Here is a 144,179-nt window from a genome sequence, read left to right on the forward strand (position 1 = left end):
TGGGCTATAACCCATCGTTTTTGTCATTTCGTCATTTTTTTCAAATCTTCAAAAATGATGAAAGACTGCGCGCTATAGTATGCCGTACGATATGGGCTATAGCCCATGGTCCAAAATGATGAGAAACAAGGCTAACTTTTTTTTTTCAAAATTTCAAAAAACATGGGCTATAACCCATCGTTTTTGTCATTTCGTCATTTTTTTCAAATCTTCAAAAATGATGAAAAACTGCACGCTATAGTATGCCGTACGATATGGGCTATAGCCCACCGTCCAAAATGATGAGAAACAAGGCTAACTTTTTTTTTCAAAATTTCTAAAAACATGGGCTATAACCCATCGTTTTTGTCATTTCGTCATTTTTTTCAAATCTTCAAAAATGATGAAAAACTGCGCGCTATAGTATGCCGTACGATATGGGCTATAGCCCATGGTCCAAAATGATGAGAAACAAGGCTAACTTTTTTTTCCAAAATTTCAAAAAACATGGGCTATAACCCATCGTTTTTGTCATTTCGTCATTTTTTTTAAATCTTCAAAAATGATGAAAAACTGCGCGCTATAGTATGCCGTACGATATGGGCTATAGCCCATGGTCCAAAATGATGAGAAACAAGGCTAACTTTTTTTTTCAAAATTTCAAAAAACATGGGCTATAACCCATCGTTTTTGTCATTTCGTCATTTTTTTCAAATCTTCAAAAATGATGAAAGACTGCGCGCTATAGTATGCCGTACGATATGGGCTATAGCCCATGGTCCAAAATGATGAGAAACAAGGCTAACTTTTTTTTTTCAAATTTTCAAAAAACATGGGCTATAACCCATCGTTTTTGTCATTTCGTCATTTTTTTCAAATCTTCAAAAATGATGAAAAACTGCGCGCTATAGTATGCCGTACGATATGGGCTATAGCCCACCGTCCAAAATGATGAGAAACAAGGCTAACTTTTTTTTTCAAAATTTCTAAAAACATGGGCTATAACCCATCGTTTTTGTCATTTCGTCATTTTTTTCAAATCTTCAAAAATGATGAAAAACTGCGCGCTATAGTATGCCGTACGATATGGGCTATAGCCCATGGTCCAAAATGATGAGAAACAAGGCTAACTTTTTTTTCCAAAATTTCAAAAAACATGGGCTATAACCCATCGTTTTTGTCATTTCGTCATTTTTTTCAAATCTTCAAAAATGATGAAAAACTGCACGCTATAGTATGCCGTACGATATGGGCTATAGCCCATGGTCCAAAATGATGAGAAACAAGGCTAACTTTTTTTTTCAAAATTTCAAAAAACATGGGCTATAACCCATCGTTTTTTCCGCAATTTTCCGCAATTCCTCCGCAATCTTTCCGCAATACTCTGCAATTTAAAAAAAAAACTAAAAAAACGGCGGTATTCCTCAGGTACACGTTCATATATCTTCAGTACTGCAGCCTTAACTTTTCCATAGTCAGTGCTGTCTTCTGCAGACATTGAGGCAAATGCCTCCTGCGCACGTCCAGTTAAGACACATTGTAGAAGGACAGTGCAATCTGAATTGTTCCAGCCTCTCGCATCAGCAACACGCTCAAACAAGGTGAAAAACACCTCAACCTCCTGCTCATCAAACTTGGGAACCAGACGTAGGCTATTTACAATGTCAGTAGGCCCAGTTTGACCCACAGCAGACTCTTGCTTCAGTCTCTCATTCTCTATGTCCAGTTTAGCCATTTCAACTTTGTGTCTCAACCTCTCCATCTCCAAATCCTTTTCCTTTAATTTTATCTGTAAGTCAGCATCACTCTCCTTCAACTTCAACTGCCAGGTTAACTGTAAGGTTAACAACTCCTTCTGCTCTTCGAAGTTTAGCCCAGTGGCCCCCGCGGGCATCGAGACTGCGGCTACAGTGGACTGAGGTGCAGTCAAAACATCCATATCATATAGACATGCTTTAACAATAGCTTTTATATCCGTTTTTAGTCTTTGATCACTCACATCAATGTTATAATGTTCAGCTATTTTTATCAGCTGATCTCTATTGAAGGTATTTAACCCTTCCTCTGACGGAGCATCCACAAATGCCTTAACCTCTGCCATGACAAAAAAAACAACAAAACAAAAAACCCAGGAACCAGGACAGAGTATTGGCCATCCAAATGGATTCTCAAGACAGTAAATTGAGCCTCCCCTCTTACCTGCCTATCCAAAACTTCCCTTACACTGCACACTAGTCTTCAAGGGATACTTGGGCGGGTATTTATGCACTGTAAACGCTAGCGTGGAAAAGGCGACCAGCAAGCTGGCAACCCCCCCAAGACTAGAGATGTGCCCCCGAGCATATAGCTCTAACCACTTTCTCCCCACACTACTTTTTAGAATGCTCACGAGTCCCAAGGGGAAACGCGCTTTACCTATAGGGTTAGCTCAAAATACTGCTAGAGATTAACAAAGGCCAATACTTACCCCAGTGCAAGCTTTGTCCATCCTGTGACTGACTAGTAACAAAACAAAAAAACTCTCAAAATCCCATTGCCGTTTCCCAATTTAGCGCCAACGAACTACTGCGCTCTTTAACCAAAATTTATTTTTTTTAACCACCAACTACAGGTAACTGTTTGAACGAGCCCCCATTTGTTAAGGCCCGGCTCGCAGACCATAACAAAGAAGGGAAACAAGCATGGGATAAATGTAAAAATGTAATTTATTAAATAGAATAATTAAGTTTAAAGTAGAACGAACAAATGTTTCCAACAAAAACTTGGCAGGGAAACTGAACTGCCACCACAAACTGAGAACTGAACAGTCAAACAAACAATATGCTCTGTGTGGCCATGCTCGGGTGTGGCCCAGGTGGAAGAGAAAGAACCACTGGCAAGGTGGCTCTTTTATAGTGATTGGAGGTACTGGCCAGCTGCCTCCAATCCTTGATTGCCACAACTCCCCAACCAGGTCCCATCACACAGGCCGCAGTCACTACCAGACAAGAGAAAAGCATCAGACAAGACAGCTCCCAATGCATTTCTAATGGGAGTCACTTGGTTTCATCAGACAAACGTGTAACAATCGCCCCCTTGTATCTTAAGGCAAATTATTACTAAGGAAAATAAACAACGGATTCGTAGGGATATAGTTCACTTATTTATATAGAGATGCTGCAAACTTATGTTGTCAAACAAACAGTGTAACCGAAAACCAAACACAGTGCATCTGTCCCTGTCGCTATCCCTATGACATCAAAGAATATACAGGCAGACAAACCGAAATCATACAAACAATTCTTTCAACCCACCCCGCCCCAAACAAGTCCCGACGCTCGCTGTCGCGTCCTGCGCCACACTGTTTACACAAACAAAACAATCCAATCCCCGTTCAAAGTCAAGTGCGCGCGACCGCACTAAGAGATAAATGAATAAATAAATAAAGTCCGCGCTCGTCCTCTTCTTTAATTGACCGCGGCCCGCCCGCGATAGTCCTTAGCAATCCTTACTCCTTATCCAAAGAAAAGAGCTCCTCGCTCCGAATGAATAAACAAAACAAATGGGGTACCCCTTATAGTAAATAAATAGATCCAACAGAAAGCCCTCGGCTCGATCTCACCGGCATGCAGGTACAGGTTGTTCAACTCCAGTGGCAGAAAACCTTCGACCGGCTTCCAGTCCAAACGCCGACTCTCCGACGGCGGCAGCAATTAAGCGATGACTTAATTCCCCGACGGTCCTGTTGCTAGTAAGGGCTGCAGATAGCGTGATCAAACTTGATACTTGGATTTGACTGCTACCTGGCGCTCCTCATCCCCCGTGTAGGCCTACACTGTCTTTGTGATTCCCCCTGTTCCCCGTGTGTCACTTCCTCCTGAAGTAACCTTGGGTGACGACACCAGTGGCGTGTCAATCACCCATGTGTCAGACCTGTTACCTTTTCCTCATGAATAGGAAATATTATCATCACATTCATTTCACATGTAATATTTCTCCTTAAATAAATAACACGTACAGAACAACAAAGTAGAACGACATAAATAATGTGCTTTTGTCACAGAATTACAGTACATTTCAAGCACAAACTCAATACAAAGACTGTTAACTGTGAGTGGACGACCCAATTAAGCATTACACTTGTTTACAACAGGGTCCACATTGTTCAATTCATCAAAATATTTAGAGACGTACAAATAGACACATCTATGTAGTTAAAAACAGAACAGGAATTCATGATATAGGAAGCAAAAAGGGAAAAGATACTATACTACTATATAAACGTCGAAATACAAAGGGACATTATGCTCTTTGTGCAAACATAGGCTTGTACATTAACAAACATAGGCCTAACTAGTAGGCTCTTCACCCTGGTAGCGCTCCCGTAGACTTCTCTCCTCTCGGCTGATCTCATTGTCTCTCTCTGCAAGGATTTTCTCCTGTGTTTCCCTGATCTTCCTCTCTTTCCGTGGGTACAGGCCAGGGCCGTGTGGTACTGGTAATGGCCGCCTCCATTTAGAGCCACCATGGGTCTGGACTTTTGACAGTAGGACTTCCACCTGCCTTTGGGTCTTCTGCATTCTTGTTGTTGAAGACGTGAAACCCACCGCTGCACTTGCGTATGAAGTTGCGGAGGGCATTGAAGTGTTTATTAACAGCTTGCAGAACTATTTCAAGCACAACTCAATACAAACTGTGAGTGGACGACCAATAAAGCACTAGACTTGTTTACCTTGTTCACTTCATAACATTTAGAGACAAATATACACTTCTAGAGAGAGAGAGAGAGAGAGCAGGTGAAACTACATGTTTAAAGTAGTTTGTCATGGACAGACTGGGAAACCGACGTTTTGCTGCCATCTAGTGTTCACCAGCAGACACTGCATGTGTCTGAAGATTATTATGGATCTGCAGCAGTTCGTGACAAACCTTTTCATCCTGCTACCCTAATAGACAGGGGGTACATGAGCACATGGCCGTTCATTCGTGCTCTATCTCCGACCAAACCACACTTCCACCACACATCTCTCTATGCAAAATAAAACCTGCACACTCCCACAAAACATATAGACTACATTGCATTCGCCAAAAATGTCTTATTTACTGTTTAAATATTACTTTTCTGACCTAATAGACAGGGGGTACATGAGCACATGGGCGTTCATTCGTGCTCTATCTCCGACCAAACCACACTTCCACCACACATCTCTCTATGCAAAATAAAACCTGCACACTCCCACAAAACATATACCGGTAGACTACATTGCATTCGCCAAAAATGTCTTATTTACTGTTTAAATATTACTTTTCTGACCTAATAGACAGGGGGTACATGAGCACATGGCTATAGCCTATATGGTATGGCATACTATAGCGCGCCGTTTTTCATCATTTTTGAGGATTTGAAAAAAATGAAAAAAAAATCAAAAAACATGGGCTATAACCCATCGTTTTTTTTTAAACACTCCGCAATTTGCTAATGCCAAAGTTTGTGCTATTGCCATAGAGAATGCATTGGGCGTTTAAGTTAAATAACTCAGAAACTACAAAACATTTCAAAGTGGGGGGAAAGGGGGGAAAAATAGCCTACAATTGTACTTCAGTACAGTAAATGTAAGCCTACTCAGTGCTTGAATAGTCTAGTAAAGCAAAAATACCTAATAATTGTACTTAAACTTACTTTGCACCATTGATTATGGCTGCTTGGCTGGGAACAACAACCAACAGAGGGCAGTATAGCATATTTTATTCAAACAAATGAGAAGCTTTGAGTGTTTTGGTTTTCTAAGTACAGGAGAGGAAGATTTACAGTCCAAATAGAGGATTGCAGGTGGATTTGTGGAAGGTCTGCTTGGGTCACAATGTCTGATTAATTTCGAAAGATAATTCAAACTTAATGCTTAATAATTTGAAAAACACGTCAATGAAATGTATTGATACAAAGGTTAAATAAAACCAATTAAAACAAAAGGACTGATGGTAAATATTTCCTTTTTATTTATCTGGCAAAATAATGAAAAGGGAAGCATTTGGAAACATCCTCAAAGTTAACAGTCAGGAAATACAAAAATATAGATAAAGCAATTCTAACTGCTGATTGGATTTCTCTCCTCTCCAAATTAAAAAAAAAAGAAAAGAAAAAAGCTATGTTTCTTTGGATCAACATAATATATGGACTGTATACGTATCAGACATATTTTACACAGGATGTACACATTCATGTCCAAATCATGCAACCACTGACACTCCAACATGAATCACCTGATGATCCAGCATTGTCCTTCCATCAGTTGGCAACTCAAACCTCTCCTACTATTCATTTGTCACATGACATAATTCTCTCATAATGCACACATAAACACCCCCCCCCCCCCCCCCACCCATTCCCTCCCTTATCCTCTGACCCTCCAGTCTATCTCTGGTGAAAATGATCACAGCAATTCCTCCTCGCGGTGCGTTAGGAAGCCTGGAGACCGACAGCATTTTAACTCAGAATGCTCATGGCTCATGTACGCATTTTCCAGCCTAGCACGGCGCTTAGGTGCAGTTGATAGAGAAGCCCTGAATTGATATGCATTAGGCCATGGACCCCATTTGAAAATATTTTGTGGCAGGGACACTCATAACATAAGATTTTCACTGTTATATTAGATTTAGTACAGAATTCTACAACCGTCTATGCTGTAGGTGGGAGATACAATAACAGTGGAGAGACCAAAATCTATTGATCTGAATAGTCATTTATATAGATTCTCTGAGTCATTAGGCTAACTACTAGCTGGTGAAATAATTGTGAAATTAAACTTTTCCTCGTACTGGGGAGACCCTGGAACCCCCTGAATGACCCCAGGGGGTCTCCAGACCCCAGTTTCAGAACCACTGCCCTAAGTACAGCGCAAGGCTGTGACACGGTTGGTCTCCAGGCTGCTCGTCTCTGCCCTGGATCACTCATCCTCCAACAACGCTGCACGCTTGGATGGCGGCACAAGGTGTTCAGGCAGCTTGGCAGGAAGCTCATGACCTTCCAGCTTAACTTTGATCAGATGGTTAGCCAGGGCAAACTCCTCATCATCGAGGAAGCCGTCTTTATCCACGTCAGCCAGCTTCCAGATCTTCCCTAGGACTGTGTTGGGGAGCTTGGACTTCACCATCTCCTTCTTGGCCGCAGCACCTGACACTTTACCATTAATGGGAGAGAGAGTGTAGAAGATCTCATCGTATGTGGGCTTGTCACGGCCCACCACCCACTCCATCTCGTCAATACCCTCGCTGGCCCCCTCGCCATATCCGTGACCGAAGGGCCCGCTCATGGTCCCCGCGAAGGCTCCACCCTGGACTGACTGGCTGGGCATAGCTGCCTCCTCCTGGCGAACCAAGGACATAAGGCGGGCAATGTCATTGGCCAGCATGTCCTCCACGGCTTCCAGCAGCTTGGGCTTCAGCGGTGGGAACTTGGAGAAGTCCTGGCCGTTCAGCAGCTCCTAAAATGAGGGAAAGGGAAGGGAGCGTTTGAGGTAAAAACAGGAATTGGTGATGGAAATAGATCTGTCTTGCCTGGCTACCAAGGGGGAGTAAGTGCACAAGGAGCAGGATTTCCTGACACCAGGAAAAATAAATCTCATGTCCATCCTGCCCTGGAGGGGGGCAAGGGGAGGAAGAAGAGGGCAGAAAGGGGAGCAAGTGTAAAGGTTGAAGTTCATTTTGACTGCAAAACGATCTATTTCACAACACCACTCCCTTTAGTTTACTTAAAACCCCTGCAACTTGTTTCAATTTCCTCTCACCTGCATCTTGTTGATGTTGGGGAAGTCTCCAGGTGAGATCTGGTGTTCCTTTTCAATCTTCAGGTAGATTTCACCCAGGTTGGAGATGAGCTCCTTCTTCTTGGTATCCTTCCCAAACACACTGGGCATCTCTTTCTTCAGGGAGGTGATGATATAGGCTTGCACCTGGACAGCACAAACAATATAGTCTGACACTTTCTCATTGATACATTCACACAGAAATAAACAAGACGGGGTCTAATAACAGCATGGCTGTTCTCAAAATGTGTAACTCAAGACTTCTTCTAGACTACTTCTTCCAGTTTATGACTTCAGAAATCTCAGAAGGTATTTAATTTATGACGTATAGATCCATATTTGTGGATCAGAGTTACACCCGGGACAGACGGACTCAAACAGAGATTCTGCAACTTTTACATAATATATAGAGAAGAAGAGAACCACATTGTAAGATTCCCATGTTACTAAAACAAACGTAAAATTCACTTCGCTAATTTAGAAACATAATCTAGGGATTTTTCTGGGGATGTCTTAACCCATTGACGCCTGGTGCAACGTATACGTTGTTCTACCCTTGATGCCGGCCGTGCTCTCTGTGTCTCATCAGCTATTGCTATACATGTAGCAACATAACTATTTAAAAAAAAAATCATCAGAATTTGAAGGTTTTCAGAAACCTTAGGTCAGGCCCTAGAAGGCGTTCCCAGATTCGGCCTCAGGCATCAATGGGTTAAGGAATTGGCCAAGAAAGGAGTGAATGTCATTCAATCATCAATTAGTTTGAGGCATTTAATTAGCCGTGTATCTTCTGTCTCGTCTGTCTGGACATAATCTCACAAACTCCTGGACAGATCAGCACTAAATTGAGTTAGCACACTGTCACTAGATTAACATAGAATCCTACTTTTTGGTCCACTGCTATACTTTGTGAAATATTTAACCATTTTTAGATCAAAGTAAATGGGTGTCAATCTGGACATGGATAGACTCTTTCAGAGCCTAGCTATCTATAAGGAAGTGAAACCTTTCCCAAAAAGTAAGTTATGCATCACAGACTTAGATCCACATCTACGTCATAGTCATAGTTCAAGATCCACATGAAGCCACGTCGTTGTGGTCCAGTTTAATTTTTAACCCATTCTGACCTGAGATCAGATTCATACGAGGTTTCCACTGGACACACACTGGTCTGATGAACCCATTCTGACCTGAGATCAGATTCTAAAAATGTCAGTCGTTCTTCGATTTTTCAAAAATAGCAGACCTACAAGCTCGTAGCGCGCCACTCGGTGGCGCGCTATGAGCTTGTAGATCTGCTATTTTTCAATAGCTAAAGCATAACATGATGCCGACACCAAAACGGGTTCCCGGTCAGAATGGGTTAAGTTGTATTTTTGGGGGGGATTTTATGCTTTATTACAGACCGCTACAGTGAGAGAGATAGAAAAGGCAAGGGAGAGAGGGCTGAGGACATGCAGTGAAGTGACTCAGGGCGGATTCAACACAGGGGTTAGCTGCGAGGAGGACTAACCTTGGCGAGGCGCGCCCGTTTAATGAGGTCATTAAGCTTGCGAAGTGCTGCATTGCGTGGTAGGGATTGGATGTCCAGAAACAGGTCTTGCTCCTCTGCTTCAAACAACTTCCTGTTGTCAGGGACCAATAGCGGCTGGGCCCAGAATGAGCCAATATACACACGTACCACCTGGAATTAAGAGTGACGGTTAGTTAGATTACTCCCATACTGTCTATCAAGTGGTCGTTCACAGTCAACACCCCCCCAGGGGAAGGAAATTCTTTACATGGGTCTCAGGCATGTTGACGCCACAGTCCAGGCGAGGCATTATGTATTGTAAATGGCCACGAGATTACTTACGTCAGTTACGTGCACCAAAAAAAGACGCTCAGGATGTCAAGAGATGTACACAGGATGGTCAGGTTGACAATAAATCAACGCAGAATGATAACAAGCACTTTTATGCACACTGTGCTTGTGTAGAGTGGGTGTGTGCAGTACATTGCTATTCCAATGTCAGTGAATAATTATCCAGAACGTCCAAAGGTTACAGTCTGGGTTTGGTTTATGATTATCACCATAGTCCAAACATTAACCAAACAAATCATAAGACATGGCAGGCCACATGATTTCACATGATCTATATAAATTAATGTGGTATTAAAAGCTGTAACACTGCCACTTTCATTGTCCACAATCTCCACATACAGTATGGGCGATTTACAAATGTCCTATACTTGAACACATGTCACATCGAAAATCTGGTCCAGGACGACCCCTCTTATTACCGTAGATTGCATACCGTCTTCTTTTATCACTGTGCCCTTGAGCAGGTCATATGCACTAAAAAGCTCCTTCTTAGAATGAACAGACTGCTGACAATGCCCTGTCACACCTCCGGTGACCTCACCAACCATGTGCAAATTGTTAAGTGAATATATAACAAACTATTCCGACAACTGATTTCTAAAAGGCACAAGCTTGTATTCATGGTAGAGAATTGACACCAGTTCAATACCGGTCAATGTGGAGGTTACATTACATACTGTGTATCCTTTCCAAGCTAACTTTATCACTGTTGTGCAATCATCGTTGTTTTGTGAAAATGAATACAGTAGGAGAAATTTTACTGTCATTGTGTTTAGTCAACAATACTACCCAAACCTTGCTGTAAGAGAAAATGAAGGATGAAAAATATAAAACTACTGATGTTTTCCGTTCTTGAAGATTGAAAACGTGCAGTTCTCCATTTGTGTGTGTGAAAAAAGATAAAATGTCATGGTTTCCCTTTAACACAATCTGGAACCCCTTTTGGTGTTTTACCCCCTCAGGCCAGGAACCCATTTTGGGGTTCTGTACAGTATGTACAGACAGTATTCAAAAATCTAAAAATGTTGATGCTGCTATATAAATATTTGACATTTCTCAGAAAACTTTTTAACCCAAGAGCTGTGCCTACCTCAGGCGTGTTGATGATTTTTCCCAGGGACCACATCAGTGCGCCATAGACCCTCATCAGCTGCTGTGTGCTGATCTGGTCGGCCTTATTGAGTACCACGCGCATCTTGTCTTCATGGTTCTTCAAGGCTCGAATGACCTCAGAGAACTCGTCAGAGATGTCCAGCTTGTGAGCATCAAACAGGAGGATGATGCGGTCTACGCGCTCAGCGAACCACTCCAACACAGCAGCAAAGTCATAACCTAGAGGGGGGAAGGGGGCACAATTAGTGTTTTCTACCCCAATAGCCGAACATGGAACGTAGAGCATGGCGCTGATTCACTGTCATCACTGCAACTGGCATTGGTTAGGAATGTATTCATTGTGAAACGGTTGGTTGTACAATTTCTACATAAATCAAGCTCTGCTGCGGCTTACTTTAGACCAGGGGTTTTCAACAGGTGGTCCGTGGACCACTGGTGGTCCGTGGAGGTATTGCATGTGGTCCCCGACCACGCATTTAGTAATGTAGCAAAGTGAAGATTTTGTATTTTCTTCCACGGAACAGTGCACTAAACATCTGTGCACTCACTGTTCCGTGGAAGTGCGTCAATGTTATCAGAATTACTGGGAAGTCTGAGGTTAAGAAATATTCCACAGAAAAGGCAGTTAGAATCTCAAGATATATATATATATATATATATATATATATATATATATATATATATATATATATACAGTGCATATATATATATATATATATATATATGCACTGTTCCGTGGAAGAAAATACAAAATCTTCACTTTGCTACATTACTAAATGCATGGTCAGGGACCACATGCAATACCTCCACGGACCACCTGTTGAAAACCCCTGCATTACAACACAACAGTGGACCCCAGGTTGATCCTTAGTCAAGGTGGTGGTCCCTGGTTCACAATCAGTTGAAAACCCCTGCTTTAGACCCATTTAACTTCTGTATTTGGAGTTTAAAAATGTAATTGTTGAAGTCAGTTCACTTAAAGGACAACTTTAGTTTTTTTCAACCAAGGTTCATGTTTTAGGTTGTTATTAGAGAAAGTAAAAGATGAGTGTTCATTTCTTTTCATTTGCAGCTTTCTTTCGTTTTAGGGATTTTAGCTGTTTTTGACAGGGGCATTCGAGCACAGGGCTAAATATGTATTTCTTTACAACATTTTATAGCGATTTTTTTTTTTATTATTTACTATAGTCCTACTAGACCCCAAGAAATCTGGCCACAGAAGATCACAGGATCTACTGAATGTGAAGGTAGCCTACTGGTGGGAAGCCACACTGTGTCATAGGCTCAACATGCCAGTTTGACACATTCAGTAGATCCCGTGATCTTTTGTGGCCACATGTAATTTCTTGGGGTCTAGTAGGACTATAGTAAAGAATAAAAAAATAAATCGCTATACATTTTTGTAAAGAAATACATATTTAGCCCTGTGCTCGAATGCCCCCGCCCCCCTGTCAAAAACAGCTAGAATCCCAAAAACGAAAGAAAGCAGCAAATGAAAAAACAATTACCACCTTTTACTTTCTCGAATAACAACCTAAAACATGAACTTTAATTGAAAAAAACTAAAGTTGTCCTTTAAGGTTAACTGGCTTAGATTAAGATTCATGATTAAGATTATATTAAGATTAATTGGTTTAAGTGAAAAGAAATGAAGGGTAGAAATGGAGGACATAGGAATTTGAATGAGAGATGGAAGAGATTTCACTACAAAATGCTTGTTTAGAGAGGACTGAAAAGCTATCAGTGATAGCTATCAGATCCTTTGTAATGCACCTGTCACCACAAGTGCATTACAACAGGAGATGACACACCCATGCTGCATGAGGTGTTCTACAAACATCGCTAACCTATTCAAATTCTGAAGGAAGAATTGAAACAGTGAGAAAATGACAACATATTTTAACATGCCTCTCTCCCCAACCCGGGAGTTGGGGAGAGAGGGATAGAATTATGGTTTTGATTAGTGTCTGTATCATCTGATCTGAGAAGAATGCTATTGGTCTAAATATCTAAGCTGCCATACAATCAGTGCCAAATCTGCTGCACACGCATTCCAACAGATTGAGCCTTTGTCTGTGCCTGTGAGAAAGAGGAGGTAGAAAAAGAGGAAGGTGGGAGAGGGTCCAAAGTGAAAATGAAACCAAGTGAGTAGTAGCAAGATGAAGAATCAAGTCTTAATGAAAGAGAAACCTGTGCAGGAGTAATACAGTAACAATCCCGAGAGAGAGAGAGAGAGAGAGAGAGAGAGAGAGAGAGAGAGAGAGAGAGAGAGAGAGAGAGAGAGAGATGTTATGGGGATAAAAGTGGGATTTTAAAGTCCAACATTCCTGTGGGACACAGCTGAGGACATTCCCTGCTTGTCCAATGGCTGCTTTCAACACACATCCCTGTGCGGGCAGACAATGACAGCTGCTCCTCTCTCCCTACAGTGTGGTATCTCCCCACCCTGGCCCCTGCTTTACTAAAGACTACATTGACAACTGCTAGCACACGAGCGTGTGAGCCAGGAATGTGCCCGTAGAACTTTTTCATCTGACCGATCCAAATACATGACCATTAGAAATTGGCTGCCACTTAGTGCTGATCCTCTCAATTATATATTTGTGAACAGCCTACACCGAACAATACAACCCATTGTCACTGTGGTAATAGAAATAAGTCTCAACGTCCTTTTATCAGTGGAAAAAGGTGTGGCAACAGCCAGGCATCATATTCTCCAAGTGGTGTAATTCTCTTACTCATGCCATTACCATGTTCTAGTCTGATATCAGCCTCATGCCAGCACATTCCTTGTACATGCACACACGAGCCCGTCATACATCAGCTGAACAATCCAGACAGCCCTGTTTATAGTAGACATAAGGTACAGTATATCTGTGGAGTCCAGTACTGTATCTGTGTTTACACAGAAACACAGACCAATAGCGATGAAGATAGTGTGTGCGTGTTACGTGCATGAAACAGGAAGAGTGAGAGAACCTGTGTGTACTGCATAGATGAGTGACTCCAAAAGTATACATGTACAGTATCCATCTACTGTATATATTGTGTGCGTGTGTGTGTGTGTGTGTGTGTGTGTGTGTGTGTGTGTGTGTGTGTCTGTCGGTAGATGACAGAGTGGAGACTGTGTAAGTGTGTTAATATTGGAGAGAGTATGTATCAATAGAACCATAATTGTCTAAGGTATGTGGTATTCTCTGGCATCAAATTACTTCTCTTCCTACTGAGCCTCAAAGTCTGGAAAGGGTCACCTCAGCGTACACAAGACACTGCAGACTCACACACTTCCTTTTGTGGCTTATCAGAAGCCACTTATACATGCTGTCGCTTGTCTGTTTACAGTCGCTTCTTTGGCATTTCAGGGTCTAAGCCAGATATCCCTCATGCACTTTCTCTTGTCCACATCCCTGCCTGCTATGTCCTTTGCATTCTCCTTCACCTTATAATTCAGTCTCTCTGACGCTTATGAGAAATTGGAGTCCATAAAGAGCGTATCGACTGACTATGTCAGACCACTGTTCTTGGCTACATTTCTCTGTATTACTCAGCTTAACCTCCCCAAAGTAGAAAGAACACAGTCGCCCCCGGGGGTACAGCGGGAGGAATTACTCAGGCTGGTATTCCTAAACGTAACCCAAGTAAACTATGCTTAAACGGTTAACTAACCTTATTCCTAACCTTAACCTCAGTAAAACAGTGCCAAAGGCTAACCCAATTCCTAAACCCAACCCCAGTATAACTATGCCTAACACTAAACTTATTTCTAACCTTATTCTCAGTCAAAACAGAACCGCTGCACTGAGCGGTCAGCGCAAGGTCGGCGGAAAAAAACGAGGGCGAGTGTGTTTTGAGGCGAGCATTCAGGAAAGAGCAGGTACAAAAAGCATGAGTCTGTTACTTCCTCTGATACCTTCTCTTGCCATTCGGAAAACTCTGCAACATAAAGGGGGGATGGGAAATGTATTCCTGGTTGAAAGAAGGGGTCTGGCAGAGAAAGATGACAAGCTATCACATGTCCTGAAAAAACCCAGGATGTGGCAGTTATGCAGTCAGCAGCACACTGAATGGCAGAGGCCCTGAAGTGACACTTAAGTGACCCTGGAAGTGAAGGAATCGTTTCAGTGAATAAATGATTCTCTCTGGAATCATTTATTTCCTGACAATACCAGAAAGACAAAAATAGAGGGAAAGGTACTGAGGGGGGGGGGGGGGAAATATATGAGGGAAAGAGGTGTGTGTGTGACCCAAGAGGACGGATTATGCTGACAACATAGCAGAGAAGTGAAAATTGCAAAACAAAAGAGAAGACAAGGAGGAAGGGGGGAGAGGGCGTAAAAACAAGAATATGTAGATTGTATTTACATAGTGGAACATGTTTACTCTGGGCCTCCCTGTACGTTTGACTGAAAGGCATGGGATCAGGTGTGTGCAGATTCTTGAGAAGTAGGTACCGGTATATACAAATACTAAGGAAAGGTTGCGTGTGTGGCATGTGTACCAGTGTGTGAGAGAAAGAGTGAGAGTTGGCGTGCGTGTGTTATAAATACCTCTGCTGATCCTCTGTTTCTCCCCTGAAAGAATTCCAGGAGTATCGATGATACTGATGCTCTCCAGGACTGCATTAGGCATCTGGGCACACATGAACCTGGTGGGGAGGGGAAAGGGAGACAGAACCGGTCAGGTGAGAATGTTGATACACAAGCTTGTCATTAAACAGACCTGCCCGCATCTCACTGATGGTTGGCTTGCAGTGGAACGAATGACGGCACTGGAAAAGACAACTGGAACACAAAGGGCGCTGCCTGGCTTCCTGTGAGATTCAGTCCCGCGTGAGTTGTGGAAATGGGGTTTCCCGTTGAAACTCCACGGGGGGTGGGGGGCTGTGCATGAACTGAATTAACACTCAACCTTGTACGCCTGTTGTACGTTACCCATGTGTAAAAAAAAAAAGACTATAGGAATGTGATCACTGTGTCATAATTGGCATCCCCTGGCTGATGCAGACAATAAGCCTCTCTAACTCACTTGACTTACTTAATTGGCATAGACAACTGTAGCCACGGCCAATCCAGTGGAGGGCCTAATTGAAGTATTCAGTCAAACACTTCGAGTGGCTATTTCTAGCCTTTCCTTAGGTTGGTGCTTAAACGGGATGGACGAGAGTAGTCGATGGGACATCATGCTGTGACGTCACACTGCTGTCCGTTGTTACAAAGTGAATAATGGGGAAACATGAAAGTCACCCAAATTACAATGGTTTCCATTCAGCTGGAACACTGGGGTTTTAAACTTTAGAAGGCTAAGCGGAGGTGTGGCATTGTCCAGCTGAGACACGCACACACAGATAAATCGCATGTCATGAATGATGAGAGAATGAGCGGGCTGCAAAGAACCCTTCGGAGTACCGCACGGAGGACAAAGAGGGCGATTGTTAGCCCACGCTTCAGAGTCCTCCTCGCTCTAGCGCTCAGTCAGTCACTCTGAACCAATATTCAAAACATAAACTTAGAGACACAAGGTCAGACATGGAGAACCCGGTCTTTACATTCCTGCAGAAACCGCAGTCAGGGAAGCCAGGCAGGCGGGCAAGTACACGCACGCGCACACACGCAGTCACGCACACACCACAACCTCTAACACAGAGGTCTCATACCACATGCAGGGAAAGGGGGAAAAAATCCAAGGACTAACAAAAAGTCAAAGACATTTGAGAGCATGCGTGTATATAGTGATCCTATACATAGTATTTTACTGCAATGTCTTGCCAAATAAAACAAAAACATGTTGATTTCCCCCCTCTGTCTCTCTCAGAGTACAATATCCAGTCGGAATCTTGGCTAAGGTTTTCCACTCAGCCATCAAGCCCAACATTTTCCACACACAGCCTCTAGCAAAGGAAGAAAAAAAAGAAACCCCTGTGATGAACTCTCCAGCAGAATACTCGGAAACAAGAGACTCCTGCAACGCACTGGGGCAGGAGAATCTCCTCCTGGCTGAATTCCCATTCTGTTGAAATAATGTGAGGCGAAAGTGTGAAACCCGCCCCCGTTTGTGGGGCCGGGGTGCTTGCATCCTGGAGAGGGTGAACATTCTGTGTCATACAGTCATGTGATTGGAAGTCAGGCTCCACTTTGACATATGTTTTTTTTTTTTTTTACCCTACCCTCTGTCCTATGACCCCTCCCTCGCACCGCAGACACAACCTCTCCTAGGATGAGGGGAAATAGGCTGGCTGGCGTTAGCACTGAGGACGTGGACAGAGAGATTGCAACTGCGACGCTTTTCCACATGTTTGCTTCCTGTAACATCTTGATGTGTGTATTTACGTGTGTGGACTCGCTGCTGCATACTGCTTTTTCTGTGAGTGTGTGTGTGTGTGTGTGTGTGTGTGTGTGTGTGTGTGTGTGTGTGTGTGTGTGTGTGTAAGCCCCTATCCAACAAAATTTGCAGTGTCAGAGTCCTGGAATAACAGCCTGCGAATGGGACAGCACGGATCAGGACAGTGCAGGCCTGGTGTGGGCCAGAGCGGAACTTGCACTCTGCTGACTCGGGCCTTGCTGGCTACTGGCTCACAGAGAGCAGTCGGCGCACACAACAAACACACTGGGGGCCCACAGCCTGCTCTGCCACACAGAGTGGAGGGCAGGACGGGCCACAAAGACTCGCAAAAGCGTAACATGTGTGTGTGCGGTGGGGGGGGGTTCACTCCAAAGTAGAACTATGATGATACACTTGAAACTAGTGGAAAAACATGGACATTCATCATAAAGTCAACAATCAGCCTCCAGGCTTCTCAATCACACGACACGAGTACTATATTGTATATGTGGAGATCACCTGACCTAGCACTGTTTACTCTCCTCATAAATTACTGGTTCTGGTATGTGGCAGACCTATCAAGGTCCGGTAGTTAAAGGATAATTCTGCAGGCTGAATAACTATGGTTAGAGAGCTGCATTATAGACCCATCATCATCATATAACTAGGCCCAGGACCGATACAATTCAGAAAATGTAGCATGTTCCCCCCCCTCCCCCAAACCAGAAAATGATCGAATCGACCCTATTCACTATCTAGTTTTATGTGCAAGGAGATGCTAAGCCAAACCATACTTGGAGGCCAATCTAACTACCGTTGGCCTTGTGTAAGGAAAATGGAAAATTACAGAGTCGCAGTCAAAAACAGCCTAATGTAAAATGTGGTCACAATTTGCATGCAGTATAGCATGGGTTTTCAACTGGTGGTCCGTAGACCACTGGTGGTCCACAGACCGCTGGTGGTCCGCGAAGGTATTGCATGTGGTCCCTGACCACGCATTTAATATGTAGGAAAGTATTGTGTAGGAAAGATTTGTATTTTATTTTATCGACCACTAGTGGAGAAATAGTAAATGAGAAATAGTCAATTGCAGTAAATGACCTGGTGACCGCGACGTATGATGATGGCTTGTCAATGTTGTCAGTTACTGGAAAGTCAGACATCAAGACTTACCACAGAAAAGAGATAGAAACTCAAGGGAAACTGTACGGGACTTCGTGGTTGAGTCACCATTATAAGGAAATGTCAAACTGTCATGTGACTCATGTCTGCTCGTTCATACATAAGTTGCAATGAACAGCATCGTGAGTTTCATATGGAAGGTCAATTAGCCCCCACTCCATGCCCATATCCCCCCTCCCAACACAACAGTGGTCCCAGGTTGATTCTCAGTCAGGGTTCACAATCAGTTGAAAACCCCTGCAGTATAGTACTATGTAGGCCACTTACAGTAGAGTACTATGTAGGCCTAGTAGCCTACAGCTATTCATGTGATGTCATTCATGTCTACCGTGGTTATGTATTGGGACTCCACATACGCTGTACAGAGACCAAACACCTGCAACCACAGTATTACTCACAAGTTAACCTTACCCAGCATGACGACCTGATTTACAATAGGCTCTTGTAAGTCCAGTGTGTGACCATTGGACCCTCTATGTGCCTCTGACACAAAAGAGGCTGAATTCAAAGAAAACCACAAGTCCTGTGGTACCATATGATTCAGTCCAACAATTTGACTAGGGGGGCTACAATGGACAATAGCCTATATTTACACAAGTTGTTAGCCGCTTCCTTCTGGGGTCTATAGACTACTTAGGGATGAGTTCTGAATTGTGTGGCTGTAGTCCATAGTTGAGTTCAGTCAAGCAAAACAAAGTATGTTTAAAATCTATCATGATTGAGTCCTGCTTTTGGGATTGAATTATCTGCTAGAGCATAATAGTTGCCAATACATTGTTCAAAAAGTGCAAATACCACCCACTTAGCGTTAGCGCTCCAGGCAGGCTAAAACTAATTCTAAATATCTGAAGGAATCTGAGGGCATATTGTGTGAATTAATCTTGATGCTAATACACATTACAGAGTCGTATTTGGCAATGAATAAAGATTAATTCACACAATATGCCCTCAGATTCAATCATCAAGGACCTCATGAGTCATGACACAATACATGGGTCACAATTTGATTCACATTCCAATACTTGTTAATACGCAACACAGAACAAAAATGTATAAACAGAGCTACAATACATAGGCTGGCACTCAGCCTGAATTTTCATTTCGTTTCACTATTCACTATATTTCACTTAATTATTCAGTTTTTCAGTCTGGAAGCCCTTCCCACGACAGACGTTTCTGGGATGGGCATTGTCAAAGCGGCAGTCTTTGGCGATTGGTTCACACCAACCAATCAAAATAGTAGCAAAGCAGATGTGGCTAACCCAGTTGCTAACCAAACAAACGTGGTCAAAGAGAGCTACTAGCATGTAATCAAACACGGTAAAATATGTTGGATGATGATGTTTCTAAAACCTTATTTATCATAGGGCGATTTACTAGCCAGATCGATATGGTAAGTTATCGCAGTGGCCAGTGGGGGCAGCCATGTTTGTTGATTCTCAGCGCTTAAGTAAGTAGCTGTTGTTTAACATCATCGAGTTGATTGACCAGATTTTCATAGACAGTCACCAGACCCTGAATCGCAAATAAAAATAATTGAGGGGGGCAAGCTCATCCTATGCCCAGCTTTGTGTGTTTGTGTGTACCGCATTTGAGATGATTTCATTGATCTATGCCCAGCTTTGTGCGTATCAAATTTGAGATGATTTGATAGGCGGAGCACAGAATGTGATGATGTATGACTGATGACGATAAGAGCAGCCCTCACTTCACAAGAGTGTGATGTTTTTAATGGCCGTGACTAGAGATTCAGGGGCTGGAGCCAGGCTAACAAATACAACTTAACTTACTCATTGCATACCACATGGGCACTAGACCAGCATAAGACTGTAGGCAGTGGGCACAACACATTATAGGATAATGTGCACACATGCACGATTAAAGTAGAATGTAGACTGTGTCCACAGTCACACTTGAGCTAACACAAACGTATCCTAAAATCATCCTAGTCAATCAGCTAGTCAAATAGCTAGCCATTGCCAATTCCAGTGTCATCCGTTGCTCAGCTGGCAAGATCCTCTCTCCTAAGATAACGTGTCCATAACAGCCATCTGACAGTTTCCTGAATAGGATGATATTGTTGTTTGGCGCATTTTCTTTCTATTTTAAGTGTGTTAAAGTGTGTTTTTGTGTGGATTAAGTGTGTTGTGTCTGCCTTTTGGGACCTTAGCGCTCTTACAGTCTCTGTGGCGTATGAGAAGAGAATGGATAATCAAAACAGTATAGTGACAATTTGACAAATTAATGATATGATTAATAAGCCCCCCTATACAGCGTCGCAGTCCCGCCCCCTTTCATGACGACGCCAGGCCCAGGAAATGAATCCCAATGCATTTTTCCCATAGACATTTCAAAAAGTATTTATTTAAAGACCTTTTAAGCGTTGTACGAAGCCAACTCGAGTCGTGACAAATCATGACAACAAACAATATTTTAGACCAAACAAATAATTACAAAGCAAAAAACAACAAAAAAAGTGTTGTAACCTGCCGTTTTTTTCTACTTTCTAATTCTTTGTTTGGCCAAAAACATTGTGTTTATTGTCATGATTTGTCACAACAAGAGTTGGTGTCTTTAAATAAATACTTTCTGAAAAGTCTATGAGGAAAATGAACAGGGATTTATTTTCCGGGTCTCTCGAGGGGGCGGGACTGCGACGCTCTATTGCTATGTGTCATCCAGAGTTAATTGGTGTTGTTCCGTTTGTCTCAGCTTCAGATTATCAGAAGGGTGATGCAGCCATATGCCACATCACCCTTCTGATAATCTGAAGCTGCTGGGGCAGATTAAGATCATGACAGTCTACAGAATTAGATAGTAATTGGGTGTATGTGTTAGTTTGCATGCATTATCTAGCCATCTGTTTGGCTGACTCCTCCTGAAAAGGGTGACACGAGTCACGACATAGGCCACAAGGGAGAGAGAGGCACTATACCACTACATCCCCCAGCATCACCACAGGAAATGAATACATAAACAACCAGTTGCTGTTGGTCATCATCATAATCCCATTGAAGAAACTGGACCATGAACCTTCATGGCGTCAAGCATGAACGTATATAGATAAAAACTCCTTGCTCCTCTGATAATGCACTGTCTGTGTCATAATTATATAATAGCCTACTAGCCTAGTACTACAGTATAGGACTGTCCCTGGCCCTGCACATACCGGTACTTACTTACATACATATACTTACTTGGTTGTTGCGTGTCGCTGTCTCGCACCACTGAAATAGCTGATCTCTACAACCTCACAACACATGCTGCCAACACATTGTGAGCTTGTAGATCTGCTATTTTCTGTGTGAGACACAATGCGCAAGTTCACAACCAAGTATAAATCAAGCTTAAGCTATGATGCTTTAAAGCTTTGGGCATGCCCTGGAACGAGGAGAAGAAAGTCCAGTCACCATTGGCCTTTCGCCAAGACTCTTAACTTAAGTAATATCCTGTGTATTTCCCAATGCTGCGTCATGGGAGACTGACTCAAAGAGTGACTGAGTGACACAGTGTGACCCCGTCATAATTCTAAGATTCTCTAGAGCTCTACGGAGCCAGTGGGCTCCGGAAGGACTCAAGGTCACGAGGTGCACAGACTCACTCTGACTGACAAGCTGGCTGAACATCTACACAAGTAAGAGCTGATGACTGAACGCCGCCTACAACCGCTCTCATCAAAGAAGCAATGTCACATACAACAAAAGGCAATCACCAAAACCTTTAAACCTTATGGATAAGATTTAATAAGGACTCCTCAAAGGCAAGCGGACAAGGGAGGTGGCCTGCTGGCTTCCACAGATGTGGCAACATTTGTATCACCCGGGGGTGCGAAACAAACATCTGAGGACAGGAAAAGGTCACGATGTTGCCTAGCAGCATTAATCACAACCATTTCCTATGTCCAAGGTGCCCTACTGTGATTGTGTGATATAAGGCCAATAAATCTGCCAGCGGGTGAAATAATTCTGCCAGGTGCTTAGGATGAGGTGATTGTACACAGCTCATGCTACAAGATTGTTTACTTCAATGTTCTTTCCAAATTGGCAGGGGCAAAAAGCTTGCCTCAACACGGCAGGCCATTCTTCCAGCAAGGATAGCAGTCATAAAGGTGTTTGTGGAAAGTAACAACCTGCTTTTAACCGTCTGTGCCAGACACTCACAGGCACCTCCACCTACCTATTGACAGTGAACACATACATTCTCTTCAGATGACACACTTGGCTCAGTGACACCTGGGGAAATTGTGAGACATTTTTTGTCTTCTTTTCTTCAAAGAGTAAACTACACCTCCTAGACCTAGACCCTAGGTGTAGTTTACTGTCTGGAAGCCAAGGGACTTGAAAGTTTTTGTGATGTGTAAATATAATTACCGGTACTAAGGAGGACTGTCTGTACTGATTACTGAACACAAAATGGCAAATAATTATATCAACAATTCAACATTGCATGTTATTCTATCAATATACATGTCTCATTACTCTATTGCTCTGGGTTTTGTCCTATTAATGCCTCCTAATCCTACTGTATTAAATATTTCTTCTGCAGCGTGGGAACTTTATTTTTTTGCTTTACCTGTTGAGAAACGCGTTGCCAAAAGCGTTCAGCTTGCGGAATGGCTTTTTGGGGTCGACCACCAGAGCGTTGCCTGGGATCACCCCCTCCTGATCCCCGTGCATCACCGCGATGAAAGAGTCCGTCGTTGGCTCGGGGCCGATCCGCATGCCGGGGAAGTCCTGCTCCATTAGGTGCCGAATGAAGGTGGTCTTGCCGGTGGAGTACTGGCCCACCAGCAGCACCATGGGCTTGTTGTCGAAGTCGGCATCTTCGAGGGCCGGGGAGTGGAAGTCGTGGAATCGATAAGCGTCCTCCAGAGGGAAGAGTTTGTTCCGGTAGAGCCTCTTCAGCCCCTCCGACACATTCTGAAACAACTCGGGGTCCTTCTTTCCGTTCTTTCTGAACATGGTGGTTTTGTCCTTTTTTTCCTCCTGTGAACCGGGTTCAGTTCAGTTGCGGTGTGCCTTCTTCTGTCACACACCGTTAGGAGAGAAGAGCAGCTGCCTGGTGGAATGAAGTGACGTTAAGGGCGAGGTCTTGGAAGTTTGTGTCCCACCCTCCTCTCTACCATCTCTGCTCAGCCGCACACAGCCAGTCAATCATCCGGAGAAGGACACCCTCTCGACTTGCGTTAGCTAGCTACAAACACAATGTACACGGCGGCTACGCGTAAACCGTAAACTCGGATTAACCTCGCCCACAAACAACTATAAATAATGTAGTATTGCCTGCAAAATGGGATTATTTAACCCGGTTCTGTGAGGTTAGCTTGCTGCTATGCTATGCTACTACTAGAGTAGACTCATGTAACTAGTACTACCCGGTTGTGTGTGTATCAGCTGTACGACGAAACATAAGAATGATGACGATGGCACGCAGTAGATACCGGAAACGTCATTATTTCACAATAAAGGTTCAACGAGGCCTTCCTTGCTTTCTTGGCCACATGAGTCATGAGGGTCATGAGGCCGATTGGTCCGTCGTACGGTGCAACGTGGTCACGTGAATTACAGTAAATGTTTTAGCGTTATACGAACTGGAGGACCCTATATGTAAACAATTTATTGTTTTTTAATTGTTTTGTCCTCTTGGCAGATTTTGTATTGACCTGTAACTTCGTTGAACTGTAGCCTACCTATAGCCTACGGAACCTCAAACTACCCATTCTACAAACTGAGTGAATACAATTTTCAATCAATCAATTTGACTTTATATGACTTATTCTTATGTATGATGCTCCACGGGCTAATTATGTTAGTTCAGGTAGGCTACATGTATTCACAGTCAGTTTATCTGAATTTAGACACTGTCATCTTTCGCTTTCATTATTATTATCAGGGTTTTGATTGATTGATTGTTTGATTGAATATATAGTTTATTGAAAATTAATCCAAAAGGATACTAAACACAATTAAGAAAGCCGGCAGGCTTGTTTCCATTGTGGGGTGTTTCCATTGTTCATTGATTTATATAGCGCTTTTCTAGATACTCAAAGCGCTTTATAAAACACTAGCCAGTTGCAACCGACTTTATTCAAGAAAACAAATAAAAACAAGTACAAGATCAGTGCAAGGTTAAACACATAAATGTTTAAACAAGGGATGGGGGGACATCTTAACCAGACCTCAGTTGGGGAAAGCTATCTTGAAGAGGTGGTTATAGATTTCAGTCTTTCACACACACACACACACACACACACACACACACACCACTCATTATCTGATCTAACACATACACACAACTCATTATCTGATCTAACACACACACACACCCCACGCACGCACGCACACACGCGCACACACACACACACACACACACACACTGTGTGGGGCATGCAGCATCCTTCAACATTTTGAGAAGAAATAGCATTATAAATAAACTGAGACTATCTGAGTTTATAACCTTTACTTTATTGTGAATAGGAAATTCAACAGAAAAAACATGTACGGTAATCACAAAAAACAGATGTCCAGTATTATTTGTCTCTCTTTCTCTAACACACACACACACACACACACACACACACACACACACACACACAAGACAGTGTCTTTTAGTCACAGTGTTTTTTTGTGGCGTTTAGATGACATGGGGTGCCCCTCCACAAATAACAGCAGCTCCACTGGAAGCCTCAACATTTCCATATGGAGATGCTGTTACAGCTGGTGGGACCCACTCAAGCAGCATTTTGTAGGCCTCATCTGATCGTGGTGCCATTCACTTCACATCACACAGGAGGGGCCGGTGCTTGTCCTGTTGCTTGCAACAGACCTGTATTAAATAAGATAGAGGTTGAGAGCAAGACAGACAGTCAAATTGTGAAGGACAGATCGAGAGATGGGCATACAGACAGGCAGGCAGTCATGACATCATATTCACTTTCACTTCTCTGTCCCACACAATGTGAGACCAATTGGTATTCATGATGGAACTATTGCGATATGCGCTATGGGTATATTTAAATATATTATTTTCATTTGAATATAAAATATTCTTCAACCACCATATCCTTGTAAGATAACAAAGACATAAATTAGTCTTCATCATTCATAATGGTTTAGCTTCACATGGTTTCTTTACATGCAACAATACTGCCCTCTTTCGGTAAAGAAATAACTGCTGGCTGCCTAAAATCTTTTTACAGTGGACATATCTAAGCCATCATGTGATATGACAATACCACTGAGACTTAATAACTAGTCAATAAAGAATTATACATTGTCCTTTGATCTTGATTTTTATTGCCTCCGAGATTACACTGTCCTCACTATAATGGTAGCAATAAAAACCAGGTTTATTGAATGAAACAAATGAGGAGTAAAGGAATATGATGAGTCAAGAAGGTGTGCCACACTAGAGGAAAGGAAAATTAACCATGCAATTCATTTCTATTAATATTTTACTTATAAGCATTGCTTGATTGATAGGCACTCAAAGGGCAGTGGACATTATAACTGCCCTGTGCACTTGCATTAATGCAATGGCCTTCACTCCTAGGTTCCCCAGAATCTCTGTACTTATCCTGACTGAGCTTTGACCCTTAACCCTTCCATGATGTGAAAAACAGGGCCATAAAACAATATAAGGGTGGGCTAAGTGACCTTAGTTCCGATTACCTCCTCCAACTGTCTTCGCCCTCCAGCCTTCTGTTGTTCTGTGATGTTGTTCTACTATTGCATTCAAAGACTCAGTATCTTCTATCTCAGTATCTGACGAATGGAGCTGCAATTACAGAATACTTTTGAAGAGTTAATTCTATTTAAATCGTATTAAAGGGCCTCTGCACTTCATGTTCATGGAACTAGTTTATGTTGCTAAGCAATACTTGCCAAAAATCTGCTTACTGACTGGCATTATATTTGTTTCCTAGCAACTATAAGTTTCTATCTGGAAGCAGTGGTGGGAGCTATTCTCTGTTGTCACTCATTTTAACATTTTTTCTGGCAGCCATTATGTGTCCCGCCAAGTAAGTATTCAAGTCAAATTAAGTGGTAGAGGCAAAACTAAACAATAATGAAACACAATGTAATCCATCATATTATAGGATGGTACAAATGCTAAATACTAGCCTTAGGGCTCAACTATAAATATATAATAAAGTATTACTCAATTGAATTCTATTAGTAAATTTGCCACAAATAATACCTGTACACAAGGAAGTTAATACTCACAGGGGTGAACAAAGCCGGATTCAGTCATTCAAGTTCAGAAAAAATAAAACAAAGGAAAGACAATGACAAAAACATGAATTGGGAAGAAAAAAGCGAGATTGGGAGTAAAGAAGTGCAAGGACAAAGGGAGGAGGTTAGAGGGAGAGAGCAAGAAATGTGTAGCCTACTGGGGCAATGGTAAATGGGAGCTGCTTAAGACTGTGTGGGGAAGAGAGAAATTAATCATTACACTTACTGTAAATATGTAACTGGCCCAACCTGCTCATAAAACTCAGCAAACTCTGCATTATATGTTTGAACGTACACATAGACACAAGGGGATAGGCTACTTTCATACTAGATTGAGTTCAGCCAATAAGAGAAGCAATCCAGATATGAAACACTTCAGATCAGCCAAGTCATTTCCTCTCATTCACTGTTACTGATATCCACCAGTCGTATTTCGAAAAGAATACAGAGACAAGGATAAGATATACGTATTTTGTGGTGAATGGGGGTAAATTCAACAGCAGAATTCTAAACTGTCATCACATGTCATATAATAAAAACCACTTATGTAGACTATATTAAATCTTTTCAATGCCGTAGTTTTCTAGGAGTTCATGAACTGTCCACTCTGTGGGGACCTCATTCAACCTCTGCTTAGACTCTTGAACATCCATCCAGAAGACTACATTTGAAAATGTATTAACAAAAGCAAACCCAAAGTGGCATGTGTCTGGCTCTGTATCTGCTGTAGTAGCCTACCATTTTCATTATGGATACCTTAATTTAAACAACAGTTTCTATTCGTTGAACAATAGCCTATTGTTCAACTGCAATGTGATCACACTGACTGCAGTGCAACCTGAAAGTAGCCTAATTAGTGCTCAGTGCTGTCATACCTACCTTAGGTTTATAACAGAAATTATTATGGAAGATCGACGAAGAAAGCCATAATACATTTAAATAGGCTATGATAATATGTTCTAAATGTAGATTTGTTGTGATTGTCAGAATAATGGCAACACTGCAACTTCTTTCCACATTATCCACATATCCATTTAGGATATGTGGGTAATGTGGAAAGAAAAAATACATAAACCAAAGTAGGCTATACCACTGAATGTTTGGTAAGAGACAATGTGCTAATTATAGTAAGTATAAGGGCTTAATGTGTAAGTGAAATGTTTTTTAAATGAACGAATGAAGTCACTCAGTATAGGATACGGTATGCGAATATTGTGGTAGCACTAGCTGGCCTATAATGCATCAACTCCGGGATAGTCGCATTGAATCATGGTTGTATTGAGTGACAAACCTTTGGACCTGCAGTGGTTGTATGACGGTTGACCTAACTGGGCTTCCGTAGAGTGGAAGGCGGTGTGTTGTTGACTGATGTGAGTAGCTAACATTGTCTCAGACCAGCATGATGAAACATAAAACATTGAATAATCGATTTTCGTGTGTTTTACATAGCAGTCCATTGCGAATACAACAGAGAAGAAATCATTTGTGTTCACTGCTCTTGAACAGGGTTAGCCAGAGAGGTTTGTTAGCTTGTCTGACAATGAACGTTAGCCACAGAGAAGCTAATTTTAGTTATCTGCCTTGGTAGTTACTTATTCAAATCAAGTTATTATAAATAACTATAGCAGGTGAGACAGCCAATATTAGTAAACATTCTGTCAGTTGGGCTGTTTAAGAATGGTTCTAGTTGAACAGTGGTTACATTGCTTTGTTGTAACAATAGTTATTCTGCTGTGGTGGGCTATGCTAAAGAAAAGGCAATGTGCTGATGTTCTCCAAATCACGTCCATGTCCAAAATAGACCATGATATCTGGCTTGGTTTATTATGATCTTAATGCCTAAATAAAAATGCATGTCTCTGTCTCTACAGTTAGTCTACACAATTAGTAATATTTGCTACATATGGGTCTCTGGAAAACTAAGGTAATTACATTTTTCCTGTATCTGTTTTTCAGCTGAAGATGGAAGAACAAACGACACTAGAGACCTTGTTGGAGATGGGCTTTGAGAGAAACAGAGCGTGAGTGACAGACATTGATATTTGGTTGTATGTATGATGTTATAATCAGAGCTAAACGACCGTACTAATACCTACAGGCCATGTATGGAGGGAGAATTTTAAGTGTTTCTGTTGATGCTTACAGGGAGAAGGCAGTGGCAAACACAGGGAACCAGGGTATCGAACGAGCCATGGACTGGTGAGTCTGCAACAAAAGACAAACACGAGTCATAACAATAACATTGTGTGCCGCCTGTCCAGCCTTTTCGGAGGGCTGACATTCTGAAAGATCCGAACAACGCCACAGTTCTCAGGAACACACATTACTGTCCATTGAATTGCCAAGATTGACCTCATAGCTCCTTTATAAGCTTGGAGAATGACTCCTGCATTCCCCCTGTCCTCTCTCTCCCTTGCAACATGTACCCGATTGTCCCATAGACATTAGAAAGGTAGAGGCCTCTTCCGGCTCTGGGGCGAATGCTCTCAAGTGAGAGCAAGCTTCCGTGTTGGTGCCACGTAATGAAAGGGAGGTTTGTGAGTTAGGTGACTGGACGCCACCATGACACTCATGTCCATATAACTATGGGCGCACTTCCGCCCTCAGTTCCATACAGGTCGCTGCAATGAATTGCAGCAGAGAATGAGATGTCTACCTTTCTATGTCTATGATCTGACCTCCTCAAATTGATAGAGGCTTGTGGTAATAAATCAACCACGATGGTCTTTAAACCCATTCGAATCGCTTCTCTGTAATACACATTCCTCCTCAGGTTAATGGAGCATGAGAATGACCCAGACGTCGATGAGCCTTACGTTCCTACGGTTCCTCTTGTCCTTGGGGGTGCAGCAGACAGTCAGCCCAGCACAGCACAGCCCACAGTAGCAGACACGGCTGAAGGTAAGTCTGGTTTTCCTGTAAAACGTTAGCTTGGTGTAGGGATGTCCCGATTTTTCGTTCCCGATCCGATCCCACAATTTCTGTATTAGCCGATACCGATTCCATTGTTGTGATCTCATGTTGTGTTTATAGCTATCTAGCTACAGTATATATATATCTCATGTTGTGTTTATAGCAGACACCTCACTCAAATGTACACTTGCAGTTTGCAGTTTATTTACTTGCTATAGTGTCAAGCCCTTATCCCTGTGTCGGATCGGTGGTTAGACTGGCATATTTACCGATATGACAAATATGGGCCGATACAGTATCGGGACATCTCTGGCTTGGTGGTTGCTCTCTCCCTCTCTCTCTCTCTCTCTCTCTCTCTCTCTCTCAGACTTTGATGATTTTTATGAGTGGGTGGCATGTGAGAGTATATCGTTTTGCTTAAAGGACCACTTCACCACTTTTCAACCTATCTTCACATAATTGGTCCTCACTAATGTTCATGATGATAAAATACTTTTTATTTTACTCGAGACTGTCTCATAGGAGGGCTGTGGGCAGTTCAGAAACCCGTCCAGCAGTGACATCGCTAGGAAGATTGTTTTAGATTTAAAAAAGTTATCGTGAGAACAATGGCTTCCATTTTCGCATAGATTTCTGAACTGCCCTCCTATGAGACACAGACTTAGTCGGGGAAAATCACACTTGTGTGAAGTGAGGGGCACTCTTATCGTCATACATCATCATACACCATTCTGTGCTCAGCCAATGAATTAAAAAGTGGTGAAGTGGTCCTTTAAGGTATGCTCACCTTTTTTTTCCCTTTGGAGACATTTAAGTTAGATGTATTAAAACAGTTATTTCCCTTCTTTTTGAACCTCCCTCACTCACTCACACTCTTCTTTTGTTTACAGGGACAGAGGATATAGACATGACTGACATGGTGCAGGAGGAGGGGGGTACCAGGCGGCCAATGACAGAGGAAGAGAAACGTGAACAGGTCAAAAGGTCAGAGTGCACTCACTGTTCTTCAGTATATTCGCCACAGTTCCATAGTGAAACCAACTGCATGATGATTTCATCGCAAAAGTATTGGCTTGAGATGCTCCAATGCCATTTTTTTGTGAACATGTGATTGTGAAGACTGAGGCTTTATTTTATTTTGTTATTATCTGGATGCCAATTTTAATGCGTTGGCCAGTACTACCTGGGTTAATAGCCTTACCTGAACAATTCAGAGTTGTAACATTAGTCGCTGTTATTGGGGGGAAATGATTCCCATTGCCTGGCTGTAAGTCATATAAGCAGTACTAGGCACCTTTTTAAAGCCTGTGTCATATAAGCATTATGTCTTGCATTTGTGTCTGATCACACGCACTGCCACACACACGCATGTACTTCAGGCTAGAGGAGCTCATGCGAGTGAAACAAGCGGAGCGGAGAGAGAGGGAGCGGGCGGAGGAGGTGGACAGGGAGAAGCAGCGGAGGAAGCACGGCCAGGAGCTGCTGCAGATTAAACAGAAGCTGCAGGACGATGAGATGAAGAAGCTGGCTGACCTGCGGCGGAGAGAGAAGATGGAGGACAAGCTTGCCAAGTAAGACTGAGATCAATGCCATCTCTGCCACAGTACTTTCTACTCCTACTCTGTCATGATCTGTATGAACTGCACCGATGATGATGGTCCTCCTAATTGTCATCAAATGACTTATTCCCATCAGACAACGGGTGAAAGAGAAGATAGCGCGTGACCGAGAGGAGAGGGCGCAGAAGGTACCACTCTCTAAGCCGCCGAAACCATGAACATCCAGGCATAATGTTATTTGATGTTAGTAATTATGTAGGACATCGAATTTACAATGGTTGTTAGCTTCATTCCTTTTCAGTACTCTGTCCACTCCCTCCCCTGTCCTTCCAGTTTGGTGGTGGATCTTCCAGTGCTGCTATATCTCCCCCTCCCGCAGAACCCCAGCCATTATCACCCACCAGTCAGGGCCCTCCGCCTCCCAAGAAAGAATACGATGAGTGCAGGATACAGGTACAGGCACTCTCAGACACAACCATGCTTTCATTATTGCTGGAAGACTTTAGAGTGAAGTCTGTCGTCTCGGTTTCAACATATTAACACCCTGAACGCCTGTGGTTATTTAATCCATTAAATCATAGCTCCCAGCGGAGCACTTTTACCGACGGACCGGATGTTATCCCGGATGTGGCTGAAGCAGCTAGATGTAGCCAAAAGTAACAAAAAACTCCTGCCTGTAGAGCGATGTGATCGATTATACCAATAATATCCGTCCTTTTGATCAATCTGATCAATCTGTTAACATATTGTAAGGCAAAGGGACAGGACAACGAACATATCACAACATCCATGCTTTGAGAATATTGGAGTTTGAGGCAGGAATCGGACCGTATTCATACAGCAGCCATTTTGTTCATACTTAATGGTGTGTGTTGACTCTCGACCAGTTGTTCCCTGCATGGATGATGATCAGCACTGTCCGGCACCATTACTACGACCGCTAGGCTCCGTACAATAAGCACTGTTTTGATCAGAAATGCCGCCTGGGAGGGGAATTTGGAGACTAAAGCAACTGAAAGCGTGCGCGCGCATGCACGTGCACTAATGAAGATGGCGTAGCCTTTCCACTAGATCGAATCAAACGCATTTATATACAACTGAATAAACGTAGCTACGTATTTTGGCAGCGTCGCTTCCCGACAAATAACGCAGACGGTAGACTACACTTTTTTTTAGTGGGGAAAAGGTTAACACTCAGATATGACGTAATGTGAAAATGGCTCCTCTGCTTGTAATGCACCACCACAACCTTACCCAGCTGCTACTGTACACCCATTACCTTGCTCACAGGTACGTCTGCTTGATGGCTCGGCCATCACAGCGGTCTTCAAGGCCCAGGAGCCACTGGCGGCGGTACGTGTTTACATCCAGATGAACAGCAATGTGCCTGAGGGCCAGGATTTCACCCTGATTTCGGCCTACCCCCGCCATGTATACACCGAGCTGGACATGGAGAAGCCCCTCAAAGAGCTGGGTGAGTGCAGGGCTTGGTAGAGGAGGCACATAAGGTCTTAATTCTTCCGTTTATAGATTTAGGAAAGACCTGTCTCAAATACTGGTTTAACTGTGTCTGTAAAAGAAAAGAAAAATGGCATGGGTCATTTACATTGCCAAACCAACCACACACTGGTTGATTAAAAGTCGCTCCTGATGCTCACCAGTTAATTTTCAACATGTCTAATTTCTTCTCTTTTGCTTCAGGTTTGGTGCCTTCAGCTGTGCTGGTTGTAACCAAAAAGTGAGAGGAGTAGCTGCTCTGTGAGCCTACATCACCACTACTTCAAAATAAGAGACCCCAGAGATGAACAGGAGAGAAGGACTGTCCCTGGAGGGGGGCCCACTTTGCAGGATCATTCCATTAGCCAGTTAGCTGTACCTACGGTAGTTTAAAGAGCTAGGCTGTGTTCAGATTGCATGAAACTGTCTTTCCCTCATACTGTTAAATATCTGCAAAGAAAAACAGTCCTGAATAAAACAAAACATAACTGGGATTTTTGAGACAACTGAACACAGCCTGCACACTTAAGTTTAGTTTTACTTATTCAAATGACCAAATCGCTTGACAAACATTACCTATTTTCAATTGAATCTTTATTTCTTCAGTTTAAAATAAGTCCCTTTTGTCAATCGCCACAGTCATGTGATGTACTTTAAGACCTTAGGCTGTGTCTGGATGAATAGGATGCAAGTTGCAAGGTTTTAAATTGTGTGGTGAACTACATGAAGTGATTTAGTTCAGTTAATATTTTTCTGAAGGTTGCTGGCTATTGACTGATCGTGCTTTGATGATCACCCCCATGACACCAACAGAACAAATAAATATAAGCAATGACTATGATCTTAAAGGACTGTACCAGTTTTACTACGTCATTGTCAAAATGAACCTCAACATGAGCCACATTCAGGGGTGTCAAACTAATTTCAGGTTGTAGTCTCGATTGGTCAAAATGTGAATATTGTGTGGGCCAGATTATTTTGTCTGTGCATGCGTGCTTCCAACAAAGTCGTATTATTTGGCCACAACACACAATTGGGTAACATTCTTAGCACTGAACAGGAATGTGCATACTATTTTATTTGCATTTTATACAGGCGCTTTCTGACTGCAGTGTCATCCGACGGCCTGTGGAGGGAGTGTCTGCATGGTGCTATATGGCTATAATCAAAAGCCTGATGGTCTGTAAACATACTGAAAGGTTTTGTTCACTTGAGGTTTGGAACTCTGTACCAGTATAGGCTAGCCCCATATGTTCACATGGTAGGCTAGTACCAGTACTGATTTTGCACAGATTGTGTCAGCATAATAACAGCCTACATATCAACATTTCACACAGTAAATGATTTGGCCTAATATGTAGCAGTTCATGTATTCTATTTGAAACTCAGGTTTGGTCTAAATTAATCCATTTTGTGGGATTTCCTCTTCGCAATCTTGAAAGCGAAGGAAATTACATGAACATCTGGACACAGCTTCCCACCTATAGATTAACCAGTAAGTTATATGTAAATTAGAAGTAGGCCTCAGGTGTGATCTGTACCACTGCACTGTCTTAACATTAATTTATAGTCCAATTTCCAGAAGTAGCCTAATTGAAAGCACATTTAAGCACAGCCCTACAGTTAGATTTCAGTCAGTAGGCTGTGTACAAAAAAAAGCATGAAATTGCCAATGGTCATTGGTCAAGTCACTTGATCAAGGCTGCAATAAAAGCAATCAATTGACAATTCTTGATAATTACATTCCCAGTTGAGCTTCGTGAGTCAACCATCTTAGTTCTGTGGTTCCCAAACGTTTTAGCTTGAGACATTTTGCCTGCGTCCCAAACTAGTGAAAATAGCCAATCTACAAGCTCACAGTTGTAAGCCTGTATATCTGGCATTTTCAAAAAAATCTTTTTATGAATGATTTCTTTTTTTTTTTTTACTTTTTTTGTATCATTTTTTAAAAATCTTTTGGAAAAACAAGTTGTAAACAGGGAAAAGGGGATATTTACTCACCCATTTAAAAATGTAAGGTCCTGAAGGTCCTGGATTCACTCCCTTGTTTGTTTTCAGTGCAGCGCTGGTTGGAACCCCTTCACCAGCCTGAGGTTTGACATCCATGGTTAACAGACCTCAACCATCTTTACCAAAATTGCTTTAATTTTTAGATGCCATGTTTGTTTACATGTTGTCCATACTGTACAATAAATCTTACAGAATATACCTGAACATTTGTCAATGTTAGCCAAAACACACCATTGTTAAATCCCTCTTAAAGCTCAAATGTTTGTTCGAATGCAGGTGTATCGATACGTCAATGTTCAAACTTGAATGGCTTGCATTAACAATAGTAATTTTAGATCAAAATAACCAGCATGGTGAATTTCCTATACTTAGCTAGCTAGAAGTCCTAATTAAACTGGTATGGTCCTTTAACCTAAACCTTACACGTCACTGTAGCAAAGAAACGTAACTGATTGGTTTTGATGGGGCCTTAACCTGTTTGACCTTTCAGTGAAAAACTACTTTGCATTTTTTTTAACAAGTTCGAAGAAATTGTATACATACTCAAAGAACTTACTTAAAATAAAACTGACTTGGAGAAATGTCTGGGCTGTTTACTACCACATTCTGTATGCATAAGGTCAATAGTTTAGGCTGATGCACATAACTCCATATAAAGTCATACCAATACTGTTCTATTTTACAAACATTTTAATTAAACAGGAGCAAGAGGCAATTCAATTCCAATATTAAAATGATTACCAAGCATTTACAGTGTATTTAAATTGATGTTTCCTTTGCCTTTTGTTCCACTGGATTCACTGAAACAGAATCAGTGGAATGAAATACGTTGACAATTATATTGTTCAACAAGCTCTGTAGCCACAATACCAACAAACAGAAAATGCTTTTCTAACCTGTTCAAAAGAATCCTGTGTAGACATGGCATAGGGGGTTATTTCTCTTTGTCAGGCTCACTGCTGTAGCTCAACATTTAACCAGCACAGTCATCTTTAAGCTGCAAAGATTTGAGGAGCATTGGATAACAGACAGACAAAATGCACAACACACTCTGCCATGACGACGCACATATAAAAACCTTTATATACATTAGAAAAACAACTAGCCTACTTCATGGAATGATGCAAGACGCCAACCATACGCAATGTTATCATTTGTATGGTTGAGTGGACAACTTAAAATGAGGGCAAGGGTGCTGACTTCCTACTAGAGTAGATCATACAAAAATAACTTTCTTAAAACCTGTGGACAGGAAGCAATTCTCTACTAAAACACCAAAGTGCTAAGATTATCTCTGTTGAACACCAATGATTGAAGATGAACCGAATGCAAAGATGCATTGGAGAAGCAGGCTCAAGTTGGTACATATTTCTAACCTAACAATACTGTGTCTGGACCAGTTTGCATGTTTCCCCCTCCCCAAGTGCCACCTTTCTTCAGAATGAAAATGAACAGTGAACAGGCAGGACATGTAATGTTAAGTTCTCCATTTGAGTCCTTCTCCCCTTTATCCCCACAAATCCACATCAGTGAGGTAATCGCAGGGAAGGTCATAAAGATGTAATAGAAAAGCTGCAACCATGCTTTTTAGCAGCATGTGAAGACCAGAAAGACTCAGTGGTTCAGTTGATTGGTTGGTCCTTTTGGAGGTAATCCTTGGTGAACTTCTTTCCTGTAGCCTGTTGGTGTCAGTCTTTGCCCTCCCCCTAACCCCCTTAGCTTGGAGGATAATAGCCTTGGTTGTAATTCCAGGTGTTTTGGTATCCATAGCTGCCGTACTGGGGTTGCTGGAAGAGGAGGGAAATTACACTATGAAAAAAACCCACTATGACATAGAATAGATTCAATCTCAATAGAATAATTGTAAGCAATTATGTCCATTCACTTGCTATTTAAATCATTTCAAACTCCTTCCACTGGTGTCAATAGTTCTGCCAGTGCAGTAGTGTGTCTCATACCTGGTACCAGCTGCTATATGCTCCGTAGCCTGCAGCCTGGGTGCTGTCGGCACCAATCATAGTTGGAGGAGGTGTGGTTATGGGGACATGTGGCATGGTGGGCGGGACTTGCGGGCTCACAGGGACAGCTGAACTGTCATCTGCTTTCATCATCTTCTCTGGATCTTCACTGTCACTATCAATTCATCATGAAATCAGTCAGTCAACCGGTTTTATTACAAATGACTAATGTGCAATTATTTTGGGGGCAAATATCCACACATTTCTTAAATGTTTTCTTTCTTATTAGAAGTATCTATTCTTGCAGCAAATTATTTTATAAACCTTACATTTCCACTTCATATGAAGAATCTATCTTCAACAAACATGAACTTGAAGGCCTCAAATTGCTTGTGAACCTAATTTCAAACTTCTTTTCAGCAAAAACAAAACATTGAACAAATTCAAATAACACAATATTCCATCAAACTACTTGGCCAATCAATACAAGCACTGCATGCTTTTGTCACAGCTGGGAAACCAAACCATGTGTGCTATCCATCAACCAATGAAACCAAATTGTTTCACCAACTTTTTTAAGTGCTCTCTCCAGTCAGTCACCCCTTCTCACCCGTTCTCTGCTGCTGCTCTCTTCTTCCCACCCAGCTGCTTCAACAGTTTCTGGTGTTCCTCATAAATGGACAGCACACTGGAGAGGAGAGACACAGAGGCGATGTTAAACACACCTGCAGGCCAATCCACTGGACCAAGCAGAGATTGCCAAAGCAAAAACAAGTGGAACAATACAATCAAAACAAAATGTATGTACAATTAAAAGTCCTTGATGCAGATAGTGCAGGAATACACACAATGATTAGTCTTTTGGGTGGTTTATAACCATACAGGTTTGGCTATCCCAGACCTGTCACCTGAAGGGATTCATGCTTCTATACTGCCAACAATAACACCTGAATTACCCCACAGGGATCAATAAAGGTTTATCTATATCTATACCATACATCAAATGAACAGACAGATCACATACCAGTCACAACTGGCAGTAAGATACACACAGAAGCAGTGGAGAAAACATCCAGGTTGTTGACTAAATCTAACCGCACACACACTGTACTCCAAATCAAAATGAAGACTGATGTTGACTTCATCTTTGGCAACATTATTTTTAAACTTTTATAAACGCTGACCTCTGGATAGAGTGTCCGTAGTCCTCTGCGTACTGCAGGCCCCTTTGGGAGAACAGGATCTTGGTGCGTGGAGGGAGAGGCGCGGACAGCGCCCGCATCACACACTCTTGCACCCCCTCAGCAGAGCCCCGCAGATCCCCTGACACCTCCAGTTCCAACAGGTTCATGTGCAGTTTACCGTTGTCCTGGTGCAGTAGATAGTAAAGAATTATTTTGTCTGAGGTGAAAAAGAACAGGACATTCCTTTGAGGTAGTAACCAATTATGAACTCTTTCTGCTATGACTTACTGTCTGATACACTGCTGGAAATTCAAATGAGCCAATATTATTCTAGCAGTAACTATGTGTGTGCTTGTGAACACATTTACTCACTGGACTGATTTCCAGGGCTTCATGTAGAACTCCCCGGGCTTTGCATGGGTTTCTGCCTAGCTTCAGCAGCAGGCGTGCTAGCTTGATGGAGTAGAAGGCATGGAGTGAAGGGTTGTCTATAGACTGGGTCACAGCATCCCGCAACAAGGCTTCCGATTCATCCAAGCGGCCTGCTCGTCTCTCCAAGCCTGCCCTGCGGAGGCGAACGACAGCTAACCCCGGCAGGGCTGTCTCTAGGGCCTCCAGTACTCGCCGAGCCTCAGTCAGGTCACCTGATAGAGAAACGTTTACCCTCATTATTAAATTATCCAGCCCTGGATGGAGTCTACACAAGAATGCTACGAATGGCACTAGGTGTCACATGGACGGACCGCATCAGATATGTGGACCTCTATGGGGACCTACCACGGGTCATGGACAAAGTCAAAGAGAGAAGGATGAGGCTGGCAGGCACCCAGAACTTGAGGAAAGTAAATTGACCCTATGGGAGCCAACCCAGGGCAAAGCCTGGAGGGAAAAGAAGTGTACCACCTATGTAGATGTACTGTGGCGCAACAGCTTGGCTGACAACACTGCAGAGCTCAATAACTTGATGTTGGATAGGAAATTGTGGAGGGCAGAGATCCAGGAATCCCGACTTGGTGTTGGCTAGACCTCACTCTCGCAGCAACCAACTAACTATATTATCCAAGATAAACCATGTTTTTCCAAAATGATAAATCTCTATTGGATGATAAATAATCAGATTGTCACACAAAGCCAAACTTGGGGTCATATATAGTTATTTAAATCAATTAGTAATTTGTATTTATTTATTCATGAAAAATGTGCAATTCATATTTATTTGTTAGAATCAAGTTTTTATAATTGAAATGGTTTTAAAAAGTTCAAACTCAGACAGACTTTTTAATTATATCAAGTATCAATTTTTCAGATCAATGTTTAGCAAGTAGGTTTCATTGATGGCTAGAAAGTGATTTATCTCCGCTGTTGATTTTTTTTAAAATGATAAAACATGTTACTGTAAATTACTGGATTTATTGCTTGAACATTTCTGAACTCAGGTAGATAGTTAGCCCTAGTTAATGTTAGGGCCAGTGAAACGACACGAGTGATGAAGACGAGAATGGAAAAATGAGAAATGAAATTTGTCTTGTGTGTGACTCTTCTTTTTGGTTCTTAGTCCATGAGCCAGAGCTCAGGTATAGTTTTGCCCACTAAATTCATAATTAACATTCCAATGTTGGAGCTCTGGCTCATGGACTAAGAACAAAAAAAAGAACTGAACCGGTTCCCATTGGGAACTAACCGGTGGAAAAGGGGTCCGTGTGTATGCGCGTGTTCTCTTACCATGCCTCTCCTCAAAGGCTGCCCACTGCATATGAATGGTGTGTTTGTTAATCAGGTGTATCTCACAGGCTCGTCTGAACACGGCACGAGCCTCTTCCAAACTTCTTGCCTCCAGGTAATGCACATACTGAGGAACACATAGTTGGACATACATTGTCAAAACACAGACATGCACACCTTAATTCCTCTTACATTCACTGAGGTCTTTAAAGAAACACATTTAAAATAATACATTATTTTCAATAAAATCCTAAATGTAGATCCAAAAATAAACAAAAGTTAAGGACAGCATACAACAACAAATAGTTGAAATAAATGAACAGTTAACAAACTCACACACTTGTACTTACCTTTATCCAGAACTCCTCATAAAGTGCGCAGGCAATAAGGCAGCGCTCAAACAGGATGTCAACTCTCTTATCATCAGAGGGTAAGAGAGAATCATGTGATTCCTCTTCACCCTGGGATTTGACCTCTGATCCTTCCTCTACTTCTTCGCTGGGCTCTACGATGAGAGGATGATGAGGGGTTAAGCCGCGTCAAAGACAAGGCCATCAGATGTAAAATAGAACCATGAATATGGGAGACATTATGCTTTGATGGCTACCTGTTTACCGCGGTTATTGTCGGCCCCCATATTACCAGCTGCAAACGATCCGGTCTTTGATTGTGTGATTATAATATATATAAATCATTTTGGGCCAAATAACTATTCTGGGCGTTGGGGGGGGGGTCAGCTATCAGGAGCAGGCAACAGGGGGTGCAGGCCAACAGAGTTTTGGAACGGATATTATGGACTACAGTTTTATTAAGGATCAATCAAATCTCCCACAGCCCGCCGTTAAAAAAAGAAATAAGAAAGCGAACGGATTTCACATCATTTCAGATCAAGACAAGTTGTGTTGAGCGTCTTTTTCCTGCGATCCCATTGATGTCACAACAGACAACATTTATAGGTGGGTCTGGTTTGGAGTAGCCTAATTTAAAAACGCTGTCCGACGCTTTGTTTTGAGCGAATATTAATACCTTGCGATATTGTAGCCTAACAGCCAGGTGCATCGTGCATTGCTCAGGTGCATTGCTCAGACTCAGGCCGTCAGACGAAATATACGACATCAGAGTTATGTTGTCATTTAGAGAGAGAGAGAGAGAGAGAGAGAGAGATTAGGCTAAACGTAGCCTATGGATAAGGGCGCATCGTTGTAACAGGTTTCAACTTTGTATTGATGTCAGCGAGAGACGAGACGAGACGAGAGAGAGACAGACAGGACAGGACGGACAGAACTGTTTTTATCTTTTGACTGACTATAAGAAAAAGTCCTTCTGCACACCTACAATGGACAGGTGCGTCGGATAACTGGAACTGAGAAGTAGAGAAAAAAGGAATCCCGCACACTGTCTTCACTTGAATTATTTCAAACACTGTCATTTAGTTTTGGAATCGCAATGGCAACCATTCTCACTCCAAGGAAATGCCCGCTCAGCAGCGCAGCGCATCGCATGAAACAAACACCTCACCATTCAAAAACGTCCCCTCACCATGATTAATATTATTAAACAAATTCCAAGTTAACTGACGATAGATTTAATATATGATGAATTGAAAGGTTCAACTTCCAGCCGCTCCACACCACGCAGCAACTGCGCGCCTCCCCAGTCCCCAAGCCATGAGTTAACATTATTGCTTGATTGCTTGATTTAAGTTTGTATTAACAGTTTGCAGAATTACAGTATTTGCACGAATCAATACAAAAACTGTTAACTGTTACTCTGTGAGTGTACAACACCATTACACTTGTTTACAAGAGGGTCCACCGTTTTCAATTCATCATAAGATTTAATTTGTACACTATAGGCTACACTTCTATAAAGCCAAAAACAGGAAATCATCATAAAGGAGGTAAAAAGGGGGGGGAAACATATACAGTGAGGGGGGAAAGGGGTGGGTGGAGTCAAGGGATTTACATGTCTTAATGACAGTTGGTAGGGCGTTCCACATTTTTGTGGCAGGAGTGAAATTAATTTAGGTGGACCCTGTTGTAAACAAGTGTAATGCTTTATTGGGTCGTCCACTCGCAGTTAACAGTCTTTGTATTGAGTTGTGCTTGAAATGTACTGTAATTCTGCAAACTGTTAATAAATATTTCAATCAATCAATCAATCAATCCTTGTTTGTGTTTGGGTTGCACATGGTTTGTTGAACTCCCTCTGGTGTTGTTGTGTTGCTGGCATGATTAGACTGACTGAGCCTCACTGTTTATTATGATACACTGTTCATTTCATATCACTGAGAAAAAAAAGAAAAAGGATAAAAAAAAAGAAAATCATTCAATTCAGTGGATTAGTCAATATAGAATAATACACAGCATTACTGCCCTTTTCATCGCAGTACCTTGATTGGGTTCCTCCTTGGTGTCCTTGTTCAGCTGAGAAATTTCCCAGTCCAGGTAGGCGTGCCAGGCTCGAAGTTGGGCTCGATCCAGAGGCTTGACATGGAAGTAAGGCCGCTTAATCTACAGGAGGGACAGGAGACAGTGAGGGAGAGAGAAGGGAGCAGGCAAAGAAAATACATGGATGAAATGGCAGGTGGAAATAAAATAAATCGGATCTGCTTGTTGACCCTTAATACTAGTTATGCTTGTATATTGTTTATCTGATTTGATACAGACTTATAGCATGTTATGCATGTTATGTAAACAGCATAAGTGCATTGTATGTAGTCATAGCACGTCATAGTACATAATGTATATCATAGTAGTATAGATGTATAGCTTATTTCATTATAGATATTCCACTGTTACTTTCTTAGCTTACGCATGTTTCATGATAAATGTTTTTATGTGATGTATTCCCCATGCTTTTTGTTCTTGCTTAATGTAAGTCGCTCTGGATTAAGAGCGTCTGCTAAATGCCTAAATTGTAAATTGTATCTGCAGAGCTGATTAGTATGCTATTTAAATGTTACTGTTGACAAAGATTCATGGCACTGACCATGTACTATCTGCTAAATACATGAACTACAAGACCAGGCAGAGACCAGATAGAGCCAAGTACTGGTAGTGGCAGTGGAGTGAAAAGGGGAGGGAGAGAGAGGTAGAACCATCGTTAGGTAACCGTGACTCACATTGTCTTCATAATGCCACCTCTTGCGGACCTCTCCCTCGTTCTGCTGGTAGACCTTGTCCCTTTGAGTCAGAACCTGCTCTCTCATCTTCTGTATCAGCTCCTCCTGAATGAACAAAGCTTTTATAAGCACTTAAAAATCCAACAGTTTTGTTGTAACATTTATTAATTAAACACAAACATTATTACAGTGATGGCAAAGAATGCAGATATTCATCAGGGTTATTTGTCACTCACAGAGTCTTTGCCTTCGGGGGTGGCGGGCTCCTCCTCACCCGGTGGCCTCTCCTCCTCTTCCTCCTGGGCCTGCTCAGCACGCTCCGCCTTCTGGCTCTGACGGCACAGAACTCTCAGCTCTGCATACTCTTCTGGGGGAAGGACCTCCTTGGGCTCGTGGTTGTTCAGGTGTGCCTTAAACCTGACAGGTGTGTGTGTGGGTTGGGAGGAGGGGTCATAGAAAGTAAGGCGTGTGTAGAAAAGGACATGAGAAGTAGAAAGGAAAAGACGTTTGGTGGTGGATCAGGAGAAAGAAGAACATTATTTTATTGATACCGACACCGGCATACATTGAAGAATAAATCAGCTCTGCCTCGTACTCTTCCTAAACGCAGACTAGTACGCAGCGCAGCCTGCGTAGTGAGCCTTTTACGTTCTTTGCGCAGTGGGTGTACGCTGCTCAGAAGGGTAAAATCTTCCGTCAACAGCGTATCTAGTGATCAGAATCTGGGACATGCTTTGCTTCGGTGTTGTTTCGGACGGACGGGAGAGTATATTTTTAGACAACACACAGATCTATTACTCATCAATCATGAAGCGACTTTATCCTTCAGGAAATTATAAATAAAATGCGTAAGGATGAAATGTGGTGCCGGGTCCGGCTGCAGCAGCAGCAATGCAGTGTTCTGTTCTGTGAATTAATACTGCCTCCGTGCCTCGTTTTGATGAGGCTGTGTGGTAGGATTGCTCATTTAAGAAAAATGTCGGTGAAGTTTTACTGGAGAAGGGAGAATGCATGCGTTGTGTTCCAACTCGGTTTTCAGCAGCACCAATGCGCGGAGAGAGAGAGAGTTGCGCCAGCAATGTGATCTTAAATGTTATGTCTCAGGTTGCATCGGTGTAAATATAATTAATAATTAAAAAATCCGAATGGCTCGAATTGAAATCCGAAATCCGAATGGGTCGAATTGCTCGAATCCACATGGGTTTTTAAAACGAATATCCGAATGTGATTTTTGGACAATTCCGGCAGCACTATGGGGAGAGAGTATGTTTAGTGATGTTTCTGTGATCCCGGACGACTGTGTAAAATAAAAGCTTGTGCACAAAGCGCTTACTTGTCGTAGTGGCTGCTGTAAAGCTGGGTTGGGACCTGGAGGACTCTGTCGAGAACCGCGGCAGCAGCCTTCATGTCTCCCTGCTCCTTCTCCCATTCAATATAAAGGTCCCACAGACGGTCAGAGTGGAAGTCCAGCCCGGTTGCTGACACCGCATCCTCAAACACACTGAAATGAAGGAAAGATGTTTACAACCACACAAGACTTGTTAAACACTTAATATTATGTTACTTGGTCATACAATGGTGTCATGCAAAAGTAGAAAATTTATCTGATCTACAAGCTCACAATGCGACACATCATGGGCTTGTAGATCTGCTATAATATTGTTTTTTTTAATGAAAAGGGCCTTCAGGGAGAATGTGTATAGTTAACATGGGTGGTAGCTTATAATAACTTTTAGGAAGATTTGCCCTTGGATAAATCAGACATAATGATCATGGATAATTAGTTTACAAGACAGCTTGTGAATGAGATTCTGCCACCTCTAAATACGTTATAATTCACTTAAAGCTTGGAACTAGATTCTAAATAAATTTGAAATATGTGTCTGTACCCTCGGATGCGTTTGGGTGACTCGGGAAGGTTCATGTCCAACGTGCCCAGCAATAAATTGATGTAGTGGATCCACAGATCGACACTCAGAGGAATAGCCTGCAGGCCTTGCACACACACCTGTAATATCACACACACGTGACATACATGTGAATACCTATCTTTACACAAAAGACATACTCGAGAATACTGATGTACTTCTATCACACACACACACACACACACACACACACACACACACACACACACACACACACACACACACACACACACACACACACACACACACACACACACACACACACACACACACACACACACACACACACACACACACACACACACACACACACACACACAGTGATTTGCTGTTTTCTAGTCTGCTTGCTGTTTTCTAGTTTTCAGTCTAAACAAGCAATGGTATTTTTACAGTATCATCCCCCTTACCTCCTCTGCTTTGTTGTTGTAACCTGCACGCCTCTCCAAATCAGCATATTTCTTCCAGTACCCGTAGCAGAGAGGATAGCGTGCCAGGAAGGCTGTCAGTGCTCTGCGCGATGCTGTGAGGTGACTCTGTGGATAGGGGGAAAACTAATAATTATCTTTGCACATATAGCTAAAGCCCTAACCACACACACCAAAGGGTCACCATGCAACTCCTTGGGTCCAAACGGTTGCAAGTTAACGCTAAAACCGTCTCGACCCTTTGGTGTGGTCTGGGCCATTGAATTCCATGTGTTGAATCACTAGGGTCAACGTACAACAAGACATATCACACCACAGGGACAACGCTAAACCGTCTTGACCCTTTGGTGTGGTTAGGGCTTTAGGCCGTTGATAAATGAGGGCCTTAGTCTTGTACGCAAAAGCTTCATTTATAGGTAGGACAGGTACTACTACACATACTGCACATGAAGGTCAAGTAGGTAACCTATTGACAGTAGTAGTGATTATTAACCAATACAGAAGCAACCCATGATCATTTTGTACTTATTTTTGTGTAACCCTGCACAATTAATTAAATTGAATTAATTAAAATCCCCTATATCTAAATAGACAGACACCTATGAAATCTCATTTTGTGAAAAATCGTGCAGGACTATTTGGCTGTCCAATTCATTTTAGTTACTCTTATGTTTTTGCTACAAGAGAGTGTCTTTAATAGAGGTTCAAGACAAGCTTTGATGTTGTCCGTTTAAAGCCACAGTAGTTGGCTCCAGGCCCACATTTTGAATGTAGTAATGTTCAGCAACTACAGACTAAAGACAATAAATATTTTCATTGAAAAAATGAGAATCGTGTGAGAATCATGATCTCAATTCTTGTGGAGAAAAAAAAATCGAGATTCACATTTGAGCAGCACTATAACCCACAGACAATACACCACCATCGACAGTCATACATACATACCTCTTGTTCACAGTACTGCAGGAGGTCTGTCCAACTGGAGAAGTCTTGGGGGTGTTCGTTGGCAGCCGTCCAAAGACGCTCAAAATCCACAGGAAGTTCCCCCTCCTCCTCCTCTGTTGCGGGCGGGGCAGTGGAGTAGGGAACGGTATCGGGAGCGACCTCGGGGACCTCGCCGGTGCCGCCACCACCGTTCTCTTCGGACACCTCTGACATAGGAGGCGGGACAGGGTTCTCACTGGTCTCCATGGCTGACGGTTAGCAGAAATTAAAACACAATTAGCCCTTCACTAAGTCCCTCCCCAACCCATCCTTGTCCAATAGGCACGTTGGCAGCGAAGAAAGCTTGACCTGCATAGCAAGTTAGCAACCGTTGCTAAACTATTTGGATTGGCATTGGACAATCGTTTTTTAGGGTGGGATTTAGTGAAGGGCTAATTGGTTTAAGTAGCGTACAATTGATTGACAGAGTTAGAGACTTATCAGCTCTGTTGAGATGCTGAACTTTTATGTTGCATTCATTGGACAAGCATAACATTTTTTGTTGTCTGCCCGTCACACAAAATCCCACATAGCCCCATTAAACACATACTATGCACACTGGCACATGACGCCTTGCAATGCATATAGAGACTGCACAGCAGTGCACACACAAAACATATGCACTCTGTGGCTCTGTGCATATGTACATACATATTAATTTACATGTGTAACAGCCTGTGGTTACCTTCGTAACCTATTGTTAATTAAAATGAAACTTCACGAGGAAACTCGCTTTAGGAGACGTGATACACTCCCTTATTGTTGCCACAAAGTCCAAGCCCGACTCATCGCCTGTAAGGCAAGGAGGGCCTATGCCCTGCCCACCGGGCAGTCATAACCCAATCTTATAACCCGACATTCAGAGACATGTCTTAGGTCAGCGTAAAAGAGCTGACAGATGCTAGATCTGTTCAGTGCTTAGTGTAATACTATACGATCCCCTCCAGTTTACAACCGGCAGGGAGAAGAATCTCTGGTCTCTACCTGGAAGCCACACTGAGAACTGCACGCGCCACAGGCTATCCAGCCTATAAAATGTAGCAAAAGTTCAGAGAATCCCCAACTTGCTGCAGTACACAGTAACACCCTAACCCTAACCCACATCCTGGGCCCTCTGTAAGCCGGTACACCCTAACCCTAACCCACATCCTGGGCCCTCTGTAAACCGGTCTCAATCCAGGATGTCGCCATCCCTCGAGTAGAGTGTGCCTTCACACTTACGGGAGGCTGCAACCCCTTACACGAGTATGACGGTTCTATGGCTTTAACTATCCACTGTGAGATCCTCACATTAGTTATAGCCTTCCCCAGAGTCCTGGAGCCCCAGGAGACAAACAACTGAGCTGTCTTCCTGTGTGTCGCCGTTATGTCCATATAAATCTATAACGCCCGTACCGGGCACAGATTATGCCTCCTCTCCTCTGGACAGAACTCCACTAGATCCACTGGTACACACGCGGCCAGCTGGTTCTTAGGCAGAACGACCACCCTTGTTCTATCCTCAGAGAAGCGAGTGCACTCCTCACTTACTGAGAAAGCGTGAATGTCACTGACGCGCTTAGCGGTCACCAGTGCCAACAACAGTGCCATTTTTAGAGAAAGGAAGTAGGAAATATTATAATCATTAGACTGGATATTGTGATTTTGCATATTGTAATTGGCATTACTGGCACTTCTCCATTTTATTTCTCTGTATTGACAAGTAAGTAAGTACACAAAATAGTACACAAATAGAAAAAATATGCTATATTGTGATATAAAAATGTCTATATTGTGATATGAGATTGAGATTGTCAACCTTTATACCACCAAGCTGGAGGGGGTGGTCAAGGCTCCCATTGGTCCCAAACCCAGTCAGTTATTTTCCTGTTAGTGTATGATGTAATGGTTCTGTGTTTATGACGAAGTCACAATCTCCTAAAGTGAGTTTCCTCGTGAAGTTTAGTTTGAATTAACCAGCAAATAACTTGCTGAGGAATAGCCAACTAATTATAACTGTTTGGTTGGTAATAATTTCCTATACACTATATCAGAGCAAATAAAAACAACACATTGTTCACTGTTCAGTGCATTATACTGTAGCTGGGCATAGTCAGTCAGCATACATGCATGGAATGAGAATGACACTTGTGGGACTGCATGGGACCACTACTGTGGCTTGTGGACTTGACTAGAGCAGTGGCTGGTTTGCTGGATAGAATAGCTGCAACGGTATTTGTTCTTAGTAAATTGTATTGGGTACTTGGGTAAGTGCCTCCTTAATATAAGTGATGTATTTTAACTAGGGACATACTCTATGCAAAGGCATTAGTTATGGACCAGAGCTATGGACATACATTTGTCCTGGAGATTACCACTTAATCGTCTCCTTGTTATAAACCCACACAATTCTTCCTCACGTTTGCATAAGGTATGTCTGGATCAACATGGAATCGTCCTATTCCTAACAAGGCTAGCATACGAGCTCTTGAACATCACATAGCCTAAGCCTAGCTTAGCTGATGTTAGCCATGGCTAGCATTGCTGAATGTTTGAATGAAAACACCGTCGGGCAAAAACACTAAACACACAAAAGCAAAAGCAACTTGCGGAACATCAAAATACGAGTCCTACATTGCACCTGAATTGATTTATATATCAACTAACCCGAAGAATCTTCCACAAGCTCTCCGTTGTTGCCACTCAGATCTTCTGGAACTTCAGTCGCCATGATCGCCAAATGTTGCAACGATGACGTCACTCGATCGCGACGACACTTCAACCTGACCCCATTGCGTGACCCCACTCTATGCCCATCTATGATGACCATATAGACAGATGCCTCCCACGCTCCCTCCCTCCCTATGACTCTGGCTTGACCCGAAGTTTATTTTGATCACTGAGTTTAGTAAGATCAGCTGGATACACAAACATAAGGTGCATTTTATCCAGTTTACTGAGATACTGGATTAGATACACAATTTATCCAGTTACATCACGTTTTGCGCCGTTACATAATATCTACTAATCTAGGCTATTTCAATACACATGGCACTATATTAAAATAAAACACTTTAAAAGTGGGAATGAAGATTTTATTTATTTCCAACGAATTTAAGCAAATTTAATACAGGATCCCTCCTTTAATACATTTGGTCAAGTTCATGATTTTCTCTTTAGTCTCATTTTGTGAAGTAGTGCAACTGACAACCGTGATTGTAACATTTGCAGGCTCCTCATTATTCAGTCCCATTTCTAATTCATATCTCCAAATAAAATGCCTACCCTCTACAACTTGCAGCAAAATGTACATAAGAAAACAAAAAGACAAACTTATACAATAACGCCCTAATGTAAATATCCTGCCATTTTGACCAAACGGGGATGGTTTCAGAGTCCCCAAATGTTCAACTGAATATTTAGGGATGATCAGTTCACATTGGGATGTATTTACGGACACAGATCTGCAAGCCACCGGCATGTGACATTCCACGATTAAGCTGAACCTAAGTATAGATTTTAACAGTTGTAAATTACATTTACAAATGGCAACTCCAAACCATCTCAATATCTAGTCACCCCCCCCCCCCCCCCCCAAAAAAACAGGAAAATAATAATTAAGTTCTCGCTCTTCCTGAAGTGCATTAAAAATATAATCAAGTAAACAAAGTTGGATAAACCAGAAAAAGGACATGTCAAAGAAAACAGAATTAGTCTTCCACAGTATCAGTGGTTCAATCCCCTGAACAATTCCTTTTGCCAAATAACTTTAGTATCAGGTTCAAAAGAGCCAAGAATCCCCTCGCTGCTCAGTAGTTTGTGAATGACTTTCTGTAAAAAAAAGAAAAAAAAACATTCCTGGATGGAGCAATGACATGATAGTGCACACATTCTTTAGAAACAAATGGATGGGCAAAACAGGAATGAAATGGCCTCAAGTTGTAGCAAAAATCATGTCTTTACATCTTATGGCAGCTGTACAAAAAAAGGGGGGGGGGGGGAATGTACATACTAGCACTCTTAAAGAGCCCTGTTAAACTTATTTGCGAGCCGGTGTGGCACACCTAAAATAGCAGATCTACAAGCTCATCCTCACATCATTCAGCACACGGGAACTAAGTATAAATCCATCCTTCACAAATTAACACAAAACTGGCAAGGGGACAGTTATAAACACTTAACCATGATCAAATGTGGCACAAGTACACCGACTTCAGTTTAAGTGCTTGTCGTTTAAAAAAGAAAAAATAGAAAAGGGGATGGAATGAATTGTGAAAGAATCTCAAGTCAAACACATGGTCACAAAAAGAGGGGAATCAACAGCTTGTTCGTTAAGAATGTGCACCTTTCATTTTAAAAAACAAAAACAAACTTATTTTCCCCCAGTGATGTTTTTTTTTATTCACAGGCGTTTAGGATGGACAGCCTGGGGGACAAAACAAGACAAAATAAATCATCTGAATGTCTTTGGTCTAATCCTAAACATCCACTACAATTAAATCATGATTTGACCAATCTTATTTTTCTCCTTCATTTTTGTTCTAAACAGAAATAAGTGAATTAAAAACTATCTAGTAACCGTTCAGTTAGTTGACCCACCATTGCATTACTGAACACAAGATTGGACATAGTAGGGACATTTTCAAGTGGCTCAGTTCTACCAACAGGTTTACATGGGATTACATGTAAACACCTGTGCGTAATTAATTATGTATGGATGAATACTATACATTGACAAAGGAATCATGTGGGAGAATGTAATATGAGTATTCAAGACAGAGTGTGTGTGTGTGTGTGTGTGTGTGTGTGTGTGTGTGTGTGTGTGTGTGTGTTTAGGTCCACAGTCCAACTGTATTCCATGTGCCACACTGAGGCAGTTATCTTCTCATTCTTGTTTCTCCTGTATAAGAGCTTTGTATCTAATCCACTCAGTCCCTCTCTCCTTATCCCCGTTCAGTCCAGTTCAGTCACTCTACTTCCTGCTCACGCCTCTTGATCACTCTCCTTCCGTCACCATGGTTACTGAAGCACCACAGTCCAGTCCGTCCCGGTGTCACCATGGTTACTGAAGCACCACGGTCCAGTCCTTCCCGGTGTTCATGCCAGGCTTGCGAAGCGTCAACACTGACATGGAAGCGTCAAAGTCAAACTCCAGTTGGCTCTCCTGACCATCTGCAGAACGGAAATTAAAAGAGACATTAACAGCCTGAAGCAAACCTGACCTATTATTAACACCTGAAAATAGGAGGTTCAATAATTAGTGTGGTTGTCCTAACAGGGCAACCACAATATTGTTATTTAAATGAGCGATACTTTGGCACGCAACTTGTCCCACAGTTTTGGTGGCACGCAGCTAATGTATTTTGCGTGTCTTAAGTACCAGGTCTTATTACTTAACTTAAGACCTGGAGGCGTGGTCAATGCTCTTTGGCCACTCAGAATAGCCAAATGGCATTGATCACGCCTCCATGTCTTAAGTTAAGTAATAGGACCTGGTACTTAAGACACGCAAAATACAGCCCATAGTGTCTAATGTCCATGTCCCTCAAACTTATTTCTAATGGTTTGAGCCTCAATCACCATTGATATAACCAGGCCATTGGCATTTCGTTTTTGCTTCTGAAGCCGTTTTAGCTGCAGTACCATAATGTCCTGAGGTGGTAGGGGTGCTGACATGCAACTTATTTCATATTTGAGTCATTATAATACTGATGCTAGATAAACCCAGGCTTGTTTCCATTCCATGCCAGCTTGGAAAATCAACAATGGCGGACATTGTAAACAAAGTGGAAATGCAAATTTGGAACTGAAGACCGAAGAGACAAATACGACCATTTTATCCATTTGTTGCAAAAACATGATTTTGAGGGGATAAATCCCCTCCGAATTACTTACACATGATCCCAGGGGTGACTTGACATTGGCTAGCAAAATTAGTGGGAGGGGCCTATGTAAGCAATTGCGGCAAGCACACTTCAAAATTGCGACTTTTCTAGTTTTAGGAACAGTTGTCAAATTTGCACAATATAGACCAACAACCAAGCTAGTGAGATACTAGATACTAGTAAGATACTTTCAAGCACGATGTAAATTGACAAACTACTAAGGCACCAACATGGTCGCAGAATGTGTGAGACAGCACATTAGGTAAAACGAAAGGAAAGGTACTATGTTTACCCAGGGTAACTGGACTAAGCTCAAGAACTTGTTTACAGCCAGGCCCTGCTCATAGAACATTTCATGGTAGAGGTTCAATGCCTTGTCCAAGGGCACTTCAGCGGTGGTAATTTTAACGTGCCGGTCCGGGGATACGAACAAGCGACCTTCCGATATCAAGACCGCTCCACAAACCGTTCGGGTACTCACCAGCAGTTCTGAGGGTAACCTTGCTGGGTTTGCTGGATCCCAGTATGAGGATGCGTTCGATCCAGGACTGTGTAGAATACTGAGCATCAGGAGCTAGATTCCTGTGTGGGGGGAATAGACATAAAGATGGCCTTACTAAAAAGAACATTACAGTAGAGATCAATACAAGAGCACAACCAATATATAATTCTGGCATATTTCACTTTTTTTAAAGCATCAGTTCAGTTAATGCTTTAATTTTTTTAGAAATGCAGCACTTGCACTTATGCACTAACACTAATGCAGCATATGTGTCCCGAAATCTAACTCGGTTCGGGCTTTGCTCTGCATGAGAAGGTATAATTTCGAAACTGGTTACAAATATGGTTCCAAAATCCATTAGATGAGACAGTGCCGACTCAGAGCATATAATATCAATGATACTCATGACCCACCTGGAAGAGAGGACATTTTTGGCGAAAGACAGGCTCCTGTGGATGAACTCCTTTTTATTAAAGTTAAAGGTGTGGCCATCGTCTATGTAGAGTTCACCCTCTGCAGTTCTCTTTCAGGAACAAAATGAGAGAATAGTGGTTAAAAATGCTTCCAACTAGTAGAAGGTATGTCGACACAGGACAGGAGTGGACTACTGTATGAGATTTAGAATAACTGTCACAGTATCAACATTGAACAATGTGCGTGTGTGTGTGTGTGTGTGTGTGTGTGTGTGTGTGTGTGTGTGTGTGTAGGATACCTGGGCACTGAGGGCCACGTATAAGGTGTAGGGATCATCTTCCATACAAGAGGACGACCTGCGAACTCTGGCCTTCCTGGGAATAATGGAACCACCACGCTGGAATACTGGGATCTGGTAACAAGACAGTCATATTAGCAAGACATAACATAACACACAACGACACAAACATACATAACAGTATAAATAGATAGGACCATGGATACTGTGTGTGTGTGTGTGTGTGTGTGTGTGTGTGTGTGTGTGTGTGTGTGTGTGTCTTACAGAACTCATGGTGACAGGGATGTAAAGGTTCTGGGCACCATTGTGCTTCTGGAAAGTGTGGACATCGAACCAAATCTGCAACAGGCGGACGGAGGTTAGAATAGGACCACCAAAAGACTAACAAATGGTTTCTTTGCCAAGAACATACAAAATACTCAACTGGGTCCAGACTAGAGACTCTCAGCATCAGTTTGAACCATTTCCGGTTCAAACTTACTGCCTAGCCTATTAACCCATTTAGGCCTGAGGCCGATTCTAAAAACGCCTTCTAAAGCCTGACCTAAGTTTTCTGAAAAACTTCAAATATTTATATAGCAGCATAATGTTTTTGTAATTTCTGAAAAAAAAAAGGGTTCCCAGCCTGAGGGGGTAAAACACCAAAAGGGGTTCCCACCCAGAATGGGTTAAATGAAGCTATGGGAAAATGCTCAACAGGGACTACAGTTATGCACAGTCGATTAAACTTGGTATGGGAATGTGCCTACATTTATTATGTAAATGGACAGGGACACACAAAATATAGCGGGTTAAAACCCCACTCGAGTCCCCAAGATAAACATACACATGGTTTTCCCTATATTTAGCAACAGATCAACACTCTATTTGCACAAAGTTGAAAACTGCTCTTTTGACACTAATTTGCAGACTCATGGCCGATTTGTCTCTTGCTATTGCTGCCAGTATGCAGTAAGTGCAGAGTTAAAAGCCTAAAAGCCCTCCAAGAAGCCATTGCTGCTCCTTTCCAACTGGAGAAAAGAGGTGTCAGTCTGGTTGTCAGTCTAGTCGGGCTACACAAATTTTAAAAGATAAGGTTGACATTTTGAACAGAGGGTGGCGCACAAGTTAGTCATGTGGTCACTCAAATGGTTAGGAGAATGAATACACACAGAAAGTTTTATGGCTTTTTGAGATATCCTGTGCCAAGTTGAAAATGTGTCCTAAGGGTAGTGCAAGAGGAACAGAACGTAGTAAAAAGAATATAAGTAGGGCTCCTGGAGTGCACAATTAAAGTTTTTAATCTGTTTATTTTAATGTGCAAAATAAGGGAGAAATGGGGCACATTTTTGAGATATGGACAAAATGATTGACATCTTACCTCTCCTTGACCTGGCAGGTAGGCAGTGACTCCCCTGCTCCCCTCTTCAGTCACTGGGTGAACCAGCAGGTCTCTCCCTGGAGCAACACACAGTGAGTTAGGTACAGGGCATTGATGACATTATGCAGGGCTTAAAGCCAAAAAGAATCCCAAGACTGAAAATTACTTTTTGCAAATCTGCACTGATTTCATTAAATAACTCCTATGAAATCCTCAGGACTGAAATCCGTCCCCAGGACTGATAACTTTAAGCCCTGCATTATGGTTTGGTTCTCCTAAACCCTGTTCTTACTAGGCTACTACATACATAGTGTATAATATACGACATTGGTTCTCAAAATGGGATCTGGGGGACAGGGGGTCACCCCTCAGCCAAATTAATATAGCAATGTACAAGCCTACAACAATATGTCACTATGTGACGCATAGATCTGAGCTTGTAGATCTGTCATTTTCAAAAATAATCTTGAAAATGTTTGCATTTTTTAAACATTATAAACAACAAATCTTGTATCTTGTCCCTGGCACAAAATATTTTCACATGGGGGTCCGTGGTACAAAAGCAAACCTTTGTCAACTCTTATTTTCTGGCAAAGAAAATTACCGTATGTCACATTAGGCTGCTATAAGTTTTATTGAACAATGGAGAGCATGCACTCTTGGGGGCTATATTTATGTTATTTTTTAATTTATTGCACTTAGTTTCTTGTCTTTCTGATTCATTCAAATGCACTTTACAGTGTACTTTGTGCGTCACATTGTGACGGGCAGTGAGCTTGAAGATCTGCCATTCATGCCAAATGTTTACCTCAGACTAGGGATGCTAGGGTTCATGTGGTTACTTGCTCAAACTCGGCTGAGGAAAAAGGTGCCATGCTACATGCACGTGTCGGAGGTGACTCACCTAGCAAGAACTGGTCATCCATAGCAAATGTAACGGTGTCCTGAGGATACTCCACCCACAGTGGCCTGCAATGTACACAGACAGGTGAGATGACATACAGTATGACACACACGTACACCCAGAGGTTGCGTTAGTCCTGTAATTGCCGATTTTGACGGATATTTTATGACAAAGACCGGAAAATATAAATCTCTACGGACATCCTGACCGATTGACGATGACACGGCCGTCCATTATAATCTACCGCAAATCTCTCGCTTTCCCTCTTCCTCTGTCACGAACACACACGCTGTCAAGTTCTAAGTCTACGATTTCCTGTTAATAAATAACCTGTGTAAATGTGCTTCATTGGGAAGTAAACAGGAGGCACTTTATTGTGAAGGGAAGACAGGAACAAGAGTTGTTGCTGAGAACTTGTCGAATAGACTAGAGTTATGAGTTGTCGGCAGTTGAAATGCCAGAAATGCTGTGTCGTTCCGGACGGTTATTAAATCATGTATTTAACAGCCTAAACAAGTTAGAATACGTCGGACACGTTCAAACGAGAGGGCACTTGTGAGTAAAGTTGGTAAAGGCAAGTTGTCCAACCACTAATCAACAACAATGCAAATGCATTTGAATATGAAACATCCAACAACCACGGATGCCTAAAGACTCTACACAAAAGCTATCCACACGGCAACTGCATCCAGGTGAAACACGTTAATCATAAATGTGGACGTTGAAAAGTTACAACTTCTCAGTCTCCTTATAGAATAATAAGAATATCTCTAGACTACAAGATTCGCACAGATACTTAATCAACTTGCCCAAAAAGCTGTCCTAAGCAGACGCAGGGACAGCATCCACTGCCTGTATCCATTACTTGTGTGACGACTACTAGCCTATAATGTATTGCCTTAAACACGTCAGCTGAGCCACATTATCAAAGATGAATCTGAAGTACCTATGTTGGTGCTGTAGGCTACCCTCATTGATATTCTGAAGGACATTATGTTCAAAGTAAACCACAGATTATTGAGAAACCATTACGAATGCTGCAAGCGCTCAATGTGCAAAATGGTAATGTAAGTAATTAATGTATCTGTGCAAGATGACACTGCTATATAAAATGAGCATATTACTCAATTATGTTCAAATAGTTCAATCCAAAATATAATGCTGTAGTTAGGCTGCATTTATGCACCTGTATGTCTGACCGTTATTTTAATCAGATGTCTGATTCTCTCTTTTCCATGTCCAATACATGTCGGACATTGGGACTGGCAGTTTAAAATCCTAGCGCGACCACCAACACACACACACCTCATGACTGGATGTCCAGAGTGGTGTGCCTGATAGAACAGCTGATACCAGTAGGGCAGCAAGGCGTAACGCTGACGAACTGCCTCACGGATCAGCGCAGTGTTCTCTGGACCAAAGAGCCAGGGCTCACGGCGGGGGGTGTCCAGGTGGGCATGGGCCCTGAAGAACGGTTGGTAGGCACCCGTCTGGTACCAGCGCACCAGAAGCTCACTGTTGGGGGTCTTGAAAAAGCCGCCCACATCAGCTAAGGAAAAGACAGGGAAGATGTTGACCAAGTTGTTCAGTCACAACAAATGAAACATATCAGTAGTCTGCACGCAATCTGCTTGTCATGCAATTTGTCAGGTCAAATGTTGCTTTTTGCTAAAGAGTTGACAACCAATAGAAAATGCATCCATAAGTCTATCATTTTCATTTAGCTTTTCAACGATTTCTTCTTCATCATTCAACTTCTTCTACATCATTCATCATCTGTGGAAATAGTAATTATTTTAAAGGGAATGTCAGTTCGTTTCCGTTTTTCTTCTTAATTAAACATCCGTTTGATCAGCAGACATTGAAATACTATGGACACTATGGAAGTTTCTAATTAGCCAGGCTGTTTATGACACCTGCTCTTCTCTCATATGATTTGGATTATATGGATATTCTGTTGTACTGGCAGGTCCCCAACTGTCAGAAAATAACAGCCAGCCAGTCCTTCTGGTACTTTTAATTCATAGATGCATGGACAGCATACACAGATGCGTTTTGTAAGCGTGAGGTTAACTACAGTGTGGCCTGGTGGTTGATGCTTACCACCACAGAGAGAGATTCCCACCAGGCCAAGACTCAGACACATGGGGATGGAGATCTTCAGGTGTTCCCATTCAGCAGCATTGTCACCAGTCCACACAGCGCCTAGAGGAGAGGTACTCCAATGGTTCCATTAACCCGTATTTACCGGTTACCGGCCAACTAGAATTTCAATTATAAATATTAATGTCTGGTTGAAAAGTTTATTTATCATTATTATTAGGCTATTAAAGTAACGCATTACAAATCAGATGAATTTGTGTATGGCTCATGAATGTATATACAAATGCCCTCATGTGACACACACTTGCAATGGCGAAACAAACGTAAATGTACATTCTGCAAGAAAACCCAGAAATACCATTGGGTTTACATAGTGTACGATTAAACAGGGAGCAATACATTACAGGCAATGCACTGAGTGCATTTAATGAAAATTGATTTAAATAGGAAACGTAATGAAGGAGCACTGCAATAAAGCCAAAGAGTCATCTTCAGTTCAGAACTTCAGATCACCACTCATATCGCTCAAAAGTGTATACCAAATGTTAAATCAGTCATCAATTCATTGCAATGACAGTTTCTCAAATCTATGCAGCCGTTTTACAAACTGACACAGGTCTATACAGGCATATTGACATGGAAAGAGCCCTGGAGGAAACCGTACTGGAAGAACTTGACAACAAATTGCAAGAAAGCCCTGGAATCATTTCTGATAAAACATGTATGGGAAAGTTGAACGAGGTGGAAAGCCCAAAACATGTTTCTTAACCCATTTGGGGCGGGAACCTGTTTTGGTGTTAGCATTACGTTATGCTTTAGCTATTGAAAAATAGCAGATCTATCGTAGCGTGCCACTGTAGATCTGCTATTTTTGAAAAATCAAAGAACAACTGACATAGAAACATAGCTTTTTCAGAAAACTGTCAGGATGTAGAAGACATTTTTATTATCTGATCTCAGGTCAGAATGGGTTGGCCAACAACTATTATAATAGTTTAAACATTTCTATAGGTGATCTATAAAATTCTAATATACTGTATTTGAATCATTATTTAACCCTGCTCTTACTCTGACAAAGCCAGTAACAAGTAACACCCTGACAAAGCCTGCTAGCATACAGAAACACAAGCAGGTGGGTAGTATGGACAGTGGAGACAGAACTTAGAAGTCAGCTTACCATAGCGCTGTGAGCCAGCAAAGAAGGCCCTAGTAAGGACAAATGGACGCTCTACTCCCCCTGACCTCTGGATGAGGCCCTCTGCTGTGGCCATTTGCTGCAAGTTAGAAGAACAATGAGGAGGAGCAGCGAACAGTCTACAAACAAGCTATGAAGGTTCACATTTTCACATAAATAAGGTGCGTGAATTCATAATGATCTATCTATCTATCTATACGAGGTATTTGTTTTGTCACACATAGATAACACATTTTTGTGTCCCAAAAATAACTATACTACTAAAAGGTACTAGTGCTCACTAATAATAATATTATTATAAAGAAAAATATAAAAATCAGAAATGGCATGGCTACACTGTAAATGTCAGACTTGACATTGGCCAGCTTGTGACGTCAATCATCTGACATGACTCCACATTTTGAACACCGATCAGAGGACTTTTGACTAACAATTATAAAATATTATAACAAGTTTAAAACATATAATTGGTGAGGATTGATCAGTTTGCAAGATTAACTTCTGAGCTCACACAGACAAACTCCCCAACCCTCTAATAGACTGCTAGGCTCCTGCAGAGCCACGACGAAAACACTTGCACTACCATTAATAATAAGTTGTTGTGGATAAGTATATTAACTAAAGAACATAAATGTGTCACTTGCAAAATATTAACTCCTTGACCATCGACCCCTATAGGCTTTCGGTTCATTATCGTTCACAGCCATCGACCCCTTTTGGGGCTTTATTCGTTTATTTTTATTTTTAAGAGTTGGTCTAATAATAGAATACAAGCTCAAAGTCCTGACACGCACCACATAGAAGCCATAGAGGTTGTGCACATCCCGGTGCTCCCAGGAGCCATGCAAAGCATCCTTGTGCATGGTGACCTCTGGTCCATTGAACACTGATGGCTCATTCATGTCGTTCCATGTGTACAAGTTCTCCATGGATCCCTGGGAAGTAGAGATGGAAGAGTGTGAGCAAGGAAAACCCAACAACAGGAAAAATATAATGAATCCCTGGCTTACTTCTTTGCCCCAAATAGATGGTTCAAATTAGGGTCAACAGTTATTCCGTAGGATGTATAGTAGAATGCTAGACTGATGTTTATACTTGGTCTACCGCTCTTGATACAGCCCAATATATTTTTACTAGAGCCCAAACATATTTTTACTACAGCCCAATACATATTTTTAAAAGTAAACAGTTTAGTGGACTGTCCATCCTGTTTTTCAGAATAATACTGCATTTCATCTCCGGATTTCTCACCTCGTATTGATCGTAAGCAAACATGCTGGCCCACCATGCTCTCATCTCTGGGTTGGTGAAGTCAGGGTAGCCTGCATTACCTGGAGAAATAAACAAAATAAACAATTTAGGGAAAGAGTACAGACAGATCTGGAGTTAGAATAATATGGCATGACGACAACCAGTATACTCAGATTAATTCAAATTTAATCTGTTTACTACGTTACTCGTTACTTCAGTGTAGGTGCAATATTAATTTAAAGCATCTTTATTTCTTCTGACAGTAGATTGAATCAAACCTGGCCAGCACCAGCCCTCATAGTCTCCACCATCTTTATTCTTAATGTAGAAGCCTTTGGAGCGGATCTCATTGTGGATCTTGTAGTTGCTGTCTACTTTGATATGAGGATCCACAATAGCCACCATCTATGGACAGAGAGAAAGAATTAAAAGGTGGTCTGACGTCTGATGTTTTAGCCCATTGGATACAACTCAAAGCATTATACTGTAGATCGTTTTATTTGAAAAGTCTAGCCAAAAATCCTGGTAGAATACAGACATTGACAAAGGCACTTCAGGGACGTTCAGTAAGGTTTTCATTTTATGGAGTAAATGTAAACAAGCTAAATCTAAAAACAAATGGATAAAGCTTTGAATACACAACATCGATGGTGGCAAGTTCCTTCATTAACAATGAGGATCCCATTTGATTTTTAACCCTAGTTCGTGCAATGTTAATCGCTTTCCATTACCTTGCGTCTCTTTTCCATGATACCCTGCAGCATCTCCTTGGGTGTGGCGAACTTGTGAGGGTCCCAGGTAAAGTAGCGCTTGCCGTCTGTGTGCTCGATGTCCAGCCAGATGAAGTCGTAGGGGATATCATGCTCATCAAAGCCAGAATCCACTGACCGCACATCCTCTTGGTCATTGTAGTTCCAGCGGCACTGGTGGTAGGCCAGTCCAGCCAGAGGAGGGAAGGCCTGGGTTCCTGAGCAAGGAAATCACAAGGCTAAGTAAGAAAAGGACCATGACAGCCGGGTGGACAAGTGTATCAATATACACCATCTTTGAAAGATTCTTTGTTTCACCACACTTTTACTGATCTTATTTTTCAACGTGCACACTACTGTATATTATTTTATTGACGTTTTTAAGAGTCCATGGTCCAGCAGTTTGCGAGATGAGCTTGGACAAACGCACACCCAGTCATAGACGGCTAGCCTCTTGCCAAGGCCACTGGGAATGAGCCGGTCAGACAAAATGCGTTGTAACACATGCACTATGCATGTGTTACAAAGCATTTTGGTCTTATACCACACATAATTCTGTCTTTCTATAATCTTCAAAGTCATAAATATGAATTCCTCGTGCCATTTATCATCCGCCAATAATCGAATTGTACAACTTGAAATGTACACAAATGCTCGTTTTTGCATGCGCCTTCGGGCAACTAGACCTGGATTGTGGTGAGCTTTTTTTTCATGCAACGTGTCCTGCACCCCTCATGAGCAGACGGGTCGCTGATCCAGGAAAGAACGCCTGCGTCACTCGCTCCACGTCTGAAACGACCTATACTGTACAATACATTTGCATTTTGATGTATGCACTTAGCTGAAAGTTGTCTTTTAATGCAGACGTTTAAAGATTAATATTGACAGTGGAAAAAGCAGCACTTGTTAAATTGCCAGGTTCTGGTTCGATATCGGGGATCAGCTAAATGTGGAATTTGCACCTGAGCTACTGCCATGGAGACTATTGTCTGCTGCCATATGTACCTGTATGTTGCCTGATGCCCTGCACTCCGAACTACAGTATCTGAAAATACTAAATAATTTGTAGGAGGGCACGTAGGTACATACGAGCAAAAAAAAGCAACTACGGTCATGTAAAAAGGCAACAGATTTTCTTCTCACCTGTGAGGGAGGCATACTGGGAGAAGACATCGTATGGCGTCGGTCCCAGCATGATGAAGACGTCAATGATGCCGCTCTCAGAGATCCAGCGCACATCTGTCTGCGGAGTCTCGCTGGAGCCCTGCACATAGTCCAGCATCTTCCCAAATACTGTCTGCAGACACACAACGCGCAGAAGTTGAGTCAGGGGGCGAATATTGGAGTGTCTATATTTGTGCACTGTTTTAGGACTAATTGGGCCTACCCTGCCATATCCAACATTGTCGGGATGGACCAGAATGTAGGCTAATTAGTCGGGCCGGGCCGAGCCGAGCCTCGGGTTCCATGATTATTATTATTATTATAATTTTTTAATCTGTATCAAATGCTATCTACTTCAATCTCTGTACTTCTTTATCTATCTTTTGGTCCTTACATTCCTTAAACCAGATGTTCAGAGGGACATCCAATTGATTTCTTTCTATTTCTTTTCATTTTGCATCATATTCTGGATTACACCAATAAACTAAGTATCTTATTTGTGCCGCCGCTTTATAATAGTCTTCTAAACATGGGAGAGACATACTTCCCTCATCTTTAGGCAACTAATGTTTTGAAACGTACTCGGGGTTTCTTACTTCTCCAGATGAACCTGGAGATAGCTCTATTCCAGTTGTCAAATTGTTTTTTTGGTATTTCTACCGGTAAGGATTGAAAGAGGAATAGTAATCTTGGCAAGATATTCATTTTTACGGCTTCTATTCTATCATGGATACCAAACACCAGAGGGGCACCATGATTCTTTTTTTAATAAATAAAACTTCTACCACCTCAAAAGTTTGTCGTCCGACCAGCCTAGCCTGTGTTAGTAATGAAAACCGGGAGACAATGGCCAAAACTCAATCGAAAATCGTCCAATTTGCTCAGTCTTAGTTCAAAGCTTGTTGGATGACACATAATGACACCTTTATGGGTATTTCGGGCCTAAAAGAATGTTAATCGTTTGGGCCGAGCCTCAGGCTGGCCCAATAGGGCCAAGGCCCCAGTTAAAGAACTCAGACCCGTTGAGAACTCCAATTTAATGTTTTGTCCTGGCTGTTGACCTGCTGCTTACCTTCCCTGCAGTGTTAGAGCTGATGTCCACCCACGTCTCAGCAGCATTGAGCCAAAAGATACCCATGGTGCGCTGGGCACTGTGGGACACCATGACAGGGACAGCACCATATAGAGCCATGGGGTTGAACAGCTCATATTGGAACACATCTAGGTTATACAGTCGGTATGGGTCTCCGGCACTGAAACAAACAAAACAAAACAAATAAACCAACAAATCTTAAAATTACTATATGCCAAATACAGCAACTGCACTGATTTAGTCTTCTCTACATGCTCCAGCATACAGTGTGAAATACCAAAAATGTTTAATCACCTACATCTTTATGTATAATTGACACACTCATCCACCTACTACACCAATTTATTTTAATCAATCTATTCATCTAACCACCATTCTCGGTTAGGCTTTAACAGCCAACTAATCAACATAATTACAGGTCTTACGTGGATTGCACATTAACAAGGACATTTCAACACTTGATAGTTGATAGATGGGACTCACTCTGTGGTTTTAAGTTTGAGGCTGTCTGCATGCTCTGGAATTCCATAGACATGTTCAACTCCCGGTAAAGAAAAGTCTAAACTGACAGACGAGGGTCCTGTGGAGAGAGCACAACCAATCAGACAATAGAAACATAGCCGCTAAAAGCCCATAGTTATACATTTATGCAAATCATTGTATTTTCGAAAAAAGTGTATACATTTGTCATTGAGTTGCATCTATGAAATAATGCATTACTGTATATTAGTAACAACCTGTAAATAATGTTTTGCACACTAACTGTCTGGCAAGATAAAACCAACGTTGTTACAGTTTTAATACCAGTACATCAGAAATAAACTAAACAAGGTATCAAAAATCTAACAGACCCGATTAAACATTTAAAGGTCACTATAGACACACAGGAACAACAGTGCAATGCAATCCATATAAGAGGCATCATAAAATACTGTAGTTTCATTGGTTGACTACGGAGGCTGAAGGGCTTTTTGTGTGCTAATAAAGTGTCCCATATGTTTGTTAATATACAACACACGTCCCACAATGTACTATTATGCTCTATCAGTGTGTCTAAAGTGCTAGGAAAAGTTTATGGTATATGGTTTATGGACGCATGGTATATATATGTCACAGACGATGCCTGCAAGCTTTCAGTAACGGATACGTTAATGCTGATAAACGCTATGAGTTACACTATCAATTTAGTAGTTATTTAATTTCACAAGATTGTAACTGACAGTGACGAGTGGAGCCATCCGTTTTGCTACAGGACGTAAACGATCACAAACAAAAGAGAATGTGTTAGTTATATTTGGTGTAGTCTCGTGTAGCCAGACAACTATTCCACAATCTCCGAATGCTATAGTCTGGATCTACACCTCCCGAAATCCAAGTAATCAGTTTGTCATTTCCGTTCACAAAAATATATTTTAAAATATCTTTATTTTTTTTAAAATTTTTATCCCACGATTTTGTAACCCAGTTTTCTTTTCACCCAGTGCCAATTATCTAATGTAATCCTGGGCGCTACACTTCCTCTGCCAACCTGGGGGGGCAGCGGACTGACCTCATGCCTCCTTCTATGCATGAGGAGTCCAAGCTGCTTCTTTTCACCTGACAGAGGGGAATTTCCCCGGCCGGACGTAGCGCGTGGAAGGGACACGTTATTCCGACCAGTTCCTTTCCCCTCCATCAGGCGCCCCCGCTGGCCAGGGGGAGGTAGTTTTAGAGACCAGGATTACGGCATGTTTTTGTGAGGGTATCTACCCTAGGGGACACGGGGAGAACATGCAAACTCCACACAGAAAGGCCCTATCGCCAACGCCCGCCTCGGGTATGGGCACTGATGATGCGGAGGAGGGAACACGCCGCCAGTGCCCACAGCGTCCCCAGCGGGAATCGAACCCAGGACCTTCTAGCTGTGAGGCGACAGCACTACCAACTGTGCCACCGTGCCCCTAATAAAATAAAATATCTTTAGAGCTTTTTTTTTTTTAATTCCCATTTCTAAGCAGTGAGCTATATATACTGTATGCTTAGATGATTTCTATTTATATTAGGATAAATTTGCGCAACGGTAAAGATGAAACGGAAGTGTGAAGGAGGCTTCACTTCCGCTTTATATTTTACTCATGATCAGAGCTCTCTCTCGTTCTCCAGACTGTACGACTGAAACATTTGAAAATTGCAGTAAACAGTCTGGCCACGCAAGACTATATTTGGTGATGTAATTCTGGACCAAAAGTGAAATGAAATAAGAAAAACAAGAATTAATTTAAAACGCATACGTTTGAGTCTCTCATGTATCGTTTAAATAGGCTATTTATTTTGTAAAATGATCACATCTTGCTTCTTCCAAACAGCATCTTGCAAGACTAATTTTGGATTAATAACCTGGAGAATTCAGCAGTTGAAAATGTCAGGATATGTGACCCCCTGGCCATTTAAATGGGCCATTTCCCCCCCAAATACATTCATGAAACTGTAATCCCATTCAAGTGGCAAATGAAGTGTGAAACAATCTATTGAGAAAACAAGACTATATGTTGACAGACATTTGGAAACCTATTTGTATTCAAATCATATATAATAATGAATGATAACTTTAATAGTCTCCATTTCATCTAGGATTGTTTTAAAAGTAGGTTAAACTACAGTTGATTCTATGGACTCGCCTGCAGTACACTGTTCTTCTTTACCACAAGCTGTCTCAATTGTGGGTGTGACATTTTATATACTGTATACCGTTAATATAAGCACCAACCAACCAGTGGTCAAAAGAAAGAAACGTCATCAAATTAGGAGAACTACCATTGGGTTTGCCGTCCGAGTGTGACTTAAATGTTTCCTCCCACATTCCATCTTCTGATTTCTCTTCTTCTGTGTTCACTGCCTGGTACAAACAATGATGTTTTAAGAGCAGGGGAGAGAGACAGGCATGTTAAAGAATATTGTATTAAAAAGGGTTAAGAGTAGAGACAGGGATACTGCAGGTTTCAGTTTCAATGTACAGTTTCTTACCTCCTCGCCCTCTTTTTCTGGATCAGCCTCCTCTTTCTTCTCAGCCTCAGCCTCAGCCTCAGGCTCTGCTTGACTGTGCATTGGAGGATCGAATGGAAACAGCGGTAAGGTGGGATAGACGGGCAGAGAGAGAGAGAGAGAGAGAGAGAGAGAGAGAGAGAGAGAGAGAGAGCGACGTGTCACAAAGGCACATTTTGCACATATTTTGTGTGTAGAGAATAGATTATATAAAAAGGAAGCAGGGAACAAAAACAGACTAACTGATCTATCTACATAGACTACCAACTAGTTAAGCAAAGTCCTATACAATTTCACTAATGACAAAGGGAACACAAATCCTACCATTGTGGCTATTCTAAGCAGGGCATCATGAGACTGCAATTTCCAACACACACAAGGCTGCTAGAAACAACTCTACCATCAGTAATACTGCATGTACTATTCTATTATAATTCTGTCAGGCACCAAATTAGTTCCCGCTCTGTATAGTTGCCTGCCAGATCATCTTTAGCTTTTTCAGCCATCATAACTTGCATAAGTCGGCAAGAGAGACTTTCAAGTTTAATGTGCCTGTTAAAATGTTTGTGAAGGTCGATCAATCATGCAAATTAACCACCAGAGCCATTTGTTAAGGAAAGCTACTAGAATGACATGCTATGAAACGTTGTGTGATTCAGTTACATTGATGTGACAGAACAAAGACATAACGGTGAAAATCATTTATGGGCTCACACCTCATTCAAGGTGATCATTCATTGTTTTTTCATTGTTTTTTCATGCTAATCGTTTACTTTTTAAAATATGGTGGGGAGAGGAGGGGAGGTCACCTTTCTAAGATACAATCCCTTTTAAGTTGTGCCCCTAAAATATTAATTTACCGCTTGAGATATGTATTAACGATAGGCCTTTTTTACCTGCTTTAAATACAATTCTGGAGTACAGGCACAATCAAGATTGTAGGTGCTGTTCTCTGGGATAACCTATATTTGTTTTTACTTTAAATTATTTCCCCCCAATTTAGTCACCTGTGTCAAATCCCCTACTGTAGTCCTTTGTCACTTACTACTACCTACTGGTTGGTTTGTTAGTGAGGACGTAGGCGAGCGTGTGTCTCCTCCGATACACGTCACGCCGCTAGTTTGCTTCTTTTCACGAGACGCTCTGCTAGTGCAGAGACAGAGATTGCTCTCCCCACCCGTCTTACTACATTCGAACATGGTCAATTGTGTTCATTGGGACGTCCAGCAAAGCCACATGCACCATGGAGGATTTGAACCCCTAGTCGCCTCAGTGGAGGGCAGGAACTTTACACTGCTCCACCCGAGTGCCCCATTCCTAGATTTCTACTGGCAGCATTAGCACAAAAAAAAACAGAATACACACTTACAAAGCTTAAGGATCTTTACCTAGTGAATACACTCTTGATATTATCCCACACGCTAGCCACTGTGCTAGATACTTTATAGGAGAAACTAGGATGATAGGAGAAGAGGACAGAACAACGAGTCAGAGACAATACCAAAATAATAAAACACTTTTATGGGAACAAAAAGAGAAACATCCACTTTGTGAGGATGTGAGTTTAAGAGAAAGGGCTGGTCAAGAGGTGTGTATGTGTTTGTGCGTGTATGGTCTCTCACGTGTCCTTGCGCATCCTCAGGTGCTCAAAGGCCAGCAGGCCACGGGAGTTTAGCGACATCAGCACATCGCTTCCTTCCATGATGTCCAATCGGAAGGGCCGGGCACTGACGATGACCCTCTGGGACTCCAACCCTAGGGACAGAACCACTCCATTCTCATCCTTAGATATGAGAGACAGGCTGAGGGAGCAATGGAGGGGAGGAGAAAGGGATAAGGTGACAGTGTGGATGTTTAGATTGGAAGTGTGATCATAGACAGTGATTGTCATGCACATGAAACACCTTTGACTTAAGCCTAAACCACACCAATGGATCGCCATGCAACTCCTTGCAACCAAACGGTTGCGAGTAGGCACATGTAGTTGCAAGCAACCATTGAATTGAACTAATTGTATCACTTGGGTCGGCATGCGCCACCATGTGCTGACATGGTGGAGGACATATCACACCGCTGGGAGGAACGCTAAAACAGTTTTGTTGCGTCTCGAACCATTGGTGTGGGCTTTATAAAACTCTGCAAAGAATACAGCCTAGCCACCAAGTATGACGTTTTAGCTATATTTCCAACTGTAGTCAAATAAGTGAAAATATGTTTCCTCAGAAATGATAGAATTACAGCATAGATAACAGAATAATTAGCATAGGGATACACTCAATGTTCTACCATTGTCGCCCACTTGTGAAACCCTTCCCCACACCCAGGGAAACTTACGGCTCCGTTGGCGGCTCCCGGATGAGCACATCTGGGACCTCGTAGCGAGGCTTCAGGGGCTTCAGCTCGTTAATCTTCACCCGTGTCATGTTGCCCTGGAGACGGTAGAGCTCCAGCAATAGACGCACCTGTCGGGTTTGTAGAGTGTAAGGGGTCAAGGTTAAAAAACTAAAATAAATTGCACACCTTAAGTGTCTTGGTCACAGGTGTATAGGAAGGAAATCTAAAAGGGGTCAGGACAATGTAAAAAAAGAACAGAATCCTGCACTATAGGCTACTTTAATAGGGCGGCTTTGGTTGCAAAGCCTTCAACGGTCAAGAATATAACAAATAAAGTGGGGCTTTATTGCCAACCTTTATTACCTTTTAGCTGACAAAACCTTTTTAGAAAGATGTTTCAGCATTTCAGTATGCATAATCAGGGTTCCCACACATATTTGCCATTGAATTTCAAAATGTTTCCAGAATATTTAACCAAATTCCCAGGCCTATCCTATATAACAATCATTCAGCATAATAATGCGTCCCTTACTCTTACCCTGAAGCCAACCCTGCAGAAGTCTCTAGATGGGTGCTACTGCATCAGCAAGAGTACACTACACATGTAACCAACAAGAATTTGCATGATGGAATGCAGCCAGGAGAATGAGACTAGCAGGACACTGCATAGCCAACTATTTTTCCAGGACCATTGATAAATTCCGAAACTTTGCAGGACTGGAAAACGTTTTTCCTAATTTTCAAAATATTTCCAGAATTTCATGACCGTGGGAATCCTGCATAATGTAAGCACAATATGAAGGGGAAATATAAAAGAAGGTGCGAACTGAGGTGGGCAATATCATGTAAAACAAATCACAATTTAAGCATGAGCGAGCTGTGTACACGCATGTGTTGTACTGTTGTTGTGTGTACCTTGTTGTTGTCATTGATGAGCTGCAGTGTAAGTCTAGTGTTGGTCAGCTCCATGGTCTCCAACAGGGCTCTGTATGGAGAATGGCCCGGCTTCAACGCTCGCTGACGTCTAAGTGGATTCACACAAGCTTGTAATTAGTGGTGACACCATTGTTGAACAACAGACTTTTATTTTGTCACCTGCGACTTAAGCTAAGTAGGCCTGTTGTAGCCATTTATTTGTCACCAGAGGAACTCACTTGCAGAAGGCACTCTGGTCACATGTCTTGAAGTTCCCCCGGTCCACGGCCCATGCCCCACTGAGGCACACAGACAGCAGGAGCAGGACAGGTGCCATCCTACAAACAAGTACATCGGCAAGTCACAAAGAATTATGCCACGTCCGACAGCACGTTGAACTTGACCAGCTACAAGCCATGATGTGGACTTTGTTCTTATTGTGTGGGAGTACAGGACATGTTTACTCAGATGAACGGTAGCTTGAGCTTCACAAAATGTCAGAAGCAACAATAATCTATTTTCCATTTCCTCATCCGTAAAACCACACATGTTTAATACAAACCCCTATTATATTACATGTCCATCATCTATCCTGGATGGACAACTTTCCGTCGAGAGCCTCTCATAAATGCAATTTTATTTAATGTACTTGGAAGGATGCCAAGCATATGAATTGACGATTAGCTAGATAGTAAGCTAACGTTGGTTTATATCAACTACAGCAGCACACACCAATACCCGGCACAGTTTTACCACCATTAGCAAAATAGTGTATTAATTAGGTGAATGTTATCTTCGTGTCCGGGTGGACCACTGCATCATGCATTAGCTCATAATAATAAAGAAAGTTAGCATGCTAACCTGGCTAATGTGTGTAAGTGCACAGACAGATCAGTGTGGCTTGTCTTGTCAAGCCTCTAATTCAATCTGTGGCTATTGGCTATCCGGTTTGACGAGTTTATTTATTCTAGCAGCTATTCAAATCCACACCGGTTAGTTTTCTCAGATTTTCTTCGTATCTTATTTCGCCTCAAATGTAGTATATGGACTGGCGTACACACTGTCAACATATCAAACAAATGTGGGTACATTTAAGATTTACTGGTCTGAATCGCTTTGTCTTACCACTCTGTGAAGGCGGCCATCTTGATAGAGCTCAAGTTCGGCTCCGCCTCATTTCACTTTACTGGTCGTCGTACGACGGAGCCGCGCGCGCAAAATAGCCGATCTACAAGCCCACAGCTCATAGTACAGCAGAGCCTCCTGAGCTTGTAGATCTATTTCCGACGCGCACGACGAAGCAAAGATGGTTGAGGAAATGAGATGCCCCCACCATACAATTTAATCAAAATGTTTATTTCACATTTAATCAATGGACGGACTTTCTGGATGTTTTTTTATTTTATTATGGAGCTGACGCATATATTCACATGTTGTAGGCCTAAGAGATCAATTCTGGTAGGTGTATAATCAGGGGAAAGATTGGTTATCTCGTTGCTGTACATCTTTATCCTCTGAGGCTCGGACACGTCAGCTTGTAGCTGGAGGCTGTAGCTCTGATTCAATCAGAATCAAGTAGGCCTACACTGCACTGGATGATTTAAAACAAGGAGTATTGAGTAACATACAGCCCCAGTGCAGTAGGAGGGAGAATAAATGTATGTGAATTAGTTGATAGGAATCATAACAATTCTGGAATCTGGATACAATTTGTAATATGAAGTGACAAAACACTTGTGCGTTATGTATTCGCCTAAACCTGACATGACACAGTAATGACAGTATTGAACAAAACATTTTAATTTTTTTGACAAGGCATGTTTTGAATGATACCTGGGCCAATAACAAGAACTTGGTGTAAATCTAAGAATAGTAGTGATCATCAGTAACCAAATTAAGAGTTCCATTTCTTGACCTAGAATCCTAGATATTACATGTGGTACTTAATGCAGAGTTTACAGTAGCAGTGACAAAGCAACAGGATACAAGCCATTTTCAATGGAAGCCGGGTACAAAACGTACCCCTGACACAACACACATGGTGCTGTGTGACAGGTTAACATGCTACCAAAAATAAAATAAAATTCAGCATTCCATTGATTGAAGCATCAATCAATCATGTTTTTGTTCCACCATTTCCCACTCAACTTCTCTCACCACAATTCATTCTCTGCTGTGTGAATGGAAGAAAAACATTCTCGTCATTAACCAGTTCCCCCTGTGCTGTTTAAAGGACAACTTTGGTTTACTTTTCATTTGTGCATTGTGGCTTGAGCAACACTTTTGTAGCTTTTGTTGCTGCTAGTGTATACACAGCATTAGAGTGTCATTCATTTTTGTCTTCTGTTACATTTGAAAAGAATGTCTAACAATATGGTACAAAATGTACACTCCCACACATAGACAGACACACAGAGTTATACTTGGAACTGGAACTTGTGACATCAACTTTGCAAGGTACTCTCCTCTCCCTGACCATATTTCACATGGCGGCGATTTTGTGCAAACGTCATACTTGTTTCCTACCTACCCACTGTACCCAGTTATGAAGTAAGACCAAAATGTCCACCATGTCAATATGCCCTGCTGCAGTATGACCTAGTGTTTAGTTTAAGCTTCAGCTAATTATTTTTTCGATCCTCTTCAGTTTTCTCCCAGCCCTCCCTCTCTCTCTCTCTCTCTCTCTCTCTCTCTCTCTCTCTCAGAGTTGGAACCGCCAGCAGAGGTGTCCCAGTCGATCAATGTTTTTATGCAGGACACTATGAATGGGAGACACATATCTTGCCACATCCCCATCCCGTGAAAAATCTCTACAGAACAGACCCTTCTCCGAGCTGAAAACAAACTTCTGGGGCATGGGTCCATTTCCCCTGACATACTCCCACACAGCCAGCAGGAGGAGCCTGACCTCAAAGGGTGTGAGGTAGGGAAAAGCCTCGTGTACATTCCCCAGCACAGGAGGCAGGAGCTGACCCTCTCCCATGCAGGACACGAGGAGGCAGGAGGCCTGGAGATGCCATGGGGAGTCTGTGGCCGAAGCTTCCCGGGAGGCCTCCCAGTGGGCCAGCAGCGTGGCCAAGAGTCCCCGGAGTACAGCTGAGCAGTAGCAGAGAGCCGGGCGGCCAGCGGCTACCACATGGAGCAGGGCAAAGATGACAGGGTGGGCTTCAAAGCAGCGACGGATATGGATATCCCGTTCCACCGTGGTACGGGCATGCTCTTCCGGTGGCCATGACAATTCACTATTGGCCACATCTGGACAGATGTTTTCCACCAAGGTTACTGCGATGACCTTGGCTGCCTCTGCATTGATTGGCAACGTCTCGTCGGGGTCAGGTGGGGTATGTCGAGAACCGTTGATGCTGCCGTTAAGACCGGAAGAACTGCAGCACTGGACAGTCACAGCCAGCAGGGTCTGAACATTCTAGTGACAGATAAACAATTGTTTTGGTATTAGAGAGACTCATCGAATACAACAATAAATAGAAACAAATGATGGTAACATTGGTTATTGTGTATTATCCAAGCATAAGAGGAAAATAAGATTACAACTTTCATCCAATTAAACTAAAGCCATACAACAACATGACTCACCTGGATAACCAGAGCTGGGTCAGGGGTTTGTTTAGCACTGCGGACCTTCAGACCCTTGCCAATCACCCCAGCATGGAAGACAGACCACACGCTTCCAGAAAAGTTGACCGTATTGCCAAACCGACAGTTGATGTCTAGCAGGGAGGCTCCCAGGTCAGGGGACAGGGATGGAGAAACTGGGGGATCACCAGCCATGTCTGCCATCTGCCCTCCAAATAGGTTAGAGTTGCCTTTGTGCAGGGCTCCCTCCACCAGCTGCTGAAGCACTGACTTGAGTGTGAGAGGAGAATAGGCTGCCAGCCGGGACAGGAGCAGGACTGAACAGCTCACCGCCTCTCCCGCCTGCCCTCCGTCTCTCCCCGCTTCCCCTCTCCTTCGCAGTGCCAGGAAGAAGTAGGTGACAGCGGCACGGGAGAGCAAGAGAAGGCGTGCTGGCGAAGCGGTGCGAGGGAGGGGGCTGGAGGACAAGAGGCGAATTGTGGCATGGGATACAGCCGGGTCGCCATGGAGGAGAAGCAAGCAGAAGTCGTGGAGATGCCCAGAGACTGCTGAACCCAACTGGATGGCCATGGAAGACTGGGCACCTGCTGCTCCTCGCCTCTCCTCATCCTGACTCTGAATAGCTGCGGCCAAGTTGAGCAACAGCTGTCGCAGCTGTCGTGGACCCAAGGTGTGAGTGTGAATTTGCGCCACACAGCGAGTCACAGCAGCAGGGATGAGGCCTGGCAGGCAGGCGGAGAGTGGAGTGTGCAGCTGCCAGGCCAGGGCCAGTTCCTCTGGGTTACGGGCTAGGGTGAGCAGTTGACAGAGGGCTTCAGTGGCCACACTAGGACCTCCGTACACAGACAGCAGGCACAGCAGCTGGTGCAGCCATAGGTGGCGCTTCCTTTCCAGTCGCAGCGTCTCAGCGCAGAGCTCACCCACATGGGTTTGTAGCTCGTCCAGAAAAGGGATGACCCTCTGGGCTTGGGAGGAAGCAGAATGATGGGGGCTACCCCTACCTTCCCCTCCATCAGAACGGTTATAGACCAGCTTATGGAGGTGTAGAAGCAGCATCTGCAGCAGGCGGTCACAGGCCTCACGGACACCTTCGTGTGGGGAGTGAGTGGGTCCAGACATGATGACCGATGCAGGCGTGGCAGTGTCTGCCAAGAAACGGAGGACCCGGGCTCCTCCCGATGGACTCTGGCTGATCAGGTGGACGGCCAACCCAAGCATGTTATCCAGCTCCTCCCGGGGGAGACCCTGAAGCAATGCATGCAGTTGTAGCAGGACAGGGGGTCTGAGGAGCTCAACCAACTCTGCGGACACAGCGCCCAACAGGTTGGGAGACAACGCAGCCAGCTGGAGTAGAAAGGGCACTGCAGCTCGTCGAAGCTGAGGGGAGCTCTCCCACGAAGAGGAGGATGAAGAAGGAGACAGAGGGCCAGAAGGGTTTAGGCTCTCCTGGAACATCCTGAGCAGCTCCTTCTGGATACTGTCTGAATGATGAGCTGCCAGGTGACCCAGGATTCCTACCACTGAGCCGATCTTTGGCACCCTGCTGCCTTTATCTCCTCGTCCTTGGTCTCCTTGATCCTTGGAGCCATGAGAACAGAAATCCTTGAGGCCACAGGCCAGCACTCTGCTGATGATGGTGCCCGGGAAGGCTGAGCCAATGTGAGCCACCACCCAGTCGAAGTGAGGCGAGTGCTGGACAGAGGTGTCCAGCAGGGCATCCACGCAGGCATCGGGACACCACGCCAACATGGCAGCCAAGCACTGGGAGTAAGCCTCCATCAGAGAGCGGGTGGCAGCACAGGACATCCAGAGCTGGAGCAGCTCATTCAGACTGGAGGAGTGGGGGGCAGCCCTGCGGCCGGCATGCTTGCTGCTCAGCTGTCCCAGTAGATCCACAGCCCAGGCAGACACCAGTGGGGCCCAGGCCCGGGGGTTGAGACGGATGAACTCCGACAAAACGCCATGGATCTCCTAGAGAGAGAAATAACTTTAACTCACATCAGGTGAATATAAATGTCAGCAGAATAAAATGTACATTCAGTATCAGCCAAAAGACAAATTAGGCTTAATATACAGTAAATAATATTTACCATAACCGTGCCTTACTTGAATGTGTAACTGTGTCCAAACGTTTGTCTGGAATTGTATGTATTATTATAGTGACTTTATAGTACTGGAGCCTGGTGTAAAAATGGGTTATTTTTCACGAAATGGTTCGTCTATAATTTTGCTCATTTGCCGAAAGAACGATGGTTACTGGTACTTTAGTAACGCGTGAATTCCGTTTGTGTCCGAGCATAGGCATGGTAACGCCCCGCCTGCCTGTGATTGGCCTACCGACACTGCCCGTCTTGACTTGAGGTGGCTATGCTGGATAGTCTGATGCTAGGTTTCTCCGTGGTGGGAAATAAATAATACAAGTAGTATGGTATGATACAAGAGAACGCTAACTCGTACTTTTTATTTTTGTAGAAGAGGCAAACTAATATTGTTTATGCCGTTTGCTTTGATGGAATAATTGATTGAACATGCACACAATAATATGATTTGATTTGGGTGTGTTCTAAAATGAAGTGTTTGTGTTGATTATTGTGTAATTTGTTTGTATGTGTAAACTTGAAACATTATTGTAGCCTACTATAAAAAGGTCTATTTTCCCTTCATCTTTATCCTTTTTAGTGTAATAGTATTAGTAGTTTACTATAATTACACGATAATCAACACCAACACTTTATTTAGAACACCCAAATCAAATCGTAGTACAACATATGTGTTGAATCAATTATTCAATCAAAGCAAACGGCATAAACAATATTAGTTTGCCTCTTTTACAAAAATAAAACGTACAAGTGAGTTACAAGGCTGCATTCTGTTGCGCGTGTCAAGCTGTCATTCTCTTGTAGCCTATTATTTATTTCTCAATCTCAGAGTAACCTCGCGTCTCGGAGGACAGTCAAGACGGGCAGTGTCAGTAGACCAATCACAGGCAGGCGGGGACCGGGTGTTACCATGCCTCAGCCATGCCTATGCTCGGACACAAACTAAATTCACGCTTTAGTAACCTCCAGATTCCTCCATACCTGTATGATGTCCTCCAGGTTGGAGGTGCCTCCAGTGCTTGTATCGCCTTCCATCTCCAGGTTGTGTAAGAACGAGGAGACGTGCTCATCGTAGACTCCCCTCAGGTGCTCCAGCACTGCCCCTCGGCAGGGTGGAACAGAGCGCAGCAAGCGTACAGCACAGCGAGCATGCTCCCGAACGCTCAGCTTTCGGCCATGAGCCGGGTCCACACCAGTGATGAATGATTTGATTTCCTGGGACAGTTCCTGGGCACTAAAGTGAAAGAAAGGGTAAGTGAATTTGGCAACATGGAGTCATTGGGAGGGGAGCATTCTCAATTGTTTACTCAATTTCATCTTTCGTCAGCGCTATTGAGGGAACATACAGTATATGTTCCCTCAATGTTCCCTCATGCTTTTAGGCGTCATATGTTGTGCTGCCGAGGTTTCCCATGGCCTTTTGCATACATACAATGTTGATGACAAGTTCCATGTGGAAAATAAAAATTACTGACTTCTTTCAAAACGTACTACCTTATCCCAATCCCACCCTATCAGTGCTGAGGTGCTCACTGCACTAACTGCAGGCACTTGGCGAGGGTTCATGGGCACTTGTCTTGCTCTTTATTGAGTCAACATGGACAGCATTCCTTCGGTGAATATAGGGCTGTCTCTAATGCCGAGGGAAAATAGTGCTGAGGAATATTATATGGTCTAATTTGGGATGGAAAGGGTTAATGAGGGGGGAAAACGGCCTATTTTAGATGGGGGGCAGGGGGTGTCATAGCTGCTGAGGGAATAGGGCTGAGAACATACAGCCTATAGTAACTTGGATGGTGATGGGATAAAGTAGACCTTTTAAGCAGTTACCATTACTTATAGTGTGCACCCTAGCTTTGCTCAAGCAAGGTAGAGAGAGAAAGTTTTCTATATAGTGTCTGGAAAAGAAAAGACACGTCAGAGCTCTCCAGGACAGACGACCCCTCTGGCCTGCTTGCAGGGCACCCCGACCAACGGACTGATTAGCCCCGCGAGTCAGAACCCAATGGTAGTAAAGTTTCTGACATTTTTAAGACTTCGCCACGATAGAATGAGCTGACCCAGGGGGTCCCGAGAGGGGCTACGGACTGATATGATCGAACAATCTGATTCGTGATGTAACAGGTCGTATTTGCTTTCATCTACGTCTTTGCTGTTCATATGCATAATCACATGGACCATTCATTTTGGGATAAGTATCCCGGGGCAATCATTAAAATAGTTCTTGTGATTCCATGACTTATGTTTACAGCCTGTTTATTGGACTATCAGATAACTCTTGACAATAAGGACGCACCAATGGAAAATAATTCATAAGTGCTAAAGGGAATGTATGGCCGAGAGAGGGAACATATGACTGACCCCGTTAGCTGAAATAATGACCAGAAATAGGATACATGGATGGAGTAGTAGGAATAGGATAAGATATTGTCAGAGAAAGATCACTTTTCATATTAACAGATCAGATACTTATATTATTACTACTACTACTACTACTACTAATAATAATAATAATAATAATAATAATAATAATAATAATAATAATAAATGTATTTATGGACTTAAACGTAACTGCTAGTACTCACCTTAAGGCATTTTGCGGCGTGTGAGTGTGTGAGGTCTGCATCGCTTTCAGGGGATTTCCATCCAAAACGACAGACATCGCTTGCTCTTTCAACATTAATGCGTCACATTAAAACTTAAAATGTTGCTTGATGGATTTTAAAGGTTCAATCGGGGGCACTAAATGTGGTATTTTTCATTAAATTGTCTCAACAACATATGAAATGGGCGCTCCAAAGACGGAAGTAGGGTCTTCTTCGACGACGTGTAGAAGGAATAAAGCACGGGCGGACGAGGAACGGACTGTTCGGGTCACTTGCGTCACCTGCTGGCCTTGAATTGAACTTTTGGCAAATAATTGATTGATTGATTGAAAATGTTATTAACAGTTTGTAGAATGGGTACAGTTCAAGGAAAATACAGGCCAGTACAAACCAGACAAAGCACGTAGAAGTATTCTATGCAATGCAAAAAAGAAATAATCATATACACGGTGTAGAAGAAATTGAGAACGTGTACAGTGTAGAAATAAAGAGGGGGGGGGAAGCTGCACACACAGTCAATTCAATTCAATTCAAAGGGCTTTATTGGCATGAGAAAACATACGTTTACATTGCCAAAGCAGAAAGAACAATACAACAATACAGCAATACAATCAAAACAAAAATGATGTACATTTGAAGGTCAGAATCTTCAATAGATCAAATTCTATGTACCACACAAAAGTACCACAGTCACAGACTGCAAGAACAGTCTGCAAGAAGTAAGAACACACAGACTGCAAGAACTGCAAGAACAGAATGTGTATCGGAAAACGTTTAGCCGGTTCAAAAGTCATAGCCTCGGAGACCTCGGAGATCGTTTTCACAAGAAAGAAAGTCAGTCAAATACATGGGTCAAATACCATTGAGTTGGTGCCAGTGAATGCCGGGAACTATTTTCTTTGGTGTATCGGGATTCAGGAACGCCCACCGCTCGGCACGGCTTGTTCGTTTGCCACTATTTACTGCTCAGTGCTCTGATCCGGTGTGATTTGTAAAGACCGCCTACTGTATCCGTTAATTTTCACAAACTCATACATGCGAGAGTACAGGCCGTTTCCGTGTCCGCTCTAGACCAGATCTGCAACTTGCAAAACACTCAGTCTAGTGTCGTTTGAGCTCATCATCAGCTGATGTTTGTTGTTTGATATCTGCCAGTGCTAGCATATGGAGCCGTCTGACAAGGTCGCACCATCAGTATCAAATAAGAACGGTACGGGTAACGGGTAAGAATATGAACATTATACACATTTCCATCCGTAACCAACAACGATCATTAGATTATAGCGTCGAAAATGTCGTGATGCGTAGCCGCAGTACAGCACTTGGTCACTACTCTACTGTATCATATATTATATGGAGTCAGTCGACTGACTGTCTGACTTTTACTGTCGACTTTTATTCTCATGTGTCAGAATCGATCAACATAAATATAGTATTAGCCGTTATGCAGTTGAAACTGTCTGAAGTAATGTGTTGACATGGATGAAAACAGGCAGAAAGTATCGAGACGCGTGTACTGTTGGCACCCACAATTTTCAAAAGCTGCGAAGTGCGAACTCTTTCTTTGGTAGCCTAAAATTTAGACTCTCGTAGATGTATTTATCGATTCTGACAACTACGATAATCTAAATCCTCTGTTAAGATTGTGGAAGATATGTTCTTTGCATAACATCCAAAGTTCAAACAGCGCAATGTAAAGGGATATTTCACAATAAAAAAAACCTTATGTGAACACCCCAGACAGTTTTTAAGTTACCTAATTCAGTATTTAGATATTTGATATTCATTTTAGCTGCTATTCAAACTCCATAACCATGATAGATTCATCGAAAACATCCAACCTTTTTTCTGGTGACTGATATTGTCCTTCCAATACGTGAGGGGGCTGTGATTGTTCATTTACTGTTTTAATTTATTTTTAATAATTATTTTAGATTTTTTCTTTTTTTAAATAATTATTAAAAATGAATGAAAAGTTTTGAAAACTGTAAATGAAAAACCACGACCCCCTCACATAGGTATAAGGAGGGCAGTATCAGTCAACGAAAAAGGTGGGGTATTTTCGATTAAACTATCAGTTAAAACAATTACCGGTAGACTATCTAATTACTGAATCAAGTAACTTAAAAACTGTCCACATAAGCCTGGGTAGACAATAAAATGACAGTTTTTTAAAAAGTGAAACATCTCTTACTAGGTAGTACTAGGCTAGGCTAAGTTTGAACTTTGAGGTGGTGCCCACTCGCTTGGTAGCATAATCGGTGTAACTGCGGCTCGTGCAACTGCGGCTCCCCCAGAGCACCTGCTGCGCTGCTTGGATGTTATGCGCTTATACCGTATATAACGCTTTGCATTAGATGCTCTAATGCAAAGGCATTAGAACTATGGACCAGATGGTTGAATGCTTGATTCTGAATGGTATTTCTGAATAATGACTGCTGCCTAATCAAAGCTTTGATTAGGCATAGCATAGGCAGGGGTCTGACTCTGACTGTTATAGAGCTCAGCAGAAATATCAATCAGAATCAACCATTACATTTTCTATATTGTTTAATGATGACGATAACTGTGGGGGGAGGGATGGGGTGAGGGAGGGAGGAGAAAAAAATGGTATGTTCAAACTGTACTACATTGTTGAAAACTACTACCAATAAACATATATTGAATCAACCATTCAACCAAGCCGTCTAATAAATAGGCTATAGGCTTTTGTTAGAACATTGTCAAATATGCTCTTGGTTCACAATAATATGTTCAAATATTATCACAGGTGCTGAGACTCATGCAAAGTGAAAACTGATGAAGGATCAGAGCTGAAGATCACAAATAATCTATATTGAAAAACATCATACAAGTCTCAAAGAAGAAAAGAAAGCCATGGCCCCAACACTGGTTTGTAAATTTGTCATTCTTAATCTACTAATTTGCAGTGGTGTTAAATGATAGTAATTTAACCTTGTGGCTTTATTTTGTAGGGGTTTTGAGTTTTTCACATTTTTTGTAACTTGTAGCCTACAATCTTTCCTGTGTATTTGTCGTAACCCAGAGTCCATTTATTTTTAGCCAACTCTACTGTTTTGTTGCCAAACATGCAATCGTGTTTCTCAATCCAACTTGTCTTCCAAATCTTCCATAGTATGATGAGAAACCAGAGCTTGGAGACCTGATTGAAATATTCCGTGGAAATTATCAACACTGGGCAATGTACATTGGCGATGGGTATATTGTCCACTTGGCACCCCCCAGTGAGTCTTGTTTTGCATTTATTGTGCAAGAAAAGGACATGGGAACATCCATTAAAAGTCTTTGTTATGAAACATGTTACAAAATGCAACTTTGTCATACATTCTACCATTCTATTTTTCTTAACCCCCCTCTTCCACATTTAGCTGAGGATCCAGGTTCCAGCGTAAACAGTGTGATGTCGGTCTTCTATGAAAAGGCTGTGGTTAAGAGAGAGAAGCTTTGGGATGTGGCTGGGACGAATGAGTGGCAAATTAACAATGGCCGTGACTCGGAGTATAAGCCTCGCGCAGCGGCTGTCATTGTCAAAGAGGCCCGTGAATTGGTGGGCCAGGAGATTCCCTACTGTGTCTTCAGGGGAAATTGTGAGCACTTTGCCACCGAGCTGCGCTATGGCAAGTCAGAGTCTCGCCAGGTAGGTGGATATTCAGTTTCTTTCCCTAAGGTTTTCTCAGTGAACTCTGGAGAATGAGTGCCTGCAGTGCTAGCCTGCCTTCATGTGGACACAATACAAATGTTTTGTATTTTAGCAATGAGCTATAGCTCATTGCGTTTTATTGCCCCCCCCCCCCCCCCATATAGACAAATCTACAGAGGGTTGTCCTGAGAGCGTCCAACCATGGCTGCGGTCTACCATTACGGCCGAGCTACACCAGGCTGTCTCACTGTATTTTTGAATGAGTGTGTGCCATGTACCTCTGCAGGTGGAAGAGGCAGATCAGGTTTTCATGGCAGCAGGTGCAGCCACAGTGTTGGGCCTAGGCCTTGGGGCTCTGGCCGGCACCTTCTTTGGAAGTGGGAGCAAAGAAAAGAAGAACACGCAAAAGATATTTATTTAAAGACATTTAAGCATGGGCGTAGCTTGAACTTGACGCCAGGGGGTGCGATGCATGGCGAACGACTCCTGCGCGCACGCAAAGCGTGTTTTTACAATGCCCTAACCCCTAAAAAAAGTGTTATTTAGGTAGTACAGCAGCACACAGTGTGCTGCTGTACTACGTGCTGTACTAATGAACTACCTGCTGTACTAATGAAACCCTGTAGTGATGTGCACACACACACACAGCACTACAGGGTTTCATTTTTAACTGACGTCAGCACACAGTCCAACTGCTGCGCGTCTTACTCTTAATCATTGACAAAGTGATAAAGAAGGGACTACTAGAATAAAGACCACAGCAAGCTGCTCCACTAGACCACGTTACTGTACCAAACATACAAAATAATGTGCAACACTCTGCCAATCGCGCAGCTGAAACAAAAGACTGCATCCTTTAAAACCGAATATTCCATCCACGCATGCTTCTTGTAATAGAAGGTTGGGGGGGGGGGGGGGGGGGGGGGCGGGTTTGTTGTGTCCAAACTGCCCGGACACGGTGGTTCTGCCGGGTGCTGTGACTGCTCTGCTGGGGGTAAGCCTCGGACAAATCCAACTCTTGTTGTGACAAATCATGATAATAAACACAATGTTTTGGGCAGATGAAATTATTAGAAAGTAGAAAAATAAGTGTTGCACTCTGCAACGCTCTATAGACCTGGGTTCCCTGCAACCTTGAGGTAAAAATGGACTGTCTCACTGTATTTTTGAATGAGTGTGTGCCATGTTCCTCTGCAGGTGCAAAAGGCAGGGGAGGTTCTTGTGGCAGCAGGTGCAGCCACAGTGTTGGGCCTAGGCCTTGTGGCTCTGGCCGGTGCCTTCTTTGGAAGTGGGAGCAAAGAAAAGAAGAACACGCAATGACGACATCTCATATAAGTGAGGACGCTGGCGTCGACTGTTCGCCGCTTCACCTCCCAATGTATGAATGAATGAACCATTGTAAAGCGCTTTGAGCACTTGGAAAAGCACTATAGAAATGCAATTCATTATTATTATTATTATATGACCTATTAAGAAGCTTGATCGACTGCAAATCACCAGAAAGCCTAACTGATACTTCACCACAAATAACACTGCCCTAAGCCATTTGTAAGCATATAAGATTGAGTGTACTGTATTTCTTTGGTTTCAGACTACTTTTCTAAAAAAATATAAACTGACAGCACACTGACTAAAGCACACAAATATATACTGTAACTTTTACTGTAAATTGTTTTCTACAATAACAGTGGGTGAAATCTTTGCCAATAAATTATGTGCCACAGCTATGATGAAGACGGCTTAAGTGAGCTAGAATGTGTTTAACCCATTCTGACCTGAGATCAGATTCATACCAGGTTTCCACTGGACACACACTGGTCTGATTAACCCATTCTGACCTGAGATCAGATTCTAAAAATGTCAGTCGTTCTTCGATTTTTCTAAAATAGCAGACCTACAAGCTCGTAGCGCGCCACTCGGTGGCGCGATATGAGCTTGTAGATCTGCTATTTTTCAATAGGTAAAGCATAACATGATGCTAACACCAAAATGGGTGCCCGGTCAGAATGGGTTAAATCTGGGTATATTTCTGTAGTATATTGAATATCTTTCCTATCAATTTGATAATGATTATAACTCAGATTCCTCTCATTGCAGATAAGAGTTGTTTTTCAGGACTGCTCATTTAATTTATTTATTTTTTATATTTAAAACAATGACTAACCATTTCATACTTCCTAAATATATACACTCAATAGTAAATTAAACATCTACTGATGCACAATCTTGGGTCGGTGTTGTAATTTAGAGTCTATGGATGTTTCTGGGTCTTGCAACAGACACCCTCCGTCTGACAAGAAGTGCAGAATCCTTCTGTGCATTGCATTGATACTAAAGAGCACACATCTTCGCCTCTGTGCCACTCGAGCAACCCCTAGGTGGAACTAGAGGCTGATTTTAAACCCTTCTTTCAGGTTTTACCGCAGTCTGTAGCTTTTTGGGTTCCTCCTCACTTACACACCTTGTGCCACAGAATTTCTTGTCAGAAAGTAGCTCTGTCTACGGTGGAGTTTTATGAAACAAAACCTTTGCAGGTAATTAACTAGACTAGAGGATAATTCGGGGTGCATACTAAGTTTAGACTAATCATTGGTTAGACATGGGTTAAGGTTAGGTGTGCTGCCCCGTGGGAGGTTAGGTTTAGGGTGAGGGTTTGAGATAGGATAGGTTGTAGTTGTAGGACTAATGACTGGTCTAACCAATGACTAGTCTAAACCAAAAACTGTCTAAACGAAGTACTGCAGCCATAAACATTCCATACAGCTGAAATGTTGTGAGTGAGTTAACGTTTCATACAATCAGGTAGGACTTTTCCATTTGGATTCCATATGGGGTGTCAAGGGTTGGTGTTGCAACGTTTCGATTAGATATAAAAAATCACACCTTTGTGAAGTGAGGGGAGCTCTTATCATCTTACATCATCCGGTAATTGTAAATGGGAATCTAATCTAAATTATCCATTCATTGTCAATGGGAATTTAGTTTGCATAAGATGAAAATCTACACTATAGCAGACTATAGCTAGCGCCCCTCAAAAATAGGATCTAGACGCTTGCAGCTAGGTGAGCTAGTGACATCTAGTGGTTACTTTTGGATGTTAATATGAATTCAAAATTCTATTATCCATTTTTCTGTGCAAGTCATCACTGCTTTAAGAACAGGAGCTCAACCTCACCTTTAAATGGTGTTGGGGGCAGATGATTCGTTGCCTCCCACAAAAGGCTCCAAAATACACCACTAGCAAAACAAACCGCAAACAAGGCAAATGAGCTGATGTATATCACCTCTGTTTAACAGCAAATATGGATATCGACAAACCACTGGTCAAATATGATGTAGCCTCTTGTTGCCACTATTACTTAAGTATGCCACAGAAGTACTGATTAATGATTATGAACAATTGTTCACATTGCAGTAAGAATTAAAATATATATATATTTTTACAAATCTTTACTTTTATTTTAGGATAAGCGCACATGTTACACATAAGATATTCTGTAAAAGAACCCATCATACTGTTCGTTTTGGCATGAAAACAAAATATTGGGCATTTGTACTCAGATTTAAGAATAAAGCAGCAGTTCCTTACCTGCCCAACACTTACCAGGGACATGTGGAATGAACATAATGCATTGACATCAAGTAGACCTGGATTTTATGGTATCTTGTCACTCGACCTGAAACATTTCGTGAGCACGAAACTTACAGTGCTGCAATCAAACAAAGGCACAAATAAAATAAAAGGATACAATTCCCTTCACCCTGACCTCCCCCAATGTCATGCCAATATTGCTGATTGGCCAAAATAGACACATACATTGCTCTAGTTTTTACCCCGGGTGAAGCCACTGGTGTTGCTTTTGTTCTTTGAGCCTACACAATTGTAGGACATCGTCACAATGTCATGGCAAAATTCCCTATTACAAAAAAAACAAGTCTTAAAACAAAACCAATTTCCTTCCCATCGACACTCCACCACCACACTGTTACAACTCAGTGGAAATGTAAGCAAAGCCACATAAATGGCAGACATACATGAATGAATGAGCATATTGACCAATAGTACAGGACATTCAACCTCAATTTGAGATGAGGCATATTTCATGGTATGCCTGTTGTGCCCGTTATGGCTCTAACATAAGTGTATGTAATTCGGCATGAAGTACAGTCTATAGATAAGGAACAAGTGAAGCACACCACCTTCCAGGTTGGGTTGGAACAGTAGAATACAGTACAGTACAGTACAGTGAACCAAATAAACTAGAAATAACTTGGAAGATCACACACATGCATGCATTGACTTTCACAAGTCTTAAATCTGCAATTGGTGACAGTAGAGCTAAAACATTCACATCCTCTGTATGTGTTCTGCATAATACACCTTGTATATAGCTATATATTTCAACCTTTTAAAAAAAAACATGTGCGCTCATGTCATTTAAGACATGATGCGTTGCCTATGTACAATACATTTTACAACTGCAACTGAAATTTGCATTTAAAAAGAAAAGGAGACATAGTGTGATGCGAAAGTTCCTCCAATAGTCCGAGTGCCTCTGCTGCCAGAAGTGTAGTGCCGTTTTCCATCTAATCTTTCATTCTATGCTTTTCTGTGTCTGCCTTTTCTTTTCAACATTTTATTTAGTAAGAATAGAGCCAGTGATCTCCCACTTGACAAACTCCATCCACACTATTGCGAACTGAATACACTGCTTGGATAAAAACCAGGCCAAGAGCAGAGATTGGTTACGTCCCATCTGTCCTCCCAATGATATGAAGAGAATCAGAAAGCAGAGCAACCGTTTTATTCTCCTCTGATCAACCAGCGAGCAGCTTCCATGGTAGTGACTGCACGCAGGTTCACAGCATCATTAGCATCACCTGCCACCTTTACATGATCTCCTTTTCTTTCATTGTTCATGGAATGTTGAACTTTCCATACCTATCATACCTCCATTCCTGCGGGAGTCAGTGTCCAGTCATTGCACTCAATGTTCTTTGCTCCCTGCCCCATTTCTTTTAAGCCTCCTGTTCCGGTCAGTCTAGTTTGCGCACACCCAATTTGAGAGGACCTTTGGCAGCCTTGCGTTCTGCCCGCTTGACCTCCAGTTCTTTCCTCCTCTCCTCTCGTTTCTTCTTGGAGACCTCCGCCTTGCTCAGACCTGGTGGACAAACAAGACAGGAAGGCAGAATGTTAACTGTGACATTCACATAAATTATCTGTGGAATATTTTTGCAATATGTAAAAACGTGAGAGCCCTACACCCAGGTGACCACTGTACCGATTCAGGAGAGGCACTTGAAATTGAACAAGGCCAGGCCCTGAATCAGTAGTGATGACTGGATTTTTCAATCAAAACATAACAGAGGATTATTTAAACTGGGTAAAAGGGGATGGTTTGTTTTTCCCCAGTTACATACCGTCAGCCTTGATCGTCTTAGCCTTCGTCAAAGCCTTGAGGTTTAACACTGGATCTTTATAACGAATACCAAACCGCTCGCCCAAAACACTTGTTGCCCCGGAGCAGATCCGGCGACCCCCCAAATGGTAGCCCCAAGTGGTTAATGACTCACTCCCATATGAAAGCACTCTCCTGGCTTTTTAACACATTTTAACATTTGTGGTTGTGTGCACAACCATATGAATTTGCGGGGCGAGTGTTCTAGGCGAGCGTTCCGCAACGGCGTGGCGAGCGGACCATCGTTGTTGGGGGTGAGGGTTCTGCTCGTCCGGGGAGACTGGACCTTGGCTTGGGTGAGTGGTCTGCTCCAAAACTGGGGGGGGGGGCCTCCAATTACCTTTGTAAAACCTACACTACGGCTTAGGCTAGAACACGGAACAACCACCGTTCCGAGAGTACCCCGATTAGCTTGTAGGAAGGGACCTCCTTAAGTGTGACTTGGGCCATCTAACTGCAACTCAGGACTGTGAGTTCCTGATGAGAGCACGGTGATAATTTTAAGTCTTACCCTGGTTTCCATCCACTGATTCCCAGCTCTCCTCAGCACCCCACTCTCCTGTTGCTTCTGAGCCCCAACCTTCTCCAGCCTTACAGCAAGAACAAAGACACGCACAAACACATTACTCCATTTCTGTTAAAAGTCTTGATATCTAAAACTCTTTGTAATTTTGATTTGAAAAGTGCTATATAAAGTTTATTATACATTTTTCTATCCTTCACACACCCTGCTTCCTTCTTTCCATTCCTTCCATCTTTGAATGTTAAGAGTTTGTGATTAATAAAGATTTAACGGGAAGCTGTCACCTGATTCTTCAGACTGACCAATCACAACTGTGCTCACAGAAATGTATTTTACTTTACTTTTTATTCATTTCCAGAGCTACCCAAGTATAGACCAGGGGTTCTCAACGTCTTTGGCTGGGGACCCCCGGAAATGCCCCGCCCCCCTCCCCACCACCAATACAAATTGGCCGCTACAATAACCTTAATAATAGATAAGATACATCATAAATAAATACTGAAATCAGATATAATCATTAAGGAAATGTTATGCATGTACTATCATATGTAAACTCTAAATTTCCATTATCTTTTTCATCTACCCCTTCTTCCTCAGCCTTTCATTTCACCCATTTTTCTACCTCCTTCCATTTCTCCCATATTCCACCCAGCTTGATTCTCCTTGTAATCTCCTTCCTCTCTAGACCAATTCTTGCATCGTTCACACTCATCTTCATTCTTTACAATCTCACCGTGGTGGTGGCAGTGGGTGTGCTTCTCTGGGATATATTGGCGAACAGGTCATTCTGACTGGCTGATTTGGATGTGCTAGTGCTGTCCCAGTCGTATTCGCTAGCTAGACGCACGCCCTCTGGCAAAGGGACATCCTTATTTGTTGTGGTTGTGTTCGTAGTTGTGTTCGTAGCTGTGGCCGTGTCCGTCTCCTCTTCCCCCCAGTCATTGCCCCAGCCTTCCTCGCCTGCTGAACTCTGTCCCTGGCCCTCTTTCTCATTGGACCAGCTGTCATCTGCATCCCAACCTGAGCTACTCCAATCAGTGCTCTGCTTTTTCATTGCATCAGCGGACACCCGGGCAGCCTGGAGTTGATAAGAGTATTGTAATTAACATTAGGCAACTATGTGTATGGAGGATGCACCAATAACAATTGTATTTTAAGTTTAAAGTATGGTATTTTTGTTGCAATCTGATTCATGACACTTTGCTTTAACTTCTGATAATAATTCTATAGTTTTATCACATTGCTGGCAGCTCTTTACTTCAGAATTCAGTATTGTGGAAAGTCTCCAATAATAATATTACAGTATGTAGTCTAATATTGGTTCAAGAACAAATCCACTAGTGGTGCATCCCAAATACAGTAGTTTAGAAAGTAGGATAGAAAATCTAAATCACACAATGAAGAATTTAAACATACTCCTCTATCATTGACCTTCTTTCTTGATGACGCCGCTCCTCCTGACCAATCAGTATTCCAATCATCTGGTTCTGCATGAGCCTTCTCTGGTTCCTTGGTGAACAGTTTTGGATTAATTAAATTCTCAACCTTTCCTGGAGCATGGCCCACCCAGTTGACCTTACTTGTTAAGCAAGTGTTCTGTGTGGTGTTAAGCATGCTATGAAACTGCATGCCACTCAAACTCTTATTTTAATGATCAAGCAATTATGTTGTGGCTTGGCTCAATGGAACTACATAGTATACTTTAAGTTCCTATTATATCACAATGAAAACGAATTATTAAAGGAAAAAGTCTTAAAAGAAAATATATAATTACATTTTTTTACTTATTTTTTTATATTAAATTAAGAGCCATAAACGACAAGACGTTTTATTGCCAATTATGGACCGGATGCCACGGGCGACAAGACGTGCTCCCTTGCATTCTCTTTTTTTTTTTTTTTTTCATATTTTGATAATTCCTCTAATCTGGTGTACAGGTGATGACATGCACATTACATGCATAATAGAATTACAATTTATTTATCTTTTTATAATGGGCGAATTGGCAACCAAAGCCTAAACTGGTGACCACCAGGTGGCGCTGAAAGAGTTAAAAATGTGCACATTTTTGAGGGGCCAACTTGCAATAAAGGTTGAGAGCCACTGATCAAAAGCAATGCTCAGATCCTGTGTCCTACCTCCAAGCTTCCCCAGTCTTCCTCATCGTCCCAGCGGTCTCCTATTGCTTCACTTTTCTTCTCCGTCTCTTCTACAGTATGGGATTGTTCGGGTGCGTCAGAGGCGGTGCGGTGAGGAAGAGGCGCCTGTGGTGTTTTGACTACAGAATCTGTGAGGGTTAAAATGCATAAAGTTAGAAAACCAAAGAGGAGACAAAGATCTGGTTGATAATGTGTATGCATTTGTAAATGCAAGGTGATGTACATTATTACTGTGAAAATGTGCTAAATTGGTGCTAAATTGAGACATAAGCTAATTTAGACTGGTATGAGGACAGCATTACTCAGTACCAGTATTGGTGCAGCCCTTCTCCAAACCAGGGACCGGTGCTCCTTCAGCAGGTGAAGTAGGGTCGGAGCCAGGGACCGGCTCACTGGGTTCTGCTGTTGTGCCTCCCTCTGTTCCTGGTGTGTTGCGAATCAGCTTGGAGGTCAGTGACGACACGCCAGTCACTGCCCAGCCTGCCCAGCTTGAAGACGCACCCACAGGCTGAGTCGAAGACAGGACATCCTTTTCTACAGAGACACAGCAACGTATCTGAATAACTGAGTCAGGCTAAACATCATCGCACCCGTTAATAAGTCATGGACATTTGTATTTGAAAATTAATCTTTTCCCATGACAGAAGCTGTACTTCAATCCGTTGCATGAAGTGTAATGATAACATAACTTTGACCAAAAAACAGTTTGATTACGAATCTCAAGTAAGTACGGTATTGCAAGTTGATTTTCATACAGTATGTCGCATACACACCAGCATGCTTTAGTTTACTGCGATCCTGCTGCGAACGAATCCTGCTGCGTACTATTGTCAGAAAGTGTGCTTTGTTTGGCAGGTGTGAAGGCTCATTCGAATCGTGATCATCAACAAAGAACCGCATTCTACTTCGCCCAAAATACGAGGGTTTCACTTCGCATTCAATCGCACCTGACTTCGATTCACTACAGGTGTGAATGTAATCCGCAGCAAATAAAGGAAATTAAGCAAATAACGTGGCGGATGAATGAGGAGTAGAGTAAACACAGTTGGAGACAGAGAAGGCATATTTTACACAGCGCAAAGATGTCCCGTTACCGTGGATAGACGTGGGCAAATAAGGAGACTGAAGCCCTCATTGAAATATGACTGAGGTAATCAATTGATTAAGGAAACATAAAAACACTGTAGTGTACAGAATATTCAGTCCGTCGTAAATGGACTGAATATACACAATGTGTGTGCACGTGTGAGATAGAGAGAGACGTCTAGTCCCAGAGATCCCAGAGACCCCAACACACTCCATCCACGTTACCCTAATTTTACATCCTAACTATTACTCGAAGTATAATTTTAACACCATATATTTCACTGTATAGTTTATGAATTGAACACATTGATAAAGTTCCCTGCTGCGTTTCTAATTGCTGCAGAGGACAGCGCAGTGTGAAGGCAAACGCAGCAAATTAAATATGCAAGAATGATGCAACTTCTCCGCCCAATTGCATCAAGTCTACCGAAGTACAGGTGTGAATGCGACCATAGTTTCATACTGTACTGAAATGAACAGAATCCAGAATCCACTAGCTTCCTGAATATCAAACAAGAGCCATCTATACAATACATACCTATCTCGGCCAGCATGGCTGGGTCTTCCGATACCGTTTCCAACTTGGACAAGAAACTCCTAATTGCTTTGAAAGCCTGATGAGGGAGAACAGAAAGTGAGAGGAATCCAATTGACACCTCCAATAAAAGTTCATAACAGATGATGTTTTGTCTCCCACATGGGACACCCGGTCCAGATTCCAATCTGTATCGATCGAAGATTGCAGCTTTAAATCAAACAAAGCCTTTGATACTCTGTACTTCTTGCCATTGTTAAGAGTCTGCTAGGTAACTGTAGCACCTGCAGTTTGTGTCACCAACAGATGATGCCCGGCCACTATTATCTTTTGACAATTAATGTTATACTTAGCCTTCTAGTTTTAGATTGAAGGTGGTGTCTGAAATCCAGTGATCAACATGTGACGCTGTCTCACAAGGTGAACACGAAATGTTACCTACAGTTTAATTTGTCATGGTGTGTTTTGCCATGTATTTCTTCCTACAAAAGTGCTTACATTTATCGATGTACATTCAATTATTTGATTATTGTGGAAAAAAAGCCAATTATGAAAAACTGATGGTACATATCCATTCAATCCAAAACAAGAGACTAGTCTAAAGGAAACAAATTGTCCTCGTGAGAATGTCACAAGTTAATAAAAGGAGTACATGTGAATGGTGCTGTTGCTGACGTCTGGCTGTCCGGACTTCAGCAACGTGTCACACTCTGAAAGGTAATCCACCACAATGTCTCACCTGTTCCCTGACGTTCTTATCAGGGTCGATGGTGATGGCGCAAAGGGTGGGCAAGATGCGCCTGGCGCTCTCTGATACGCTGTAGTAGTTGTGTGTGGCAGCAAATCCCAGCACACCAGCAGAGCGCGAGGCTGGAAACGGGTCCTTGGTGGCCCGTGAGAAGGCTGAAATCAGCACACGCTGTCTGGTCTAACAAGTGAAGGAAAATGGATAAAAGAAAAGGTTAGGAGCTGGGTGAAACTGAAACAGAACTTCCCTCAGAGAATCAATGGAATCAATGAAGGGCTACATTTGATAAAGCTAGCATTTGGTTACAAAGCATCCTGTTCAGAAGGCAGAACATAAACATCCTCTCTTGTCACTTCTATAGGTTTAAAAATATGGGGGACCTATTCTGTCAGTAAACAGATTAATTAATAACACACCCCTTTGCAGTTCTAAGTTGCTCCTCAAAAGGAGAAGAAAATAATAATAAAAGAGTAGAAGGAAAGTAGTCTAAAGCAGCCTGCTCATGAATGACAGTTTTTCAGTGTATTTTCGTGGGCTTTACCCCAGCATTGAGGTAGGGTGCAATCTTTCCAAGACAGACGGTGGTGTTGCAGCGAATGGGACCCTGCTCATCTTTGGCCTGCAGCCTGGCAAAGTGACGCATCAACTCCTGGTTCAGGTTGCTCTCATTCAGCTTGGGGGCCAACAGCAGCATGGACTGCAGGATGGAAGAGAGGAAGATGAGAACGAGAAATACACATTTTAACATTAAAAACAGACCAGTTCTCCTAATAAAAACATGGCATTAATCATGAGCATGAAGAAAGTAAATAAGTAGTGGCAGCAAATGCCAGCGCCTCACGCATAATCATACCAAACTCACAGAAGACAGTTGACTGGCCTAAGTAGCCTACCCGCTGCTATATTATTATATCATTGACCTAAAAGGCGTTTTATTATTAAGGATAGTATGATTTCAAAAAAAGGTTAGGCCTACGTCTTTTTCAGAAAGGACCTGTAAAAAACCTTAGTTAAACATGCAGAGTGCGTACTTTACCAGGATCACATCATCTTCTGATAATTGAAGGTTTTGAAATGAAATAAGATTTTTGTTCCATTAGCGCGAGCGTGACAAAAAAGGCTACAGCTTGTTGTTGTTACGCTGCTGCTGCTCTGAACACATTCAGAACACTCAATGTTCACAACATGTGAACGGTAAAGATACCAAGGAATCGACAGTGACTTGAAGCATTTTATAAACCACGGTCAGTGGCGCGTCACTGACAAATCCTTGGTATTTTCAATCGACCGGGCTGAGTCAACTTTTCCCCGCTGTTTGAAAATCTTGGTGGCGGTCGGGAAAACGTGGGATTCCCTTCTCGTGTACCGGTGGGACATGTCCTGCGGACCGGCACCGGTCCGTGTACCGGTGGTTGGGAACCTCTGATCTAAAAGACCACCCCTGGGTCCCTGGGTCCCGGGATCCATGAGTGAGTGAGTGAGTGAGTGCACAGTATACTACTGTACCTTTACAGTCTGTTCTCTGATGGCAGGGTTGGTGTCTGTGAAGCCATGGACGACGTGAGGGAATATCTGAGAGTTCACTGCTGCCTCATTCAAATATTGAATGAACTGTTCCATCTGAAAGCGAGAAAGTATAGGGTTTAAGTCATTTACCAGAGGCCGATTCTAAAAAGCGCCTTCTAAATCCTGACCAAAGTTTTTTTATAATTAGGCGGGATGATTTAGATTGTGAGTTATTAATGTTTTAAGATTTTCGTTGTCGACGTGTCACTGTTGTGCAACAACGAGGATTGCGCAACAAGTGCATCTAGGCTGTGGAGCGATGCGATCACTAATTTGACGGAGATTAATCAATCTCCGTCTCGGGCACATGACCGTGCACTAGAACTTGACGGTGATTAACATCTTGGTAACATCGTGAATGATCAATCACAACACGCGTGCCCTATGCAACCCTGTCCCAAGTACCTGTTGCAGCAGTCGTATCCTCATGGCTCGGTCGGTAGAGGAGAACATCTTAACGATAACAGGAATGATCTTCTGTTGGTACTCATCTGCCGACAGGAATTTCCCCACCTGGCAGCCAGAGAGAAACAGGGACAGGGACAGAGGTAGAGAACAGAAAATCGAAATCTGTGATACAAGAAAATAATCCCTAGACCTTCATCAGGACGGACAAAGTCGGGTATCCTGGTCTGAACTCTGAAGCATACAGACTGTGATATTGGCACCTGGTCATGAAATTATTCATTTAAAATGTTATAAATAAATCAAATTGAGCAGTTACCTTGAAAAGAGGTGTGAGGACAACAGCACCAGCATTGCCAAATTCAAAAGCAGTGAGCAGCTGGGGCAGCACCTTGTGTTTGCAGAAATCCTCTGGGAAAGAGTCCAGGTTTTCACTCAGATCCTGAAAGAATTGCTGCTTCTCTGCTGGGTCCTTAATCTGAACACACACGCACAAAATTGTGTTTAGCTGGCTGTCGTTTTTAAGTAAAATAATATATCCACAACCATATCACCAGAGGACTATTAGTCCAATACAAACGCTGAGCAAATGCAATTAAGAACAATTAAAAGTAAAAAAGACAATGTCTATAATAATATGTATGGTACGTTCTGTAACTGGCATCTACTATTTATCATTCTCTTTGATTGATGGACCCTCCACCCCTTCCCCTTTTCTTTCATGTCCATTGACTGAAATACTCGATCAGATGTCGTCTTTCATGTTTACATTTCTTCACTTTATTATTATTGTTTTTATTTATTTATTTCAAATGTGTTTCTTTTAATGTTGCTGCTGTCTCTTTGGGGAGACAATGTGAATTTTGTATTGAGAACCTAATGATGCTTGTGTATAAAATGTATTGTTTCCCCCGGCAATGACAATAAAAACAATAAGTTGCAACAAAAAAAAAGTCCAAAAGAGAAAAAACAACTTCAGTTGATTCAGAACACTGTGTGTGTGTGTGTGTGTGTGTGTGTGTGTGTGTGTGTGTGTGTGTGTGTGTGTGTGTGTGTGTGTGTGTGTGTGTGTGTGTGTGTGTGTGTGTGTGTGTGTGTGTGTGTGTGTGCGCGAGCGCGTGTGTGCGTGTAGTCGTGTAGTCGGACCTGAATCTCCTCCAGGAAAAGGTTGCTCTCCACAAAGCTGTTACTGAGAAAGCCACCGGCGGCCCTGCAGTTCTGGAGGAAGCGGGCTGGGTTGGGTCGAGCCCGTGGGTTGGCCCCCACCAGCTCACAGTAATGGGGAACCAGGACTTTGGGGATCTGAGGAGACAGAGTCAACAGCACCGTTCACATGTACTCAACTCATTATTACCAAAATGTTTTCTGCTAGTCGCACAAATCCTACGCAGTTGTGCTAAATGAAAGTTGATAGGAGTAGGACCATTTTGTTTGTAATTAAAGCATTTAGCTATTTCAATTTTAAATATACACAAACAGCCAGCATAATTACATTTAGTTCTAATGGCAACTCTAATGGCCCAGGGTAAATCAGCAAGGGCGAAGTCCAAACGAACCGACCTCCACGGCGGTCGCCAGATCATAGGGTCGGTCACCAGATCTTAAAATCATATGGGATACTCTGTAGGCTAAAAATGGAACCAAAAGAACCTGTAAATTAAAAGGTCCGTTTGAAATACATATTTTAATTTCTAAATTGCATGAGGTGCTTTATTAAATGTGGGCAACAATAGCCTAGGAGGCCCTATGTGTAAACACCGATCTGTGTGATTTTAAATTTTTGGTCGGTCATACCTTTCCCAAAGAGCGTAAAGAGGATGCACGAGGGAGTGGCCCATTGAAAACTTCCCAAATCAGGCAGCCCAGCCGCCACACCTCCCCTGCCCTGGACAGCAACACAAACACACACACACAAATTAAATTGCATGGGAAGACTGATAGCAATAGAGTCTAATGGGTTTATAGCATCTTCTTAACACATGTACATTAACAACTATAGTATGGCAAGTATTTCCCTAGTTGATGAGCATATCAATCTGTAAAACATAATTCGTACTCGATTGTCAGTATCCCACTTCCTCTCAAATGCATCTCCCTCATTGAATTCCTTTTTCTCACACTCTTGAATAGTTCCCTCTCCTAACCACATCCTTTTTTACTCCCACTCTCTCACCATTTCTCTCCAGTGTTGCTGTTTGGACTTGCAGTCTCTGGCGGGTCATATCTCTCCATGTCAGGATACACTGCTTTAGGGGGTGGTAATGAGGCCCCGCTGGGGTCCCCTTGCTCCGGGGACACGTGGTCAAGGGCACCAAGCTTCCACTCACCTGCCCGGTCCACAAAAACAGCACACATGCCCAGGTTGTTGTGGAGCAGGTGGCAGTCATTTATTAGGAAGCTCAGCGCTTTCTGCAGGTGCACACAGAAAAACAGGGGTGAGTGGTCAGGACATGGGATTGTGTATTTGAAATACAGCGTGCACATCATACACAGACATCAGCAATAAGTGAGCGAATAGATTGGATAGTGGAGTTGCAATGGATGCAGTTTTTTGGAGTGGGAGGCAGGGCAATTGCTTAATAGGAAGAGAAAGAGAGGGGCTACAGAAATAAACAGAAGAGAGAGAAATAAGACATGAAGATGACAGAAACTAAACATACAATGGTTGCTGTGCATGGAGCCTCTGCTTACCACAATCTGGTGCAGTCCCCAGGACACCTCCAGCTCCCCAGAACCCCCCTTCTCTGCCTTCAGGTGGCTGGCCAGAGGGGTGACCTGCTCAGTCACCAAATAGAGGCTCTTCTCTGTCTACAGTAAAATAAACTATATTAAAGGTTATTCAATTAAACACTGGTCCATTATAGCTAACTGGGGTAATTTGCTTGCCCTCAACCATCCTTGGTGAAACAGTTTGGGTGGGGCCTTGTACACCTAGATGTTTTGAACCTATGCTAGCTATAGAGGGTATGCGCCTGCATAAAGTGAGTGGCAAATCGGAGTGGCAAAGTGAGTGGCAAAGTCAGTTTAATGTTGTTTTAATGCAATCAGATAGTACTTTTCTGTTTGATGTATGGACTGTCAAGGCCAGAAAGTAGTTTTTGCCACTCAGTAGGCATTCCCGCATAACTTTTGGGTATGATGATGATGATGTCACGCACATACCCTCCATTACCATCCCTTCCCGTTTAGAATTTGTATCAGGACTACGTGATAAATGTGGGTTTTATGGGAGAGAAGATTATTTTGTCAATGTATATAATGTGTTAGGGGCCGGGCCTTTTATTTTAAGGTCCCCCAGTTTTATATGCATTAGGCCATGGACCCCAATTCAATTGGGACTCCAATGTAAAGTGTAAAACCATCAGTGTTAATTTACCTCAGTTACGGACCCATATGAGTCTATTTGGTTCCCAACAATCAACTGGAACCCCCCTCAAGGACTCCTGGGGGTCCCTGGACCCCATGTTGAGAACCAATAGCTTAGGTAGAGAGGTTGCAACCTTGTCATCCTCCATGATGAAACTACTACTATATCTAGGAGGAGGCTACACAATTACTAGCGTTACAGTACTAGCTAGTATTAATCCGATTTACACACACGACAATAACCAAAATCATACTCACCTCCATCTGCAGGGCAATATACAAATAAAAAGTCAAGTAAAACTGAAAGCACTGTGGTTACTTTAAATCAAATAATTTTGCCCTTACTACCGAAATATTTACTAGACTCTTTCCAAAATAAATTAGTACAGTAAGCAACTATACATTTCCAGGGTTTCAACATTTCAGATAGTGGTACTGACTGAGTGCATATTGTAAATATGATCCCATACTCACATCCAATCCATCAACATAGGCCAGAATGTTAGGGTGCCGGAGGGTCTTCATGCGTTTGAATGCTGCCTTGGCTAGCTGTGTCTGCTGTTCTGTTCCTTGGGCCACGTCGTATACGAACACAGACACCGGCTCTCCGTTTGTCTAGTAAAAAGATTTGAAAAGAACCTCTGAATGTGATTGTATGTGCTTTTAGCATTTCTCATGACTTGTGAAGTTGTGAGTCAGTAAATATCAATTTAACAGATTCCAGATCAGGGCACAGAAAGAGCTTAGATTACCGGAAATAATACTGTATATTCAGGATGAAATGCACAAACTAAATAAGCTATAAATACCCAGCCAAGAGCTTGCTTGGCTATCATTGCAACTATAGCCTCTAGGATTATGTGACTGAATCCTGGACTGTCACTTTTGTCCAGGCTTCTATTCAGCTCTTCGTAGAATCCTGACTAGCATTAAAGGATGGTTGCTTATCATATCAGTAATGCTGTGCATGTGAAACAGGCACAATTAAGTATATGACGCCAGTCATCTATGACGTCAGCAAAGAGCACAGATACGCACCAACATGGAGCGTTTGGGTCCCAAACTTTGGGATTGTCTCCATAATAATAATTTGGACACATCTGTCCAGTGACCACAGACAAAAACTTCAACTTGATGATGCCCCAACAATTATTACAGTATAGTGATATGACAATGACATCAATTACGCGTGAATTGGGTACAAGATTATATTGTTGACATTCTAGTTAGTGTTTGTTATTACGTCGCAATTGTTAATGTTGTTAATTTAGCTACAGCTGGGTGACGTGGCGAGATCGAAGAACGCGTCTCCCAGCGTAAACATGAAGCCATGACTATCGTCAGGAAGGCAAATAGTCAGGCAAATATCATGTGATGAACGTTGACAATACATCGACAGAATGGATAAGGGAGAGGCTGACATGTCTGCTGAATAAACAAGTCAGTTGCCACGTCCCAACAGCTGGATAAAACTAGCTAATAGTCAAAAACCAAAAGGCCTATGCCACGAACACGAAGCTAGCTAGTTCCGTGTGTTATACCGAAATGGGTGACCTGTCGAATTATGTGACGACAAAATATCTACACTTGATATCAAAATTCAAATGACATTTTCAGCCTTTTGTGTGTGGAAAAAACCGGACACCGCTTTACATCGTACATTTATAAACGGACAGTAACAACAACCCCAAACTGACGTGTGGAACATGGGTAATACCAGAGCCATCTATCTAAGGCTCTGGGTAATACATAACTCGACAGCTGACTCATTTTGGTGTAAACAGGGTTTAGCTTGTTGACAATATTAACTATGTGTGTGTCGGCCTTGTGCTCTGGGTTTACCTTTCGCTTCCCTCGATGTAGTGTCCATATTCCAGACGACTCTTCTGTGTCTGGCAGAATTTCATAATTAAAGTCTTTGACTGGATCCCTAGCAAAAAAGGACCACATATCTTTCCTCCACACAGCATCAAGCACACATACACTGTAGGAAAGCGAAGAATACCCCCAAGCGCAGAGCAGCCGTAGGAAGCTAGCTACTGGTGCACAGTGCACACTTGACAATATTCCGTCTAAACCTTTTGAGCGGACTTTAGTTCCGCTACTGATTCTGATACAGTAATAGCCCCTCTCGGAACCCTCCATAAAGCTTTCATGAAATTTGGATGTCGCTTTGGGGTTAAGTCTTAAAAATGTCAGAAACTTTACTACCATTGAGTTCTGCTTGTGGGGCTAATACAGTAAGTAAACCCATAGAGTAAACCATTTTCATGTCATCACACAAAGAAAATGTATGGGGCAATTCCTCCAATTCCTCCTGTCAAAATATGACCCCCAGTCAAAAAAACACTTTGTTTGAAATAGACACTCATGGGAGTCATGGCCCTATATCATCCTTCCTGGGGGGGGGGGGGGGGGGGGGGGGGGGGGTACTACCTGTCAGTGGGGAGTGTTGGCTGATGAATGAATATCAACATACTAATACAGGGGGGTCAAATTATGACAGGCAATTCCTCCTGTCAAAATATGACCCCTCCAGTCAAAAAAACACTTTGTTTGAAATAGACACTCATGCTTTCCAAGGTGTGATTTGGGTTCCTAAGGATGAATACACAATGAATATCAACATCTTAAAACCAAAATGTTGAATTGTGGGTTTGAGTTCACATGCCCTTTTGATGTAAATCAAAAGGGGGGGGGGGGGGGGGTACTAACTACCTGTCAGTGGGGAGTGTTGGCTGATGAATGAAAATCAACATCTTAATACATCCTAATACAGGGGGGTTATTATGACAGGCAATTCCTCCTGTCAAAATATGACCCCCCCAGTCAAAAAAACACTTGAAATAGGACTACGGTCCTCTCTGGAAGGGGGGGGGGGGGTAGTACCTGTCAGTGGGGAGTGTTGGCTGGGAGGAGGAGTAGGACTAAGGCCCCTATACGTCCTCTCTGGAAGGGGGGGGGGGGTAGTACCTGTCAGTGGGGAGTGTTGGCTGGGAGGAGGAGTAGGACTAAGGCCCTATACGTCCTCTCTGGAAGGGGGGGGGGGGGGGGGTAGTACCTGTCAGTGGGGAGTGTTGGCTGATGAATGAATATTAACATCCTAATACAATGGGGTCTTGTAGGTGCCCTTTGAGAGCGGTTTTGAAGGAGGGATTCACATGTCTTAATGACAGTTGGTATGGCGTTCCACATTTTTGTGGCATAGGAGCGAAATTTATTTAGTCCCTTGTTTGTGCCGAATCTGGGTTGCACATGGTTTGTTAAACTCCCTCTGGTGTTGTGGGTGTGGACTTCATGTACATGGGTATCGAATCTTGTGGACCAGATCCATTGCAAGATGCTGTACTCTGTCGTCAACCTTAAGCCATTCCAGCCTGTCAAAGTGGGCAGGGGTGAGGTGGGTTCGGGGGGTGAGGCCCAGTAGTAGGCTGCCTGACCAGTTTGTTTTGGGATGTCTGGAGCCTTGTTTTAAGGGCCTTTGAGGTGCTGTGGTACCAAGAGCTGAGGGCCTTTTCAACCCGCAGTTTGTTTCCGTCCGAGACCAGTGCTGAGTCATCTGCGAACAGCAACAAGTTGCAGTCACAAGCTGATGTCATGTCACTTACATTAGGAACAGTAAAGCCCATAGTATGCTTTATTGTGGAACGCCACAGCTCACTGTGAGGGGGGAGGGGGAGACAGTGTTCCTTTCACCTCCACGATCCCCTCCAGGTAGGATCATTATGCTTTCGAATTTATATTAGCCATTTCAGAGCTTTTTCCAAATGGAATGGAAGAAATATGTTAAAGTAACATCTCCAGTGACGAAAAGACACAATAAAAGTATAATCGCCCTTCAGTCTTGTCATCATGGACAGTAAAAAGAAACTCCAGTTGATACGTGCGGCTGTTTAATACAAATTGTTACATATTTACAAACAACTTGATTTTACCCATTAACAGCATTTTAATTACATTTTCAGTTTTGTAGCACTGAAGCCTTCTCTAAGATAAAATGTATATGTTTGACATAGTTAACAGTGCCAGTGACTCATCCAGATTCAGAGAGGGTAAAATGTGCTGCCAGTCGAGTCCAGGTTGGCTTGCAAGTACTATAGCTAACTTTGTGGTTGTAATGGAAAGAAAAGAGGGACAATGTATGTCTCTCCCTACAAGCCAATACGTATCCCTACCCCATTCAAACTACTTATCTATGGAACAAATCTACAAATGACTCATTTGCCTATTAATTCACAGTATAAATAGGATTTTCCAGTGTTCCAATATATAATCCTATCGGATTATGACATTGATATAAGAATCCATTAAGAGAGGGTATGGTTCTCAAACATTTACATTTCAAGGACACCAACTGGACACTTATGGTTAACACTTAGAGTCAACAGTATGGTATTGGTAAGTGAGTCCTTTGTTAAAATAAGTGTTAAATAACTACAGTATATTCTACTACAGTAATCATTGTTATAGGCAGGGTGTTTGTTTAGTAACACAGGTCTACGTGTCCCTCTTCTCTTTAATAAACATAACATACATTTTCAGGTCAAGATACCCATTTCACCCAATCGAGAGAGAGCACTCAATACAGGATAAACAAGTGAAATAGGTGATGATACAAAGAAATTAGCAGACAAATTTGGAACTGGAACAATATAAAATTGAAGCTGATAAATGGATACTCTCCTGACAAATGACAATAAACACCATATTTTTTTGGGCCGGACATAACTTATTTGTTTATTTATTGCCATGGGGCGGGACTGCGATGCTCTATAACAGTTCGTAAAGGCAATAATTAATATTCTGATACAAAATGTTTAAGTTTCACTTATCAGTGACAATCATCCATATCAGGTGAAATGAGCTGGCAGTTGATTCTAGCTTGCAAGTAGTTAACTTTGTAGCTCTAATGGAAATTAAACAGGGGACAATTTAGGTCTCCCCCAAGCCCAATACTTAGCCATCTCATTCAAACAGCTAACCCTGGTTTCCAACAAAATGAAAGCAAGACACCGCAGGGAATTGAACCCCGTCCCGAGCAGGTCAGGAGTGCCACCACCGGAGTCTTTTGCTTTTTTTGTTGAGTTATGTTTTTAAGGGCTAAAAGCAAAACCTGGAGGAACAGAACCCAAGAGCTTGTTCCCCCAGGAAAAGAAAACCCCTAGACACCTGGCTGCTATACTATCCTGTCACCACCTTAGGCATTGAGCTTGGTCCCGAGGCTGAAACTAGAGGAAAAGAGACAACTGGTTTCCCCAATCCCCAGCAAATCCCCATAATTGTATTGCTTCTCTACTGAATTCACAAGTTTTCAGTTAAATTCATGATACCAGTACATTAAATAATGCATATGTACATATATACTGTATATTGAATGTTCTTATCCAAAATGTACATTTGACTTATCAGTGACACTCCTCCAGAATCAAGGTGAAATAAGCTGGCAGTCGATGTCTGCTTGCAAGTACCTAAATGTAGCTGTAATGGAGGGGGAAGAAAAAAAAACTGGACAATTTATGTCTCCCCATCCCCCCACCCATCCACAAATCCAATACTCATCCCATTCAAACTGCTCATCTCATGTAACATTTTATGCATCAACATGGCCGTCATTTACCAAAATCAATGTACAGTATAAATCACAGCAAGCTACTCTCCATCACCGATGCTCAATTCAAGAAGACATGGGATTTTACACTAGAAGCTGGCTGACCCGAGTCACGAATCCTCCCACGAGTCCCTGTGGCCGTTAGTCGCCCTGGCTCAGTTGTGATTTAAGCTGAATCAAGAGAAATCTGAAAAGGTAGAGAGAGAGTGTTGCCCCGTCCCCCCCAGCCAAATCTAGTGCAATATTTGACAGCAACTTGAGCAATATGTAATAAAAATATTATGCAGGGGTGATGTGCATGCAATGTTTTGAGTTACACAATTAAGCCATGGTATGTTAAAAGAAAAATCAAGGGAACCAAAATGACTTAACTTAAAACCAATAAGACTGACGTGATGCTGAATTAGAAAGACAAGGCTGTGGCTCTTGATCTGAATGCGACTGGATTCTCAGTGTTCCATCACAGGGTTAGGGCCATCCCAGAAGCCAATTCAAGTCAAGACAAATTTAAGTTGAGTAATTAAACCTGAGAAACCAAAAGGGAAAAGAGAAGGCACACACAGCAGAGAGAGGGGGAAACTTCTGCGAAGGACGTCAGGGTGGGGGGGGTCACGTTTAAGCTCAAGCGCACATAGGGTTGGTACTTCATTCAGGGGGGCACACTCATTTGCCGACAGCTTCCACAGATGGTTTTGCATTCAGAGGCAGGCGAGATCGAGTAGACAGACGAAAGTTATCTGAAACAAAGAGTGACCTATACAACACACCCAAGCCCAACCACACAATAGTGAAAAGAGTTCTAGTCATCTTTTTTTCCTTCTAGTTCTAGTCATCTTATGGCGATGCAAAGCAGTAGGGCTCTATGGCCAAAGAGGAACATATGCCAGTAAAGCATTGTTTGATGTTATAGGCAATTTGAGGTTAACATAAAGCCAGTTCAAGAAGTCAGTTTTGTCAAACTACATTGCAGGAGTCAAATGCCTACAATTTTGAAAGATAAGCCAAGATCTTACTACATGCTCCAAGTTAGAAGACCTCACTTGTGCTTGAACCCGTCTTGCACATTGATTTCTGAAAAGAGAAAGTGAAGCCCCCCAAACCAATACCAAAGAATAACAATCTATTAAGCAACACATTTGTGCTGCATTTCAGTCCAGATCAAGGCTGCACAATGCACAGCATCTTACCTCTGCTACTTAAATTTAGAATGCTACCGTACAGTTGCACGACTGGAAATCAATGTTTGCAAAGTCATGAAGCTTTACTATTACTAGACTGCCTCACACAGTGGTGTAATGGCTGGTAGCTGAGGGCTAGTAGTTCAATCTAATGCAAAAAAGACCTGTCTTCCATTTGTTCAAATTGCATGTCAGGGTGAATTCAAAGGGTCGGATGAGTCCTGCTTCTCCTAGGTAGACCGTATTCTTCCTTTCGGCAGGTGCAATTCTGCAAGATCAAAAAGGCAAACAAGCAACAACCCTATGACCCCACCCTCAAAGAATCAGAACTGACTATTTGTATCCTTCCCCAAACAATTTATGCTTTACTTCATATAGCAATGGAATTACCATGATGGGATTCCATCAAATCTTCCCATTATCACAAGACTTGCTTTGTAAGAAAGCACAGTAGTGCAATTTCTACATTCAAGTAGGCTATTGCACTTTACTGCTTTGAAAGTAGATGCTTTCATGTCAAGACCAATCAGGGCAGTTGAGCCCATTCAAAAGATGGTGTCCTCACTGGGATCGATAAGAATTTCCACTTTTGAACATAAATATTTGATTGATTCAACTTATCTGCCTTCAAGTTCCGCTTAAAGAGCTGTCATGAAGCCCAGGTCACATCCGTGCACAACAAAGCTCCAAGCTTTGGTCATACCTGAAAAAGCACAAGAAAAGCTGCCCGCACAAGCCACCCAATTCCCCAAAAGAACAGCTGCCAAAAATGTATTCAATCACAACAAGCTATGCATTTATTATGCAAAAGTTTAATCCTTTACAGATAGTTCAGTCATTGTATTATCAATACAAAGCATTAATTTGTAACTAATTGCAAAGGAAGTGCAATGGAGGCAATTTATCAGATAATGAATGTTAAAGAGAAATAAAGACACATTTAGTGACCTTACATGATGTTTGATGCACAAGTACAACAGTTACATACAATGAGTTAGGAGAGTTCCTGATGGTCTCGAGTATTGGAAAGCGTACAGGACACAGCACACTGGAAAATGAAAAGGGAAAAAAGAAAGCCTCCCTCCCAGTGACAGAAAAACCCGCCCAAATTTACAAACACTAGTACAGAACTCAACTAAAACTGTAATACCACCAATACAAAATGTCACTACTGCATGAATACAAAATTCTGGTTCAACAACTTGTCAAAGTAAACATTTAAATACCACAGGCCTGAATGTGAAGGCTTTCCTCCGTAGGGACAGTAGGTGAACATCCAAGTAGGTTTAATTTTGGAGGGATGCGACATACAACTTAATCTGCAAAAGTCACAAAAAGCAGACCCATCCCAGAAACCCCAACATAGCAACTTCAAAGTAGGGCAGAATTATGATTGACATCTATAGTGAAAAGGACTTATTACCACACTCCCTGGGAAACCACCAAACTTGATGCTACACCAGGAGGCCTAGTTTGATATGATTGAGAGTTGCTACGCTGCAAGGCAAAATGTCCGCTCGAATGAGACGTGGTGCACCTGGTTGACTCCTACTCAAGCCATTTGGATCTTTTTGCGTTTCACGAGGCTGTAAAGTCTTGGAAGAGATGGGTTAACAGCCCACAGCCCACCCCCCTGATAATGTGGCATGTGCAAGACCTCAAGTTACAACACAAACAATGTGAATAATAATGTAATTACTCCAGATGGGCAATACCTTCCTACATTCCCTTTAACGCAGCAATTGCACTGGATTCCATCCTTAGTGCTATAATATGAGGCACGTTCAACTTGTTTTGAGGGGTTGGCCTGTGAAAAGAAGAACTCAACACATGTTGTAAAGCCCCACCCCCACCCTCCCAAGTCAACCCCAAAGCAATGTACTGAGTCAAGAATGACTACCAATTTAATTACACATAGGGGCTCACTCAAAACTATCTCACATAGACTACAGCAAGTACAAGTGAAGCAATGTACAAGGATAGTTACACCCACATGTACATTCCATGCAATTAACTCACTGCTCACTTTAACCAGTAGATGTAGCTGCTCTGTACCAATGGGGCGCAGTAGCAGAGGAAAGGCTGTTTACACAATCGGGCGTACAGGCGACCATCCACTCACACGCCACTTGCAGACAGCTTCTGTGGGACCTATTGAAATTAACACAAAAACTCCCTCTCCTTCCGGCTGGGGGAACTACATCTGAACGCAGTGGGTTGAGAAGTCCTTATGACGTTCCTCTTGTCTGCACACTACCACGACCCAAGGCACACACCACAGCAGACACCACCACACAACAGGAGGGGTGACCAGGGGACCGAACGGTTTACACGCCTTGCCTGGAAAAGGAAGAGAGACCTGTGCGAGAAATTGTGTTCTACAAAGAAGTTTCTGAAATGTTGGACAATAGTTTTACAGTGATACCACTACCCGACATACAAACCAATATCCGTCTTAAACTTGCGAGGCTAGACGGTACTGGCGCTCTCTTCTCCCACCCACTCTGCAGCTGGTACCCTCCCATCGCTGGCTGGCTCTGGGACAACTGGAGGACTGCTCCACTGGTGGCCATCCTGTGCTGCTACCCTGCTCTGTGGCTCTGGCTCCCTCTGGTGTACACCCAGCTGATTCTTCCTGCTCGTCTCTGGATACCCTCTGCTCCTTCCGAGCCCCTCTGGTCCTGCCTGGCACTCCTCTGGTCCTGCCCGCTTCCTACGGCCTCGCTGGTCCTGTGATCTTCCTCTAAATAACTAAGTCCATATTCCCCCCCCTCCCCTCCCCACACAAGTCCTTCTCTCCCCAGGAATTAAAAAAAAAATCTTCTGTCTTCGCTAGAGCAATTGCATAAAAGATTTTAAAAGAAGCCAACCACTTCCTATGGCCTCGCTGGTCCTGTGATCTTTCTCTAAATAACTACGTCCATTTTCCCCTGACGACAACTCAGTCCTTCTCCCCCGAAGAATATTAAAAAAACATCTTCTGTCTTCACTAGAGCAATTGTACAAAAGATTTAAAAAAATAAGCAAATAACCCAAAGAAAAAGTCCATATGGGTTCAACTGAGCCTGCAACTCTTGGAGCTACCACTCAAGACTTTTATGTCGGATTCTTTGACCAAACCTGACTGACCCATTTATTTTAGCTGCAATATCAACAAGCCGAAATCTTATCATTTTCTCTTACACCTGTAATGACAGGACATAAAAATCTTTGTTCTTCAAGCTTTCAATCTTTTCTCATTTCTTGAATCTTGTTTCTTCTTGGTTTCTTTTTAGATTTTTTTTTCCAAGTTTCTTGGTTTCTCTTGATTCTTTTTTTTCTTTTCTAAGTTTCTTGGTTTCTCTTGAATCTTTTAGCAATAGATTTGTACAGGCATTTCTCAACCTGGCTGTCCCTAGGCCCCCCATAAAATCTGCATTTTTTTTTTCCTTTGTCCTAACCCTAGGCTATAGAAATAGATATAATACAACTGCTGCGTGGATCTATTGAACATTGCATACACCAATTCTAGATTATTTCGTTGTGTCAACACAGCCACCATCTTGCTGAAACCCAATTCAATATGTTTGGACTCCAGGATAACTTCTAGTACGACTTAGTCCGTTTATAAAGTTAATCTGTTCACTGTTGTGTGCCTGCTGTAGGCTACCTGCGTATTTCTGAATTAAATAACTTTTGAAAGAGTGGATTCAAATGCACACACCACGGTCTGTGTCCATCTCCCTGGAAGACGACATGGCTACTTGGCTAGAGCAGCTGTTCTTGAGGCTTGAAAGCTGTACCCATTTTGTTCAAATTGATACCGGAATTGTCTACCAGAACAAATGACTCGTTACTTTTAGCCTGACAATCCCTAATGTTTCAAAAACGTCAACGTCACTGTAACATCCATCTACAATGGATATGTTGTGTCATTTCACGTCACCGCTGGTATCCTTAACAAACCAACGTTAGATGCAAGACTAACCATACAGCCTGCTACATCTGTAAACAATTTAACGTCAACATAAATAATTCCAACATTGAATTCACGTACAATTCTAACATTGAATTTACTTACTGTTGACATTTTTGCCGTACGTACTGCAATAAACTCAACAGACCATTTCAAACAAGAATTGTGCCGAATGTTTTAGGCTTCCTTCCACTAAACTCAACAGTTATCATACGTCACCCAACTTTAGTGGCCATGCGACCTCATTCTGCTCAGCAACAACTAGCTGCTATAACGACAACTATGGCTGAAGAAGTGTTGAGTGAAATAAAATTTAAATTAAAAAAAAAGCTTTCAGTTACAACCGATACCCATTACCCGGTCGAATGCGTAAGGAGTTTTAAAAAGAAATCGCTACGACCTGCAAGAAAACATGACACGGCAAAACGCATCGACGCGTGTGTGATGTGCGTGTGTTTTAAAGCTGCGTCACGAACTGAATTTATACCAACGCGGTGATTAGGCTGATGCCAAAGAGTATACATCCGACAAGAAAGTAGATCTACATCACTGAATAAAAACGTCATTTTTTATTTAATTTAACTGATGGGTCATAATTTCAAAACATGGTGAGCAAAAGTAGATTATATGTCTTCCCTTCTCACTGTAACCTAAAAAGTAAAACACCTACATATTATATGTTGTTGCGTTTTAACAGCGAGCGAACAATGAATGTATATTAGTAATTACTTTTGAAGAACTTGCTTGTACACTTTTCAAAAGCAAGTTACTGAAAAACTTTCAGTGAAATTTTCATACTTCGTGAAAGTACAACGGTGCCGTGCGCTCACACAATAGCCAATCTACATGATCAAAACGTGTCGCGGATGCGATGCTTGTGGGTTTGTAGATCTGTGTTCGCCGCGCGGCGCGACACCGTCGTACCGCCGAAGCATAAATCAGGCACCAAAACAGTCGACGTCACGAACAACTGTCTGCTGCGGATGGTTATTCAACTGGATGTAACAAGCAAGTGTCACAAACCGGATAGATCCGGAACGTGGTGGGTTGGTATTGCCGGATCTACTTCCAGTATACTGCAGTGCTATGTGATTGATTTTGAACAAAGGAAAATAGCCAAGTCATCTATCCACTTCTTTTTATTTATTTGGCTCTTATTCAAGACCATCTTTAGTCTCAGTTTAGATTTAGACTAGAGCAGCTGTGGAGCCTTAAAAGCTATTTGCTATGCCAGTTTTTATTTTACACAGACTGCAGTAAGTGATATAGGCAACAAAACAACAGTGCACTGTTTGTGACACGACGACAGACCAGAAATACCCAGAAAGAGTATGACCACTGATATACTATCAACGGAAAACACATATGGTAGCCTATGGAAAAGTACCAGGAGTGGTAGTAGGTATAATTGAAGTTACACTGCAGACTGCAGACACTGCTCAGCAGACTGAGCAGAGGGAGTATTAATGCGCCCCCCCCCCCCCCTTAAAATAGACTAGTTTGGACAGCTTTTTCAGATGCAACCACTCTTACAACAGCTATAGCTATATGCCGTTGATTAGATTGTTTCAGTCCCCTGCAACCACAAAGAACTGTTACGAATCAGTTTCAGTGGGACATGGGTGGCGACCACTGGCCCTTAGGTAGCCTACATTTCTATTTCATATGGTAAATGAGACAGAGTATTTGTATTTATTTTAATGAGTTGATCATCAGAGCCTTCTGTTCTTGGCAGACCTCGAGGTGGAACTGTGCATCTGCCAATTTGCATTGAGTGCCCCCCACTGGCTACAGGGATGGGATTTGGACTGAAGGATACAGTTGTGGTATGCTGGAACTGGTTGTTGATGTTGCATGCTTTCTTTTGCAAGGACGCTGGTCACTGGACGCAGGTACAGAATAACATCCATGAAGGCACCTGGGCCAGCAATTATTTTGGGCCCCCCCTGCCCCCCATAGCACACGTGTGCGCAACAATGGCCAATGAAGGTCTCCAGATGCCCTTATCAGGGCTTCAAACCTAGTACCAGTTTCTGCTGACCAGTACAACCACAGTCTTATACTGTTGGCCACTAAGCAGCTCCAGGGGGAGCAGTTGGGGGTTCAGTGCCTTGCTCAAGGGCACTTTAGCGAATCAGCGGTGTTGGGTGAGTGATGACAATCACTTCCCCACCCAGATTTTTCCTTGCCTGGCCGGGGAATCGAACCGGCAACCTTTCGGCAACAAAGGCAGTCTTCTAACCCTTGCAGCAGTGGCCAAACAGCTACTGCACAAGCATAGGGTGACATAACAGTTCATCCATATCAGTGGGACAAGTGAAACCAGTTAATGATTATGTTCCCGTGTACCCTGTTCGATTGTGTCCTGTAATTATACTTATGGGCAGTTCAATAAGAGCCCCTGTTACATCAAGCATGACGTGATACATCAGCCCAACACCAAAGCATTAATAGTGGGCAAGGGCATTATTCAACAGCCAGACACTGGGGGAGACAGACGGATACACAAAACAATCCACCAACTGGATACTTCCCTGAGCCGATCCATGGACAATTACTATCACTTTACAAACTATTTTGAAGTAACTTTTAGTTTTGAGAGCAACATTTTTGCATCGAACATGTGATGCCTTTATGGATTGAAAATATTATTTGATATTCACATTGATGACCAATTTTGACTAGTTTTGAGTTTGGTAACTTTACCATTTCAACTTATGATAAGAATGATTGTTGAAAGCAGGATACCATTGTCTGGTCTAGAATGATGAAGACCCACAGACAGACAACTGGACAGTCGACAAAAGGAAACAGCTAATAAAACACCCAATACTTTACAGATCAACATCAGTACCAAGTGGTCAAGTCAAAAGAACAGCATCACAAGTTTGTCCCCCGGAAAGGAGCCTGTGATGGAGCACTTTTTCACACCTGTCCACACTCCCTCTAACCTGGATGAGATCACGCCACAGAAGCACCATCACCAGCGTCATCACCAACAGCCACAGCATCATCACCACTCTTATCACCAAGATGCAGAGTTACAAAGGTAATGATAATGATTTCTATTTATGTAGCAACTTTCATCATAAAAACAAGTAGGCAACCTAAAACACTTTGTAAGAGCAGGGGAATACAATTAATGGTGCTTAAAACTATCTGCAGATTCAGCCTTTCAGGTAGGATGCGTTATTTCAGGTTTAGTATGGAGGATTGTGTGTGAAACTATAAAAAAAAAGTCTCAGAATCGTAGTTTTAGAACAAAAAGGTGCAAATATATTTGTAATACATATGCCTAGCTTTTTTGATGAAGTTAATTATCCTAATTCTGATGATCTAAACATGAAGTATAAAGTGGAAAGGTTTTCAAAGTGTAGCAGAGTAGCTCTGTATGAACCCCAGCAGCCTTTATGAGCAGGGGGTATTCTCCTGTGAATGACTGGTAGTTGATTGGTTTCTCTCGCATGCAGGAGACCTGCGTTATGTAGCGATATATTCAAATGATCCAATCCTTACCTACGTTACTAACCAATCTATTATTTTCCCAGGACATGATTACATAAATGAAGGCACATTACTGTTTTGCATGCAATACGTTTAAATTAACACATTCTAACTGTAGGATTGTTCAACATTCTCTGTCCTTATGTTTCAGTTACACTGGCTTAGATGACAATGATAGAAACACAGATGACAGCCATGGACACCATCATCATCACGATCAGCACCATCAGCGTGGTTACCATCCCCATGAGGACCATAAACACCATGACCACCACCACCACCACCACCCCCCTCATCATGGAGAGGAAGATGCAGCCTCATCTTCCTACTTCTCGTCCTCCTCTTCCTCCTGTTCATCCTCTTCATGGTACACGGACGCAAGTGCCAATGACCACGCCGAACAACCACAGCATGCCCTCTCTTCTTCCAATATTGTTGAAGTGCGTGGGGGCTTCCAGGAATGTGATGGCAGAGAGCCCATAGTCTACGCCAATATCAGTTATGAACACACAGCAGGTGTCTATGACCACGTCCACGGGAGATCACAAAAGATGGAAAAACATGTTTTGAATTCTCTTCACCGGGGCCACAGCCATAGCGATGAAGGCCTGGAACACGGGCCACTCTATAAGACAACAAGCAGTCAAAGTCTAGCTTTCAGTGAGGACAATATTGTGCTTGGGACGTCTGTAGGCCCTAAGAGAGCAGTCTCCCCTGGTAAGGGGATCCTGAAAAACATCCTGAAAGAGCCACCTCCAGATATCCGCAAGGCCAAGTCATTGGAAGTGTTGTCTCCTAGAGTGGCTAAAGGAGAAGGACAGGGTGGAGAGAAGGGGAAAGGACCTTCGCCAATGGTGATAGAGAGAGCCAGAGAGGACTTTGTGAAGGGGAAGTTGCAATTCTCAGCCTTCCTGGATGACATTACAAAGCAGGTTATTAGTCCATCTTACCTTAACGTTTTGGGGGTTACCAACGTCAAAGCTAGCGGTTCTGCCCAAGCTACTGGCCTGTCCAAACCCCAGATTTACCTGGAGAAGCACAAAGAGAGCCCAGGAGAGGAGAGGGAAGCCCAGCCTAAACAACAAACCACACAAGGCAAATCAGCTCGTAGCGACCCTCAGCCACACACCAGAAATCACTGCACTGTTAAGAACCACCATGGTAGTCCCCCTCCGCATCCCAGCGGGTACCGCCCTCATTCTGGGGGCAACCGAAGAGACAGGAGGTCACCCCCGACCGAGGGGCCAGCAGCAGGTGACAGATATAACAAATGTGGTCCTCCGCTTACTGATGGAACTAGCACCAGTCCAGAACTCATTCTCCCTAAAAGAAGTGACCATCATAAGCAACGACCCACTGCATCTCGTAGCTCACCTCCACATCCCCACCACTTAAACCCAGGTCCACCTGCTGGCCCCAGCCACCAAAGTCTAGTGAGCTCACCCCCTCCCCCAGCTTCAATTGTGAGACCAGGCTCTGAAGCACCCAGGTCTCCCAAAAGTAAGTCACGTTCCTCCAGAAGCAGAGACACAGCCTCCAGCGCCACCGCCTCCAGCGCCACCAGCCAGAGCTCAGAACATAGTGACCACCGCCGTGCAAAAGTTGTACACACTGATCACCCACAACAGCACAGGGTGAGTCCATTATAGATTATGTTATTTTACATTTCTATGGCATTTTCTGCTCAACAAAGGCCAGTCAGACTCACCAGTGTGTCAGGACCCCCTCTAAATGAAGTTCTTAGAAAGAGAGACAACTCTAAAATAACCATATGAGATAGATGTTAAAATATTCAAAATTTTCAAAAACTTAATTGAGAGAGAAATATCATACAACCACACCTACCTACTATAAGAAAAAACCTACCAAAATAAAAAATATACAAAATGTTGACTCAGGAGTCAGTACAGCTAGGAGTAGAGTAGACTGTATCAGTTTTGCAACACAAGGCCTAATACTGTATCTATGCCATATTAATTACAGACTATGCCATAACGAATTAAACAAACTAACAATTCTATGTAAGTAATAAGTGTGCATCTTTGAGTAATACTGTTAGAAAAGAATGACGCGACGGCCAGGTTTTAATGGAAAGCGTGTCAGCTTTTAGGTTTATAACATGATGACAGCTTTGTATTTTGGGAAACGGACAATTTACACTCAAAAACTAAACTAAACCCACTGTGTAGTCGGAACAGAGCATAGCAAATAGCTGTGCCCCTCCTCTGCAGAGGCAATGCTGCTGAGTCACAATAAGCTACGTGGGATCTGTCGACTGCCTCGGAGCACTGCAAGCTGAGTCATAGTTCAACTATGCAGCAGAAAATAGCATTGTGCTGTTGAGGGAGTTGCAGTGTCATTGTTTTATGAACAATTACGTTTTTACTGTTTTATCTTGCATGGATGTAAATCCCATACGTCTTTTATGTTGGGGTTGACTGACTGGATGTGCTCCAAGCATTATGTATACTGTGAATCATCACAGGTAACAATTACAGCTCCACAACAGCCATGCTACAGTAAATAATCTCTAGTCTAGTACACACTAGCAGCCATTTCAGCAGCAGCTCTGCAATAGGATTGAGTTGGTTGGTTAATGGCTGGTGTCACGTAGCACTTACATAAGTACACTATCTAACACAGCTGTGGCACAGCTCACACTGGTGTACACAACACACACCCTGGGCCATATTAGGTAACATTTAGACTTTAGTTTGGTATATCACTTGGAAGGGAAATCTTTGCCATATGAATATAGTTTCAACCCGTCATTTCTATTCACAATGGCATCCAGTCAATATCTCTGGAGAGGGTTAACTCTGCTGACCTCTTAACTAAAATTTGGAGGTTTTTTTTTGTTTTGCTATTGAACACCCTTCTCGCGTCTGTGTGCTGTTTCGAAAATATTGAACCAATGGAAAGTAGTAAAAAGCGCTTTGGACAAAAGCTCTTAACTCCATTGCACCCTCAAACAGTCTGCTAAAGTAACTAACTCCACCACCTCTCCCCCTCTCATCAAATAATTGACAATATATAAAGTCACAACACCAACTTTGATGAGGCAGTATTGCTTTGTTTTCAAAACATAAGGTTTTCTAAATCTCCTGAAAAATGTATATTTTTCATTTCTTGAAAAATGAACATTTTGGAGTTAGGTGGTTTCCTCCCGACAGCAGAGATATGCTATTTGCTAAAATTCAATAATCAAATCCCTGTCATGTTCATTCTACTGTACATTGTTGATTGTTCTCTATACCGCTCTGACCATTAGTCTTTCAATGCAGTGCTTTGCCTTGAGCCATCCCTGATTCAGGTCCTGGGTTTACTGACTTTCCAATGGGAAATCACAACCACAGTGAAATGCCACCCTAGCCAGTCAGAGCCAGTTTGAGCAAACCCATGTGGATGAACTAGGCATTGTAATTAGCCAATTCAAAGAAGCTCCTATCAGCTGAAGGACTACGTCTGCAGGGCTAAGTGTGTTTCCTCCTAAGGGACAAGTTAACACAGTTTAGTATTGGGCAACTTATTTTCTTTATAGATAAACTAAAGTTTGTCATCTTAGTCCAAATGCTGGTGATTTAAGCAAATATATATAATGTGTTTCCCCTTGTCCAGGGATTCCTATTTAAGGAAAAGGGAACACATATACCAATAATACTTGTACAACAATCAACATACCAACAATCAGTACCGCTGTACCACTGTAAAGATTTATGAATAATGATTAAATGTACACTAACTAGTGTAGACTGTAGACAAGAATATCTGACTGCAGTGTATTTGTTATTTTTGTTAGTGTCAATTTGAATAATCTGTTACTATGAAATGTAATATATAGGTTCCCTACACAATACTTATGATGGGTTTTAGTCAGGTAAATGAAATGAAAATTTTAGATTAATTCAGTTAATTAATATATGGTGCAATTGACATTGTTAATTCCCTTATTTCCCTTCTTTTGTTACCTCTAGGACTCATTGTATGATGACCAACTCCAGTAAGTGTGTATCTCTTCAAAACACCTGTGCCTGCCTGTTATCTCTGTTCTCAAATTATTTCTTCCTTCCCTTCCCTCTTTGTTATAAAAAGCTTGATTTTTAAAGAGCATCCTTTGTATTCTATCAAGCACACTAGTGGGCATCGATCCTCTCCATCCTTGTTGACAAAACACATTTAGATAATCAGAGGAAACCAGAACAAAATAATTGTACTCTTCTGTACTTCGGTACAAGATATAATGTAACAGATACAAACACCATGAACCTTGAGATTATTATAAGGACTTCTGTGGCATAGGATGTAAAGCTGTAGCGTTGAACTCTGATATTAGTAAACAGTCTAGCTAGCCCCATTAAGATGGTTCTGATCCACATGTAACCAGCATCTTATGACAAGGCTTATACAATTATGAAAGCAGACATAGCACAGATGGAGGCAAATCAGAACAGGCCTGTTTGAGAATAATATTTTGCCACTCCTTGGAGTCTGCAGAGCCAAATTATTTGCTTGATCAACTTGATATTTACCACACCTATTTGAGGATTGTTCAAATTAGATTCCAACTCAAATAGCACCAAAGTGAATACTTGTGCACACTTAACCTGACCAATACTAATCTTAGTAGTAACTTTAATATTGTTGTTTATGTTCATAATGTATGGTAAAACTTCAATTATTTCTCTGTATTCAGGGTTTTGCAGGTGGAAAATTCAGATCTTCATCAGAACCTGCTTCAGACAGTGGTGTGCATCGAGAGTCTGGAAGCAGACTTACAGAGGACCAAGGAGGAGCTCAGCAGTGTCAAGGATAAATATAAAAGGTTAGGAATAATTATACTATGCTAAAGTAATAATACTTTATTACTTTTGTTTGTTATGTCATGTGTGTCAGTGCTTAATTTGCGCTCATATTGGATTCCATTTCCATGACATAGGATAGGACATGGCTCTCTGATGGTTCTTTCAATTGGAAAATGCACTGATGCATGCAGTCATATGCCCTCTCAAAATCAACTTCACTTCCCATCCTACCATCAGAGATCAATAAAATGTAACTATGGTTTTATGCAACAATCCTTATAGATTAATTGATCCATGAAACATGCTTGACAAAGAGGGCAAAGTTTTAATTTGCTCTCACTGCTGTCAAATATGCAATGGCTGAGCCTCTGACAGGGGCCTGTTTTCCGTTGGCCATCTGGCACTGGGGAAACAAAGAGAGGGATTCAAGCCAAGGCATGTGGCCTTTCCCTTCACACTTTCTTGTCAGACATTTGGCTAGCCCTCTCAGGACTGTATTTGCTAGTCCTCAGCTGTTGCTGTGACAGTTAACTGAACACTGAATACAGACTGACTAACAGCAGAGGAACTGGAGTGGTCATTGAACTCAGGGTGACCTATAGCTCCTATGTTGTAGGTCAAGGGTTCCCAAACTGTGGTGCTCCCTATCCTGTATCATTCCCATGTGCCTTTTTCCTAGTCTTATTGTTATTACGGCCTGTCTTCTTTTGTCTCCTTTCTGCCTCCTTTTGCCTTCCCATATCAATCTCCATGCCTGCTTATTTAATTTCAGCCTCCTGGAGACGCACACAGGGACAAGACAGGCCAACAGCCTGCTGGGAGAGCACCTACACATCGCGGTGAGAAGGCTAAATACACCAAGGCTAGCCAGGGGGGATGAAAGGGATTTACATTTTTCCTGATGCACTGTGTGTGTGTGTGTGTGTGTGTGTGTGTGTGTGTGTGTGTGTGTGTGTGTGTGTGTGTGTGTGTGTGTGTGTGTGTGTGTGTGTGTGTGTGTGTGTGCACGTGTGCGTGCGTGTAGTCTGAGAGTCTGAGTAGTGAGAGGAAGTACCTGATAAGCCGCATAGCCCAGCTGAGCTCAGAGCTGGAGGATGCCAATAGAACCATTGCAGCTATGGATAACATCAGTGTGAGTACAGCACCATCTACTGCCCAAACTGCGTCAGACATGCAGACTATATTATAGTGTTTAGTACATAAACAAATATACTATACATAAACAGAGAGATGGACATACTGTAGATGCACAAATAATATGTCAATTTGATAAAAATAAAATAAACATTAGTTATTTCACCTAACATACAGACATACAATTTGAACATGCTATTCCTATCACATATATTTTGCTTATATTGCACTACTTTGCAGCTGGTTTGTAGTTAGCATACTGATCAGGGCAAGACGCACTACATTTCATGCATTTATATAACCTGCCCAGGTATGATCAGAAAGCTGAAAATCCTATCTCCAAATTGTTAAACTCATTTCTGTTCATTTCTGTTCCACAGGTGCCCTGTCTGATAAAAGAGTTACTGGAGAAGCACTTTGACTCTACTGAAGCCATTCAGAAGTTTCTGACAACTGTCATGCCAGTCAGCCATTCTGCGATTCCACCTCAAGTAGATAACCAGTCCCTTCCCTCCAAATTGGACGAAAAGCCACATGGCATGTTGAAGGAGTCAGAGGCAGATCAACACAGAGCCACAGCCTTCATACCCTGGGGACAAGAGGAAGGTGAAAACTGTGCTTCAGATCTGCACAAGTCCAGCCTCATTCCAACTTTATCTGTGGCTGACCTCAGCACGGCTATCTACCAGATAATGGCCATGGATAATGCAGACAATCCCAGGCCAGTGCACCCCCAGCCCTGCTACCAGCAAACTACAATGTGTACTACTACTAACCACACTGACGCCACTCCCAACCGCCATCACCCCTGCTCAGATAGTAGGAGGGGTAGTGGCATAGAGGAACATTCAGCCCAACTAGAGGCGGGGCCTGATGGTGTCACCTACGGGGCAGCCCAAACGATCATGGATGATTTAAAACAGCAACTGCACCCCCATAAAGAGAAAGAAGGGCAGGCAGAAGGGCCGGCGTGAGTGGGAGGGTCAGAAGAAGAGATGAGGAGATTGGCTGAGTCAAAAGAGATATGAGAGTAAAGAAATCACCCATCTAAAATAAACACATATAGGTGAATACGTAATGTGTTTTAAATATAAAATGCATTATGATTACTATTATTAAAACCTCAACAAACATAATTGTTATGTACCGGTATTTGTTTTTGCCAAATTTATTTTAAGTACTATAATTTTTTGTAACTTTTCCATTTCATAATGGGATTGAAATGAAACCACCCACTATTGTGCATTTGAATGTATTAGCACAGTGGTTCCCAAACTGTGGTGCGCGAGCGCCTTCTAGGGGGTGCACAACATGAAAAGGCTAATGGTCGTGCTATGGTTTTATTTTAAATATATTAACATATGCCAATATATGGCAAGTATATGCAGAATATAGCCTATGCTGCATATATATGCCATATTCAGGTTCATATATGTGCATATATGTGGATGAATAGGAAGTCTCTATATAGCTTATGCAATTTATATTTCCATGTGGGGGTTACGGTCTGGAGATAACGGGGTGCATGGCCAAAAAGGTTTTGGAACCCTGTATTAGCATATAATGAATACCGGTAGTTGTGAAAACAAGTCCTCTTATGAAATGTAATTTCGTTTTTGGTGGAAATGATTTTCCAAAACTGTATGATAAATAATTATAATATACTAAGTCATAGGGATCTAAATTATATATATAAAAATACACAAAACTCACCAAGTCTTGAATCCACAAGTTCTGTAAATGACTGGACATTAAATACATTAACTCAAACATACAGTACACTCAAATTACAGGCATAACATGATCCTTGGCTGTAGAGGACAGATTTTAATCGTCAAAATCTCAATGCACACACCTGTATTCATAGCGAAAATAACCACAATGTATTACATTATTATTTTAGCTATTTTTGAAAAATGTAAAAATTAAAAAGGGTAGGCCTATAGAATTTTCCTCAGGAAGTGAATGTGTGCACAAAGTACTCATATAGCGAAAAAATAAATCATAACTGTTATAGTTGTATAGTTGTATATATTGCAATAATAATGTGAGGCTTGTCTCACAGTCACAGCATACCATTTGGGAACCACTGCTTTACAGTACATTGATCTGGTACTCAGTGTTGGAAAAAGTACTCACACTTTTTCCATCCATCCACCCATCTTCAACCGCTTATCCGTAGTCGGGTCGCGTACTCACACTAAAAGCATCAGTAGTCTGGAATTCAAAATGTACTTGAGTAAAAGTACAAAAGTATTGGCATGAAAATGTACTTAAAGTACCAAATATATTTTAAAAATCTACAAGCTCACAATGCGTCAGATCATGAGGCATTGTGAACTTGTAGATCGGCTATTTTCAAATGGCCAAAATGAAGTGGTTAATCAAATGTATGGTTTGTAATAATTAAAATCTACAAAGTAACTAGAAACAAAAGTTTTCGAATAAATGTAGTGGAGTAAAAGTACAATATTTAAATCCGAGATGTAGTGGAGTAGAAGTAAAAGTATTGGAAATTGGAAGTAAACAAAATGTTACTTAAATACAGTTCTTGAATAAATGTATTTAGTTACTTTTCACCACTGCTGGTAGGCTACTCACTAACATCTTGAAGCAGTAGGATATGTCAGTCGAATTTTCTGCTTTATTCACATATTAAACTCAGACAAAACACAGACACAATTACCCCTTGGACATTTATGAAAACTGTTGGTTGATTGATTGTTTAGATGGTATATGTTAACAACTGAAACTGAAACATCACTTTAACTGGGTGTACATTTTGATAACTTGTATATTGTATTAATGAACAACATGCAGAGTTTTGTGTAAAAGCTTCACTTCATGTAAATGTTCACATTATGCATAACATTCTCACCCTCTGTTGCTGATTAGAAAACCTATACTGAGGTAGTATAGAGAAGTGTGAAGTAGCGATATATAAAGCTGTAATCATGTATACAGTATGCATTATACCAAAATATGCAGATTAAAGATGTATCCTAGTAATGTGTATTGATTTTAAACTGTATCTGTACTAACCCTCAATAAAACCATCCAAACCAACTCGATATGTATATGGACCAATATTATGTACACAACTGTTCTGTTCCACTACTCCCAGCTATAGCGTTGTTGTTGATTCAAGATGTCATAAAGACTTAACTGTTTAATCCTTCCGACCCCCCCACACACCTCCCACTGTGCTCATAATCCCTTAATACAAGTGTGTGAACTCTCTTCTCCATTCAATCACTTTCACTTTCCATTAAGTACTAATTGATTAATATTCCTGTTGTATATTCCTTTCCTTTTTCATGGTCTGTTTTTCCACAAATTCAGACAAAGGGAACAACAATCAACAATAAACTAACGTTTTAACCATTTACTGTATACTTTGTGGGTTTTGATGGGACATAATATTGGAATTTGAGATTGTACCTGAGTAGTGTAATATTTACTGTAAATTCACAGGCCTACAATTTATTGAATATGCAACTCACAACACACACACACACACACACACACACACACACACACACACACACACACACACACACACACACACACACACACACACACACACACACACACACACACACACAACACACACAATTCACATAATTTGTAGTTTTTGTGAGAAGAGAGGATAGAGGTAGGGTAGAGCAGGATAGGTAAGAAGAAAATAAAAAAACATATACTAACAAGTCAAATAATCAAAGATACAGATAGTGTGTGTAGTAGCATTAGCTGGTATGTATGTACTGTACATGGTGTTTAGAACATTTAGTATCGTATATGCAAGTGTGTGCAATTTTGTGCATACAGTATGTCCTTTTAGGAACATCATATGCTAGTCACTGTATGCATAACACATGCCGCCCTGAGGCAAGGTTATAAGAAGTATCAGCAGGTACAGTGTTCTTAAATTCAATATACCGGTTTGTGCAACAAGGCCAGGGAAAGCTGCCAACCACATATTCACATAGGTAAATCCACCTCAGGTAGAAAAACACTACGCCAGTTAAATCCTGATGAGCGTGTACGAGTGTGTAATCCACAGGAAGATAATCCAGCATAGATATGTTGGCCTGACTAGGCCAACATAGTATTCCAGTGCGACATGCCAACCTAGCGACAGGCAGTGTTTAGGCCTTGTTCAACAGTCTAATTGTAGCCGGGTAGACACTAGAAACAGTTCAGAAATCGGGTGTTCAGGCACCTTGATACTGCAGTAGAGTTTGCCTGGCCTTTCTTCGTCGCAGTAGTAGTGAGACTGTGAGCGTAAATGGTGGGTGACCATTGTTGAGTTTTCACTCACACGCACTCACTCACGCACTCACTCACACGCACGCGAATGCACGCACGAAAGTAAATAATATAGAAAATTGCTCAGTGCACTGCAGAGCTCTACCAGCGAGCTGTGGCGTTCCACAATGAAGCATACTAGGGACTTTACTGTTCCTAATTTATGTAAACGACATGACATCAGCTTGTGACTGCAACTTGTTACTGTTCGCAGATGACTCAATCAGCACTGCTGGTCTCGGACAGGAACAAACTGCAGGTTGAAAAGTCCCTCAGCTCTGATTAGAGTGGGTGACGGACTGACGGCATTATCACACCTACCTAGGTTCCATACTGGAGGCAAATCTTTCCGGTGATAAAATGGCCACCAACGTAATCAAAAAAGTCAACACAAGATTCCTATACAGGATCTCCTCACTGGACAAAAACACCTTGAAGACCCTAACAGGAGCCCTTGTACAAGGTTTCTTCGACTATAAATGCACCTCTTGGTACTACAGCACCTCAAAGGCCCTTAAAACAAGGCTCCAGACTTCCCAAAACAAACTGGTCAGGATTCTACTTGGCCTCTCTCCCCGAACCCACCTCACCCCTGCCCACTTTGACAGGCTGGAATGGCTTAGGGTTGACGACAGAGTACAACATCTTGCAATGGGTCTGGTCCACAAGATTCGATACACTACCAAGATACGTGTAACCGTCTAAATACTTCCTTCCTTAATGTCAATGAAGTCCACACCAGAGGGAGCTCAACAAACCATGTGCAACCCAGATTCAGCACAAACAAGGGACTAAATTAATTTAGCTCCTATGCCACCAAAATGTGGAACGGAATCTGAAAAAAGGTCAGGTAGGGCCAGCAATGTTCAAAATTATCCAATCAGGATGGAATATGAAAAATGACTATAGAGATATTGTGTACCGATTGGCCTGATGTTTGGACAAAATCTGTATCGGAGGAATATCCAAAAAATGTGTTTTGCAAAGATCGGCTGCTATAACAGGCGATGTGAATAATTTGGGGCAGAGAAGAGTGTGTGCACAGTGCAAAACAGTCTCGGCCATGCCTTTCTGGCGAAGACAATAATAAAATAAAAAATAAAATAGTCAATTAAAAGCAAGGTTATAAGTGTCTGTTGAAGAGGTCTACAGAGCCAGCCATTCCATAGGCTAGAGGCAACAACACTAAAATAACTCTAAAGAACTCTTTTGTACATCAGTCTGTCTTGCTTTTAAACCAAAATCGTTAAACCAGTGGATATGTTCTTGTTCCTGACTGTAGCAGCATCACCCATTTTCGTGTAAAAACCTTCTCTAAAAATGCAGGTTGTGGATGAATGGTTATTGGTCAATGTTCTGACCATAAGTGCAACATCTCCAGTTCCAGTGTTGCACATTTTTCCTCTCACTACCTCAGTTTCCAACACTCTCCTAAAAGAAGCCATGCTGTTTAGGACCACTGGTTACATGAGGGAACATACCCAGTATGTTTATGTGCACACAAGATACAAGGATAATGCAGCACTCTGAATCTGATAAATAGGCTGGACCTTTTTTATATCATTAAAATGTATACAATAATTTGATTATTTCTATGAAGTTTAAGGCAAGGCGTTTCTCACTAAAGTTGTCATGTAAATAACAGTGGCTTTTGACACTACTGGACCTACATTTTAGATTCCCTTTTACTCCGTCAGACACACTCACAGTCACGGGTGACACAATAAGACCAATCGTAATAGTTCAGGATATCTCAGGTCCTTTCATACTACCTGTCAATCAGAATAAGTTTGCTAATCAGACACTGGCCTGCTTTCTTATTGGCCCCTGGGGCTTAATAGGATCCCAGTGTGTGGGTGGAGGAGATTAAGTCTCCAAACCTTTCACTTTGGCCAGTCTCTGCATCCTGCAAACATGGGTGCTGCGGTTTAGGGGTGAACCGCACACAAACAAGAAGAAAAAGAAGAAATCGTGGGTTCGAACCCGGAGGGGGACTATGGTGATGGGACAATAATGCCTCGAGGCCGGGACAACTTGTCATCAACAAGAAAGGGATTATCTCAATTACCACATTTCGTAAATTGATTGATTTAGGCATTTTCTTTTTTTACTTTCACCTTTTATAACCTACCTTGGATTAAATCATATTTTTCGTTTTGTCACTTTTGGAATTCAAAGTGAAAGTTTTTGGATTATCCTCTGAGGTCAACGGTGCCCTTCACCATCTCTAAGGGATCTGCCTGCTTATCCGCTCCAACTGGAACAACTTAGATGAGCTCAACCCCCTGAACTTCTCCCTCTGTCTGACTGGTGCATGACTGTGAGCCATGGTGGCTGTGTTACCGGTGAAGTTTCCGCTACACCGGCGTGTGCGCTTGGCACAGGGCCTGTGGCTATTGTCTTGGCTGGCAGTGTTGTCGGGGGCCTTGACCTTCTGCATGGGTGTCTTCCTTAAAACCGAGCTACTCCGCAGGGAAGAGGTATACGGGGTGATTGGGTTCAAAATGCATGTGTGGGAAATGGGCATACAATACATGCTATTATTGAGATAGAAGAATCCATGCAGCCAACCGAAACAAACACAAAAACATGCATGCATGCACTTTCACAGCCCACATTCAGCTGTGCAAACCTAAAAAACGCTAGCAGGGACTGGAGGTAGGCCTACTGTACCATTTAACACACAAACTGTGTTCAATGATTCTGATAGTAGGGCTGGGCAATGTATCAATATCGTGCAATGAGACTAATTATCATCACAGATTTTGGATATCATAATTGAGTGTTGTCCTTTCTTAGTTTTAAATGCTTCATTACAGTACAATGATTGACGTAACGGACTGTTCTAGCTGGTCTATTATTTCCCTTTATTTACATAGTTATTATAATAGATCTCATTGTGTAAATATTATGTGAAATAGTCATCCCAATATCGTAACAGTTAGCTGTTATGGTGGAAAAATCCATTCAGGAAAGTCAAACACAAATGTTCATTCATGCACCCCCCACCCCCACAACACACCCACACACACAGTGATCCAGACACAAAGATAAACAAACACGTGCACACGCATGAGCGCACACGCACACGCACACACACACACACACACACACACACACACACACACACACACACACACACACACACACACACAGTGACGCATGACCTTTAACAACAAAGATTTAGGTTGAATCCGTATTGAATTGTGGGGAATCTGTTATTAGTACGTGAATGTCATAATCTATTATCTATACCTTGACTTGTACATTTCCCAAATCCAGTTGCCCAATGGGGTGGATTGATTACTGATTTCAATAGGTTGGAAACATTGATTGCCAATAAGCTACACAGGAAAGCCTCAGGCCACGGATGCATGCTATTGGACCATTATAGATCTTAATAGGGCAGTTCCAACAAGGCAGCCATACCTTATTATCATCAAAGAAAATGAAAGAATATCAAGTTTGGTTTGGGGATTATTCATCAGACATTACTTTCATACTAATTAGTAATTCCTAACTACTAATATCTAACACAAGCTCTCTCTTGTTCAGACCTTTAATGGCCAACCATTGACAGAGAACCAGAATAGACACATTGGACTGGCAAAAATACCTTACAGGGGATATAAAGTAAAATAACATTAAGAGAAATGCGTACGGTATTCTCCCTATGTGGCTGCACCCACATGGCCATCAAAAGGTTGTAACTGGGTTTGTGCTACAGCAATTTCGCTCCAAAATAATTAGGTTTTATCCTTTAACATCTGGGATATCATCATGTACTGAAGTCTCAAAGGTCAAGTCAGAATGTCACCAGTTAATTAATTCAGTATTTTAGTTGCCAGAGTACTTTTCTTTTCTTGCCTTTTTTCTTTTTTTTACAAACTTAACCAGCAATCAAACAGTGACTATGGGATTTGGCTGTTGCTAAAAAAAGGATGTTAAGTTTGGCTCTACTGTTTATTTTCCAGGTGATGGAGAATTCAGAGTGTATCCATATGGTACCCAATGTCCTGATGGCGGTGGGTCTAGCCTACATCGGTACCAACTGGTTTGCAGGCAGAGTATGTCAGGACTCCCTGGACTTGGCCAAATTCCCTCGCTGGAAGGTCTACCTGCTACCCTGGTTCATCGCGTCTGCAATCCTCTGTGCTCTGCTCATAACCGCTCTGGTGCTCACCCAAGCCCTGCAAGGACACTTAGAGGAATCCCTGAAGGTGAGGCCACTCAAAGCATGGCGCGTATTCAGAGCGTCAAGCTGTGACTCCGCCCACCCCCGGGGGAAGTTGTGATTTGCTCTCGTTCACTGCAATGCAATTTGCGGCATTTCCAAAACAACATTGCGCAGAGTAGCGATTATCAAACGTATTTGCAATGCCATACGTTGAAAGATCTGTTGCCCGTGGACAAGGCATAGATGTTTGTCCGTATGTGATTAAGGATTGTTGCATTGGCAGCCATAGAAAATTCTTACCCTGGGCTAAAACCGGATGTGACGTTTGTGGGCGTTCCTGTCTAGTGTGGTGTCAGTGTATTGTAGCCAACATCGATGTAGAAGGAGCCTAGGTTGCTGAAGGCACGGACAGCTAGTTGCATGAGGTTACGATCAGAGGGCCAGAGCTGAGAGGGGAAAGGCGTCTGAAGGACCGTTTTAACCTAATGACAAATATAAACAGATCATAATGGTGATAACAATTACGCTAGAAGTTATAATGAATCAATTTTGTAAAATAAATGTCCTGCTCTATACATTGTTGATGACAAAAATGACAATGTACATCCACTAAAATGTTAGTTATTAAGATTGTATAAGCTTCAGAATATGCAGTTCTACTCACAATTTGGAGGGGTAGATTTTTAACTTGTATAAATAGGCACACAAGTCACAAGCAGCAGATGATGCCCCTACCTTTTATTTTCCATTTTCTGTCCTTTCACTAGTTGGGCTTAAAGAGCGGTATTCGATTCTACCGTGACACAGACGTACCGGGCCGCTGTTTCCAGAAGGAGAACATCGACCGCTTGCAGATAGAACTGCAATGCTGTGGGAACACTGGCTCCAGGGACTGGTTTGAAGTCCAGTGGGTAAACAACAGATACCTGAACCAAACCAACCCGGCGGTCAGTGAGTGAGTCAGCGACTGCTTTATTGAATGAATACTTTTATTAGCAATTTGCAAACAAAGAAATCACACTTGTGTGAAGTGAGGGGCGCTCTTATCATACATTACAGTACACACACACACACACACACACACACACACACACACACACACACACACACACACACACACACAGTCACACACACACACACACACACACACACACACACACACACACACACACACACACACACACACACACACACAGTCACACACACAGCTGGAAGTGAGCAGTGCTCTTATCATCGTGAGGAGAGGGAAGAAGGGAAAATGTGATGGATTCTGGTATAGTGTTGGATAGATAGAACATCCAATGAAGACATGATATCAGTGGACTAGAGGGATAGAAAAAGGTTGGTAGGAAAAAGAATTGGATGAGACTGGGCGAACCGAAAGCTTAATAGTTAGGGCACGTATCATGTCAGCGCACCATGTCTGTGTGTGTGTGTGTGTGTGTGTGTGTGTGTGTGTGAGATAACTCAAATTCAACACAAGCATTCCACACCCCCACAGGGAGTGCAGTGACCGGTGTCGAGTCAGTCGGACCTACGGTTGTCCAGAACCGCCACAAAAGGCCTCTGCCCGGGCTCTGGTCAGGGCCCCTGCACAGTCCCCATATATGGAGCTGGCCTGTTCTGACATCACAACACTCCATATTTGGGACACAGAACTCCATAATATAGGAATAAAGGGCCACAGAGTGACAGCTACAGAAATCTCCATATATGGGCATAAAAGGGACACAGACAGATGGGTGGAACGGGTACTCTGACACGGGTATACAACGAGTATCGCATAGCCGGGTGGGGCATGGTCTGGATCTCCAACTTCCATTGTTACTGACAAATGGGTCCCGAGACCCGCTGTTTTGGATCATTGGAGCATCACTCATGCATCCATTCTCACTCTTAACCCCGCCTCTTTGTTTCTCCAGCCGCGTTCGCAGCAACGTGGACGGCCGTTACCTGCTAGACGGCGTTCCTTTCAGCTGCTGCAACCCCCAATCCGGACGGCCCTGCATTCAGTACCTGCTGCTGAACAACAGGGCCCACTTCAACTACGAGTACCAAACGGAGAAGCTCAACCTGTACAGCCGTGGCTGCAGAGAGTCCCTGATGGACTACTACATGGGATTGATGAACCTGATCGGCCCTGTAGTTCTGCTCTTTATCCTCCTGCATGTGAGTTTCTCCAACTAGTGGACCTATATTATATAATAAGTTGGTCATCCATGGGGTATCCCGAGAGAATTATGCACAAAACTACTATAATAATACTATAGAGACCTATATACGTATATACCAATATTGTGTTTATTTCTGTTTTGGCTTCATGGTCAACATAAGGTTAGCCTCGGTACCCAGGCTTTCATTTTTGTCGGTGCAAAAAAAGCCTGGGGAAACGCATTGGCCGCTCTGGTCTAGAAGTGTCAGGTCAAGAGTCAACGCTTCCGCGTGCGTGGGCGTCACTCCAAATGATGTGAGTATAGTGCTGAACTAAGGAGGGACAGAGGCTGACGGACAGATCAGTGAACCAATCAGGGCGTGCGCAAATCTCAGCCGCGACACGCCCCTCTAGACCAGAAACCTAACACGTTAGCTCAGGCTAACATAAGGTTTAATTCCCAGCGTAATTAAGAACTACTAAAAAGTCCTAAAATCTACTTAAAAGCCATTACTAAACTACCTGATTCTTTACATAAACGTTTGAATTTCAATACAAACTAACTTTTAATACATTATCTTGTCTTCACCAGTAACCCTATAAATACAGAAGTACACAATTCTTATTACCGTAATATGTCATATAAAGGGCAACATTGTTTGTTTGTTTGTCTGGGACAATGCAGAACATTGTATACAGGTTACAATAACATGAAGCAGATGTGTTGCATTATGGAGTTTCTAAGCCAAGGCTGATTTGAGGCTGGTTAATACATACGGCGAAGTAGAGAAAAAAGGGATCCGGCACACTGTCTTCACTTGCTCAATTAGATTTATTGAGCAACGTTTCAGTCGCTCAGACCTTCATCAGGCATCTGGTTAATACATAAAACAGACATGGAAGACAACAGCAACACATGGACATCCAAATCCATTTCTGCTCTGTAGGCTAATCAATCCTTTAATCAAACAAGACTTTTTTTTAACCTATGAACCAAATGTGCTACCGTATATTGACAGCACCAGTCCCTCTAAACAACAACGAGGACTCTGCCTGTGATCACATGTGTTAAAGATGAGAGGAATTGTCACATGTAGCCTGTGGCTAATCAACAATCTATACCTCTTGATTTAGTAGCTCAGTCGTTTTTCGGACATAGCAGTGACCCTTGACCCCTCATGAAGAATTGCCTCAGGCTTTTCCAGCCTAGTAGATAGACATCACATTCTGTCTCAGCACATTCTGTCTCAAGTAAAACGAGCTGAGGAGGCCATGCAGTCTCTAATAAGAACCCAAATAAAGCTGCCTTCACCATTTCCTGATATAAACCTTATATGTAGTCTGTATAGCAAGCAAATTGCTAATGTAACTATGTGGAATGATAGATGTGATATTTGTCACAATTTTGATGCCAACTTTCAGGCAACTGAATATAAAAAGCAACATTATCTTTACTGTACATTGTTGTTTTAAAGGATGACATTGACATTGTTTATCTTCCTCATGTAACTTTTGTGGACCCTGAAAGCTCATGCAAAATTATAATGCTGGCTATGGCTCAGATGTATGAATATATTTTACTAACCTCATATTAGCATCACCCATTTTGATTTAATAGAACACCTTTTCTCCTCCTTGAGAAGACTTTTTAAATCACGTACATATAGTAGGTGAAAATAACAGATCTATAAGCTCACAATGTGTCGAGATGCAATGCGTTGTGAGTTTGTAGATCTGTTTTCTTATAAATAAAAACACCTAATTTAAAATCTTTAATTTATTTAAACTATGAACAATAGGGCTTAAGTGGTTAAGACAGAGATTAACCACATAACTTGACTACAACTATGCATGTATAGTTTATGTGTGGACTCTGAATCAATTTAGTTTGTGTATAATTCCATAGAAATGTGTCTGTGTTTTAAAGTTTCCCCAATGGGATGATTCTTCCCCAGTGTTGCTAGCAACAATGCTGCCTCAGCAACCCAATGATTTTCATCTTACAGAACAATAGATAATTCTACAAAGGGATGACAATTTAAAGGAAGAAAACAAACATATTGGGCCGTCACGAGCTGCTAGAACAGCTTCAATGTGTCTTGGCACAGCCTCTGGAACTGTAGTGGTTGCCAAAATATTGTTGGGGGTCCCAATATCATTAGCTTAATGTGCAACATTGTTTTCTGACTCAACAGTAAACAAAACCAAGTGTATAGGGGGTATCTGCACATTTCAAACGTTACAATTGAATGACATTTAAGACCTTTTAATACCAAATTGTCAAATATAACGTAAGAAAAAGGCAAATATTGTGAAAATAGCCGATCTACAAGCTCACAGGTTGTAGTTTGACTATTTTCACAATGTCTATCTGTGGAGCAGAGTCAAACTTCATTACTTCAAATATGATTATTTTGGGGGGTCGCGGCCTGAAAAGCAGTGGTGGAAAGGAACTAAGTCCTTTTTTTTATCAGATTTTTATACATTTGAAAACTTAAACATTTGTACTTTTAGTACTTTATGTACATTTTGATACCAATACTTTTGTACTTTTATTCAATTACGTTTTGAATTCCAGACTTTTAATTGAAATGTAGTATTTCTATATAGAGGGTATGCGTGTGACATCATCATCAAAACAGGAAGTTATGCAGGAACGCCTACTGAGTGGCAAAAAACTACTTTCTGGCCTTGACAGCCCCATACATCCACACAGAAAAGTCATATCTGATTGCATTAAACAACATTAAACAATGTTAAATTCACTTTGCCTGTTGCTTTGCCACTCGATTTGCCACTCGATGTGCCATTCACTTTAAGCATGCCCATACTCTCTATTGCAGTATTGATACTTTACTTAAGTCAATTGTAGTGTAGTAAAAGTAAAAGAAAAATCTTTTGATGTAGTGAAAATTATAAATACTGAAGAAAGTTACTTAAGTATATAACTAGATACTTTACACCACTGGATAAAGGTCACCTTCTATGAGGCCAAGTAGATCCAATTCCAAATCATGCACACACAGAGCATAACATGTGGACAAACTACACTATCCTCTCCAGTCAGTTCCTCTCCCTGCTGAACAGGCTCACTATGACCAAGCTGGCATTGCTTGTGCAGTGACAATAAATCGCCCATCCAACCCACGAACACAGCCAGCGCACCTGGCCAAGCTGGGTTCATAATGGAGGTTGTGGGAGGGAATGTTGCACCTGCGTTAACCCTGACGGCCCTCTTGTGTAACTGAACTTCTCACCCTATATCTAAGGGAGATGCCAGCCACCCGTCTAAGAAAACTCATTTCGGCTTGTATTCGCGACCTGTGGGCCCAACATATGACAAAAAAACTAAACAACACTCTCTCTCTCATCCAGAGACAAACTGTAACATTGTTGACACAAATTAATATAAACATACTGTGTGTACTGTAACACAATAACCTCTTTCTGTCTCTAGATATCGATTTTGTTTGGCCTGCGGTACCTGGAGACTTCTGTGGAGGCAGCCATAGTCCTAGAAGACCCAGAGGCAGAGACCGATGGCTATATCCTGGAGAAGAGCATCATGGAAACCTTTGAGGAGAACAAAATCAAGGTTCTCATCCTGCTGAAGCTGGCACCGGGCGCTGAAGAGGGTGACGAAGCGCCGACAGAAGAAGAAGCCTAGCGGGAGAGGAAAAAAAACACAATAATGAATGTGCTGAGAATGAAGGGTTAAAGGTGGATGCATCTTGGGTCTGTGATTTTGGTGGCGGGGAGCGGGGGGCGGGGGTGGGGTAGAACAACTGTCAGTTTTGATGGGCTAGGCTTGATTTTATGCTCCACCAATGCAGTGGCCATGACTCCCTTTCACGTACCCATTTGGGGAATCTAAGAAACATCCCACCTCCTACACATGTAAACATCACCAAATCGGCCATGGAACTGTCTACAGTTGTTGTAACTGGTGGAAGAGAGCATAATTCAATCTAAAACACAAGCACAGACATTTGAAAAGATGAATCATTCAACAAACACACAAATATGTTCAATGTTCAAATACTACATTGTCAGATTATTTTGGCTCAAATCTGGCAAGTGTCATATAATTTTATAAATAACGTAATGCCATGTTCTCTGTATTTGTCTCGAGGCTAGCTGTAGAGTTTGTAGCCTACTAAACTAATGAAATGCTTCGGAATCTGTTAAGAGGGCCAATATGCATGAAATATATTAAAGATAGACATTTCTAACTGCTTTGTAGTGTCTGCTTCCTTTTGTACTAACTCCATTATCATGGGTGAGTAAATTAATTGGCTAGGGGGTTATCAGAGTTCACCCAGGAGAATGAAAATGGATTAATTATGTGTGTGTCTGTGTGTGTGTGTGTGTGTGTGTGTGTGTGTGTGTGTGTGTGTGTGTGTGTGTGTGTGTGACGTGTGTGTGCGCGCTGACTGCAAGTGGTGCCCTGCACTGTAGGCTATGACAATATGGAGCTGTCATCTATCTATAGAAATGCAGACCATTCATCTTGTCTGCCCTGGCAGCTCTGAAACAATCCGATAATCCCAGTATACTAATCCCTGGACTGCTGTACAAGCGTTATCAGCACAGTGACAGGACACTGGCAGAGTCCATTGCACTGTAGCCTAAGTGAAGCTATAACAAAAAGTACAAACTGCTTTTAAGGGTCATCGTGGCTTTCATTATTTGCAAGAGAAAATAACTTTTGGTTTGTTATTGGCAATTTGGTCTGCTACAGGCCTGTTCAAGCTTCTGAATAACGCTCTGTCTCAGATACCACTGGATGTTTTGATTCATAGTTGGGATGGCGGGGGACGTACCGACATTGTTTTCATATAGGCAAATAACACATTTAATACAGTAGTAGTTAAAGGAAAACACACTATGGCAGAAAATGTAATCTGGCACAAATGAGCTTGCTTATATGTTGCATCATCATCCAAGGAATCCATGGGGAAAAGATGCTTGTACCGTACGACCTACTACGGTCTTCCGGTCCTTTAGCATGTTGTACAAACTTTGAAAGCCAATCTTACCGAATCCGAACAATCAAATAGACCATACATGGGCAACTGGCAGCCAGGGGGGTTGTTATAATGGTATGGTCACATAACTTGCTCGCAAGTTAGCATCTGGCAGTTTCTAAATGCTGGGACCATCCTCGACAAAATTAAAACTTTTGACAGGCCTGAAAGCTTTGGAAGCCAATCTTAGCCAATCAGGATGGAATATGAAAATTTTCGTTCACATTACTATACAATTGGCTTTATATTTGGTTTTAGATTTGTATGAGAAATCGGCCTCCTGGTGGCACTATAACAGGCTGATGTGAAACATTTGGGGCAGAGATCGTTCCTTTAATATGGCCTCTATGGAGTGCGTATGGAGTTTACAAATATGTCATGTGAAGAAACGTCACTGTTTTGATATTGTGAATATGATATGATATTATGATATATAGAACGTAGTCTACTGTGAGGTTGTATACACAAAGTTCACCTAACTTGCTATTACAGGGAAAACATATCGTTGCTGTCGGGAGGAAACCATGCGCCTAACTGCATTTTTGAGGTTTTTGATTTATTTCTTTGCATAAATCAGTGCTATTGCACACCCTTTATGTCTGTGTGTTGGTTAAAACAATATTGAACCAGCTTGACCTCGTCATAACCACTGCAACTCCTTAGTTGCAACTACTCGCAAATCCTTGCAACAAAACCAACAAAACCATGCAAGGAGTTGCATGGCGACCCTCTGGTGTGGTTACTGCTACTGCGGTCTTAGGGTAGGCCTATATATAATGTGGCAACACCAAACAAATGAGGCAGTAATGCTTTGTTTTCGAAATATAAGGTTTTCTTAATTTCCTGAAAAATATATACTTTTCATTTTCTGAAAAATGAACATTTTGGAGTTAGATGGTTTCTTCCAGACAGCAGAGATATATGCACATGTACATAATATAATGATACTCTTTTATTATTATTTTACTGTTGTTATACTGCTGCATTGTCTAAAGGAAGCCAAACAAAAATAAGTTTTACTCTTACGTACCATGTATACAAGATGTAACAATAAAGTAGGCCTACAACCTTGAACATGAACCTTGAATTGTGAATCTGAAAGATTAAAATATTATCTCCCTAAAGATTCCCTTCCCTTAATATTGGAATTGCCTCTCTGCATCACAATAGCGCGAAAATAAAATTGTATGCTACTACCTGAGGAAAAGTAGAGACAGAATATTGATGTAATAATCATTTAAGTGTATGGCTGTAGGTTAGAAGGCTATGGACCAGAGCTAGGCTGTAGGTCAGGGGTGCCCACACTTTTTTGACTTGAGGTCTACTTTTAAAATTGCCAGCTCAAGGTGATCTACCAACCCAAAAAATAATTATCCCATTGCTTAAAATACTGGTATCATAATGGTTGGAAGTTGCAAGATAATTGCAAGTAATAATCTTGCAATTATCTTGCAACTTCCAAGCATACCGGTAGTTATAATATCGCTTCCAACCGCTAGAGGTCACAATTGCTCAATACTAGAACTAGGTTTCACAGAGAGAGGCTCTAGGAGGGATGGTGGTGAATTACAAGACAATAAAGAGATTTACTACAGAGTACAGACAATGGAGTAGCGGTAACAGCCTACAGTAACGGAAGTAGGCTGAAGTAGTACAACATTTTAAATGTATCTATCCTTGAGTATTTCCATGTTTTGATACTTCTATGGCTCCATTTTTTCCCCTGGCTGAGGGAAAGATTTTAGCTGCTACTTTTTTCATTTTAGGATTTAGGTACGAATTGTAAATATACTAATAAATATTGTAGGCTGTAGGTTTATTTTATAGGTTAATATACTAATGCAGCACATAAGGCCTACAGGTCCTATCTCATAACTGCAAGTGCCTAATTGATCAAACTGATTCTGAAAGGGGCATTCTAATTTCTACAAACTTATACATTTGGCTTTGCTAGGCTATATTTTGATGCTAATACTTTTTATAGCTATCTGGCTACGTGACTTCTTACTTGTAGCTAGGATGACTTCGAGGTGTGACGATGACGATGAGTTGACGACGGTTTCAGAAATGCACGTATGTGCGCGTTTTGACAATTCCGGTGTGGTTTTGCAATAGCCTACGTTGCCTAGGTTACAACATTTACCCTGACTAAAAGACTGACTAATATAGAGGAACTTGGAAGAGAGTCGTGGGGGAAAGGCAAATGTGAAACTACTAGTTGCATGCCTACACGCAAGATGGAATCTCTTTCTTGTTGTCTACATAGTTTAGAATGTAGTAGGCCTAGTACAGAAATAAAGTAGGTATCTTTAAGACTTAACAATAAGCCTATATTACACACAAAAATGGACTCTAACATAATGGAGATGGTAGAGGAATTCATGGGAAGTGCGTTGGTGCTATGGGTAGGTTTATTTATTTATTTATTTATCACTGTAATTCTCAGAATATATGTCGTCTTTCTTGCAATTAAGACAGAGAAAAAATATTGTGTAGTTGAAACCTTCTGAGACATGGGCCTTGGCCAAGGGCTTAAAATAGGCATTTGACATTTAGAATAGGATTCTGTAATTTTCCATTCCTTTCATCACAAATAAAAATAAAAACATGGTGTGAAATCCACCAGGGTGTGAATAAAAGCCAAATAGCATTGTTGGCTCCTGCTGCTATTGTGAATTGAACAACAAAACATGCTACTTCTCTTTTTGACTGCCTGTCTGTGGCCAGGTTCTTCTCAGACCTGAGTCCTGACACTTCCGTGTGTGTCCTGGCTTGAGCTGTTGAAGCGGAAAATAATAGAACTAATTTTCATCATAGATTATTTCAGAGACAAACCCAACCTTAAAAATAAAACAAAGTCATGCTGCATTGGAGAGACAGGCTGAATTGGTACCATGCAGGTTCTTCTGTCAACAACACAGCCAGAGCTACCGTATAGGGCTATGTAGAGCATCCTATCAAGACAAAGAAGGTCTCAAGCTACTCTGACGCAGTATGTTGTTGTTTGAAATTCTTTATTTAGGAATACCCCATTGAGATACAGTATCTCGTTTTCGAGAGGGTCCTAACTACAATCAATACAATACACGAAAAAGGAGAAAACCAAAACACAAAACAAAACAAACAAATGTGTGTTTTGTCTCCCAACGTGGACGTATTATTGTATTTACCGGCATTGTAGTTTTTTGGGGACGGACTGTTGGGAATAAACCTGATTTGATTACACTGCAGTTTGGACTGGCATAGCCCTTTCTATAGTTGAAAGAGAGAGAGAGAGAGAGAGACCTTGGCTGCAGTCCTGGTTGGCTTCATCTCATTGTGAAGCGCTTCCCAGTGTGAATGCTCGCCTCCCACCTGTCTAAACAGGTGCTGCACTCCACCGTTTGAGGCTGCTTGCTTCCTGTGTGAAAATGTTTTTGTTTTTTTTCACCACCAAGCTTCTTCTCCCTCTATCAATCTCCCTCTCGACTCTGCTTCTGTCTATGATCTCTGCTAATCCATCTTCTGTCTGTCTGTAGTACTATGTAATTCTGCCTTCCCCCTCTCTCCTCATACACACACCATGTCCTTCCTCTTTCAGGTGCAGCTGTTTGAGAGAATAGTGGAGGGGGAGGACAATGTCCATTTTTACAGCGGCGAGTACATGGAAGTGAACTCCGTTCCCCAGCACCGATACCTGAGGCTGACCAATGGCGTCTTTCTTAATGAGGTCATGAGGGTCATGTAAGATAACTTGAGAATTACTTGTGCTCCAGTGCTAACTTATAATGTCCCCCAACTTTGCATCGTGTTATGACGGGGATCGAGATTTCAATGGCGTTCCCTAGCTGTCACCAAAAATAAACCATTCAAATGACGTGAAATACAAGAGCTGATCTTGTTTTTGAAAATATGAGGCCTTAATATATTCATAATGAAATAGACCTATATGGAAGTTGGCAGTATGTAATAGACATAATAGTATGTAAAAGATACGCAGATTGCCTTGGCCAGAATACTAGAGTGGATTGCCATTGTACAATGCATTATGCAGGTAATCTGTTAATGACTCGTTTTGTGTGAGATATACCCAGAAAGGTAAGAGGGAAGCAGACCAGGACGGACTAACTTTATATAAATATGTGCCAATGTGTGAGTCTGCACAAGGCCAATGAAGGTACAACACAACAGTAAGAGTGAGAGCTTTGCAGCGACAAACCTCAGAGTATACTGTGGGAAACGGACTGTACCTCGCCAGTGCAAGCCATGCATGTACAAAATATATACTTGAGGCCATTGTATCATGGTTATATATCAAATAAAGATGAATACATAATATGGAGCTAGAGAGTGCTCTTATATTGTGATAACCGCTGGGCATTGTTGTTGTGTCCTACTAAAGGCCTGTAGCTGCGATAGCATATCACAGACACGGTATATTATTGTTTTACCAGTGATTAGCAGCGAGATTCACCCACTGTTTAACCCCAAAAAATTATGTTGCTAACAAAAACTTAGCCTAGCCATGGTTTGTCGTGATTGGAGAACTTCAATGCATTCCCATGACGAGTGTTAGTTGCTGAAAAATAGATAAACGAATTATCTGCAATAACAATGAAAACTGGCAATGGCTATCATATTTTTTATTGTTTTAGTTTTGACTGCCACATTTTGTTTGTTATCATGTCATCCTTTTATGAGACCTGAGAGAAAAGTTGGCATATATGGGTCATCATGCACATTTGTGTCAATGAGCGATTTGTGTCAATTAGTCAGCATCAAATTTAAGGAGGGTAAAACTAATTCCCTTACAGTTGGCAAATGGCAAGACACAATCTCAGCCAGTATTTGCTGAACTGCTGATTAATTTGGCCTGACCTAAGCAAAGTTATCGACAGATGATTGCATGTGGAGTTTCATTGCCTGCCTCAGACTCATTAAACTTTTATTCCCTCCACACTCAAATGCACTGTATCTGTTTCTTAAGGTTTCCCATCCGTTAAGAGATTGTAGTAGTTATTTGAGCTCATCAGACAGTATATGCACTAAATATAATTTCTTACTTTGTGTATCCGTCCCAGAGACCCCAACCCCAAGATGGAGCAGCTGTACCACAACGAGAGAGATGACCATATGCTGAGAGTCCAGAACTTCTCCATTTTAAATCGACACCTCAGGGCCTACTACCAGGTATGGTAGGAACAAAGGAGTATGGATGTAGTGTGACAGGATTGAGAGAGTCCATTTACAAATGTACTTGCACCAGCATTTTGATTTATTACGAGTACGACTGTATGAGAAGAAGTTATCAGAGTTTGTTAGAAACATTTTAGAAAAAATAGAGCATGTCAGTTTTGCTAAAAATATTTCTTACATTATTCTGTAGTACTTTGTTTTAAAACAGCCATATAAGGTATTGACTGTGTTTTCCATGTATTCCATTAAAAGGTGTAGTTCAGCAAGTGATTTTGTTGTTGTTAGTGTTAAAATAAGGGATAATCATTGGTATAAACTCTAGTCTACTGAAGTCTCTTTTACAAGTGTGAACTGGCCAAGACAAGAGTGTTTGATCAGTAACAGGGGTCTCTCCAGCTCTCTCCAGCTCAGTGGCGGAGACTCCGGGGGTGCCTGGTAGCTGAAACACCCACGGTTAAAATAATAAGCCAATATGCACCCACCGTCCCACGTATTATGAAGACTGAATTTCGCCTCCCTTTCCCCTCCCCCTGCTCAAAATGTCACGTATAAGTCACACACCTTTACAGGGGCGCTTGGGCAAGAGGTGTTGGGCCGCCCAACGTGGGCATTCAAATGCCAATAAGGTGGCTTTTGTTCTGCTGCCAGGACTTTGAGCACTCACGATCATTATTGAAACATGACGCCCCTGCTCCAGCTCTTTAGTAAAAAGAAAATGCATTTTCAGGTCAGGATGACCAATGTTGTGAGAACTCATACTAGCATACAGGATAAACAAGTGAAATTGGAAGTGATGACACAAGAGGTGAGCAGACAAAATTGCAACTGGAACACAATGAAGCTGATAAATGGACACTCTCCTGATTGGCTGACCTTGGCAACCCACCTGTTTAAAAGCTGGAGAGACAGGGGATTCCCTGTTATTGAACAAACACTATAGCAATGATTACTATCTGAATATTGAGCTTAAAGTAGAATGCCAGACTAGCCGTTTTCTAAAACAAATGATCCCACGATTTTGTAACCAATTTCTGAGGGCCGCTAGCCCCTCCTATGCCCATGATGCCATCACTCAGCGCAGGCACACCTTAGCGCACAGCCGCGGACAGACGAAGCTGACGCCCAACGTCATTCCGGCTTTTTAGACAGCTGGTGGATGGAAAAGAAGCTCCACCTCCGCGGCTGACTGACGCGACGGACAGATCTGACGCGACGGACAGATTCCTGGAAACGCTCTCCACAGATAATGTGAGAGCTATTACCGGAAAATTACTTTAATTTCTAGACTAGTCAATAATAACCCACGCACATCTCTTCTTCACACTTGGCTTCACTTCACTTCATTACTGAGGACCAAAGGGAGTGTCGAGTTGAGTGTGAAGTCGATCGGATGAGCATTTCTCAAGAAAGCTACCAGCAGCAATACTGGGAGCCAAGCTATGGACCTGTTACAAAGGGGCACACGTTCTGAGCGGGCACGCATTCCGATTGGGCACTGCACAAATAAGACTTGATATGCTTCCTCATTCTCACATTTACTGTTCAAGGGACGTGATTCGACAAAGAAATGGGAAGTGAAACAGTGAAGACATGTTTTTTGTGTTTTACTCTTAAACAACTCCAAAACAGTTTTGGAGTTGTTTAAAGAGTAAGTTCTTTGTCTGTGAAAAACCATAGCACTGACGAAGGTCTGAGGACCGAAACGTTTGCTTTTTAATTGCACCATGAGCACAGAGCACCATTAGCACAGCATGATAAAATAAAATAAAATATATTTTTCTAAGTCTCAGTCTAAGGAGTTTTACTTCTTTTTCTATATGGTGAGCGAGTCTTTTCCTGTCAAAGTTTCCCTTATTTTTTTGAGACCACCGCTACCGTAGTCAAGTTTGAAGAGAAAAAAAGGACGAAGAAAAGGCGCAACAGTTTTCTCAGTGCTTCAATGAAAATATCTGGAAATACACCATGTTGTGAACTGTTTATGTGTTGTATCCAATTGTTTTTGCTTCTTTGACCACTGAATTCAGCTCACACACATACCCTTTCTTTTGAGAGCCCTCTGTTAAAACATTGATGCATTTGTGGTGGAGAGAAATGTTTCTGCTTTCTATCACCCTGCCGCACACTCTGCACCTTTAGAGAGTCCTTATATACATTTTTATCATTATCTATGATAGCTGAACATTGCACCACTCTTCCTCACTGCCCAGGGGCCTTTCCTATATTCATAATGAGCTGGAAGTATTTTTTAGCACATTCAAAAATCTATTATACAAGTGTTTCGATTTTTTGTGATACTGGAGGCAGAATTTGTTCAATTGTTAGTAGTGGAGTGCCCGTTCAAAATGTGCCCCTTTGAAATAGGCTGCTTTGCCCAGTGGCCACAGGTATATACCGAGAGAGATGCTCATCCGTTTCACACTCAGCACTGCACTCCCATGGGTCCTCAGAAATATACCCGCCAAGTGTATCGGAAGTCGATCGGATATACTGATCTTAAGATATGTGAAGGATAGTCACACAAGACATACCATACAATAAAGATTTCCTTGAATGCATCGACAGATGTTCATTTGAAGGGACAAATGGAGCTTGTTGTGTTGTGTGTGGACATACAAACAAACCACTATGTGGATCATTCTGAAGGCTTTGTCGTCCTTTTAACAGACTAGTGTTATGGCTCGATTCTAGTCTATTTTATCCTGCTTTAGTAGTAATGCACATGAATGGAGAAACATAGAGAACAAAGTTACTTTTTTAGATGGGTTTTCAAATGTTAATTTCTCAGGGTTATTAATTTGTTGGCCCCTTTCATGCACAAGTGGATAAAGGAAAGATCTTGGCCCCAAGTTAACCATGGCATTTTGAAGGCCATTCAAATGCTAAGAAATAAGGATCCAATTAACTTCAGGAAATTACAGTCGAAATCTGATTATGACAAGTACACGTAGCTCTAGGAACACAGCTTAGACAGCACTGAAGAAAAAATATATAAATATACTTAAGAACAGATAAAGGAAACCAAGACAGCCCCCACAAGCATTAGAAACCATTAAAGAATCTAATTATGTCTGAGTAAAATGAAACCTGACAGCAATTCACATAACATAAAGCCTGCCTTACGATGGCAAGATAGAATATGACAAAGATAAGGTTGCAAATGGATTTCTCCTATAACCTCCTTGGCCAGCAACTTCTGTGAAGTACAGGGTTAGACAACAGTAGATTATCATCAGGGATATTAAACGGACGATGAAGGCTAATTCCTTCTCACTTAACTATGGTGTCATTGTCATAAAGGTTATGAAAATATGTTTCTGGCTACTGGCTAGCAGTTGGCCCTGGACATTATCCCATTCAAGCGTTCAAAAATCAACAGTGAAAATTGCATCAGAAATTATGTAAATTAGAAAATTCACACTGTTATTGCATCAAACAGTAGTGACTAGTGAATGATTCAAGAGCAACTAAAGATAGTATCCTTCTTTATCAAAACAGCAAAGATACTGTAGAGTTTATTTGTATGGTAACAACCAGAACCATTTCTCTGATATTGAGTCTGAGTTTACAAAATACAATTCCAAAGAGTCATGACTCATTCAGAAGGCTTTTGAGATCAACGCAGCAGTGAAACCGCTAGCATCTTTAATATCCGAATAACCAAAAGGTTAAGGTTGTGGGGTTGTGCAAGGGATGTTGTTAGATTCATAGCATTCTCTAAACCATATTTACTTCACATGAGTGGTTGGATTGCTTGGTTTTAGTTTGAATTTGTATGCCACGGATTCTGCATTAGTGGATCAAATGCAAATAAAAGGCTTTGAGAGGAGTTGTATATCTCTCTGGCAACAAAAATACTCTCAAGAAGACTGCATACATTAGGCTATTTTGGATCATAAGACAGAGGTTATATAGAAGGGAATGTCATACAGTCGTCTGTATTATCTCATCAGTATTATAGATTGTATTGAATGAGAGGAAGCATAGCACCCAGGTTCCTGAAGAAAAGCAATTGCAAAAGTCCAGGTCCTTGCCAGAAAGGCCAGGTTGCTGGACAGGGAACGTCTGCAGCTACACACATCCAGCTAAATTCATTTGGACTCTGCCAGTGCATTCATTTATTGTAGAAATTGTGGTTGAAGAAGTGCTGGGACGCCTTCTTCTCCCTTCTCTAAATCTTCATGTTTCTCAGGAAAGCGTTTCAACAACTTAACTATCTTTCCTCAGAGGCACTATAATTTATACTACATCGCATGACTGTATCGCTTGTGAAATTCTTTATTTCCAGTGAGCGAGAGCGGCTGACAAAGAACAAATTAGGATTAAGACATTTTAGGCATTTTATCTTTGACATATATCAACCCTGTCAAAGGGACATTTATACAGTACAGACTGGCACATTAAGTCCACCAAAGCTCCTCTAAGTTCAGCTAGGTAAACAAGAATTGATGAACATCAATTAATTACCAGCTGCCTTATTATATCTGCAGAATTGTACTATGAAATAAATATCTGTGTCAGTTTGCATCATGTCGCGTTACCGCCTCGTTACCCGTTCTACTTGATTAAGTTTCTTAAAATTAGTGTTGGATGGTTTGTTTGACTTCATGCCTATCAGACTATGTTTTTGCCTGCTAGCATCCCATCCCATGGCTGAGACAGAGAGTCATGCCCATATATGTCTATGGTCATGCCATTCTGTTGCTTGCTAGCATCCCATGGCTGAGAGGTCGGCTAGAGGCAAAAAGTGTCTGGTTGCCTAGAGACGAGGCAGGCAATACGGCAGCCAATGAGAAAGATAGCTTGCTAGTACAGAAAGGCAAAATGATCGCTCATAAACGAGCTCAGCTGTTACACATGCAGCTGGTAAAAATAAATCACACCTGTGCGAACTGAGCGGTGCAACTATACTTTTATTGTGATTACTGTACTGCACTGTACTGTACTGTACTGTACTGTACTGTACTTTACTGTACTGTACTGTACTGTACTGTATACAGTTTTATTGTTACTTTTATTGTTATAGAGCTCACTGTTCAGTGTGAAAGGCCCTTTAGTCTGCTCAACAGTGCCACTTTAGGCCACACAGCGGTATTGCAGCTGTTCGTACCCCAAACAAACAGACATACATTGAGACACTGACACATATTATAGACCGCACCGCTCAAAAAAGTTAGATAAATAAGTCTAACTGTGATTAACTAAAGGTGTCTAAATAAAGATGAGGTGGGATGATAGTGAGCATCTTTTGTTAGGTGTTAAATCTGTTAATCTTTATTTTCGGGTGTTTTGACTTGATGTCAAGTGTAACCTTTGCTGATATTCTATTTGGAGTTGTTTCATCTAACAACTGTGACCTTTTACTATCCTTGCTAAACTGATATTGTTCAACACAGACAGATAATATTTTGTTTTTTTGTACAATCCTTACCCAGATACATGATATTATTGTCATGTTTACCTAAAGTTGTCTTTATCGCTGACACGGTCTGTCATTGTTTGTTAGTCTGCATATATTTTGAATATACTACTGAAATACTGAACTAGAGCTACAGTACAGTAGATGTTAGTGACATCACACTGAGAAGAAAAACAATCATACACACATACGCACAATTTTGCCCGTCAAGCACATTCTATTTTTCCTCTAATAGCCTGTTGCATTGTTTCTGTTCCTCAGGAATACCTGCAGCAGTTGATACTGATGCCCCTTCCAAACATTGCTATTCTGGGGCAGGACCCCCTAACAGGTACAAGATAACATGATGCTCTTATCTATGCCACATCTCTCAGTTGCAAGAAGGCAATTACATGCTTAAGTAATATCTCTCGCTATCTGTGAAACGCATGGAGGTGATAATAGTAGCGATTACAATCAGGGGAGAACAGAGATGATGATGCAGATGATAATGATGCCAATGACAGTTGTGTCCGTGTCCTCAGAGGCAGCTGTGGAGGAGCTCAAGAGACTGCTGCTGCTGTTACTGGGATGTGCTGTACAGGTAACAGTTTACTGTGCATGTAAACGTGTGTGATGTGGAACGCATGCATGCACGCACGCACACACGCACGCACGCTATTACCTCTGCTGCTAATTATCTTATTTCCTTGTGTTTGCAGTGTGAGAGGAAGGAAACATTTATTCAACAGATCCAATCACTGGACATTGAAACACAGGCAGATATTGCCAGGTGTATCCAGGAGGTATGTTGTATTTGTTTTCCTGTTGAACCTTCTTATTCTGTTTTTAATAACCAATGTTTTGGTGAATGGTCAGCATTTCGGCGGCCTGCAATTCTATAGCGTCTTTATTCAAAGCACTTTACAATGTGCATTACATTCACCCATTCACACACTGATGGCAGAAGCAAGCCAATTGCAAGGCACCAACTTTCTCAAGTTTGAGCAGTTTG

At 42.1% G+C, this 144,179-nt stretch overlaps 9 protein-coding genes across 15 annotated transcripts in view; 4 read left to right on the top strand and 5 right to left on the bottom strand.

Annotated features, from left to right (window-relative positions):
* Positions 1 to 5,932: 5,932 nt before the first annotated feature.
* On the bottom strand, positions 5,933 to 23,626 carry ehd1a (EH-domain containing 1a). The gene is made up of 6 exons (XM_080773242.1): positions 22,810 to 23,626; positions 15,285 to 15,382; positions 10,715 to 10,956; positions 9,274 to 9,444; positions 7,743 to 7,907; positions 5,933 to 7,439 (listed from the first exon to the last, which is right to left on the bottom strand). The coding sequence occupies exons 1-6, from the start codon at positions 23,196 to 23,198 to the stop codon at positions 6,903 to 6,905; spliced, it is 1,602 nt and encodes a 533-aa protein (XP_080629368.1). The 5' UTR covers positions 23,199 to 23,626; the 3' UTR covers positions 5,933 to 6,902.
* Positions 23,627 to 27,789: 4,163 nt separating this feature from the next.
* Positions 27,790 to 33,288, top strand: ubxn1 (UBX domain protein 1). The gene is made up of 10 exons (XM_080774749.1): positions 27,790 to 27,841; positions 28,428 to 28,492; positions 28,617 to 28,670; positions 29,245 to 29,372; positions 30,275 to 30,368; positions 30,764 to 30,955; positions 31,080 to 31,131; positions 31,277 to 31,396; positions 32,234 to 32,417; positions 32,645 to 33,288. Exons 2-10 carry the CDS (start codon positions 28,434 to 28,436, stop codon positions 32,683 to 32,685), a joined length of 924 nt encoding a protein of 307 aa, XP_080630875.1. The 5' UTR covers positions 27,790 to 27,841; positions 28,428 to 28,433; the 3' UTR covers positions 32,686 to 33,288.
* Positions 33,289 to 35,507: 2,219 nt separating this feature from the next.
* Positions 35,508 to 48,491, bottom strand: LOC308323122 (pre-mRNA-processing factor 39). The gene is made up of 15 exons (XM_080774748.1): positions 48,422 to 48,491; positions 45,737 to 45,984; positions 44,774 to 44,899; positions 44,328 to 44,446; positions 43,772 to 43,939; positions 42,675 to 42,855; positions 42,439 to 42,543; positions 41,707 to 41,827; positions 39,665 to 39,819; positions 39,315 to 39,441; positions 37,965 to 38,236; positions 37,593 to 37,777; positions 37,019 to 37,096; positions 36,409 to 36,583; positions 35,508 to 36,237 (listed from the first exon to the last, which is right to left on the bottom strand). The coding sequence occupies exons 1-15, from the start codon at positions 48,483 to 48,485 to the stop codon at positions 36,166 to 36,168; spliced, it is 2,196 nt and encodes a 731-aa protein (XP_080630874.1). The 5' UTR covers positions 48,486 to 48,491; the 3' UTR covers positions 35,508 to 36,165.
* A 342-nt stretch (positions 48,492 to 48,833) lies between these two features.
* Positions 48,834 to 70,087, bottom strand: ganabb (glucosidase II alpha subunit b; the record flags this gene model as incomplete). Of its 2 annotated transcripts, XM_080774594.1 has the most annotated exons (25): positions 48,834 to 50,926; positions 52,121 to 52,221; positions 52,555 to 52,664; positions 52,854 to 52,967; positions 53,118 to 53,192; positions 54,214 to 54,290; positions 55,118 to 55,182; positions 56,423 to 56,666; positions 57,221 to 57,322; positions 58,398 to 58,494; positions 59,210 to 59,350; positions 59,667 to 59,746; positions 59,945 to 60,071; positions 60,398 to 60,633; positions 61,559 to 61,712; positions 62,652 to 62,832; positions 63,156 to 63,252; positions 65,466 to 65,547; positions 65,676 to 65,748; positions 67,082 to 67,147; positions 67,316 to 67,495; positions 68,028 to 68,155; positions 68,943 to 69,051; positions 69,182 to 69,280; positions 70,068 to 70,087. In XM_080774594.1, the coding sequence occupies 25 exons, from the start codon at positions 70,085 to 70,087 to the stop codon at positions 50,817 to 50,819; spliced, it is 2,868 nt and encodes a 955-aa protein (XP_080630720.1). In that variant the 3' UTR covers positions 48,834 to 50,816. The 2 variants fall into 2 exon arrangements, with proteins under 2 accessions (XP_080630720.1, XP_080630721.1); XM_080774595.1 differs by lacking the exon at positions 67,082 to 67,147 and having other exon boundaries at positions 70,068 to 70,086.
* Positions 70,088 to 71,154: 1,067 nt separating this feature from the next.
* On the bottom strand, positions 71,155 to 77,444 carry ints5 (integrator complex subunit 5). The gene is made up of 4 exons (XM_080774664.1): positions 77,221 to 77,444; positions 75,617 to 75,869; positions 72,537 to 74,507; positions 71,155 to 72,366 (listed from the first exon to the last, which is right to left on the bottom strand). The coding sequence occupies exons 1-4, from the start codon at positions 77,313 to 77,315 to the stop codon at positions 71,644 to 71,646; spliced, it is 3,042 nt and encodes a 1,013-aa protein (XP_080630790.1). The 5' UTR covers positions 77,316 to 77,444; the 3' UTR covers positions 71,155 to 71,643.
* Positions 77,445 to 78,320: 876 nt separating this feature from the next.
* On the top strand, positions 78,321 to 83,126 carry LOC308322718 (phospholipase A and acyltransferase 3-like). 4 transcript variants are annotated; one of them, XM_080774124.1, is made up of 7 exons: positions 78,321 to 78,464; positions 80,012 to 80,133; positions 80,378 to 80,486; positions 80,631 to 80,899; positions 81,189 to 81,309; positions 82,098 to 82,249; positions 82,308 to 83,126. In XM_080774124.1, exons 2-6 carry the CDS (start codon positions 80,119 to 80,121, stop codon positions 82,220 to 82,222), a joined length of 639 nt encoding a protein of 212 aa, XP_080630250.1. In that variant the 5' UTR covers positions 78,321 to 78,464; positions 80,012 to 80,118; the 3' UTR covers positions 82,223 to 82,249; positions 82,308 to 83,126. The 4 variants fall into 4 exon arrangements, with proteins under 4 accessions (XP_080630250.1, XP_080630249.1, XP_080630252.1 ...); XM_080774123.1 differs by having other exon boundaries at positions 78,322 to 78,464; positions 82,098 to 83,126; XM_080774125.1 differs by having other exon boundaries at positions 78,352 to 78,457; positions 82,098 to 83,126.
* A 1,414-nt stretch (positions 83,127 to 84,540) lies between these two features.
* scyl1 (SCY1-like, kinase-like 1) lies at positions 84,541 to 98,781 on the bottom strand. The gene is made up of 18 exons (XM_080774596.1): positions 98,592 to 98,781; positions 97,224 to 97,364; positions 96,075 to 96,191; positions 95,557 to 95,792; positions 95,178 to 95,268; positions 94,530 to 94,685; positions 93,703 to 93,861; positions 93,384 to 93,491; positions 92,919 to 93,032; positions 91,954 to 92,109; positions 91,404 to 91,592; positions 90,668 to 90,743; positions 89,353 to 89,577; positions 89,023 to 89,171; positions 88,301 to 88,393; positions 87,618 to 87,962; positions 86,873 to 86,951; positions 84,541 to 86,064 (listed from the first exon to the last, which is right to left on the bottom strand). The coding sequence occupies exons 1-18, from the start codon at positions 98,697 to 98,699 to the stop codon at positions 85,940 to 85,942; spliced, it is 2,667 nt and encodes an 888-aa protein (XP_080630722.1). The 5' UTR covers positions 98,700 to 98,781; the 3' UTR covers positions 84,541 to 85,939.
* Positions 98,782 to 123,565: 24,784 nt separating this feature from the next.
* On the top strand, positions 123,566 to 131,234 carry rom1b (retinal outer segment membrane protein 1b; the record flags this gene model as incomplete). Its single annotated transcript, XM_080773479.1, has 5 exons — positions 123,566 to 123,718; positions 125,213 to 125,458; positions 126,183 to 126,370; positions 127,338 to 127,584; positions 131,025 to 131,234. 5 exons carry the CDS (start codon positions 123,566 to 123,568, stop codon positions 131,232 to 131,234), a joined length of 1,044 nt encoding a protein of 347 aa, XP_080629605.1.
* Positions 131,235 to 134,825: 3,591 nt separating this feature from the next.
* The window catches only part of ccdc88b (coiled-coil domain containing 88B), a 37,583-nt gene continuing 28,229 nt past the window's right edge, over positions 134,826 to 144,179 (top strand). For 2 of the 3 annotated variants that reach the window (XM_080773728.1, XM_080773729.1), the window contains exons 1-6: positions 134,826 to 134,999; positions 136,175 to 136,317; positions 137,655 to 137,763; positions 143,447 to 143,516; positions 143,710 to 143,768; positions 143,887 to 143,970. In XM_080773728.1, coding sequence (XP_080629854.1) covers positions 134,940 to 134,999; positions 136,175 to 136,317; positions 137,655 to 137,763; positions 143,447 to 143,516; positions 143,710 to 143,768; positions 143,887 to 143,970 — 525 coding nt within the window. In that variant the 5' untranslated portion in view covers positions 134,826 to 134,939. The remainder of the gene's footprint in view (positions 135,000 to 136,174; positions 136,318 to 137,654; positions 137,764 to 143,446; positions 143,517 to 143,709; positions 143,769 to 143,886; positions 143,971 to 144,179) is intronic. The other variant, XM_080773730.1, reaches the window with a different exon arrangement.

The sequence above is a fragment of the Protomyctophum bolini genome (genome assembly GCF_963924005.1).
Source record: "Protomyctophum bolini genome assembly, chromosome: 10".
Classification (NCBI taxonomy): Eukaryota; Metazoa; Chordata; class Actinopteri; order Myctophiformes; family Myctophidae; genus Protomyctophum; species Protomyctophum bolini.

What these genes read in the sequence shown, in the direction of transcription:
- ehd1a (XM_080773242.1), bottom strand. Translation starts at nt 23,198, where the DNA reads ATGTTCAGAAAGAACGGAAAGAAGGACCCCGAGTTGTTTCAGAATGTG. An exon ending in AACGGGCGCGCCTCGCCAAG is followed by an intron (nt 7,908 to 9,273) that starts GTTAGTCCTCCT and finishes TGTGCTGTCCAG; the next exon opens with GTGCAAGCCTATATCATCAC. An exon ending in CCAACATCAACAAGATGCAG is followed by an intron (nt 7,440 to 7,742) that starts GTGAGAGGAAAT and finishes CCCTCATTTTAG; the next exon opens with GAGCTGCTGAACGGCCAGGA.
- ubxn1 (XM_080774749.1), top strand. Translation starts at nt 28,434, where the DNA reads ATGGAAGAACAAACGACACTAGAGACCTTGTTGGAGATGGGCTTTGAG. An exon ending in GAGAGGAGAGGGCGCAGAAG is followed by an intron (nt 31,132 to 31,276) that starts GTACCACTCTCT and finishes CTGTCCTTCCAG; the next exon opens with TTTGGTGGTGGATCTTCCAG. An exon ending in GAAGCCCCTCAAAGAGCTGG is followed by an intron (nt 32,418 to 32,644) that starts GTGAGTGCAGGG and finishes CTTTTGCTTCAG; the next exon opens with GTTTGGTGCCTTCAGCTGTG.
- LOC308323122 (XM_080774748.1), bottom strand. Translation starts at nt 48,485, where the DNA reads ATGGCGACTGAAGTTCCAGAAGATCTGAGTGGCAACAACGGAGAGCTT. An exon ending in GGTGGCATTATGAAGACAAT is followed by an intron (nt 41,828 to 42,438) that starts GTGAGTCACGGT and finishes TCCCTCCTGTAG; the next exon opens with ATTAAGCGGCCTTACTTCCA. An exon ending in AGAGCAGCAGCAGAGAACGG is followed by an intron (nt 36,584 to 37,018) that starts GTGAGAAGGGGT and finishes ATGAATTGATAG; the next exon opens with TGACAGTGAAGATCCAGAGA.
- ints5 (XM_080774664.1), bottom strand. Translation starts at nt 77,315, where the DNA reads ATGTTGAAAGAGCAAGCGATGTCTGTCGTTTTGGATGGAAATCCCCTG. An exon ending in ACGCCGCAAAATGCCTTAAG is followed by an intron (nt 75,870 to 77,220) that starts GTGAGTACTAGC and finishes CTTTCACTTTAG; the next exon opens with TGCCCAGGAACTGTCCCAGG. An exon ending in ACCCAGCTCTGGTTATCCAG is followed by an intron (nt 72,367 to 72,536) that starts GTGAGTCATGTT and finishes ATCTGTCACTAG; the next exon opens with AATGTTCAGACCCTGCTGGC.
- LOC308322718 (XM_080774124.1), top strand. An exon ending in TGTCCACTTGGCACCCCCCA is followed by an intron (nt 80,487 to 80,630) that starts GTGAGTCTTGTT and finishes TTCCACATTTAG; the next exon opens with CTGAGGATCCAGGTTCCAGC. An exon ending in AGAAAAGAAGAACACGCAAA is followed by an intron (nt 81,310 to 82,097) that starts AGATATTTATTT and finishes ATGTTCCTCTGC; the next exon opens with AGGTGCAAAAGGCAGGGGAG.
- scyl1 (XM_080774596.1), bottom strand. Translation starts at nt 98,699, where the DNA reads ATGTGGTCCTTTTTTGCTAGGGATCCAGTCAAAGACTTTAATTATGAA. An exon ending in TACATCGAGGGAAGCGAAAG is followed by an intron (nt 97,365 to 98,591) that starts GTAAACCCAGAG and finishes TCTTTTTACTAG; the next exon opens with ACAAACGGAGAGCCGGTGTC. An exon ending in TCCTCACACCTCTTTTCAAG is followed by an intron (nt 93,492 to 93,702) that starts GTAACTGCTCAA and finishes TCTGGCTGCCAG; the next exon opens with GTGGGGAAATTCCTGTCGGC.